The following is a 104,315-nucleotide window of genomic DNA, read 5'->3' as shown; positions in this document are numbered from 1 at the left end:
AACATGTATTTTGGTTTGTTAATTCACTGAGATAAGCATCTTTGATGTGATGATTATTGTGTGATCCTTTCTGAATGGTGCTTGCCAGCACAACCACCGGACAGCAAGCCTGGTATCAATAGAAAAATATTGTTATTGCATTCAATACCAAACAATGAAATAGATATCTGCTAGAATGATGTCAACTGACGGACTATTCTGGTCACCTGGTCTAACCGCATTCATTGGTCATTCTTTGTTTGAACACGAATTCCATAAATTGTTACGTCGGGCAAGCTTATGCATTATGCCGTTTTGAAAACTAGTGAAGTGCCTAATTAACTGAGAAAAAAGAAAGGTCATTTGTACCAATGTGTACATGAGCTAATTACGAACTGGCTTTCAACGAATGGCGTTCTCATGGTAGCTATAATGTGTGTAATGGTGCGAAAGGGTATAGGAGGCACATCTATACTCCGCTTACTTCACCTCTTTTACGATGATATCATTGCGAATTTTGGAAAAGAAAGGCACCTGGCACAGAAAGAGAACCCTGGAACGGTATTGTTGGTATAGAGGATGCCCAACTATAGCAAACGGAAATTAGACCCACTGAGATGAATGATAGATAGGTAACTCTTGCGTGACAAGTTTAAAGTGCGTTTTGAATCTCCGGACTGCCTTGTTCAAGAAGGGAGAAATTTGATACACATTTTGGGTACATGCTTCGAAATTGACAGTTGATATTCGGGCGTTACAGACAAATATTCAATGGAAGTAGGGCTAATTGCCGTGGAGGGTTGTTGCAACTCTTTAACGGTGAAGCCGCGAGGGCATCTGATCATAATATTATGGGCTTGCCTCCACGGCTTGCCTCTCGCTGATACCGCGTTGACTCTGATCTCTGCTTCTGCCGCAGGGGCATCACATACATAGAAACATGGCATTAAAGTTTGGTTAGTCTTCACATAACTGAATTTTCAGGGTTGTACTACTTGTTGTTGGTTTGTGTTTATATAGCATGATATGCTTTATGCAGGCGTTCATTTGTATATAATCTTACATGCACATTTTTGTTATCATGTCTTATTATTGAACAAAGAGAGAAGGGGGGGGGGAACCCTTTCAAACTGTAGTCCAGGTCTTTATATTGATAAATGACTTTATCAGACCCTGTCATCTATTTCCCGGAAGCTCCTGTTTTTATATGGTTTTTATACAATGCTTGATGGGTTTTTCCCACATAGCCTTTGATGTGCGATAAATGTTCTCGTCAAAACAAATGAAACTGTTCCTATAAATGCGGCATGCTCTTGCGGAGACAAGGAAATTACCTGATCATCAAAAAGCAGCCAATGCAGTGAATAATAAGACCTGAAATCACCTCTTTGCACGCTTTTCCCTCATTTATCGGCATCTGTGGAATTAACTCAACAAACCAAACTAAAAAACAACCATAAACCACCACGCATCACCACTACTCCGGACAACAACCAATATGATGTAATATGATATGCACGTCTTTTAGACAATTTCAGATGTTGGCATAGACACCACAATGGCACGTACACTATTCTAGAAAGCTCCTTTAATTTAGCTCCGACTGTGTTCGTTTTGAGGAATTAGAACTAAACTTTTTCATCAAGTTTCTTTATTATGTCAGTGCTGGCAAAAAAAAAATATCAATCAATAAATCAACACTGCAATTCAGTGAACAAAGAGAAAGAAAGGAAATAGTGGAATAGAATTTGACTCCATCCTGTTCTAATTAATTGTCAATTTCACGGATTCCTGTGGAGGCTTGTAATCGGGACCAGACGGGAAAATCTGTGCCGTGATATTGACCATGATTGTCATACATGTATTAGGAAGTGAAAGGAATTAGCAACATACTTGTACTTTATACTGCAAAAGTAGACGACAGCAGGAATGCCCATCACTTTGCATCATGTTGAAGGGAAAGTGCGAGCAGTTTGTGGAAGTTTAGAATAATATGGACAACGATGAATAGAGATGTTAGCATTATCAGCAGCATTAGACTGATACACGTAATATAGTACAATGTAACTTGACATCTGGGAATATTACTACCCTTTGCGAACTTGCATGACTACTTGCAAGTCAGATTTTATTGTGTGCATTGTTTGTTTGGTTTAAGTTTTTTGTGTAAGAGTTTATTTAAGCTTCTCATCATTATATACATTGCGATACCTTGTACCAAAGTTTATTTAACCCAATAACCCAATACAATAGTTCACCGGAACTGAGATGTGTTAGCTTGTGGAGCCTTGCATATTTTTTCCTAAAAACAAACGTTTAAAATACTTTTTTTTTTGGTGTACATTACCACTGAAACGTAATGAGTAAAAACTCTACTGAGCAATAAACTTCTGTCTTTGGGTAAAACATACTGATTTAATTTTGTTTTATTCTTCCTTTTTATTTATTTATCTTTTTGCATTCTTCATTCCCAGCATTCATTTTTTGATATTTAGATCTTCGTCATTTTGTTATACACCTTCCAAAAATATTTGTGACCCTTTTAGGGTTTTAGGATGCTATAGCATTTATCATTTTGCGTGAAATTTGCTCATTTTCTGTCTTGACTAAAACCATGAGGTACCATTGGGCCTGGTGAAGATAAAGGTAATGACTTAAAATTATTTCTTATTCTCGTCAAGTTTCCCTCAGGTGACAAAATATTAAAAACAGCGGTGGAATTGAGTCAGTCAATGCTTCTTTATGAAAGTTCCCATCTTACCTGGTAGAGAAAGGCTTTTATATCTGATTTTTCTCACATCAGGTGCTCCTTGGTAGAATATTCAATTCAATTCAATTCAGTTCGTGTTTATTTCATTAAAACAGATATTCACACAAGGTACATATGTATACATTCAAATTGACAATACAAATGTAACAGAATGTGGAGACAGTAAGAAAAACAAAGTTTTATGAGCAGTTGCCACCATAACAAAAACATTTATGATAAAAGTCATATTAAATCGAACAAATACATGTGTATAGAAATTAGAACCAAAGTAACTTAAAACACATATTCAGAGAAATACAATAGACACATAAAAAAAAGGGGGGGGGTAAGAAAGGCGCGTGTATTTTGTATCCATTGGGAGGGACACCCCGTATAGTCTTTATATTACTTTATGTACACTGCATGTGGCAGAATCATTCTACTTGGATAGACTTTTGCAAGAGAAAGTTAATCAATGGAATTATAAGAGACAAAGCGTGACGTATTTAGGCAAACATAGATATAAATTCATAATGTTAATGACTTGATTGAATATACATTTTTATGCATATAAACGTATGTTTAAAACGTTATGGTATAGTTACTATACATGTACCTAATTTTATGATGGACCGGTGATGGCAAAAGGACGTGCCTTCTCTAAAGCTCATTGTTACCTATTTATTACATGTATAACACAAAACTCCCTCTTTAGATTACATGTTTGGAAAGAAGGGTATAATGGGTCACCATTCCATTGTCAGTTCTTGTGAGTTTTTGTTGTTGTTTTGTAAACTTTCCGAGCCCTCTGTGTGTGACCCTGTACTTGTGAACATCCTTCCTCAATATTGAGGAACTTTATTGTCAACAATACAAACTTCCCTTCGCTGATATGACAGTTGAGGGCATGGCCGGCTTGACCTCTTGGCTCCCAAATTTTATCAGACCATCAGCTGACCGCATGCAGATTTTATAACTATTATGACAACGAGGCATTCGATCGGCTGCTTCTATGAGGTCATTGCTATATTATCATATGAATGTGTTTATCATAATACATAATACTTTTTGTCATGTAATACGATATTTTAAAAAAACCGCTGCTGTGTTTAATTTTTCATGTGTTTTAAGCGCCAAATCTTACATCTTATATATCCCGCGTAGTCAAGAAGACTGTTGGGGCGCCAAAGAAGCCTTCGCAGCCAGTTTCCTCCATCCCTCCCTCTCCTAAGCGCCAAGTGGTACAGCAAAAAACAAAACAAAACAAAAACAACAAAACAACAACAAAAAACAACAACAAGCAAACAAAACAAAACAAAACAAAAACACGTAATAGTATACGTGTAGTGTATAATAGCTTGTACAAGTCTCTGGCAGTGCTAAGTGGCTTGCAAACGAAAGTATATGAAAAGAGGTCATTGTAAAACTCTTACACTTAAAATCAGGGTTGTCATTGAACTGGCATATAGTGTTTGTCTTTATTTTGTTTTGTTTTGATACAAACGTTTTTTCATAAATATATTTGATAATACATTGTAAATATCATGGTTTTATTGTCCCCGCCGAATGAGTTCGAGCAGGGGACTATGAAACGGGCTCCGTACGTGTGTGTGTCCGTCTGTCCGTCTGTCCGTCTGTCCGTCCGTGCGTCCGTGTGTGATCAAAATGTTCAAAATGCTACTCCTTCGCCATTTCTAACCCGATTTTGATTCTGTTTGCTTTATATGATAGCACTACATGGGAGCTTTGAAACTTCTATACAGAATTTCAGTTGTGACCTTTGACCTTGACCTTTGACCTATATTGTACATTTTGCTTCAAAATGCATTTCCTTCGCCATTTCTAACCCGATTTTGATTCCGTTTGCTTTATATGATGGCACTAGGTGAGGGCTTCAAAACTTCTACACAGAATTTTGACCTTTGACTTCTTTGACCTTTGACCTTGATTTTTGACCTATATTGTACATTACATGGCTTCAAAATGCTACTCCTTCGCCATTTCTAACCCGTTTTCGATTCCGTTTGCTTTATGTGATGGCACTAGGTGAGGGCTTCAAAACTTGTACACAGAATTTTGACCTTTGACTTCTTTGACCTTTGACCTTGATTTTTGACCTATATTGTACATTGCATGGCTACAAAATGCTACTCCTTCGCCATTTCTAACCCGATTTCGATTCCGTTTGTTTTATGTGATGGCACTAGGTGAGGGCTTCAAAACTTGTACACAGAATTTTGACCTTTGACTTCTTTGACCTTTGACCTTGATCTTTGATCTATATTGTACATTGCATGGCTACAAAATGCTACTCCTTCGCCATTTCTAACCCGATTTCGATTCCGTTTGCTTTATGTGATGGCACTAGGTGAGGGCTTCAAAACTTCTACATAGAATTTTGACCTTTGACTTCTTTGACCTTTGACCTTGATCTTTTTACCTATATTGTACATTTTGTCACTAAATACTACTTCCGGCGGGGACATATATTACGCACCGCGTGATTTCTACTTTTCCTTGTTATGATTGCTGCCCTCGCGTAAATCCTTTGAATGTTTGAGTTTTTTTTTCATAAGAATAAAAGAGAAACAGAAGGAGAGAGGGGGAGACAAATAAACAGTGAGATTAAAAAAAAGAATTGGAGTGAAATATATAGACTTACAGAAGAGAAATTATTTGAAGACCAAAAAAAAAAAATCCCTAAGAAGTGCTTAGATTGTCTCTGATTTATACATTGTCGCAGTCACTAAATTGTACTTTTGTTTACTACTCGTCACTGTTAAGAGATCGAAAGGTTGAAGTTCCACCTCTCTGACAGAAACCGTCGCTCTTTATCGACGCAAATATTTCCCCTCTGTGTTGTCCAATTGACAGTTCCCTTCCATGTATCGTCTTCGTACTGCAATGAATGTGCTTGGAGCAAGCGTGCATTATCCTTTAGTTGCATGAAGCCGATCAGCTTCATAGAGCAATTTCTTTTTTCTGCAATTATGACTATATTTGTTATTTCAAAGAACAACATTGTATTCATTTCCGTTTCGCGTACACAGCTGAAAAACAAAATCGTGGAGAATCAGGTCTTTGATATATATGTATATATATATATATATATATATATATGAAATGCGTAATGGCGAGTTTTTAGTCATCTACAGAGGAAGTGATATATCGGAAAACAATGAGCAAAATGTTTCGTCGGGCAAATGTCATAATGAAGAGGAGGCGGGCAATAGCGTTATTCAAAAACTGTTTTTTATTAAATTGTTTGTTATCAGTCAGTAATTCCTTGATAAGATCACACAAAGTTCATTTCCTTTTTTTTTGCGGTCCACTAAATATGACGTCATGCTGACCCATAATATATATATATATATATATATATATATATATATATATATATATATATATACATGCACTCATACATACACACATTATATTCATGCAGGTCTACATACGGGCCTACATACATTCAAAAAGTGGAAAGTAAACAATCCAGTTTAACGGGGCCAGTCGGACGCAATTTCCCACGCGCGTTCTTAATGGTTGTTTTCCTGATCATCATCCTGATCTGCCCTTGGTCACCTGTTGGTTGTAAAGTGAACTTTCCCCCTTTTGCAATGTGTCACCTGTTACTTACTTTTTAGTTAGATACTTATGAACTGCCATACCCCTATACTAAATATTTTATTTCTCCCACATCAGACTTCAACTGAAATATCATTACGCAGCATACATTATGCACACTCAGTTTGTCTCAAAACTCACCCACAATTGATATAAATTCAGGTTTTAGGTCGAACAGCCTGAGCCTGTGGTGGTATCCATAACATACATGTGGGTATATTTTGCCACTTATACAGATTTAATATCTTACAATATAATGTGCTCTTTTAGGATTCTCTGATCTATAGGGCCTACAAGGACATGCATAATAAAGTGACATTCTGTACTCTTGCAGCTGTGGGTACTCCAATTTTTGTATTAATTTTCTCATTCGCGTATCAAGTCGTATTTCTATGACCAGAAATACGAAATACACGGGGGACCAAACTTTATTTCGCCGGTTCTCTATACCTTCTTTTGTCTGGGGGAATTATTATCTCATCCTATTACCTAGTTGAGTACGGGACAGGAGTGTAATCATAATGACGAGACGACTATCAGAAAACACTTATATACAGTAAATGCAACAAAAATATCATGCAGTATGTATACCCTTCGAATTCATAGCATTCTCGTGATGATATCCTCAAGTCCGATATAAAGTCAAATGAAATATTAGTATGAAAACACTGGTACATAAAGTTTGATTACCCCCTGCTTCATTGTACGTGCCAGTTAGTCATGTTCTACCAAAGGTCTATACTTTTGCCATTATACGACCACTCATCGGTTGGGATCGCTTATATCAACGAAAATCAAGGTCGCAGCGAACCGTATTATCTTCCCGTATCGAGCAGCAAAACATGATCGTTACCCTGTCGCTTTCATCGCCCTTGGCCGAAACCTTGGCGGTGTACCGAGAGGTGTGTGCAAGTTCACAAACCTGTTTTCCTCCACTCATGAAATACCTGCCCACGGCTGGCATTGACGCTCTTAAAGAGAATATCCAGTCCAATTGTAAGTTAGTCTAATAAAAAAAAAGTAAAATCTTTCGAGCTCAACAGTAAAAACTTGACTAAAATTGGATGAAAAATAAGGAAGTAATGACATTCTTAAGTTTTGCTAATTCCTGCAAAATAGTTCTTGTACAGCAGATATGAATATGCAAATGAGTGAGCTAACCATGTCATACCCTCACATTTTTCCATTGATCATGTGCAAAAAAAATGACAAAAATTTAATGTTTCTGTCATTGAAGTCTGAAACATGACGTTCTTCCTGGTTGAATAACTTCAGAATAGTGATCAGTTTAATAACACGAGGACTTGAGCCTCGGGCATAATTGCGTTTGAATGATAAAGTGGAAATTTCAAAATTTTATGTACAAACTATATGGTAGGCTGTGAGGGAATGACATGCCTTCTTTGCCATTTGCATATTCATATTAACTGTTCAAGAACTGTTCCCCCCCCCAAAAAAAAAAACATTGTGAAACTTCAAAATGTCATAACTTCCTTATTTTTCATCCGATATCGATCAAATTTATACCGTTTAAATCGTAATATTTTACTCTTTTTTATCAGACTAACCTATATTTGGACTGGATTTCCCCTTTAACACTCGGCGGTATTCATTATCGTTGATCAGTTTCTTTTCTTCTCCCGTTTCATACGAAAAAAAAAAAAACCCAACACTATACCATCAAGTACACAATGAATGAATGTGTTTGTTTGTTTTATTTTGTGTGTATCTTTTGTTTTGTTTGTTTTCTGGACTGTGACCTGGGACGGGAGGAAGGACAGAATGATGTCTGTCTGGTAATGGGCTGGATTTTAAGGGGGAGGGGAGATGTGAATGTGGAGGGGCTTGATTTTTCTGATTGTTTTTCTTTTATTATTTTTATTTATTCAGCCAAATGAAAAATGACAATCAACAGTATACGTCATAACGTACATTCACAATGATATGGCACAGTTGACGTATAACGCAAAGTATGAACAGGGAAGCAATACATGGGCTATAATAGGGCTCACAAAAGTAATTATTTTACTGTTGCTCTTAGGCATGTTAGCCCTCATGTGATGCATTCTCGTACACATAGTATACATCAGACTTATAAACATATATTTTACGTGTATATTGATAAGATATATATATATATATATATATATATATATATATATATACGTCTTATCAATTACAGTTTAATGATATATACATACATATATTTTATAGACTGCGAGAAGTCTATATATATCTATTGCTCTTCTTCTCGCACTATATATATATATATGATTATTATTGGCGAGGATGAGTAAGAAGAATTGTTTTGGTATGGGTTTTATTCTATCAGATGTAATGCACTTCCATTTTTTGTTGGTAATTTGCTGTACTATTGTCATTTCATTTGTTATACTCAGTACTGAAAAAATGAAATGTATGTCTCGATAGTTATACCTTTGTTAAGGGAATTATTCTGCTACGTTGTACAGTCCGTACCAAGGTAAATGGATGTTTCTGGTATTATTTTGATGGAAGTGAATAGTATTATTTGGGGGAAAATGGGTGCGTGTGTGTGTGTTTGTGTGCGTTCCCCTCTCGACAGGTGGATCACAAGGTCCTGCAGCTCTCTTGCATGGGCTTTTGCGAAATGATAAATGTGGGAACATCCAAAGGAAAACAGAAGAAGTGACAGTGATTGATTGAGGAGGGGTGTTATAATCATGATAGACTTATTTGTTTGTCAAATCCCGTTGTGATAAAATCCAAATTAATTAAGAGAAGGAGGAATCACGAGACTCGTCAAATAGAAAAAAAAAGAGGAGCCATTGTTTCTCTCATAAAGATAATTTATGTGTAGCATAAAAAGAGTTAATCAGTCATTCCCTTTCTTCGCTTGTTTTTGTTTTGTTTTGTTTTGTTTTTAGGTTTTCGTTTTTTATCAATCATGTCAATTGTCGAAGCCTGCCCAGAAATGATGGAAATCGCATCATGTGATAAGGGAAAAGTTGGGGGAAAACACCGACATTTATGTTCTTTAAGTCTTTAAAGGGATCGTATAGTTTTGGTTGAGACCTAATTTCAGGTTTCTAACATTTTTGGTGAGATAATGAGAAACCTCTTATGAAATATGGAAGATGAGGAATTCAACGTTTATTTGATGAAAATTGGTTTTTGAAATGGCTGAGATATCAAAGAAAGAGCGATTCTAATAAAGTGTGGGACCCACACTTTATTATGATCGCTATGTTTTACATTGTTTTTGGATGTTTCAGTTATTTGAAACCCGATTTTCATCAAATAAATTTTGAATTTCTCTTAAAATGGTATGCTCTGTACTATATCATAAGTGTTTTCTTGGTATCTTGCAAAAAGTTAAAAGCCCAATTCTCATCTCCACCAATACTGTACCATCCCTTTAATTCCTGTTTTTGTACTAGATGTTACGAAAGGGGATTGCGAAAAACTTCCCCTGCAAACTACAGTCGATTTTCTACTCTCGAAATTGCAAAGATGTTCATCCTCGTATGCAGCGACAGTGTATAGTTCGTGATCTTTACGCTTTCATGACAAAACTGACAAAATAATTTGAGTAAAATGAGAAGAAAAAAGTCAAGAGTAGTGCAATGAACGAGTAGCGCTGAGACTTTTCAGATAAGATTTGATGCCAGATTATTAGAGAGGATGAGAGATTATCATTCGCAATATAATCTCTAAGTGCACTAGTGTCGTATAACTGCTGTTTATACGAAAGGCTTGCAAAACGCTCGATGAAGTTTGAGGAAAATTGGGAAAAAATAGCCAGTCCATTATGATCTGTCATTAGTCTTGTCGCAGCGATGTGATGTGACAATAAGTTATCTCCTTTTGTTTTGAAAAGTAGACTACCGACATTCTCCACATTTTTCTGCCGGAGCTAGGTCAAGTGCTCTTTCCACTTCTCAGAAAACGGCCTTTTTGTAAAAACCTTCCACATATATTTTCCCCATGGGGAGATGTTGACCTCAATTCGTCTAGTTTTCTTGATGCGGGTGGTATGAATATCACTGACCCGTGATAACAAAATATTATGGAACTTGATTATTTTACCGCATGACTTTCTCATCATACTGTCTAATTTGGATAATTTCAACCCTTTACCCTTCTCTTTGCTCCATTTTACTCAATATTCATCAAAGCTAACTTGAACGTTTATTGGGATTGGACTCGACGTAAGTATCTGTAGCAGTGCATGTATACTTTCACACTGTCGTATCGATAAAATTCCCTCAGTATTCACAGAGGATAATGACATGAATGAGTATTTTGCCAGGAAAACGCCTCCCTGGGAAGTCAAACAGACAGAGAAATTTTTATGAAGTAAACTGCGGAAATATGTTACTTAAGGAGTGACAAAGCAAAAACAAGCGACAAGAGAGTTTTCTTAATGGTTATCAAACATCGCCTTCACTCAACAGGTGTCAGATCAAAAACATAAGATGAAGGATGGACGGGTTGTGACCCTTCGTGGGGTGTGACGCCTGCATTCATATACAGTATTGAGAACGCAGACAACAGGGAAAATTGTTAAAGTCATATGTATATACTAGTACATGTACTACGAGCAGTTGCAGCAAACTGATAAAATCAATGATGTAATACCGGTGTGTAACAAATCCCCAACCAATGAGATCTTTTGTCGCAATCAAAATTTTAGATGTAATTTTCATTAAATATCATTGTTTCTCCAGGGACCTCTGCATCTCCCTGATTCTGGTTTTTTTCTTTCTCGAAAAATATTGAAATTAATTCAGAAATCACAGCCAAAGCTGATATCAATATGGCAGATGCGAAAACTGTTAATTCCGTCGAGGGTCTGAGAGTTCCCTTTGTACTTGTAGTAGTTGCTTAGGTTTGCTTTCTTTTTTATCTCAGTGGACGTAAAGTATGCTTTTTTATGCCTCCGCCACGAAGTGGTGCCGGAGGCATTATGTTTTCGGGTTGTCCGTCCGTCCCTCCTTCCGTCCGTCCGTAATGAATTTTGTGGCAAGCGTAACTAAAAAACCTTTTGAGGTATCCTAATGAAACTTGGCATGTATGTGTATTAGGGGGTGAAGTTGTGCCTATCAACTTTTTGGTGCATATGCTCAAGGTCAAAGGTCAAAAGGTCAAGGTCAAATGCGTAGAATTTCACTATTTCCTCCATATCTATGCATTGCCTGAAGATATTTTCTTGAAACTTAGTGTATACATGTATTACCCTATTAAAATTCTCTGGTGAAAGTTTGGGGTCATGAGGCCAAAGTTCAAGGGTCAAAATGTCAAGTAGAAATATTAAAATTTCACTTTTTTCTCTGTACCTTGGAAATTGTTCAAGGTATCTGCATGGAACATAGTATTATCTAACATGTACTGACTGGCAGTGATTATCTAGAGAATTTAGGGTTCATGGGGTCAAAGGTCAGGGGTCAAAGGTCAAGGGCAACACTTCAAAATTGTACTATTTCCCTCATATTTATGCAATGCCAGCGGGATTATTTTTTTACACTCGGTGTATGCATGTATAATCCAATAGAGATTCTCTTGTTAAGTTTTTTTCTTCTTTTTTTTTGCCTCAAAGGTCGAAAGGTCAGAGATCAAGTGAATGTGCTGAACTAACTGTTTCCTTCATAGCTAGGAAATGGTTCAAGTTATTTTGAAACTTACTGCATATTTTTGCATGTTCTGCCTGACGGTGATTATTTTAATATGAATTCTAGGGTCAAAGGCCAGATGAAAATGGGAACACTTGACTATTCAATACAGAAATTACACTTTTTCTCCATACCTTGAAAAATACTCAGTGCATAAACTTATAAATGGATCAAAGTCAAGTTAAAGTTCTTAAATCTCCAAATACATGCTCTCCTATTCTTCCAATTAAACCTAGGTCAAGGAAGGTGAACATTCAACACATTTGTGACAAACTTGTCATTTTAATATTTTGCCAATTTTGTGAAAATGTAATCACACGTTCCACATGTACTATAGACCTATTAAGAGAACCATGCATTATGGCGGAGGCATACCAGTCGCCATAGCGACATTTCTAGTTCTTCTTCTTTTGCTTCACTTGAGTTGTGTTTGTTTTGTTTCATCTTTTGTTGCCTTGTTTTGGTTTGACTGTTGAATGTCATGTGCACGCGCTGATATCAGCCACCGACCCTCGCTCGGATCTCAGGGTCTGAGTTAACGTCTACACATCCACGTCAACGTGAAACTTACGCCCACGTTTCGTGAGTGGGATTTTGCCGCCGGTGGTGGTAGTTCATGCCTTCTGGACTTTCCCCGCGTAAAGAGGTGCGTAAGAGTGTTTAGTCTGCATGGTGAGTCATGGCAGCGGTCTAGCGAGAAGTATGATTAAACGTCTATGTATTTAGAGTAGAATATTGCTTTTATGGTTATTACACTTGCGAACAATCTTGCTTCCGTTAATTTTCTTTCTCATTTGTGTACACTGTCTATCGCTTCAAAATAATGGTGCATGTAATACGTGCATATTCATCGTGTATTGCATATTAAGATATACGTAGAGGAACACAAACATGTGATTATTGTATAGATGCATGCCCCCATCGATAAGAGGGAAAATCCATAACAGCTAAAATTTCACTGAAATAAAAAGAAAATAAATATGTAAGATTCCTCAACTTTCACATATCTGCCACAATATGCAAATTAGATAAATTGATGATCTATTGTCACAAGACTTTATCGATTTGTATATACTGAATCATTTTTTTCCGTTAATGATCTTATAAAATCCTATACTCTCCACTTAAATAATAATAATGATAATAATAATTGCATTTTATGGCGCTTCATACTGACGTTTCTAAGCGCACTTTGCTACTCATACAAATAGACTAGAAAACACAATAACATTAACAAAATTAACGTTAACAGTAACAAAAGAAGAAGAAAGAAAAGAAAAAAGAAAAATACATGTGATACAATGGTACAATAATTGATAACTGTGTGCGCCTCCAGGAAAAAAAAAAAATTACAGCTGATTAAACATGTGAGTTTTAAGAAGAATTTTAAATGATTCGACAGATGAGGCATTCTGAATATAAAGAGGAAGTTTATTCCAAAGTGTGGGAGCAATGGAAGAGAAGGCTCGGTCACCATAACGGGTTTTTGTACGTGGGCCATGAAGTAATTGGAGAGAGGAAGATGAACGGAGGGGTCTGGCAGAAGAGGAGGAGCGGAGAGAGACTAGGTTTTGAAGATATATGGGTGCAAGATTACGTGTGATTTTGTACGTCAGAAGTAGGATCTTGAAAGTAATAAGGGAATGTACTGGAAGCCAATGGAGTGAGCGGAGAACAGGAGATATATGGTCATGTCTCCTACTAAGGGAGACTAATCTAGCGGCTGAAAAGAGATGCTAGACTAAACATCTTGGATAGAATGAGTCCGAGCAAAACCTTTTTAGTGATAACGATTCATTCGTTTGATACTAAAACAAAGCGACAGGCTATTAACAAGGACTTATAGGCTGAAAGAAATCCTTAGCAATGAAACCAAAAATTAATCAAACACTGTAACAAATCGGTGTTAGATTTAACACCATGGGTGTTAAATCTAACACCGATCAAGCTTCAATAGAGGACCTCACCCACAGGTGTAGAAAATGTATAGTGACGGTGTCAAAAAGTGTTCACCTGGCACTTCGTGGTGTTAATTTGACACTGTGGCTGGTGATATTTTGACACTGCGCTAGAGTTAATTCAATAATGACACCGCATGGTGTTGATTTGATATTGGTGGTGTTAATTTCAATGATATAACACCTGTCCAGCTTCAATAGGAGACCACACCAACTGGTGTTACTGTGGTGTAAATGTGTTTACACTTTTTTTTTTCAAAAATCAAGTACTTTATCGGAAAATCCTTTATCGTCTTGTTGAAGTTCAAAATTAACAAGAAGTGCAGTAACTAAGAAACTATTCAAAAAACAATTTTATATTTTGAAATGACACCCGGAGGTGTAAATCTAACACTGTGACCATAAATGCCCGCACCAGAAATTTAACACCAGCTCGGTGTTTCACATTTAACACCGGACTTTTTGCAGTGAAGTTGCATGATATTGATGGTAATCTCACTTTTTTTTTTTAAATGAAAAGTTGATGTAAATTTCAAAGCGGCAGATTTTCTTTTTTTTTTTTTTTTTGGGGGGGGGGGGGGGGTGGTCACGAAGAACCCCATGCGATGATGTGTATATTGTTAATGTTGAACCAGAGAGATAAAAATGGAGAGTTAGTGAGAGAAAGGGGGAGGGGGGTCTTTTCACACATAATACAGCTGCCTGAGTATACACCAAATTATGTGTAATAGGAATGGTGTTTGACCAATGCATATATACAAATGAATTCTGCATGACGTCAGGATAAAATCAGAGGATAGGCTCTCTTGCTCTTTGTTGCTTTTACCAGTTCTACAGTTCAGTGAACTTACAGTATGTGCGCTTCCATTTCATAACCAAGTTGACCTAGTTACCAACTTCACTAAAAATCAAACGAACAGAACAGGGAACAAAAGTGTGTATGAAAATGAAATGAGATAAGGGATAAGAGCGGAGTTATTACGAAGTTGTTGTCCGTGATGCTCGCGCTGTACACGTATAGAGTTAAAGAGGTCAGTCACAAGTCCTCAAAAATTACTCACCCCCGCCCCCACACAGCCCTTCGGCTTCATGATAAACTTTTGCACTTATTCCTTGTCTGAAATTAGTTCAAGAAATGGTGATATCTCATACCATTTCCATCGATTTAATCGAGAATTGTTGTGACATACTTAGCGTAATATTGTTGATGTAATGATTAAGCCTATACTACGTTCGCTGCGGTTGATACTATAGAAACTACAAGTAATTGAAAAGTGTGATTTATATATTTTCATTTAATGTATAGACACCAGTAGAAGCCAAGTGGTGTGATGACGCCATCACCCTGTCGCCTGATCATATCACGTGATTCTGACACATTAATGTCGAAAGAAATCATACATGCTGGCACCTCGCTTTCCATGAACTTTCTTATCATTCTCTCGATTTCCATGAATCTGTCACTTTTATGATAGATTTTGATTTCATTCGTATCTATAAATAACAGACAACTTTCACAACGTGAAGTTTGTGGGGTTCCCCTAGTAAACCCTTCTTTAATAATCCCAAACATTACAGCATACTTTGTGATGTTGAGCAAGGAAAGTTCTTTTCTGGCTTTGAGCATGCAATTAAAGTGCCTTTCCACTTACTCTCATGAGAAGTCCCAAGAAAACTCCTATTAAAGGAATTGCGCGAAAACCACAAAATCCAAGTCAACACTCAAAAAACATGTGTCAACATTACGTGCATATATACCAGGGAAACCCGCGCTTCAGAAAATAGAACAAGCACGGCATACCAATCCTGTGCGTTGGTAAACCGCGGGGCCGCAAGGGGGGTATCAGTGGAGAAAATCGTTGCAAATCAGGATGACATAAACACCTTAGCGCGTGTGAATCGTGTGTCAAGGCAGTCATTGACAAATGATCGATATCTTTGTTTAGTAGCTGTTTGAATCGAAGGTTGAGACTGTCAACCTCTCCCACTCGTCCTTATTCCCTGTCTCTCCTTCTCTCTCCCTGTCTCTCTTCAACCTTGCCCGCATCACTTGTCATTTTGTGTGTTCGGTGACTTTATAAGCAGTTAGGTCTTTGTTTTGTTTTGCCTTTCGTTCATTTTCGATAGAAAGGTAGCAAAAGACGATGCCGATTCGCTTTCTCTCAGATATCACTGTTACAAAGATGATTTCACTCTTGTGCTAATGTATCGATTTCCATCTATCGTAAAGAATGGCGAGAAGATCGTGTATTAACAAGTGTGAACCAATCGCCTTGGGATATTGATAACATTTTCCTCTCGTGAATTGCTGTTCTGTTTTGCAATCGATACATTAATTCATGGAAGTCTACTTTCAATCGCAATGGGCTTGCATCGTGCATCATGAGTCAATAGTTTCGTACTTAACGGCGTGAATAATATCCAAACCATGTTCAGTGACAAAGGAAGGGCAAATGCGAATGAGTAGAGTAAAGCAAAATTGTTCAAAACGGCGTGCGCTTAACACAAAATAAAGGCTGAAACAGAAGACTACGTATTACGCACGGGTGAACTCCTCTTGCTGCACCGCACCAGTCTGTTCTGTTTATAAAGTGAGCAAAACTTTTGGTAGGCTCAGTGCAGTACTGGTGGGCTCGTTGGTATTACAACGAACGCCGTGACCACCGAGACCAATGCTGAGTTACAGTTGAGCGGTGACACAATTAACCCTGGAATAGATTTTATGAGATTCTTTACTGACATTCAATTCTACTTCATGTGGATGCACCACCGTAGGATTGTAATTAGTTCAACTGTTATTCATTTGGCTTGATATACATCTAGATCTGACTTGACGACAAGCGAGCGAGTTTTTGCTGGCTTCTCTCGACGTCATCATACGTACGTAGTGGCTGCTGCTCCATCCGAGGCTAATCAGAGAGAGAGAGGTCGTCTGCTGCAGCGATGCCTCCCGTAACTGACGCGATGAACAGAGAGGAGGACGTGCGCATCACGTTCGCGGAGACCGACGAAGTTATTCCGTCGGCCGAGAACTTCGACGCCGCTGAGCGGTATGTGATTGGGTCCATGCGCCGCTCAGTTCGCATGAATTCGACGAGCGAGAAAAGTGCGAAAAGGCAGCTGTCGTCGCAGATTTCGGACGCAATTAGCGAGGGAAGCCAAGAAGGCGACACGGCCAGCGAGAGCGAGTTCGACGAACAAGCCGCCATAGCCAAGCACGTGGAAGACAACGTTGTTGGCAAAGATACGGTCTTTGCAAGTCACTATGGCAAGAGGCAGGGTAAATAATCTTTCATAAGTCATATAACAACCTCACAGCTAGAAAGAGTAACAAATAATATAGCTGAATTATTAAGGGTGTATCGGTGGCGCCTTTTATTTTCATGTATTCTACAAGGAGTCACTGGGAGACTTAGACAGAAAGATCCGTCTTTATGGAAGAGTCTTTTATTCATTTCATTTTTATATATTTTGGACGTCATCACTCTCCTCCGGATAGGAGGGGATCTGTGAAGCCAGGCGCAATCTCCTCGGGAACATTTCCCCAACGACCAGATACGTCGAAACAGATCGATCTTTCGGTCAATAGGAGACTGACTCCACCACACATATTTTTCTTATGGAGATGCTTATTTCATCCGTCAACATGTAGGCCCTACATATTACTTTGTGCATATTCCAAGCTGCTTTTTTTATCATTTCCATTTGATCTGCTATTACTTATGTTCTTGTTGTTACAATCATCATTACCGGTATTATCATCGTTATTTATGTATTTATTAATTCCATTGCTTTATCTTCAATATAGTGTGCCTACTAAAATTAGATCATTGTCAATTACTGTTACTTATTTGTACTGCTGCTACAACTATCAAATCGATTATCTGTGATATGATATCTCGTTCGACAACAAATAAGTAATTGTTAGATAGTCTTTCTATTCTACTTTTAAGTAGCTAAAGTACAATGCCGTCGGATTGATGAGAGTTAGCATGCATTCAATTCGAGAACATGAAACCATATCACGTCATCAAGTAAATCGTTTCTTGTGTTGAAGTTTGCCCTCAGCTCAGTCCAAAAAAACGTATACCCAGAAGTCGGCAATTCAATAGCCACGTCAAATAGGTATTGCTCCCTAAATTCTTTCACAAGGGCCGACAAAGGACCCACGCGTGTAGACAGTGTGACGTCATGTTTTCTCCCCGTCTCCCATTGTAAACACGGATCCCACGTTTTATAGACGGATATTGCTATCAGTACAGATGCATCACCAAACGAAAGGCATGGCATCGCGTAACTTGCCTTATCAATGTTCAGCGAATCGTTGAGACGTTATTGTTACAAGATTTCACAGGTATTTACGACATCCAAGCCAGAATCTGTGTATTTATTAGTGGGTTTGTTTGATTCCGACAGAAAGAGAACAAATATGCGAGTTTGCCTCTCCATGATGTTTGGATTTTGTTGTGGTGGTTTTTCGTAATTTGACGGCGATGATACGATATGTAAGAATATAGTAGACTGGTAGCAGAGGTGGATCGCTCCGTAAAAGGTCGGTCATCAAAGATCATCAATCATATGACCTTTGACCTGAAGTGTTCGGCTGCTGTCAATTCTGATGTAGCTGTCTGTCAATGATGTCCGTAAGTGGCGCAAAATAAGTCGGAGGTGTTGAAAACTTTCTGTTTACTCCATCCCCTTTTGTTTTGATAGGATGGACTCTACAATATTCAGTGAAATCAAGGTTCGATTCGAGACATTTTATGCTTAACATGGTCATATCACCAACAACTAAAACACGTAAACTTAAAAAGCGAATGTAAAAGAAAACCAGTCGATGCAAACAGAACACGATGCCTGATGTCACAGGAGAGCAAGCCATTTTCCTTCCCGTTTCGTATCCAGTAAAGATGAATACAGTTCATCTGCAATCTACGGTATTCGTGGATGGTGGTTATCCATAATACGACAAAAGTGGGGGGGGGGGGGGGACAATACCAGCCTGAACCTGTAAACAAGCCATGCCACATAAGCTGAATATAGGTACGTGAGCTCTATTGTATCATTTTTTTTTCTATTACTAGTATATGGCATGTATGCACAGATCGTATTACATCACGGCGTGACATAAAAGATTGTTCTTCCGATTGTGAGTAGGCATACACCAATTTTACTGTTCTTTTTTAATTCATCGACTCAAAGTGACGAAGGATTCGTCTTTATTTTTTGCTGTACAAAATAGAAGAGAAGCTTACTCGCAAAAAAGCGATGAGGAAAGAACTTCAAGACGTCCAATTTTTGATGATTATTAACTGAGTACAACTAAGTTATTTTGCAGTGCTAGTTAATTGTGGTGACAGTGTTGAATGGTCTTCTATCGGTCTGATCACAAAATCAGGGTGTATATACTATATAGCACCTTATTATACAAGACGAGTGTTGTAGCGCCGTGGACGGACGATAATCGAGCAAGTACAGTGCAAACTCGTCAGCCTGCTTGGGTTTTGGGTGATACTGCATACGAAGCCAGGTTGTAATCAGCTTTCTTTCAGGCGTATCCCTTTTAACCAGTAGCGTCGCTGCGGTTCTCACAAAGTAGCTTACAATATTGATAGTAAGCTTCGACGGTATGCAGTCAATGCACGATCCCATTAAAAAACGACGAACTTGAGTCAAAAGAGGCTGCCAAGCGTGTCGTATCCAGTGCTCATCTGACACTGCCTGAGAGATGTTTTATAGACTTTAATAGATTAGAGTCTCTTTGCTCTGCCTATACTTCATGGGCCATTTCGGTCGGATAGCTGGTATAGAGTGTGGGTAGGATGGTGCCCGGTTGATGGTACTTTACCACTGCATGCCTACAACGCCTGTTCTTGGAGGATATCATCAAAGTTTAATTTACCATAGATGTTAAACAGATTCATGGATAATGATTGTCTAATATATCAAGATACATGATGTATGAGTGTATAGAGTCAAGAGCGCATATAGGAGTGTTAGTTTTTTTGCCACCTCTTATAGCCGCCGACCTCTTCTGGTATACAGAAATTAGCTAACATGAGACCGTTATATCGTTTACAAGTTGATTACATCCTTGATCATATCCGCTGTACGTCGTATACCTTGTCCAATTAGGGAGGTCCAATTCCAACACTGATGTTTCCACGTTTTCTTTGTTATCTTTTGGTATTACACAAAATATGCCTATTACCTCCAGGCCACAAATTACACTGTAGTAACTCCTAACCTTATAACTGCGTAACATTGTAACAGTTTGATTTCAGAACGCTAAAATTGTAAATGATCGTATCTGACTGACCATGGAGCTAAAATCCATGGTCTGACGGTAATACCCGTTGCGGTTTTGAAATGACTCCCGGTTATAGAACAGTGTTTTAATTATGCAGACAGGGGTTAATCACTTCCGAGGACACAAGGATCTCTTCCGGTTATCCTCGATGCATACGGATGTGAAATGTCGTGGTGTATATCATAGATTTGTAATTCTTTCTCGTTGTAGAATACTATTATATAGGTATCATCTTGGTATTAGTCGGGGGCCGAAGGTCATAATATAGGTTGGTTGGTTCAAATTCGTCCAAAAACACCAGACTTGGCCCACAAGTCACTTGTATCATACAGTACTTTTTCGATTTTTGCTCGGGTGCCAATACTGGTGTCTCTTGGGGCGGCCATTTATTGGTTAAATCCAATATGAACGCCGTCCAAGTTAAAGGTCAATTGCAAATACAAAAGCGAAAGATCGTATGAGAAAAGTGTTTCTTCTGAGGAGGGGTTTTGGTGCTGGAGAATGTGATCGTGATATCATTTTCACAATTCAAGGCGAAGATCACCTGTTAAGGTCTCTTTCAAAGTCAAGTTTGGGTCAAATCAGGCAATTGGGGGTATTTTTTTAATGACCTCTTTAGGTATCTCACATCCTTCCACTGAATATGTAGAACTCCTCTAGTTTTTGGTCCAATATTGCTTGTTTCCAACATGGCCGCCATCCGGTGTGCTTCCGACGTGCTGAATCAGGGTACACTGGCTAAGGTAATATCATGGAGCTACCAAAAAGATGGAGTAACAACGGTTGGGGTCCTTTTGAAGTGATGCTCGAAGCCGACTCGTAAAAAATAATCCTCGCTAAGCCCCCGTGAGCGAGAGCGATGACAGATGAGACAGTGCGTACGCACAATGACGTCATCCGCAGCGCGTTCGCAAACTGGTTCTTACCATGGAGTTACCTAGCTCCATGGTTCCACCATGGAACGTCAATGCATGGGACTACACAAACTGCAACTGCCCCGTCGACTTCGAGCATATTCGATTTAACATGATTCTGAATTAATTATAGCTACAAATAGTGAATCTGCAGTGTAACAAATTGTTTAACATGTCATACCGTCGTTTAGTATGTAAATCACGATATGATACGACCGGCATGTAAACAAACACTGCACTCTCGACACGATCAACAATGGCCGTCATGCTGTCCCGAACAAACACAAAGACAAATAACAGCTGGCTTCACAACGGTATAGATAAAATGTACGCAATTGTACGCAGTCAACACTTACGTAAGATTGTAGTTTCAAATGTCAGCTTTACGGACAGATATTGAAATATGTGGAGAAATGTGAGGGATTTTTATTAAGAATTTTATTCTTAGGGTATGTACTTTACAAGTCACAAAGCATGACGACAATACACTGTACAGTACCTTCGCTGTTCATGGGCCGATTCAGTTCGTTCAAAGTGCACTGCACTCGGTATCTCCTCTGTTTTGCCTGTGGATATTATGCGCATGCGCGTGGTCTTCAGCAAAGTTTTGCGCAGCCATATGTTGTTGCAAGTCGAGTTTTCGACTCGATACAGCACTATATTGTATGTGCAATGTTGGTGAGTATGACGTCATTTTTGCGGCTCGGAGCATCGTTTGCCAAAGTATCCCCTGCGGGACGAGTTAAGCCGTCCCAGCGAGTGCGGTGCTTTGAAGTCTGTCAGAACTGACCGCTCGTAGTTGGGTTACGTAATATTGGTGGCCTTCGTTGTTACTCCATCTTTTTGGTAGCTCCATGGTAATATCACCTGCACCTGCATGATCAGGTTACAACTCTCTGCCAGCAAGCGATGATTCAGAGTAGCCTCCTGCTGAAATTGTTCTAGATCTTATACCCTCGATCTCTTTCAAGCCAGGGCAGCATCTGCATCTTCAGTGAAGCACGTGATATGGAGCTTACATCGCAGGGATCAACACACAGATCTTCACAACTAAACTGGATGGACATACCGAGGTCAAGAACTTACAGCGTTCTTATAGATCATCAAAGTCTTCCCATGGCAATATCTTAACAGTTTAGATGAAGACAAGCTGGTCGCTATGATGGGTGCATTGCACATCGAGGATAGGGTGCATTGCACATCGAGGACAGGACGAGATGATACAGTGACTCGGGGTGGGCTACAATCCTTTCTCAGGCAGAGTTTCTGAATTATCGGGTCGTACTCAGTCTGCACACAGTGAGCTGAGCACCATAGTGTAAGCGGTGTAATGCCCAACTGTATAGGACCTATGTCCTAATACAGTGTTTGCTCTACAGGCAAATATACTCCCGAGCCGTGTCCAAGCACCTCAGGATGTTAATGGACCCTGAAAGTCGTCATGGATGACGTGTGTATAGGCTTGCGTGTTATACCCCCTTAAATGACGTTATACAATCTGTTTAACATACCCTTATGGCGTCACCAGGGGATATGGTACCAAGTACAACTGTACAATAGTGGTATACCCTTAGTGGTATTTAATGATTATTTCTTATGGGGATCTTACACCATTTGGAAAATAGCAACAGAATAATACTGTCCTGACTTACAATAGGGAATTCACAAACAATTAATATCAGATTTAGTTGTATTTAGTAGTGATATATATCATACTTTCGAATCCACCTCCCTCAGTTTCGAAAACATATAACAAAACAGATAAACTGAAAATAGATAAGTCAACGAAACAAAAATTCTACATCCAATTGATTTCCAAACTTTCTTCCATCCCAATGTACTGCAAGATATTAACAGTTTATAGCAGGATAATTGTCAGCATTTCCCACATTTTGCACTGCATGACACTGCTTTGTGTGTAATGATGTGGGGAAATGGAAAAATAAAAATGCATGTTTATGTATTTTACAGGGAATCAGTTCCGGTCTGTTGTCTTGGCAGAAATGCATCAATCTTGCAATGTTATTGTTTCCTATCTTTCCCTCCCATCACGAGTAAATATGGGATGTGTTGATCAAAGTTGGTGTGATGTCGGAATATGTGAAGCTGTATTGCAGGTGGCCTTCCATTTTGTTGTTCTCATTATATTGACATTATTCAACAGACTGGAACTCACCAAGATGCCTCTTGAAATATTTTCTGAAAAGCTTCTGCTTGATTCCACATGAGCGGATGATTATCAGTTGCCTTTTTGCTATCAACATCTCGTGTGAAACAAATCATTGTTTCTCTTCAAAAGACAGCGTGTCAATTAACCTGCACTTACGTTTGGTGCTCTACACAAGACATTCCAACCCACCTCCACCTCCACCGTAGGCGTTATGGTTTATAGAACGGGATCTAAACATCTCTCATGAAGCGAGTCTCTTTTTTTTTTTTCTTGTCATTGCTTATCGTTTCGTTTCGTTTCTTTTCTTTTCTGTTCCTCACTTACAAAAGCTTAGCATAGAAGCATCCGCGTGTATATGTTTACATTTTCCATCACATGCTCGTAAAATTTGAATTTTCATGTACGCATTCTGCCTGCGAAACAATTACCAACAACTTTTCAGCACAGTACATGTTCCAAAACAAACCATTAATGGTTTATGTATAATTCATTCGGCATAGTGATTTATAATTAATACAATCCACGTACTCGAACAACAATAACAACAGCAGCGCCATTTGTCAAGCACAATGAGCGTGCTGTACACACTGAATAAGTTGACGTGTATAGTCACAGAGAGCATGGAGGCTTCACGTGTATGGAGAGGCCTTGTTTCACCAGGGAGGTCACCTCCCTGGTTTCACCAAGGAGCTACTACTCAGCATAAGGTCCTAGCAGCAGCTCCTTGGTTCCACAAAATGTAATTATGTTTGTGCGTCTGCGAGTACATACTTATTGTTGAATATTCGGCGTGGTGGTATCATAATTATGAAAACTAATGACGCTTTACTCAGGGTATATACTGACGTCATAGAGGCATATTTAAAGGACAAGTTCACCTTCATAAACATACGGATTGAGAAAATGCAACAATATTAGTAGAACACATCAGTGAAAGTTTGAGGAAAATTGGACAATCGATGCAGAAGTTATGAATTTTTTAAATTTTTGTGTTGGAACCGCTGGATGAGGAGACTACTACAGCTTGTGAGTCATATGCGTACAACAGTATAAAGAAAATGTAAAAGAAAATTCAACATATTTTCACTTTTTTCGCATAATAAAAGAGCACTTGACTTGCCTCTTTCTAAAGGCAGGGGGAATAATATTACCCATAACATTTGTCGGTAACGAGTCAGGGGAATGTGTACTTTTTTCAAAAGATGGAATTTTGTGAAATTCTCTTTATATTTTCCTTATATTGTTGTACGCATGTGACATCTAAGTTATTCATACACTGCAGTAGTCTTCTCATCCAGCGGGTACTGCACAAAAACTTCAAAAATTCATAACTTTTGAACGGATTGTCTGATTTTCCTCAAACTTTCAATGATGTGTTCTACTAATATTGCTACATTCTCTCAATCCTTATGTTTATGAAGGTGAACTTGTCCTTTAAAATATTGCATGGGGATGTGACTTTGAAATAAGGTAGCTCTCATCTTTGTGTTCATATGGGTTTTGTGGATGTGCTTTCATTTTTTTTTTCAATTTTCCGCACGTCATCCACAATATGTAACAAATGACATAAACAATCCTGCAATAACTCCGTTTGCGTAGGTGGGTGCGCATAAAGTGCTAATGGGAGAAGTGATAGAAAATAAACATTGAAAAAGTGTTCTCATGCTCTAATAATTCTTTAGACAATAATTTCGCGACATGAAGTCAATTTATATGACTTCACTAATTCTATCGGCGTTACCTCAGCATAAAAACATCAACATGTAGGTGGCTCTATATAACAGACCGGATGACATGGTAATCTTACACATCTAGAGCAGACCTCCGTTTGAATGTGAAAATGTGTAGTCATCAAGCGTCTGGGACGAGAAATAAAGAAACAAAAATTCCAGCACAATGCAACCACAAGGAGAGGATAAGAGACTTTTCCTTTGTAAATACCACATGATGATGTTGGACATGACTATAAACACTTCATTATCATTGCCTTTTCAATGTTTTGATAATGCTTTCTATATTTCAAAAGATTTCTTCCGAAGTAAATTTTACGTCGTCAAGGCTGTGATTCGACGTGATTTGACAGACTTTCACGTCAGAAATCGCGCATGCAGTTGATAATATTTTGTATGTGACACGATGTTTTTCCCTTGTGACCGCGTCATAATCTTGATAATGATTCCAAATCTTCTCTTTTTCTCCTTTTCTGCAGTTGTCTATTGCGATTACACAGCATCGGGAAGGTACGTATGTCTTCAAAGAGGTTTAGTATTTGTTAGTATGATATAGTATAATATTATGATCATAATTAATAATCATAAGGATTGTAAGTGGGACCATCAGTGTATAGGGACGAGAATTCATAAGAAAAATAAGTTTTCAATCCCTGCCAGCCAAATCAACCAGCAGAAAAAAAACATGTAAAATATAACAAAAGAAATAAGTTAAAAGATTCGAAATTTGCAATTTGTCACAAAGTTTAGAGCTGATTGAGGCTCGCTTGATTTGCGACAGCTGAATTTGCCATCATGCAGACAAAATTCTTGTATAAGATAGCATGACAAACAAAAAACTTGTTTACCAAAAGTCCGATCGTAAACTTTTCAACCGGGGCGTAAATGTTAGTAGATTATATAGTGAAAACAAACTCTCAATTGAAGTAAATTTGAATTGATGAGTTCAATTCAGACCACTGTTCAGACGAGATCAGGACTATTGGACAAGGCCACGATGCCATCACCTCCTGGAATTTGCATATTTTTCTTGGAGACTATACCACAAGTAATCGTGTGAAAACATTCAGTATCAACTTCTTTTCCATCATATAGAATGAAAGCCTCTTCCTTTTTTTTTTCAAAGTAGAGGGAGCATCATAAAACGAAAGAAGTGTAGGCAGTGAAGGTTGATAAGAAAGGGCAAGAATACAGAAAACTTATAAAGTATATATGTCTGACATCTGCTGCCTGCAGAATATTCTGCACGAAGAAAAATCCACTACTCATATCTTGTGGAGGGTCTTGCCCTCGAGCTTGAAATCCATTCACATTAATAGTAGCAAAAAAAAAAACTGCCGAAAACTGCTTATAGTAGTACACAACATAGCACTGGTACAAGTAATAATACGACTGACCATTTGTAACCATGCTAGGGATACGATGACTTCTCCCTATTATTATGATCCCTTCACCAGGTCAGCCCGACCTTCAGCGTCTAAAGGAACATTAATGACATGCTTATCTTGATAGGTTACGTCACACCATAGCCGTTGGTAACCCTGCCTTGAGTGTAGCTTATCACAAACATACCTTCCGCTTTTGCCCAGAACTGACCAAAGAGGGGTTTCCCAGTAACCTTGTTATAAACTATGGGTAATTTCAGAACATTTTATTGACCAATGCTGAATCAGTTAAGTTTTTTTTTTAATAGTAATGATGATGGTGAAAGTAATAATGATAAGGTCTTATTTACCCAGGGTAGCCTCTTCAGTGTTGTTATACCTTATTTCTTTAAAAAAAAAGTGAGGATGAAAAATGTGAATGAGTTGTAGTATGAAGTGTCTCGTCACATCACAATGACAGTGATGAGTAGTCAATCTGACATAGTCTAGATAATGATATATCTGAGTAATCACAAGAAACAGCTCCGTTATTCGTGGAGTCGCCCATTAGCTCTCAAAATATTTGTGTTCGAAGAAGTTTGATAGCATCGTCTTGGCAATGCTCAATGACTCATCAAGATTATCGATAACTCCAACTCGCAGTGACTGGCAGAATCTTTTGGATGTGACCGTATAGGCCTAAACAGTACAGGTGGCTAAATTTGGATGCAAACTGGCCGAGACACCATGGAGTATTTTCTTACAAACCGGACAACGACTAGTTCGGGTCGGTATTTGTCTGACGTCTAAGAGATGTATTTGATCTCGTGTTGACAAAACCGTAAGAGGATTAGGAAGCGCAAATGATCAGGGGAAATAAAGCAATGTCTTAGCTGCGAACTCGGAATTTCTCTCGAAGTTCCACCCAGAAGAACAAACTGAAAAGGCCGGAACAGCGCCGGAATTTCGTTGGATGTTACGGGATCAGGCATGTCGTTTCCGTTACCACCATGCAGTCTGGCCTTAAATCCCCAAGCTACGGGGATTACAATCCCTATATCCGTGCTACAAGACATTTGGCACGAGCTGTTCTCGTAAAGGCCGCTTCAAACTTGATTAAATGTCATTTCTATGTAGCCTGAGCTTCTCTAAGCTGTTTTTGGAGCAAGGTAGTTCAAAGCATTGCCCCTTCCCCTCCCCAGCTGAGCACGTCGTGACCCTCACGTGTCGTTGCTGTGGGATACCGCTCTAAAGTAAGAATTACTATGTTTCTTCTTTCTCCCACATACGGGAAGGAGATGGATAAGAGTCGAAAGCGAGCCTGAAGTGTTAAAAAACAACAACAAAAATGCACTCACAGAGACAAAATGCACAGTCTATTTTTAAACACACTGTAAAGCAAATGTTTTTTGTCATATTGTGAATCAAATAATTCTTTTTGACATATCATTGTGAAGCAAGCGTTTTCTTTTGACACATCGTAAAGCAAATTCATCATATCACAGTGCAGACATGATATCATTTGACTTTGTTTAATTGTTGCACTTTACACTGTGTAATATAGTACTATGCAATCAACGGAATAGAAAAGTCTACCTTGATAATCTCCAAACATATTAATGTTTCCGCAACGTTTCTGAGGTACGAAATTTTGATTCGTTGCATTAATCTGCCCCAAATATTAGCCATAATTCAACGCGTCCTAATATACAGACACTCGAAGTAATTCGCGGTGTTTTGGTTGAGGTATAAAGAGGGCTTTTAAAAAGACCTCCAAAGTCCAGATGCAGGGCTGGACACTAACCTTGTTCCTTGGTGGCTCGTTTGAGCCACTTTTGGTGGCTCGAAATAAAATGAAATACTGAAAATTATCTTTAACCTTAGCTGTCCTGTCGTGCCACCAAAAGACAGCATTTTGGGGAGTCTTGTGGCCCAACATTAACCATAGTGGACCCGGGCAATCGGGCAGTCGCCATAATGTCTAGCAGCGTCGTTCTTCCAAAAACTGGGCAATGAGGACATGAATGTGTAAGAGAAAGTGAAGAGTCGGAAGACGCGACTTCCGCATCATTGACAATGTCTGGCGCGATACTCATCGCATCAAACTTATCGCCTCATTTACTGACGATGGCTCATCACAACGGGCGCTTCAATCATTGGCGTCACATCGTTGTGAGCTGATGTACATGTGTGTGTGTGTGTGTGTGTGTGTGTCCGCTTACACGACAGACTTGTATTTTTTTTTTTTTTTTGGTGGGGGAGGGGGGTAGTGATAGTAAAGTAGTATAATAAGTGGTTAGGAAGGGTAGTGATATTAGATGGGGATGGGTTTTATTTAGATATAATGTACTTCCTTTTTTTTCCTCGGTCATTGCTGTACTATTGCCACTTTATTTGTCATATTGGAACTTGAAAATGTATAATTATTTCAGTTATCTTGAAAAGAATAAATCCTTTAGGTTTGTACAGTAATACCAAAGAGCACTGATGTATATTGTATCAATTGATTTGAAGTGAATAAATATCATTTTTAAAAAAATATTTGTATCATGATGTAGGAGGCGTGTATGTGACATATTTGTGTGAATTCTGCACGTGTCATCTTACATTCATGTTGGCTGTTCCTTGCACCGTTCTTCAAATGGTCAGAGTTACAGTCATTCTTAGAGGTGATACTCAAACGTTCTGCAGAAATAATTTCTTCGCGCGGATAATCGATGTTATATACTGTCCATTTAATTCCACCGAGAGAGGATGTACATCAGGCTGCAGTGAGACGATAGATCAAAATGTACAGCGATTTGTTTTTAAGGCAGCCAAATCGATCGTTCCTGATCGAATCTGCATAACTCACTGCTCTTTTAAACCAGATCTCGCAAGATTGTCAATATGATACCCGTATTGTTGATTACAGACATGACACCATACAAGATGCCAATGCCATCTCCTAACTCTACTGCAATGTAAAAAAAAAAGGTGCATTTGGCAACGTCGAATCTTTACTTCTAAACCCGAATCGGTCAATAGATGTGAAAAGGTGAATTGATAGCAACTTTATAAAGATCAACTGGCATAATTGTCTTTTCTTTACATATCAAACCTCTTTTTTTTCTCTCTCTCTCTTCTAGAGCTGTCAAATTCATCGAAGATTACATCACGGAGCACGTACAACCACTGTACGCTAACACCCACACCACCACAGGACTCATGGCCCGGCAAACAACCAAATTCCGGAAGGAGGCTAGGTAAGCTGAGGGATTAGAACAACATATCCTATTCATATCAAAGGATCCAAGGTCCAAGGCCTTCGGCAAATAATTGGCACATTTTGAAGGTGTCGGGTCAAAACATAGCGTACAAATTTGATTTCATGTAGGTTGATGAAAACAAAGTAACCCTCCCATTATTATTTCGCATTTAAGCAGTGAGGGATAACTCCTTGGATGCGCAATATATTTAACTCTAATCCCCTTTGTTCCAAATCAAGGGATCACTGCATCCTTGAACTCAGAGATTACGAGGAGATAAATCAGACATTTTTGAAGTCATTTTTTTCTTTTCCTACATACGTCTTGTGGTGTAAATTTTACTTTAATTTTCGTGTTCGGAAACCAACACGAAGGCGAAGATTTCTGCCGGAACTTCCGCACGTCGACTATGATCTCCACGAGCTTTACGTGTGTCCTGCATAAGTACGTGATAGAATTTAACGGTCATTGACCGTCTACTGCCGCCACCACAGTAATCTTTCAAGGATATAACTACCATACTGTAACATTAAACCTGTCTTACTTTCAAACACCTGTAAGTGTGAAAACTAACAGTGTCTGTCTGTGTGTCTGTTTACTCCTTGTCTTACGATACATCCCGTTAGAGACATCATCAAGAAGTGCGTGAACGCCACCGAGGAGGACGCCCTCATCTTCACCGGGAGCGGGACGACGGGTGCCGTCAACAAACTCGTCTCCGCGCTCATGCTCAAGGGCGCCCGAGCCAAGAAAACGGTATGTCGCTTGCTAAAACAAAACAAAACAAACAAACAAACAAACAAACAAACAAACAAACAAACAAACAAACAAACAAACAAAAACCCAAACAAACAAAAGCAATGATAACAACAACAACCAAACAACCAACCAACCAACCAACATTCTTTAACTCTTGACTCTCCTTAATGTACCAGTAATCAACGAATAAGGGTCACTGGTATAGTCTGCTCTACCTTACCGTAACACTACGTATTCTTAAATGCTTTAAACAACAGGTAGATAGCGTGAGAACTTTATTTTTCTCTTACTCTCTTCCTATCTCTCTCTATTCGTCTCTTTATCTCACAGGTGGTACTCGTTGGCCCGTATGAGCATCATTCCAATCTTCTCCCATGGAAGGAAACTGGAGCAAAGGTAAATAAGAATCACGTGGGCCCCAATGACGAATAATAACGAAGGATCTGTATGGGCTGTATAATGGTTTTAGAACTAACGTTTATCATAAGCTGCCGAAACCAACTACTGAGTTTTCAAACTGTATTGTATTTCGCTGAATACACACAGACCAGTCATCATTATTACTATTACAGTGGACTTCCGTTATAACGAAGTCCTCGGGACCGGCAGTTTTCTTTTGTTATATAGAAATTTCGTTGTAGCCGAACAAATAAACAATAACAAAGCATAGCGCGGATAATGGTGTGGCCTGAATTATTACTTCGTTTTAACCGGAATTTTGTTGTAACCGTGTAACGGGAGTGCACTGTATGTATAAAACCGTGAAGGGGAGGCACAATATCATCTGCAGCTGATGTTGTTTTCATGTGTATCTTGCTCTCTGTTTATTTGCAGGTGGTTCGTATCCGTGACAACAGCAGAGGTCTGATCGACATGGTTGCCATGGAGGAGATTTTGGAGGTGAGGCACTTTGAGCCGTCGCGACGATTGCTCTGTGGTCACATAAAAATGTGCAGAGTGTTGAAATTCCTTCCTTTTCCTCTTTTTTTTTCTTCGTTTCTCCTTAGTTATGTGCTTACCAGGCGGAAGAGGGTTTTCGTTTATTGTCCACGGGTGTTGAGGGTTTTTATGTTTGTGTGTGGTTCGTGGCGCTATTTATATGTGTGTGTGGGTGTTTGTGTCTGTTTGCACATTATTATGTTTTAGGCGAATGTATATTATGCGACGAAATGAAAAACAAAAACATAAAATGTGCATGTGCGTATTGTGTAATGCATGTACCGTAATTTCGTGAGAGCGGTATGCGTTCATGGATTTTTTTTTTTTTTTGTACTCAAGTGTAACCGTTATACATCATGATATTCACGAGAGTGCATATGGATCTAACATTGTCGTATTCGCGGAATGGTGGTGCTGGAACTTCTGAGTAAAGTAAAACCCCAAAACAGTCCTTTGTGAACTTCTACTGCGGGGAGCTAGAGAAGATAACAGGATATCCGTCGTCTGATTATCAGCATTCGTCGGAAATCCTGAATTCACCCATAACAGAAGCCAGTTCAGTGACAGCTCACGGTTTGTTGTTTGTTTGTTTTTTATCACTTTCTCAGAAATACCAGAAGAAGGGCAAATTCATGATCGGTTGCTTCTCGGCTGCGTCGAACGTCACTGGGATCATCTCCGACACCCACGCCGTGGCGGCGCTGTTGCACAAATATGGTGCCCTCTCCTTCTGGGACTACGCTACTGCGGGTAAGAATAACACTCACACACAGAGAGACGCAGACACATATTTTTTTTTCTGTTTTTTTTTTCCCCTTGATCTTCATTGATTTCATTCAAATCATGCATGGAATAACTCATTCTGGATATACACGTAATATGAAAATAGGCAATACAAATACGATTAGAAAAGAAAAACATCAATGTTCAATATAAATACTGAAATAGTCTCTCTTCAATATCGATGATAACAGACATAAACACACGGACACACACACACACACACACACACTTTTTATGATATTATTTATTAGAATTTGTTTGCTATTGTGTTCACCATAAAACTCATGCACGCAAACAAGAAACAAACAAACACGTGCACTCACACGCACACACACAAACACAATGGAGATACGAGAAAAATGAAAACGTGAACTTTAATCAGAGCACGTTCAATGCCTATTCCAAGGATACTGAGTAGGATTGTATCATTAACAGAATCTTTTTCCGTGAAGTACTGTAAAAAATGGAATAGGAAGAAAAACAGAGAGAATAAAGAAGGTGACAAGGAAGAAAGAAAGGATGAAATTCGACGGAGAAGGGAGGAGGATGACTAAAGAGGAAGGAAGTGGAGAAGGAAGTAGAACAGAAAAGAAGAGACTATAGGCAGATACATTTTCCTCTTTAATAACGAGGCAATATTCATTGTCTAGAATCTTTTGATATTGTATCAAAGTTGAAGTTTCAATTTTTTATCTTCTACAGGACCGTATCTTGCAATCGACATGAATCCGGCCTCAGATGAGTGAGTATTTTCTTTTAACGCAGAGCAATTCTTTTATTATTGAGTTATTAGAAAAACCACAAACTTTGCTCCGTCAACGCAAATTTAATGTAAGCGATATTGCGCCTATATGAAGGATGTTATCAAAATGAATTTGGGTAAATGAAATTAACAAATGACAGTTTTAAAGTCATGGACTAAAGCATATCGAGAAGTCACACGCCTACCAACTGTCCGTCTTCTCTCGAACAATATGCATGCAGGATAATGTAATATCCCGCAAGAATTTTCGCTTATGAATCACTTTTCCATGCCCTCAATATCCCAGGATTCCACATCATACAAAGGTTTGGGATTATGTAGAGATTCATTATTCGACAAAGTTGGGTCAGTATGAGTTTCCACCTTTTAAACAACAACATTAAATCAGTCTGGCATAAAACATTGTGTGCATGCATGGATGCTTCCGATCAGACGTCGAGAGCTATTCTATATAGCTAATATAGGACTATCTATGTCATAGAGTAGAAAGGGTCGATTGATATTTATCAATACATAAGATGCCAAATAGTTATTGAAAAATGAGCATTATTAATTCTTCCTCAGTCCCAGCGTAGACTACAGCAAGGATGCCGTATATTTGTCTCCTCACAAGTTTGTTGGTGGCGTTGGAACACCCGGTAAGTTGCGACCATTATGTCTTGAAAGACTGGTGTAGAGCAGAAATATTCGAAGTCCTTTTTTTTTTAGTATGCTAACCTAATGTTCGTCTTTTATCTTATTTTTATTGATTTTTTTCTATTTTTTTTCATGCAATATATATGTTAAAGCCGTTTATTCTGTTCAAAACAACTTCGTATGACATGTGAAAAAATTTGGGTGTGGATATTGAAGAAACATAACGACACAGAGCAGCTATGTTATTTTTCCATTATTGTTCATAAGTTTTATGTTCTCAAAGTTTCTTGCTAGAGTGTACATTTTACACAGGGCTGATTTGTCAGGTTTACTATTGCAAATGTATGTATAGAGTATGAAATTTGATTATAGCAGATATTTGTTAATTCTATTAAGTTCTTATGAATAATCTTCCTCGCAAAGCAAAGCATGATATCTGCCATACATGTATTATGATCACATAATATGTATCAAGGTAAACTCCATGTTTTAGACTATGTAACATTTTACACGTTAATGAGACTGATGTACTGGGCTTTCTACGCAGGTATTTTGATTGCCAAGAAGAAGTTGTTTGTCAACGCTGTCCCTCACTCCGTAGGAGGTGGAACCGTCTTGTATGTAAGTGTGTGACAGGCAAACATCTAGTGTCTTAACGATGAGGAAGGTCGCATGGCCTAATTGATCATTGATGATTTCCTGTAGCGTAATATAAATGTATTTAAGCAGAGAACAGGCGCATTTCCTGTGTTTTCTGGTTCCAAGACATGTTTTATTCTGAATTCGAGTTGTGTGTGTGGAAGGGCAAGGAGTATTGCAGAAGCGTAAACGTGCAAGTTATACCGGAAGATTTACACTGCTTAACACTAATACTGAAGTCAAGAAAATTCTTGTTTTCTTTTTTCTTTTTCTTTTTCTTCTTTTTTTATAATTCTTGTTTTTAATGGTATACGGTATTATGTTCATGGTACATGTATTGTTGTTTTGTAGTCCTGGTTTTGTAGTAGCAATGTTCGAAAGTGGAAATTGTTGGAAATGAATAGTTGCAGACCGTAGGAGGAAAAAATATCTTTCAGCAGTTCTATAAGTGATTTGTGTACGTTATCGTACGACGTCTTAAGAGACATCTGAAATATGCAACTGTATGACTTCTATGAATCCGACAATAGAGCATAATTCTTTTTTTTTTCAATTGAAGGATAGAGAAACCCACCAAACAGTTGTTTTCAATGGATGTTGGCCATATTGGTGCAGGGGGGGGGGGGGGGGGGACGTACCTGTATTTGTGGTTTCTTCGCTGTATCTCTTTGTTCTCCTTGCTTAACGCATAGCTCTATCTTCATTTTTACCAGGTAACGAGGGAAACACACCACTATGTGGGGAACATCGAAGAGCGCGAGGAGGGTGGGACGCCCGCTATCGTCGAGTCCATCCGAGCTGGTCTCACCTTCCGACTCAAAGAGGTAGAGAAACAGAGTAATAAATTGATGTATAAATAGAAATGTCTACGATAATGGTAATTCTGCGTTAGGTGTTCGTCTCACCTAAACAAAACGTGCTTCCCGAGACTTGCTCATATAAAATGCCCTCTTACAGCAAGAAGCGCCCAGTCTCTTCAGTTTCCAATCTTTTCTCTATCTTGTTTGTTCCAAGAGAAAAAAAAAATGAATGGCAATCAAAATGCCTGCCACGATTTGTCTTCGATTGCGTTGATTGGTAGCAATTTGATCTATACGCCAGATGAACGAATGAATAATGATGTCCGTGGAATACTGCTGCTTATAACATGATTTTTCACATTCACTGTATTGCGTGTAATGTTTGTTGTGCTGAATTCAGCGAAGTAAAATGTTTCCTTTTTAATGTGTTTCATTGCAGTCCATCGGAACAGACTACATCGAAGCAAGAGAAGAGGAACTCACGAAGTAAGTCTCTTGAAAAGCACAATGCAAAACTATGAGAGAAAGAAGAAAAAAACGCAGACAAGTGTGAACACTATACAGAGCATGTTGTTATCTTGTGAACATAACTTAAACACTCTTATTAATGCACGTACATGTTGTGTATGCAATGCCTGTAGTTATGTTCATTATGAAACATGTTGACCGTGTAAAATATCACACTTTCGCTCTGGGAACTTTTATTTTCATTTTTATTGTTTCATTCGAAAAGTCACTGTCAGTAAAATTTTCGAAAGGGAACGGAAGGAAGTGAACTGACGCATAACGGTTAAAGTTTACTTATGAGTTTACTAAACTGTATCACATTAAGTTTACTATGATTATGATAGATGAGTTGTAGTCATTCAAGCTTAACTGGCTTTTATAAACTCGAATTTGAGTGTGTTACATTTGACCTGTGAGACTCATAAACTGTTAGTCAAGAGATTGATCAAGAGTCAGAATGCTTGTGAGGTACAACTGTACCCCCTCCGACGAGACCTCGGCGAAATAAGCACACGTCTCCCAATTTGTGACGACTTCCTCTCATCTCTGCCCCCATCTAACAAAACAAACAAATAAGGCTTGCCTTCATCAAGTGGAAGAAGAACCCGAACCTCATCTTTCTGGGCAGTACTCGGGCCAACCGCCTCCCCATCTTCTCCTTCATGGTAGTCCATCCGAAGACGGGCAAGATGCTGCATCACAACTTCGTTGCCGTCCTCCTCAACGACCTCTACGGCATCCAGGCTAGGGGAGGATGCGCATGCGCGGGGCCGTACGCTCAGGTAATACCTCTTTTGTATCTGTATGGAGCTATTTCATTTGAGGATTTGATGTAAAAAAAAAATACACTGAAAACCAACTGTAAGATCACCAAGGCAAATTCGAAACAACAACAATGACGACGACAACAGCAACAACAATAATAACAGCAGCAGCTGCTAGAGTAAAGTGGAACTGTATTTAAAAAAAAATATGTAATGTTTACTGATGATATTGACGACTTTGGTTCAGGCAGATTCGATGATGACAGAAAGACTAATGGGATAGATATATCTTTCCAAAGTGTGCATTGACTGCGATGATTGTAATAGTAAAGCAGATTTTCAAGAAATATTAATACATCCATGAATCTCTTGGTATTATTGCTTCTGCGATGTGATGACGAAAAAAAAAAGTAATGGTGATATTGGTAAATGGAATTCAAGTGTAGTTACCTTAATACTGTAATATCTAACTTAAGTCAATGACAGTTTTGTGACAGTGTTATTAAAACGTACAATGTATATTGACATGGAAGAAATGGGTTAATATGTGTTTATGGGTGTGTGAAGGAGAGAGAGAAAGCAAAGACATTAAACCTTTAGGGGCGGCCGACTCATAACGCTGATGCTGTTGCAGATGGTCGTCCTGCCTGTGGCAATGAAAGGTTTAATAACGAATGAATTCCGTCCTCTCCTGCTTGCAGGACCTCCTTGGGATTGACGAGGATCTGGCAGAGAGATTCGTCTTCTTCCTCAAGGATGAGAGGTAAGGAAAGAAGACACGAGTAACGTGCCCCCGTCTTTGTGATCTCTCGAAGGGAAATTGCTCCAGATATGATAATTATTTGGTTTCATTGAATGCAAAGATAGAAGTAGAGCACATCTGTTCAAATTGTAAGAATCTTTGAAGTTTTGGTTAAATCCATGTTCCACCTTTGCGTGATTAAGAAAGGCTACATCAGTTCGTGCGGGCACAGTAGCGGAACGATTTCTAAAGAGAATTCCTCATATTGATATCATGTTTCAGCACAATGAAAGAACACCTTATAAAGGCGGCTGAAATTATATTACCTGTAGCAAAAGTCAGTAGATGGTCGAGAAAATGTATACAATTCATCAAGAAAAATAAAATCAAATTTGCGGAATTATCTCTATGGATATTTTCTTTGTATATCGGTATCATTGTTTATCCATTTACAACTTATTAACGAATTTTCCGATTTTCCTCAAATTTTGAACTATGTTGAACTACTTTTTTTCTGCATTCGCTGTATTGACCTGCATATTTTGGGGGTAAATTCACCTCTAAAGTGTACACCTGATCTTTCCTAACGTTAAGTGACATCAAACTTGTGAGTTTGCCTTGGGTCCAGGTTACATTTATTTTTTTTTTAAACGAAGAAACGTGCAATTAAAATCTATGTTAAAAATATCAATATTGAGGAATTACACCCTTTCATATCAAATTGAATGCCAGTGGTTAATCATTCATAAAAACACTACCGTAACGTTGACACACACACACACACACACACACACACACACACACACACGCACACACACACACACACACACACAAAATAAAAAATCAGTAGAAAATTGCGTTGTGTTCAGGTACAGACTGATACAGCTTTCTAACAAAATTTGTGATTTCTTAAATCAAGACGAAATATTGTTTTCTGTACCATGTTTAGTTGCGTTTCTTTTTTCCATTGTATTAGTCTCACAATCACCCTTCATGAGTAGCCACCTTTTGTGACCTGTAAGTAAATGAGAGATAAACCGATACATTGGCTATAGAAGTAACTAGAGCTTTAGGTTTATCGTCGGTTAAAGATAATATAAAGTTTTGGTACCTAAAAGTTTCCCTGAGTTTCCTTGTCTTAGTTTGTGTTTCAGGTTAAAGTACCTTTCATATAACTAACACTGTGAGACTTACTCGCCCCAAAGTGCTCTCATGTCTTAGTAATCACGCAATAATGGTTTCGTACAATACGTGTATATTGATTGTCGCGGTACCGCGTCGAATCAAACTAACGGCTCGTTCGAATTTTTCAGAGCCCGCTCTGCTCTGGTATGAAACCATTATTGCATGATTACTAAGACATGAGAGCACTTTGGGGCGAGAAGTCTCACAGGGTTAGTTATATGAAAGGTACTTTAACCTGAAACACAAACTAAGACAAGGAAACTCAGGGAAACTTTTGAGGTACCAAAACTTTATATTATCTTTAAGCACGTAGGTGGATAGATTGACGGTTTGATCAATGAAGTTTCATGAATAAAATTCTTTGGCGCTTTATTAAAAAAAAAACAAACTATTTACATTGATATTTTTTTCATCCCCGTCAGTGACGAGTTGAAGAAGAAGAAGAATGGTACAAGTCACGCCGAGTACAAGAAGTTAAAGAAAACGAAGGGTCCACTGGAAATCATGAAGTAAGTAAAATAATCTATTTTGATTTGCCCTGTCCTATCTTTTCACCTCGATGCGCACTATGTCTTATTCATGACAAAATTGTTGTGTGTGCACCGTGTAGGTATCATGTGAAGATGCCACGTATCTATCATACTTATACGGTTGACATGTCCGATATCACAATGCCATTATTGCGCGTGTTTGATATGCTATCAGATCTTGGCAAAGACCCCATGACAATTTTTGCAGTATACATGCAATACGTACATACAAAATCTGGACAGTGACCCGCCTCGGACGTCCGTCACAACAAAATGGCCGTCGTGTTTGCCACTTCGAGAGCTCTCAGGATTCACTGTGTATAGGTCGGAGAGCTACAGTTTGGGCCTGTATTCCTGCGCCATCATGTCTACGTGAAATGTCAAATCAAAAGCTGTAATCACACTACAATAAAAGCTATAAATAAAGCCGTCACAGAAGATACATGTAGATGGATATATGTCAGCAAAAACCGCAGGTTTTGTATCCTATATTAGCTTGAATCTAATACACATTATTTAAACTGTTCGTATAGCGATCCGTCAAATCACACATTTTCTATGTATCATGTAGAATGATTTTTAATTATTGTACCTGAATGTTTGTATATGAAAAGAACTTCTTTATTGAAAAAGAAAAAAAAATATGCTAGTACTCGTTGCTCAAATTCTAAGAATTTTTGATGTTGTATAGGCTATTTTTCAAGTCATCTTGTCCACCTTGTGTTCATGCAGACCTGGGTTTGTAAGATTGAACCTGCCATTCTTCTTTTCTGATGCTGTCATCGACTATGTTCTCGAAGCCGTTGACGCAATCGGCCAGAACGGCTGGAAAATGCTGTCACAGGTAAGGGGCTTACTTCGTCATATTCTCCTTGGTAAAACCTGTGACAGATAACCACGATTTAAAATATATATATATATGTATGTATTCAAAAATAATACTTGACATTTTTTCTTCAATGCAATAGTGTCTGAGACTTTTATGATTACATTGTGCAGTAATGTGCAGTACCATCCGTCAATGCCATAATGGATAACGCAGGGCCGAGTGGGCTCCCCCCCCCCCCCCCCCCCCCCCACACACACACCTTTGAAAACGTGGCGCCGGTCATGTAACGGGCTTATTTCTCCTTTTGCCATTTGGTGACATACCGAATGGCAGTTTTTCGGCATTAGCGCTATAATTTAATCTGTTATAATAGATTAAGGGAAAACGCATACTATGTGCTGTTTAACTCCAAAGACAACCCAAAGCTGTGCACGCCCTACCAAGTCCCTTTTACCACTGCTCGTATTGTTTTGTATATACAACTGAATACAACTAATTCGTAGCATATCGACATTTTCGTGACATGTTTCACATTTTACCATGTTGCATTAATTTGTCCCTTTTTTTAAATAGATCATTAACGGTTGGTAAAATCCAATTTTGAAAATGTTTGGTTGCAACGACATATACGAGTGCACGACATTTAAAAACGAAATAACGATTACTAGTATGTCATAATATGAGACAAATATAGAGCATGAACAAGTAGTAATATTGTTGAATCATCTTTCAGTACAAGGTGGACCCACACACATCGGAATGGCAGTACGTCGGGACGGTCAAAGATGACACCGTTCCGGAGAAAGCCTCGGCGGAGGACAGTCTCCTCAAAGCCACCTTCATCCAGGGCAAGTTTAACGCCCCGCCCAGCCCTTACATCAGCGCCAAGAACAGGGCGGCATCGGAAAGACCGGACGGAGAGAAGTGGAGGGTGAGTGAGGAAGTTCTGTGGTTTGCGTTTCCTCCATTCACTTCATCTCTTCATGCATCACCTTCCCTACCTTCAGTCTATCACTCCTCCCTTCTCTCCCTCTCCCTCTCCCTCTCTCTCTTTCTTTCTCACTCATATCCATAACGCAAAGTTGTCAACAGTATCGATTTTTTTTTTGTATTGTAGCCCAACAGCACTTCCCCCACGTTGCGAAACATAACAATACGTGAAGAAGTAAACAATCCCTGGTTTAAATTTGCTATGTGTTAATTTCAATACGGCAAACTAGTCTTGTTCAAGCCACGTGACTGCATTTAGCAAAACCATGCAAAAAAATGGTCATTAATATACTTCAAACATACAAATTATAGAGTAGGATGATAAAAATCCAGACATTGGAATAAAGAACAGACTAACATTATAAGCATAAATAGCAAACAATTCATATGAAATGCCACACTGTCCAGATTTTACAGAACACAGCCCAAACTTGCCTTCACTACAGATGATGAGAAATTTTTACATGGTTAAAGGTAAATACCCTCAACGACCTTCGCGAAGTATTGAGGGCCACTTAGCAACCCTCCCAGAAGATAACTTGCACACTTGCTCTTTTCCTGCCATCTCGGCTGCTGCGTTATGTTTTGTTCCCCAGCTGCTGTAACTTCAAAATATCTCGTCGGTGTAGAGAGGGCGGCCTGAATGGTTTCCTAATCTGATGACTTTTATTTTTATTCTTCCCTTTTCGCATGCAGCAATATCTGTCGGAAGGAGAGCGACTGATGACGGAGGCTGGACACCAGTTCCAGGTAACAGACTATTTTCATGATATATTCATATATTTCATATACTAAACATTTATATATTCATATATTTCATATGTTAAGCATTTATATATTCATATATTTCATGTATTAAACATTTATGTATTCATATATCTCATGTGCATTTCTGTAACAAATACAACTCTCATGACGGCTAAGTTTCTTGACAGAACTACCGATTACAGACCCGCATTGCACAGCGGCAGATATGGGCAAATTATGATTAATTTGCTCAGGGAAGTGCAAGCGATCGTGACAAGCCCGAATTCACGAAGGTGATACAAATGAAACCATGGAGCGCCAAGTGTCGCATGGAATATTTCGTTACGAAATCAGTCATTTCGTCCATGAAATGATTATTTTGCAACGAAATGACCGCATTTTGTAACTAAATGAACATTTCGTCTACAAAATGATAATTTCGTTAACGAAACGGTCAGTTTGTCGACGAAATGAACGCATTTTGTAACTAAATGAACATTTCGTCCACAAAATGATAATTTCGTTAACGAAACGGTCATTTTATCGACGAAGTGACCAATTTCGTAATGAAATATTTCGTGCGACACTCGGCGCTCCATGGTTTTTGTCCATGGTTTAAACCATGGTTTCATTTATACCACCTTCGTGAATTCGGGCCGACTAGGGCTTACTCGATGAGCTACTCTTTACCCTCCTGTTACAGAGATTTTTTCAGTACAGGTGGCGGGTTATATATGATTTCATTGGGGCACCAATTGGGCACCTGAGGAATTGATTATTATTATCACTGTTACCCGCTTTGATGACTCTTTAAAAGAATTACATTATGTATCAAGTACAATGTATGTCCTTTGGGAAAAATCTGCCTCACTTTTAGCGTGTTCATTTTTTATGTATGCGCAAGGACTCCGTATTGTACGATGGATGTTAAATTTTTCAATGCGACATGTCAGTTTGGGGGATCCGTACACACATACAAAGTACCATGTTGTGGGCATTAAGTAGTTACATGTACTTACAAGAGGGTAATTTACGCAAAGAAGATAATGAACTTCATTTCATTCGTTGCTTATTATTACAAATCCATCATTTTCTCGCATGTTCCCCAGTTTCCCAAGGACATCTTGGAGGATCCCGTCGGCGAATGTATTGGAGACGAAAACTTGATTTGGTTCATGAGGCCCTTCGAAGCAGCCTACCATATACGGTACCCAGAGGCAGACCCGTCCGATCCCATCCCGGGCACCAACGACACCGATGGGGCACCCGGGGCAGCGGGAAATGGCTCCGCCACCGCCGATCCCAGAGCCAACCTGAGGAGGGCGCCCTTCAAGCCCAAACGTTACACCAAACGAAGTCTGTCGCGGCGGTTCTCGCTAAAGAACAGAGGCCGCAAGTCAGGGAAAGGGCAGAGGTCGAACAGGTTTTGCTCTATTATGTAAAGTGACCACGTCTTCGTGTTGGTTATATTTGTGCGTGTGCGTGTGCGTATGTATGTGTGTGTGTGTTTTTTTTTTTCTATTACTTTGAATGGAACAGAATAAACATCGTTGAAAAACAAAAAAAAAGTGTGTGTGTGTGTGTGTGTGTGTGTGTGTGTGTGTGTGTATGTGTGTGTGTGTCTGCCAGAGTGATATTAATTCTGTTCTGTACTAATGCAGAGATGTACTACAGTATGCGTCTGAAAGACGATCCATGGAGTTCACTATTCAGGTAAATTGACCTGAGGAATAGAGCGCAAGTATAATCATCGGTCAAAGACAAGCTGTTGAGTTTCAAGTGAAATTGTACTCGCAAATGTCATTGCATCGCTTTGGTTTCGGGTACTAGCTGAGAGGTGGTCCAAAGCAGTGTTCATAGTGGTTTTAAAACTCACTGCGACAAGGTTGATTTTTTTTTTTTTTTTTTTTTTGTAGCTGTGTCTGCTACCGTTCTCACCCATATCGACAAATTTTTATCGATATAACTTGTATCTTTGTAAATTTGACTTCTGCTTAACAGTAGACATTCCAAGAATCTTGCGTCCTCCACTGTTGTGTAGATTTCTCTATGTCTTTTTTATTATTATGTGCTTTGTACTATTTTATTTCAGCTGAAAGAGGTACTTAGGTATTATTGAATACTGATTATCTTCGGCTGGTAGTCGATGTTAAAAGCCCCTTGTCGTACTGCCACTTTTATATTCACATTCGTATAGTACATTGTAATGCATGCATGATAATCATGATTGTGTTCATCAGAGAAAAGGGGAAAACGAAGATGAAATGCTGAAGAAGCGAATTCGTTCATCAGATAAAAGAAAATATCACATATTCACATCATGACGCAGGATTCACACATCAGCTAGTTAAGCATTTGATATTTATACATTTCGACGTTGAATGAAACAAGGCTGCAAGTTGATACTACTTTTTATATACAATTATTTCATGTTTGTGAGAAGTGGAATTCTGGGATCTAATTGATGGAAGGCATGGAGTTAGCAGGCTGGTGGAATGCTAGCAAGTTACTTCATGATTGATTGTAAATAAGAATTATTGCTATACGTCCTGTATTCAAGGAATTACTGAAATGAATCGTAACGTGCCTAAATTTTCATCACCATGTTCTTGCAAAATCTGTAATATTCGTATAAATACCTAACTACGCCAATTTACATCTATATGATTACATGATATAATAATATTTGTATCGCAAGGAGCATATCTTGCCGTAACGAAAACACGTTACTTCTGAAGCAGCTATCTATCACTGTAAGACTTCTATACCCTAAAATCCCAAATGTCGTGTATTTAATCTTGCGCGGGTGATGGGCAAATTGAAAACAGATAATTTTGAATATTTACAGGCAGTGTCGAAGGTAATTTAAACATGAAATGCGATTTGTTTGTTATCTTATTCAACGCCTGTATTATAAGCAGATTTTGTTTGTTATTGTGAAATAATAACCCATAACTCAAAACTGTAATTATTGTTTCTTTTACTGCGAGGGACGTTTGCAAAATGTACTGGTTCATTTGGGTGTGATAGCGTGTACTTTGTGGTGTTTGGTCTATTAATAGATCATTTCTATGATATCATTTATGATACGTTTACATCAACTAGATATTCAAATGTGTTATCAAGTACCAAACATTCGTGATGTATTGTATTTTGTCAGTAATGCATTTCTTTCAGAGAAAAAAATATGTGACTGATAACAAGATATTAGAAGGTACGAATGTTCATGTGTATGATTTTTATGGAACACGTTTGAACGGACGAAGAAATTCTTTGTCGGAGATTTCTTTGGATTTGTGATTGATCAAGTGAATCAAAGTCTTCTTACAATAAAGATTATCTTGAGTTCTCTCCACTCATTGCCAACATATCTTTCATTAAGTTAAAAAATGGAAGATTAAGTCAGTCTGCCAAAGAGAAACTGATGCTCGGTGGAATTGAAAACGAAATGAAGTTCTTAAAGGATCAGCTGTTCTTATTCTCATGTTCGTTGTAATTGTTGATGCTTTCATATTGGAGAGAAGGAGAGAGAGAGAGGAAGAGAGAGAGGGAGAGATCGTATGTTACCGCATTTTCGGATAGAAAAGTATGCAGAAGTATAAGGAAGATACGTAAAGAACACCAAAAGTACCAAAGGTATGATGTCATGTCGCAGTATTTTGTAATAGCTTCTTTTGAAATCATGGTTAGCATTTGGCCGGGTGCGTTTGTTTAGAACTGGTTTCCACAGCTATGAATGCTTATGACGTCACACTTAAGTACTCTTTTTCTTTCCTCATTTACTATTGCCTTCGTGGCTATTTGTATCTATGTACTGTTACCCTACTGTTTGTATATATTCATAATATATTTAATGTATAGCAAGGGGACAGTTACTCAATGTATGTGAGATAATTGCTTGTGAATACGCTTGCTATGGAATAAAGATATCCTAAATTGATCATAAAGTGCTCGTAGCAACCTTGTCTTGACATTCTTCGTTGTCGCAGTACTGCTAAAACTTAGATTTCAGTTAGTGTCACACAAAATGAAAGGAATCCAACACAAGGCTGTTCTGAAGACAACACAACGTGGTTTCTGAATGGCTGTCTCATACTTCTTAAAAACATGATTACCTACACAGACACAGTCCTTTCAGACCTGTCAAATCTCCTGAGGAATTAAGGGCGTTTGTTTGTGAGCGTGGGCGATTATTCGTATTATGTGTGTGTGTGTGGGGGGGGGGGGCGATTATATGATTATATGACAAGTGAGAAAAACTGCTGCTCATTCTTGTTCGAATTAGTATTATTGTGAAAAAAAAAAAAACAACCTGATATTGAATGAAATTCAAATAAAGAATATCATTTAAAAATGTGTATGTATGCGTGAGTGTGTGTGTGTGTGTGTGTGCGTGCCTGTGTCAGTTTTCGTGTTTGCGCGATTCCTTTTGTTTTTAATGGTCATTTTCAGCCTGCCTACCACTCAAGCTAAAGAATATCGCAACCATAAAATGTTACAAATCATACCGTGAAATACACAATACATTCGAAGGACAAAAATTTGGTCTTTAGATTTTAGTGGTGATTTTTGAGTGAATTCTTATCAAGAGGGTTCAGTTACCTGCATGAGTATTTTGTAGAAACACAGACATTTAAAAAATGTCTGGGAAAACCAACGGTGAGATATTGCAAGGGCATTAGTTCACAGTGCAATTTCAGAGAATAGAGAAGGCCTGTCATTATTACACTTTTCTTTTGGTTCTTGTGTGATTTTCTCCCTCTTCTTCTAACAATGGCAATGATTTAAGCGTCCGTATGGGAGAGGAAAATACCTTTGGCAAAGTGAAAAATGAAAGTGACGAAGACAGCCCTTCAGAATGTAGTTTCCATAATTCGTAGAAACTGCTATGATTTGTTACACTTCTATGTCAAGCTATTTGACTACCGTAGAACGCCTATACACACGGAGATGCTTTGAAGCAGAGTGAGGAAAACAAAAGATTAAGTAAATAAATTTCAGTCAAATGGGCTACTTTTCATGGATGCTTAATTCTTTTATTACTTTTTTGCTTATTTGTCCGTGGTGGATACGGAACTTTGTCTCCTAATGAAAAAAACAGAAAATAATGTAATTCTTCACTTTGCACCCTACGTGAGCTACTGACTGTACATGATATTTCACAGCCTCTTGCTGTTCGACCAGTGCTCATGTTTGGCGTGACCTCGATATAAGATTGTGAGGAAATGAATATAGTCCATGGGCCAGGCCAGATATTGGTACCATCTGAGGTGGCGATACCTTTTTGGTGTAATTTTGTTTGTCGGGCATAGATATGCTTATCAACCTGTGATAGCATTTCCAAATGAGTAGCTTAGTCATAGTAAATGAATTTTAAACCAATTTGGTCTCGTTGTTATATCCCTGTACTTCTGAATCGAGACCAACCGCTATACAAAGAAGAGCACTGTCTTTTGTATGTTCACAGGTGTTCTGTTGTAAACGCGGTGCGCTTAGTCTAATATTCAAGACTGCGAAGAGAATATCCAAAGCTTATAATACAGTGTATATCCCTTTATCTAAAAACAACAACAACAAAAAAGCAATTTCTAGTGAATTCTAGCGTATTTTTCAATTATTTATCATCATCCGGTGAAAACGCTACGGTGAAAACGCTAATATCACGCCAATGTCGCTTTATTTCCATCCAACAATGAAAGATTATGCAAAAACAATGTACCGGTACACTACAATACATTATAATTAATATTGGTGTAAATGAACAGAGTGATTTTTGTTTAAAACTGATGTATTTGTTGAGAGGATGGTATAAAAACAGTATAGATAATCCCTTTTATTAGGAACTTTAGATATGATTAACGGTACATTGTTCTAGATAAAGACTAAGAGCACCGCGTGACAGCTGTGGACATCATAACCCTTTGGATATTCCCTTCGCTGCCTTGAATAAAGACTAAGCGCACCGCGTTTACAACAGAACACCTGTGGACATGCAGAAGGCAGTGCTCGTATTTGTATAGCGGTGAGTTTCGATTCAGAAGTATAGGGATATAAAAAAGAGACCAAATTGGTTAAAAATTCATTTATTATGACAAAGCTACTCATTTGGAAATGCTATCATAGCTTGATAAGCATATCTATGTCCGACAAACAAAATGACACCAAAAAGGTTTTGCCACCTCGGGTGGTACCAACAACCCATTTTTCGGCCCTTGGCCCATGGACTAATACATGGACCTGAATTAGGCTGAAATGAATAGTCTATTATTCAATACTCAATGTGCCATGTGATGTCATTGGAGAGCATAGTTTAGACACATGCAGTCGCCATGGATACGAGATCAACAAGAGCTGAAATCGATTCGTATTAATCACCTCATAACACAGCATGTCACATATCCATGTTAAACATGACTGCACATCGTTCCTTTGACTCCCTTTTCTTCTCCATTACCCCCCAGGGTGTTTGATATCTATCTGATTTGTCATTGGAATGTGCCATCCCATTCCATATTTCAAAGAGGAAACAAAAAGCAAAAAGAAATGATAAAGATAGTAATTTCTTAGAAGTCTCCATTCTCACGTCATCATGCTCAAAGTTCAGGCATGCATGTTAAGTCAGCACTATTATGATTGGCTGCGGATTTTATCAATGCCGAGTTTGATAATAATAATAATAATAATAATAAGGTCTTATTTACCCAGGGTAGCCTCTTCAGTGTTGCCACTGCTCTACCAGAGGGCCCTGCTATTATTATTACCCTAGCGTTGCCAGGTACCCATTTATACACCTGGGTCGAGAGGGACATTGTGGGTAAAAACATCTTGTCCAAGGACGTAAGCACTGGGCGGGGTTCGATCTCGCGGTCCTCCGTTCGGGAGTCGTGAGTCTTATCCACTATGCCACAGCGCCCCCCTGATACAACGGGGTATTTACATTAGCTGATACAATGCAAGATATATGTATTGTCATATTATTCTTCTCAAACAAGTCTGGCAGCATTGCGTATACATTGCATTTTTGTCCGCGTGTGCAATTTACTGGCCTAATTCTACCATGTCGGTACACCAAAACACTGTTGCCATAGACACGTTGTCACAAACGAACCAATAAGTTTTCTGTGCCTTTTCTTTTCTCTTTTATTTTTATTTTCTAATCAAGCGCCATCCTGAATTAAAGAATACCCCCTTGGGTTCATGAAATTGGTGTAATAGAACCCCGCCCCTGTACAATCATGACACCTTCCCATCATGCCTGCAGTGGAAATGTCTCTTCAGTCTTATATGAAATTTAAGATGCAGCAGGATGGCGCACCGGGAGATAAAAACTGAAATCCTCCGCAGCCTCACCACTTTTGATAATACAGAAATAAAACAAGAAAAAAAAAAGGAATTTCAGTTACATAAGAATTTGTCAGTTTCTGCCTGATGCTGGTGGAATCCTTTTCTAAACAAGCTAAATAAATTACAATTTGGAGGCAGGAAGTTATGAGATGTCACTTTTCTCTTTTTTTTTTAGTCTTTGTATAGGGCTTCCGGCTTCACATACGTGCAGTCTCTCAGAAGTTGATCTGTTTACTTCCCCGTCATTGGTCTTCGCTCATGAATATCAGAAAGGTGCGTTTGTGATTGATAATGTTTGCAGCAACAGTCCGTTCCCCTAAAAGTCAACATAGGTATGTAGGTCATTGCAACAATAAAAAGGTTAATGCAATGAATAGAAGCTTTCTTCTTATTTCATGTAGAAAACAAAAGAAGAAATTCAGTGAAGCATTGTTTTTACGTCAAAGGGAGACTTTTTAGGAGTTGATGTCTGGCGTGTCTGCTACTAATATCGTTGTTTCATACAAAACATGGAAAATTCTGAAATTCGATAACTTTCTAAACTTCATTTCTGAGTTTGGTGAAACCTCTACCATTCTAATCGTATGAATTCAATTTGCCTATAGAAGAGACTCTTATAAGAGTGGAATTAAAGCGGACCCCATGTATCAACCCCTCTAAAATATCAGGAGTAAACGAAACCCCACGGTTTACTTTGAGATCACATTGAATCTTTTGCATTTTTTTTTCTCAGAATATGACTAATTCGGGGAAAGAAGCTTTAATAGAGTATGTATCGGTGTAAGATATCATTTTTGGGTTTCATACTTAAATTTTCGGCCCCATTCCATCCCAGTGGCCCACCGTTTTGCAAACCAAACAGCTGTTAGCAACTTTCAAAAGTGCTATAGATAGTTCCATAATCTCTCGAGTACGTCTTGATAGCTGTTGATGTCTTTTTATTTCTAAGACCCCTTCAACAAGTTTTAAGTGCTTCGACAAGGTCCGAGAAAATTCGTATTTCCGGTATCATGCTTTTAGCTATACCTTTTTAACCATATCCCTACTTCAACTCCAGCTCTTGTCCCTAAGAATACTATTATACCCCTCACCCTTTCCACCCTCCTCTCTTTAGAGAAAAAAATAAAAGACAGAACGATAGTGAAACTTGGCAACAAAGATATTCATGGGTAAGATCTGATGAAGAATATTATCAGACAGTTAACAATGGGTATACAGTACAAATTGTCCATACTGAAAATGTACTCGGTGGTGTCACCATCTTGAAAGAAGAAATATATCCCACGGTTAGTTAAATTGTATAGAACGCAGCTGATGGCTATTGGGGTAAAAGCACAATATTATGTAAGAAGGCGACGTGCATGTGCAAACTAATGACATTATAGAAGGTCTATAGTTCGATAACGGGGGAGCAACATGTATTTATGAATGTATACATTGATTCCTTCCAGTCGCTCCCTGCGCGATAAAAATGAGATGAATCGTCATGAGATGTTTGGGAACAGTATGCCTATATTATATACATGCATAAGAATATATGTAGTCCAACTTGTCACACACCAGTCATATCAAACATCTACCGACTTACTGCCGTTCAAAGCCCAGCTAAGATGAACTGAAGTGAACTCAACTGGACTGACTGAAGTTTTATTTGTCAAAATGCGAAAAGTACGTCATAGATTAACAAGAACTACTTCTAAAGTTTTGGTTACCGGATGTTTTTAGATGGATAGCGGCAACTGACTCGCAGCGTGTAATACACTGTACTCTTATTCTATGAACCGATGAGCATGTCCATTATTATTATTTACATAATTTTGTAGATGTTGTGCTATAGTAATTGTACAATCTATCTTTAAAGGGAAAGTAAACCCAAAGAGCAATGTGGATTGAGTGAAAGCAGCAACATTAGTAGAACACATCAGTGAAAGTTTGAGGAAAATCGGACAATCGATGCAAAAGTTATGAATTTTTAAAGTTTTGGTGTTGGAACCGCTGGATGAGGAGACTACTAGAGGATATGACGTATGAGTGGACAACAATACAAAGGAAATATAAAGGAAATTCAACAAAAATTCGTTTTTCTAGAATTATGAAAGAGCAATGGACCAACCGCTTTCAGAAAGCAGGGGGAATAATTGCTACCCTTAACATATGTCAATATCAAGTTGATGGAATTTGTAATTTTCATGAAAAATGGATTTTTGTAGTATTTTCTTTAAATTTTCTTGGTATTGTTGTCCACTCATACGTCATAACCTCTAGTAGTCTCCTCATCCAGCGGTTCCAACACCAAAACTTTAAAAATTCATAACTTTTGCATTGATTGTCCGATTCTCTTCAAATTTTCACTGATGTGTTCTACTAATGTTGCTGCTTTCACTCAATCCACATTGCTCTTGGGGTTTATCTTCCCTTTAAACCTTTATCAAACTGTAAATGTGTGCACGTGGTGTTGCAAACAAGATTAATTCAAAGGCACTGTAGTAAGTGTGGTCTCAATCACTGTCAGACATTCACACAGCGTGTGTGAGTGCATATAGTGGATTAGACTCTGGACTTTCAAAACGAGGTCCTAACTTCGAATCTAGCCAGGTCCTCACATGCCCCTTGGACAAACTTTTCGTACCTTCGTTGTCTCTCTTAACACAGCAAGTGTTAAAATGATTATCTGACAGTTTGGACATTAGCAAGGGCCTCTGGAAGAGTAGTGTGTTAACACTGCAGAGGCTACACTGGATGAATACAACCATAATATTGTCATCATTAAAAGTGAGCTTTCAGTCTTTTGGTTGGCAATTAAATGTTCGATATGACGCCGATACTGTTTCCGTGTTACCACGTAAAAGGCAAATGACTTACACGTCAATCATGAAAGAAATCGCCGATGGATCAGTGTGACGTACAGAGTGTATAGAATGGCTACTATATGGTGAGAGTTGCCGAATATTGGATAATAAAGACATTTCAGTATGTCCTCATTCATTCTTTTGAAGAAGAAAGTCAAAGTTTCCACAAATTGCTCTCAGAAAGTGATATACTCTTCATATGATTTTTTTTTTTCAGCATGGATTTTTCGACCTGCTAGTCAACGAAATCCCTAACGGATCAGGAAAAGGGATTTATGAGTGGCTATAGAATTGCATCAAGTTATTACCAGTAACCGTATTAGTCCTCTGGTTAATGAGCACGTTATCAAAAAAAAAAAAAAGAAAAAAAAGAGGGCAAACTATTTAAAAGGTATATACTGCATATACTTTTTAGTAAATGGTGAGCGTTGACATATATAAAGTCATGAAACGGTTGATTCTAGTAGTCACTTATGGAGTAGTAAACACGGTAAACACGAAATGTGCATTTAAAAAGGAAGAATGCGACAAGTTGAAGTTGTCTTTCATTTTTAAGGCAGACTATAACGAGTTGCATAGATACATCAAAAAAAGATCAGAAGGAAAAGCGAAATCTCTCTAGATAATGTTCTCTTATAGGTGAACAGATGTGCATGTATATAAGAGGAAAATCAATACTAAAATAGCTAAAATAAGGTAAAATCTACACCATAATGCGCGTAGAATTTGACAACATAAGCGAATCAAACGGGGTGTGCATCGTAATGTGAATGTATACGTGCTACGCTGGCCGACCGTGGCTTGGTGTCTGGATATATGAAACCGAGACATTGATGAGAGCAAAGCAAACATGCAAATTCCAATTGATGGCGAAAATCCTAGCACTTCAAAATGAACCGGAGTATAATCCCCGTTTTATTTGAAGTATTCACAGATTAACGGGGCTGACGATGGTGACCTAATTATATAAGGCTGCGTTACACGATTCCCTAACTTTGGGGCTGCTGGGCTGAACAGACGTCCATCCCAGTTTATTATGTCTGCAATATTATGAAAGAAAGAAAACCACCTGTTATGTTAATATCAAGAATCATAGATGACTTACCGACTTGTCTTGCTTATCTTGTATTCTAATCTATGACATGATTAAACTGTAAAATTTTGATCTCATATCCTATTTTGATTGTGCATGGGGCATTACTCATCTTGTTCTTGGCGGAGAATCGATCTCTTTGCCCCAAGACATTATGTTGGGGCGTTTGCCACCGTAACAAAGTCCGTATTGGTGATTGGTCCAATTCCCCCCGTGACGTCGCGCTCACGAGTACTGGCTCCAGGAACCAGCGCTGACGCCAACAAAGTCCAACTTGCGGCGCCTCGCCTTGACATTGGAGTGCGGCGTCGTGAGGTTTTTGCGCACTATACTAGACAGCAGCTGTAGCCCTGGAGTTGGAATTGGAAAATGGTCGGGAGCCCTCACTGCAAAAAGTCACTCCCAAGATACATCTCTAACAATTTGTTGGCCAGAAGGAACTCTAGCTGGGACTTATACCACGTAAGTTGGCCCTACATAATTGTTTGTACATCAGCAGATCCCAGTTAAAATTGGCATCTTTATGAATCTCCTCTCATAAGAATGATTAACAGAGAAAACTCAGAAGTTTTCTCTATAGAGCAACAGGCAGTCAGCAACCAGCAACATTTAAAAGTGTTATTTTTGGATCACTTGATCAGATATTCTGTGTCACATTTTTTTTTTTTTAAATCAAGGAGATGACTGGGACTTTATGAATATTCAGAGAAGCTGTCTGGATTCAAATTATTATATTTGTTATCATGTATCTGAGATAATTTGTAAAGTGATTATGTGCGATACTAGTGGAATTTAGATGCAATTAGATGCAATCACTGATATCATTTTCGCAGGTGCCAAATCTGCTTTTTGTGTTGGTATTTGAGGGCGAGCAGGTTTTAGTTGTTTCAGTTTATCACCGTCTGACAGCGGGGGGGGGGGGGGGTGGGACTGGGAACGTAGCAACAGGGAAGATTTATGGAGTTTTTAGCATCATGCCAATTGAGTCGGTTTTATGTCACGTTTTTATACGATTGCCCTTTCCACTTTGATTTTTTGTGCATGTTCAGTTATTTACTTATCTAGCATTTACTATTTCGTGGTTTTATATATATATATATATATACATATATTGGATTTGTTATGCTTCGTCATTCATATGTAAAAACCCCGCATTGAATTTCCTGTAATGTTTTTATTGAACAATTAAAATGAATTGAATTGAATTGAATGGAAATAAATAGAATTGAATTCAACTGAAAAAAACAACAACAAAGGAAACTGAAGGGTAAACTATCTCCTTCCTCAAGAGAAGGAAAAGAATTTAGGTTTTTATACTCTTTGTTCTTTCTTTTCTTTTCTTCTTTTACACAAGTTGGTATTATCATTAAACGCTGCATACGGGGCATGACAGCAACCTAGGAAGGTTGCCGGCTTGTATACATCGGATAAATCATAGGCCTGAGACCATCAAGAGTTTCTGACACGTCTATGACTCCTTGCCTTCTATATGATTATTTTTTTCTCTTTAAGACTATCATCAACAATGAAGCATCTGCTTAAGATGCCAGACTCCTTCATTTTTCTCTTACAAATTGGAATTAATTGCTCTGTTGACTCCTTTCATTTCAATGTATTTGCTCAAACATTTTGAAAAATTATTGCGACTTCCATGTTGCGCATTTATTTTGTAGATTTTTGTTCAAATTCAAATACATTGTACATATAGGGGAACCCGGGGCAAAGTGGACCAAAAAATTTTGTCCAGCCAAAACGGGAATTCAGAGCAGAATAAAACAAGATTTAAAAAAAAAAAAATTATAATGCTATCTTAGGACTACCGCTAACAAATGGCAGCAGATTTTGTTTTCAAATTATAGCAGGTTTATAAATTATTGTGAACTTGAAAAAGTATGAAAATTCCATTTTGCCCCAGACCATTGGGGCAAAGTGAAGCACTTTGTTTCCTAGAGGTTGTCTTCTATACGTAAAAACCCTTATACCTCCTGCTAAATTGCTCCACAATGGCCTTGTACATTCTTGTATAGTTTTGAACGTCCTGTTTCCTTAAAGACCTACTTACACAGTTTTCAAATTAACTTTTCCCTATGAAAAACACACATACAATTACTTGTTTGCACGGCTCTGATATCAAAAGATGTAGCCCCCCTAGAGAGTCCTTGGTGCATATTAAGCTTTAGATTTAAGACTGAATATACATAGGTTTAATGGGGGTGTGTCACTTTGCCCCGGATTCATCCTAATTATTTTTATTTTATGCATGACTATCATACAAAAAAAATACCGACATGAAATCAAACTGAAATGATAACTAAACTGAACTGATAAGAAACATAGTGTGCCCACAATATGCCTGCGGGCTTTCATGGGGAACACAGTGACGCATGACCGTAGTGCATTGGACTCTGTCTTCACACAAAGTCTTTCACGTTATCACCCATCATACTCCAAAGTTTCTATGAATCAATTGATAACTAAAATCAATATCATCTGTTTATGATGCCACAACGCGTCCGAATTCCTGTGAAATTGCACATACGGATGTGTGCGGGTACGCAAATAATAATTGTCTTATCGCAAGATTTATCATGGTTAGCGTTCGCTCACCCTCGAGTGAGATTGTTCAACAGAAAAAAGTGACGATATAATATTTTTGCAATGCATGTCTGATAAGTATTCAAAATGAATAACAGAACATTATAAACTGACTGCTGAAACAAACGAGAAGAAAAATAGCGACACAAAAAGAATAGTGTGAACAACCTCCCCCCCCCCCCCACAAATATTAAGGAACATTCTACACCTGTATATGTCTAGAAGCACGAAGGATAAGAGTAGCATCAAGCAAGGCATAATATGCCTGCATGTAGAGATAGGATTCAACCTTTATGCTATATTCTTTTCAACTGAGTTGATATCTACTCAAGTTTATGGTATCATACTTGCGGGGCTTTTGTTTGTTTACATCACTGTGATGTGATTTCATTTGCTATGCCATGGTTGAACACTGTGTTTTCAACCAAAGAAAAATCAGTGTAAATTGACATCAACACTACACTGGAACTTGACACAGTGGGGATTAAAGGGACTATTTTGCAATATGTCTGCAAATCTTTTCCAAAACTTGTGACAAGGTTTTACCGTGACATGTTGTGAGGGCAGTTGAAGAGAGACTAACAGTGAGCAAAAGAGCACAGTTACAAGAAGAAGAAGAATAAGAAGAAGAAGGAGAAGAAGAAGAAGAAGAAGAAGAAGAAAGAAAGAAAGAAAGAAAGAAAGAAAGAAAGAAAGAAAGAAAGAATGAAAGAAATGTGCACCGTTACGGTTACTGGTTCTGTAGTTGGCTATGTAAGTCAATTTAGGAGTGGTCAAACAATATTGATTTTCTTTTTCCGGTGGCCTCTATTTTGAATAATCCACCTCAATACATGGAGGGGTAAAGGACAGTCCTTGCTGACCAGTCTGTCTAGATAAAGATTTCTCTCTTTTTCTTTTTTTTTTCTTTTTTTTTGGGGGGGGGGATTTCTTCATTTTCATCCTGCCAAATTTGGGGGTCAATTCTAGGAAAGTAAGGCTCCAACGTTCTTGAAATTCATGGTTTATGTTAACCACTATAACTATAGCGAGAGAGTGCTTTAGCTAGCACCAAATGAACGATGAAATAATTCGCATTAGTTGCAATACTTTACGATAAAACTGCATTCCGCTGTTCACATAATAGGCCATATGCGAATTCTTCTTATGCACAAGCAATTGTAACAAAGTGATTATGGCGATTCTGTCAGCCGAAATCATAAGATGTTAATCACTTGAAGAAATTTAATTGGTTTACAGAATATTAAAGGAATAGACAATAACACAAAATATTCAGAAAAGGAAGAGGAAGAAGGAAAGACAAAGATTTGTGAAATTAGATTGTGCAATCAGGGAAAACGTCAAGAAAAGTAGCCATCTTTGTCGATGCTGCAGTAGAACAGGCTTTTCGTTTTGCGGTCGTACAATTTTAGTTTGGGAAATTATTGTTTGTTTACAAGACGTGCAGAAGGTAACAGCGAATATAGATAAATGAGATCGGTAACGCACTCTTCATACCACAACAACAGACAAACAGACAATTTGGCATCCAACAATGCTGATGATTAATTCTCTATTGCCTCCAACTTTTATCCTGATACATTACTCATTAAGTCCGCATAGAAATCTTGCAGTAGAAAACATCACCTTATCGCCATTAACCTGACACGTCTGAATTAAGCTGCATATCATTGGATAAAGACTATAAGTAAAGTGGTTAAAATCTTTAACTCTACACAAAGTCAGAATGAAATATACAAGTATTTCGAAATTCAAAGGAGAAACGGAACCCATTGTTTGCTAAGTTGTGTTACCGATTTAGGAATATAGCCGTAAATATCGCAATTACGAGGTTTTTTGTTTTTGTTTTTTGTTTTTTTTTGTTTTTTACTGCCGAAACAATCTAGAGACAACAAAATGGTTCAATGGAATATAATTTTTTCTCTTTGGTTCCTTGTGAAACGCTAAAAATTATCAGTAATAGTATAATATAATGATACACCAAAAACACAGGTAGGACAGGACATAATGGATGACGCGTGTGTGAGAGTTATAAAACTCATGCAGGTAGATATGTCGCTTCGTTCATACATCGTATAAAGAGTCCCGCCCCCATCCAACTGGACCCCATGGAAGATCAGCTATAATGTAGCTAAACATGGGCTATCTAGCCGTATACTCAGATGGAAATGAAAGAGAAAACATAAAACAAACACACAAACGAACAAACAAATCTGAATTCAGCACTGGATGGGTTCATCAACAAACTCGATGAAAAGTTTTCGTTGTGATTACTGCTGAACTTGAAGATGGCAAAGTCTATCTCCTCAACCGAGACACTCTATTCACCTTTTTATTGACCACCAGACACAATTGTATCAAGAAATCCCTGATATGAGTTATTCGAGACAGTTCTCCGCATGCATGTCTTCTTCATTAGGTTACACTGATTATAACATTTCATCAATGGACAGGTTACACAAGGCTCTGTTCACCACTGTATAATCAAAATGTATCTGGGTTCTGATCAGTTATCTCAAGCAATGAGGAGACACTGGGTAGAACATATTTATTTTTCGGAGCTACATATACCCAATATGAAAATAATGGAGTGGGAGGGGGAGCGGTAGAATTGCAGCTTTATATTTGATGAATGATAATGATGTTAGGATTCGAAATGGTATATACAATCATGTACAAGACACTTGGAGTATACAGGTACAGCTTCCCCCCCCCCCCAAAAAAAAAAAGAGATATAAAGATCAATCTGCGTAATTGTATTGCAAGTAGAGCATGACGATTAAAAATTACCAAAAAGAGCTATTCTTGAAAAAAAAACACACACACACAAACACATCTGTTTTGTTGGATAAATGAGCCTTCACACAATAAGCACTCAAACATTATTGTAGACTCAGAGAATGATAATTGGTATAGGAACAGTAGCAAAAGAGAACTGGTTCTCGTGCAGAAAGGTAATTCCCATGGACTGATTATAGAAAGCAGGATTTGTTTTCTGCAGTTATGTCGGATGAATCCGCATTGGTAGTATAGTCACTTGATGAAGTAATGAAAGAATGGATCGACATAAAAAAGAAGAAAGAGAGAGAAAGGCATAGTCTGCGTGGTATAGTCTGCTCCAAGTCTTTACACTATATGCTTGTCCCATATAGCGAGAGATTAAAATGTTGGTGCAGGGTCGAGCGAACTTGTGATGGGTACAAAGGGGGGCAAAGGAAACGAATGAGCACTCTTGTCGGTCGGTACTCGACATACCTCGACAGAGTCAAACATACAACTCTGCACACCTGCGAAACTGACCACAGAAAAGAAATGATACAGTTGAATGTTCAATCCGCTTGCCTTTATTCTTTCTCCCTCATAATTGAGAAAGATTTTTTTTTTGTCTGCGAGAGCTTAACTTGTCGCTTTCATTGGCAGACAGACATGCGTATATTATTGTCCAACCGCCTACCATGACATAGACGAAAAGTTCGACCCTATTGCTGTTGCTTATAGTATCGAAAATTCGGGATCTGTGTTATGTCCTAACGTTCAAAAGGTCTTCAAGCGTGACATTTTTTAGCTCTTGTTAAAAGAGATTATAACGTACATTCATACATGAGCGGATCTCACGTGTAACAAGTTCAATATGTATTATCGCTGCATACAGATAATTTGAAGACAAATTGTGCATGAAAAACGAGCAGGTCATTTTACCTGCGTGCTTCAGAGGGTAATGTATGAAATTGTAATGTATTTTTCTTTGCACAAGCATTAACTGTTTCCTTTGCCGTAGCATTGTTTCCCTTTCATATATTTCTTGTTTGTTCACCTCCATTTGCCATGAGTTCGTCGCCTCAGCTATGAGTGAAAAACTTTAGCCCCAAATCATGTCAGCTGCACGTCATCTTGAAAGCTTTGCAACTAGTTAAAGTGTTTTTTTTTTTCCTGTTGTCATTTCAGAGAGCTATACGAAAATCGGATGGAAGATATGCTATGGGCTGAAAATGTTTGACAAGCATATTATTTCCAAACTTTTCCAAGATTGAATACCATTAAAAATCTTTCAATTTCGACGCGCGCCACTGTGACATTTGTTATGAAGAAAATATCGTAATAGAAACACGACAAGAACCCACATCTCCTTCCAACATGACGTCGTCCAATCGGACAATCAGTGGCGTGGACATCACCCTCGGTGCTGCCGACGAACTCCTGCGCGATCTCGATGACGCGATCGTAGAGGAACACGTTGGAAAAGTTCGCCGTGGCGGAGAGAGTTCACCCGACTCGGGCCACAGCTCTGGAAGCGAAAACGGTCGCGAAAACGACCAAGCCGAGGGACGTGCTCTGCTCAGCTACGTGGAAGAACACGTAATCGGGAAGGACACGTGGTCTCCGGGACCATTTGGAGAACGACTAGGTTAGATATTCCATTCTCTTATGAATCATGCTATCATCTGGTGTGCAGTTTGTATTCCATATTAACGGCTCGACTTTAGCGGAGGCCTGGTGGCCCGATGGTCCGGTGGTCCGGCGCCAGTAAAAATTGACGTCGAGCCACCAAAATTTCAAACAGCCCATCTTTGGGTGGCGTGACTGGGCAACTAAGATTCGAAATAGGGCCAAAATTGTTATATTTCCTTTTATTTTTTGATTTCTTTGAAAAAAAAAAGAGTAGTGTCAAGCTCTGTATTACATATTATAAGTATATATATATATATATATATATATATATACATGTATATATATATATATATGTATATGAATGTAAAATGTATTACATATGAATATCTAAATATCTAAATATATCAAAATGTATAACGAAATTGTGTGTGTGTGTGTGTGTGTGTGTGTGTGTGTGTGAATTCGTGTGTGCATGTTTGTGCGCGCGCTCGCGTTCGTTTATTTTTTGTTTAACGGATCAGGTAGACTGAATGACGCTTACGTACAGATGTAACGTACTTACGAAAAAAAAAAAAAATCGATGACCTTTATTTGCCAGAAGAGTTCAAAGTACTCGTCTAACTTACTCTGACCTGTCAGACTATGGTCAAATTTCTTTAAATCTAGAAACGCATCTTGAAGTGTTAAAGCCACCATTTAATCAGTTTCTTTTTGTTTTCCTCCCGAGAGATATTTGTCTTAATCTTGCCCGTAACGCATGAGTGACCACATTAATCCATGAAAAGCCACTACCAATACCTGTCCGTAATGGCATATGTCAGTTGTCTATTCCTGGCATCATCGTTCTCTCTCTCACTCCCTCTCTCTCTCTCTCTCTCTCTCCATCTCTCTCTCAAAAAAAAAGAAAGAAAAAGTGAACACTAAATTGGAGAACACACCTGGGCACAAACAAACACACTTACTGCTTAAACAAACTCAACTGCACGCAGGCATGGATAAAGTCGATAAATTTATACAAGCAGAGGAAATACACGAGTCATTGAATCATGCTGATCTTGGAAACAGTTTGATTGAAAGATTACTATATTATGACACAACTGCTATTATATAAGATAGGGAAACTGGATGATTATATCGCTATTACATTTCAACACCGGGATAATTACGTGATTGTCATATTGATATATTTGTATAATTACTTTTTGTTGAATTGACGCATTATTGTTTCGACCATTGATTATTTTGATTCTTCATTTCAGTGAAAAAGAAAATTCTTGGAAAGTCTTAACTAAACATGTCATCTAATGTAAATCAAGTTAATGATCACGAGGAGTGATTCAACACGGATATTTCATGACTTCCGTCCTGTCCCGTTTCACAAGGGTTGTATGTGACTAGCGAGGGTGACGTAGGGGAGGGAATCGAAAAGACTGCAGGCTTATGCATGAAAGCTGAAACAGTGACGTACACAGTTATTACGTCACGATTCGGTCAGTATACAGCGGTCAGCATGAAAAATTTACACAACAAGTGCATCTGCACAAATTATTTTAGTTGTCTCGTTCGCGATTATATTCCAGGACATTTTTGTGCAAAATTTAAAACCAGCCTAACCAGTGCTAACCGTAGCTTATGCCCTTCTAGGGTAAAGTTCTTGTGTGTGTGTGTGTGTGTGTGTGTGTGCGTTTTTTTTTTTTTCATGGGATGTCGATAGGCTTTTACACAGAATGACTAGTCTATACTATGTTAATAGCCGTGACTGGAGTGCGTGGCTTAAGGAAGGTACTATAGTAGTTCCATTTCGTTCGATTCTGGAGAATGGAACGTTCCGCTCGACGCCCAAAGATTAACAGATTAGTGTCAGTTACCTTTTCATAGAGAAAGAGACAGGAAGAAGGGAGGGAGGATGAGGAAGGAGGGGTAAGGGAGGGGTGAGGGAGGGGTGAGGCGATACTTTGTCTGGTAGAACTTAGAATACCAAGAATAATAGAGGATTACTTAAAACGATACCTGATTAAGAGGATGTCGTAACAATGAGACGTAATCGAAAACGGTTTGCAGGTAGACATAAGATCAACTCAAGGGTGACAAAGGTTCAATACAGGGTAAGGGGACGCTGCTCCCGTGTCATTTTCTTTAATAGTTTAATTCTATTAGCGTAACCTGCTAACTTCAATGCAGCTTGACTCGTGTTGCCAAAACAAGTGCCAGACATGGACCCAAAGGATATTTCATGGCTCGGAAAACTTTAAGATGAGTTTGTAAAAAACCTCAACGCCAAATAGTGTGAATAGTCCAGGATATAGTACCTATCAAAGAAAAGCGTCGTGGTCCAGCGTTAATCAGCTTATACTACCGACAAAACTCTATTCCAAAATCAGATTTCCATCCTGTATACCGCTTTGACAGCATCCGTTCGAATATCCAAAAGACAACATAAGAAAAAAGAACAAAACGAACACTGAGCAAGAAAATGCAACTTGGCAGTCCTTGATTGATTTTAGTGATGTTTGATGACGTTTGTTTTAAAGGGATTGTACAGTTTTGGTTGAGATTGGGCTTGAGGTTACCATTGTTTTTTATCATGATTTTTTTTTTCAAAATTGAGATAATGAGAAATCTCTTATGAAATAATATGAGAGAGCATGTTATTCTAAGAGGAATTCAAAGTTCATTTAATAAAAATTGATTTTGAAATGGCTAAGATATCCCGAACAAAGCGATCCTAATAAAAGGTGGGACCCACTTTTTATTAGGATCGCTTTGTTTTACTTTGTTTTGGATATCTCAGCCACTTCACGTTCAAAACGATTTCCCTCAGATAAATTTTGAATTCCTCTTAGAATTGTATGTATTTCAGCATTTCATGATGTGGTTTCTAATCATATCGCTAAAATTTAAAAGCTGAATTCTTCCTTTAACCAATAGTATATCATCCCTTTAAGGTTGTTTTCTCGTGCTAGTCTTTTGTTTTTGTGTCATTCTTTCACACAAATTTACATGAAGGACTCGGTGTTTCTAAGTATGTTTTGTCCTTTTTTTATGCTGTGTGAGATCTGTAGGCCTACTTTCGATTAACTTCTATATTGATACAAACGCAAGGCAATGAATACCCTTTGCCTATATTCTTGTAAATATATGTATATTATAAACATAAAGTAATAATGGAAACAAATAATGAGAAGACTGACAGCAAACGAATGATTTATTAGTGACAACTTTAAGCAAAGAAGGAGGAGCAATATGGCGGCGGGTAGAGCGACACGTGCTGTGACAGTGCTCTGAGGAAATTTCATATCATGCCCTGATTTACGCCATTTCAAGTAATTAACATATAATCATATAGTCAGACTATCATTTTGGATCCTCTTGGTTCAAACATGGACTCTGGTTCAGTCTCCAACAGCCCAGTGAAGAAAAAGTTGAAAACTGACAGTGGAAATATGGTCGGCGTGGCCGAAGGTACGGAAATCGACAATGACGCTCCCCGGTGGTTTAAGGCGTACGAGGCTAGGCAAATCGCCCGTTTTGAGCAACTTACTGCTCAGTGCGCGGATACTCATGGCGTGCTGCAACACAACATAGACGAAGTAAGTGCCAAAGTTGATAGTCTGTCGGTGGCTTTAGCCAAGGCTGAGGACCGAATTGACGATCTAGAAAATAGATCTAGGAGAAATAACATTGTAATTTACAACCTACCCGAAGGGGATAAGGAGGAGAATAACACCACGCAAGTAGTGAAGCAGTTTCTTCAGATCGCCAAAGTTGATGTCGACATTGATAGATGCACTTCAAGAGTACACCGAACGCCCACCTATCGTAGCAACAGGCATGATGCACAACAGAGACCCAGGCCAGTGCATGTTGGATTCAACCACTACAGGGATAAAGAAAGAGTGAAAAGGGAGTTGATCCGCTTCGTGTCGAGCAAAGAAGAAAGGGAGAGGAAGATCTTCATCAGTGATGATCTGTCAAAGCGTGTTTTGGAGCGAAGAAAAGCTCAGATGTCATCCTTCAAAGCGCTCAGGGAAAAGGGTCTGAAACCCTTTTTCATTTTTCCCGCTATACTGAAAGCCAAGGACTCTAGTGGACGGATCATAACACCATCAGACCCACCAGCTGTTGCAGATCAGAAGCAATCAAAATAAGATACCAACAAGACTCCTCGTTGGATTTCAAATAGCGATGAAGAATCAAGAGTACATCATGGTTTTATTTGTGTCCGTGATAGTGATTTTTAACAGATCATTGGATATAAATGTAAAAAAATCTGTCACCCAAATATGAACGGGATCAAACAAGAGGATCATATTGTCACAGCTTTGTACAATATTTTGGATCGTATCATAAAATGTTATGACTATTCCATGTTTGCTTTTAAGTTTGTTTGTTTTCATAAGTATGTTTGTTTTTAAATATGCTTGTTTTAATGTCTGACTATAGTAACTGGATAAAGGGCATGAAAAAGATGTTGCCCACAAACACCAAGCCAGAGAAGTGTGCATTGTGCAGGTCCGTGGTTTGATTTGAGGCCTGCATTTTTCATCTTGCACCACATTTTGCTCAGTTTGTTCTTTCATGATTACACCAATGCTCGGTTTTAGTTCGTTTTTCTTTTATTGTTTTTTACTTAATTTTTTCTTTTTGTTTGGCAGACATTGCATAATCTATTTTCAAGGCAACCTAGAAATGTATTATATATTATATATATTTTGTTTGGCTTTGAGTATTGTACACTTTCCTTTATGGGCTCGGCCCTTTTGTTTTGCCATATATGTTTTAATGGTATTATTAATAGATGTTTTTTAATGTATATAAAACTACATTCGTTCAATTGTCGAGGGTTGCAGGATTATGTGAAAAGGAGAAAGATTTTTCATTACTTTCGCTCTCTTAATTGTGATATTTTGTTTCTCCAAGAAACGCATTGCAGTAGAGAGGATGAAAAATTGTGGCACTCTCAATGGGGTGAACATGCCTTTTTTGCTTCATTTACCTCCAATAGCCGTGGGGTAGCAATCCTTATTAGGAATTCAATAAATCTTAAGGTGAAATCCATTTTTAGAGATCCCAATGGTAGATTTTTAATTTTGAACTCCACTCTCAATGAATTCCCCCTAACTCTTGTAAATGTATATGCTCCTAACAATGACGATTCTGAGTTTTTACTTCATTTGTTTGCTGAAATTAATAAACTTGATGTTTTTTCCCTGTTAGTAGCTGGTGATTTTAATACTGTTCTTGGCCCTCTTGATTACCAAGGTTCTAGGAATAAACATTCTAATATAAAAGCAAGTGAAATGCTTTCTGCATTGATGGACGAATTTGGTTTGTGTGATATCTGGAGACTTTTTAATCCTAATTTGAAAAAATATACAAGACACCAAAAAACACCTCAAGTCTTATCTAGGTTGGATTTTATTTTAGTCTCAGATAACTTTGTAAATAACTGTAAAGAAACTAAAATTTTGCCTGGAATTAATTCTGATCATTCAACTGTTTCTGTTTGTTTCAATGATAATCAGCCTCCCAGAGGCAGAGGATATTGGAAACTGAATACGTATTATTTATATTATGATACAGATTTTATTAATTTAATAAAGGAAAAAATTAAGGATTTTAAGATCATTCATAAAGACTCCCAATGTGATTCTAATATATTGTGGGATTCTTTAAAATGTTTCATCACTGGGGTCGCTATTGAATATTCTGCACGAAAAAAAAAGGATAGAAATAAAGAGAAAAATGAATTATTAGAAAGTATTGATAAGATTAAATCAAAACTGTCAAACAACTCTGTTTTACCTGACGACCCTTTGTACTCACAATTTGAAGAATTGGAAGATAAATTGGATAAAATTTTTGATTTCGAAACAAAAGGACTAATAATAAGATCAAGGGTGAGATGGTTAGAAGAAGGTGAAAAAAGTAACAAATATTTTTGTAACTTGGAAAATAGATCTTGGCAAAAGAAAAATATAAATAAATTGAAAGATAATGATAATAATGTGATTACAGATTCCAAAGATATTCTGAATAATATTTATGAATTTTACAGTAAGTTATATTCAGTTCCTAATACTGATTTTGATAATGAAGCATGTGAAACATATTTGAATAATATTTCCATACCTCTCTTACATGAGGATGACAAACAGTTATTGGAGGCTCCCCTTACCAAAAATGAAATATTTAATGTGGTCAAGTCCATGAAAAAGAATAAAACCCCGGGGTTAGATGGATTGCCTATTGAGTTTTACATTGTTTTTTGGAGTGATATTTGTGATATGCTTGTAAATTCCTTTAATTTCTCTCTGCAAAATGGTTTAATGTCAGCCTCCCAAAGGAATGGTATAATAACCCTTCTTCCCAAAAAAGATAAAGACCCCCTGTTAGTAAAAAATTACAGACCTATTACTCTTTTGACTACTGATTATAAAATTCTAGCCAAATGCATAGCCAACCGATTGAAACGTTGTCTGGATTATCTCATTCATGTGGACCAATCTGGTTTCTTGCAAGGGAGAAATATTGGGCACAACATCCGTTTTATTTTAGATATTATTGAATATGCTGAAGCTTATGACATTCCTGGTTCAATTATTTTGCTTGATATTGAGAAGGCATTTGATAGTGTTTCCCATGATTTCTTATTTAAAATCCTTGAAAAATTCAATTTTGGTCATAAATTTATTGATTCTATTAAAACCTTGTATTCAGCTCGTCAAAGTTATGTAATAAATAATGGGTTTTTATCCAGTCGTATTTTTATGAAGAGAGGAATTTTTCAAGGGTGCCCAATTTCACCTTATCTCTTTCTTCTCGTAATTGAGATTATGGCACTGTCCGTACGACAAAATGACCTAATAAGAGGTATCTCATTTGTAGATGAAGAAGCCAAAATTTCTCTTTTTGCAGATGACTCTGTCTGTTTTATTGATGGGTCTAATATTTCTTTTTCTCAGTTATTTGAAACTCTATCCAATTTTGGCCAGTACTCTGGATGTAAACTTAATTTTAGTAAAACGGAGGCTATATGGATTGGCGCAAAAAAAGGATCTTTGGATTTCCCATTCACCAGTCATGGTGTATCCTGGCAAAAGTCAGAATTTAATTGTTTGGGTGTTAGATTTTCTTTGAATGTTCACCGTATGTTTGATTTAAATTTTAATAGTAAGTTGAACAGAATTGAGCAAACATTAAACTGTTGGCGAATGAGGAATCTTTCTCTAATAGGTAAAGTGTGTGTTGTTAAAACTTTGGTATTACCACAATTGATATTTCTATTTTCTGTGCTTTGTATTAGAATCCCTCGTTCCTTTTTCCAAAAGTTAAATACAATCTTTTTTAGATTCATCTGGAATGGAGGCAAGGACAGAGTCCAGAGACAGATTGTGTGTAATAATTATGCTGAAGGTGGTTTAAAAATGATCGATCCTTTATCTTTTGCCAATGCCCAAAAGTTGGTTTGGGTAAAACACCTCCTTGATGTAAATTTTGTTGCCCCTTGGAAATCTATTGAATTATCCTTTTTGCAAAAATTTAATGCTGAAATTTCATTTTTGTGGAACTCCTTTGCTCCAGAAAATATTCTTAATTCACTTGGCAGTACACAACTTGCAGAATCTCTCCGTGCATGGTATATATATCGAGAAGTAGCTACTGTAGAGTTTTATGGCCATAAATTTTCAGATTTAAGTGCATGTCAGTGTCTTTGGTTTAACCGGCTTATTCGTTCAAAATCTAAATCATGTTTATTTTATGAATCCTGGTTCGATAATAATATTCTTACCATGTCGGATTTATTCAACCCTCCTTTAACAGGTCATAAATTATTCGAAGAATTAGTTTTAGATTTTGGCATTCCCTTGAGTGATAGAAGAAAATTTAATTTCTTGATAAAAAATATACCTGAAAAATGGATTAGGAATTTTGACAAAGATATTTTTGGAGTTCATGAAACTATAGTTCAAAAGCTTTTAAGCACAAAGAAAGTTCCAAAGAATGCATATGATATTTTAATAGGCTCCCATGTTCCAGATAAGAGATATCAGTATTGGGGTGATAAAATACCCGTGCCTGTTAACTTAGACTGGGAGAAAATACATATTTCTAATTATTTTTGTACCATTGACACAAAATTGAGATCATTTTATTTTAAAATCTTTCATAAGGCAATTGCTTTAAATCATTTTCTTTATAAAATTAATAGAAGAGATTCTCCAAAATGTTCATTGTGTGATACTGGGGACGAAACAATGATTCATTTATTTTGTGAATGTGATAAAGTCATTTTAATCTGGCAAGGGGTTTTGGATGTAATCTCACAGAAATGTGAGAATGTTTGTAATGTAACCAATTTTGAAAAATTATTTGGCATTTGTAGTGATAAATTTGTTACGTATTTGTTTTTGCTTGTAAAATACTACATTTATATTTGCAAGTTTAATAACAGTCTCCCCAATTTTACTGCATTTAAATGCTTTGTTAGGAAACAGAAAGAAGTTGAATACTTCTCTGCTAAAAAAAGAAACAAATTGCCCGTGCACTTTAAGAAATGGCGATTTGATTTATAATTTTCCCTCACTTTTTCTTTCTTTCTATCTCATCAAATTTGTATATGCGAGCCATATTTTATTTTGGATGATGGGTTTTGAGATATTTTACTTTGTTGTTTATTTTGAGTGATGCGATGTACATGTATGCATTACACTTTATATTGTAGTTCAATGCCTGCTCCTTTTGCTCATTTATACAATTGTATTCATCCCTACACTTGTACTAAATGATTTATTGCCTGTGCTGATATACTTCTGCAACCCTCGACAAAAGTGGTGTACACTGCCACTCTTCCTTTATTTTTTTCCTTGTTAAGATCTTGTTTATGCTATGTACCTGTAATACCATAATTATAAAGTATAAGTACAATGCTCAGTGTTATACTGCATATTCACATACTATAGTACCTTTAATTCATTTATTCTTCCAAGGGCGAGCTCCCCGATTAATTATGACATCTTGACTCACAAGGCCTTTGCGAGCAAATAACAATCTGCTTTTAAAATGTCCTTTGAATTCTTAACCTTCCAATGGAATAATACATCTATATACGATTGTACATGTACGTATTTTGGAATGATTGGATGGGGGAGATCGGGTGGCGGAGCGATTCCCTTTATAACAGTGATTTCGAGTGTTGTTTCGGGATGCAATGGAGGTTGAATATACATGTATGTTAAATGTGTATGGGGGTGAGAGAGAGAGGAGGGGAGAGAGAGGGGGAAGGGGGAGAGAGTTTGTTTCAGGTGGCTGCGTTAGCTAAGAAAAGTTGATCTGGTGGTGTAAACTCTATTATGTAGATCGCTCCGCTGGTCGACCTTCAGACTCCAATCGCCTTCAGTACATCAAAGGAATGCCAGATGGTTGCGCACATCAAAGGATGTTTTGTAATTTATTGGGGTCAAATGAAGTGCAGGGCCAAAATACCAAACTGGAAGTTAAACATAAGACATAATGTGAATACCTTAGCTTCTCTTCCTGTGTTTCGGAGCTCAGCTCTTGAATAATACATGCATTTTATCTTTGTTCTGCCCTTTATTATTATTATTGTTATTATTTCTTCTTTTATTTTTGTGATTTGTATGCTAATCTTGTAAAATCATTTGTAAATGTGATTCCTCATTGATTTTTTGAATAAAAACAAAATTAAAAAAAAAAAAAAACTTTAAGCAAAGAAAATGTCTTTGAGAAAAGAAAGAAAAAATATATACATAAAGTGCATGTGTACGTGTATCTGTATGAGTGTGTGTATGTGTGTAGGCGTATGTGTGTGTATGTGTGTGTATGTGTGTGTGTGTGTGTATGTGTGTCTACATATATGTAAGTATATGTATGTATGTATATGTTGCATACAATGTATGGTTAAAGTATAAACGTATCATACCCTACATTGCTTTACCGGTTTGCAGCCAATATGTAAAACATTACGTAAGTTTTAGTTTCTTCCTTTCCAACCTCAATCAGTGAAATCTGTGTTTCTTTTATCCGCCTATTACAAGTTCTTTGACTGAATTGCTTATAGACAGACATGAGAATTGAATATGTTGGTGATGATCATCTTTATTTAATATTATGTCTTTAAAAACTAGTGTGACAATGTTCGTCAGAATCGGGGACTCCATTTTATAATCTATATCGTGTATAATTCCCATCACAAGAACTCATTTCAGTTGAAATTGCCTATGTTTATGAGCATGATGTTGCCATACACACAGAACAGGTGTCTTAGTTGTAGTCATGGTGAATAGCCAGGGTATATAACAATCGTTCCTTTTTCTCGTTACTAATGGAGATATCACGTCAGTCGACATGAAAAAGAACTAGAGGGTACGTAAAATTCGGGGTTTCACGTCACGACTCGGGTCCTGAGAAAATTTGAGAAAAAAAAAAAGGTTACAACAAAATGAGATAGATGTAAGAAAGAATACCATTCTATATGATCCCTATAGTTATGCTGTTTGACTCCTGATTAATGTTAACACGCTGCGTGATATTCGAATCGATTATGACGTACGAGTGATGTTTGGTATCGAGTTGTTGGTACGTGTTGTTTGTGCGTGTGTGTGTGTGTGTGTCTATACAATGAATGCACAATAATGTTAGTCAATGCTTGGTGACCATCTATCTTCTTGGCGCTTTTCTTTCTGCCACTGACATTTCGGCTCACCTTGATTGATCAGAAACTTTTTCCTATAGTTTTTTAGTATGAAAGCTTGAGAGTTCGATTGTGATTTAATGCAAACACACACGATCAGTTTAGAGTCAAGTGCAAATAACATTTCTCGTCTGACTGACGACCCCCATTATCATTCTGGGAGAATCTCACTTTTGGAATCAAAAAGCCATTTTGTTGATGTTGTTGTTTCTTCTCTCTTTTTCTTTTGCACCAGTGGTCTACTGTGACTATACGGCGTCGGGGAGGTAAGAACAATATCCCCTATATAAATAGTGGTGTATACAAGGAATCAATAGAGTGGGGGCGGGGGAGGGGATGAAGACGAATTTGACATGAAGGCCTATATATTTGACAATGCAGTTTTGTCGCAAAAGAAATTACAATTGGCGAGTGTTCTGGATGATTCCTTTGTAGAATGATCATGTAGAGTGGATTTTATTCTGGTAAAAGATGAGGGATGCAATCGTTGACAAGTTGGAGGTATCGCGAACGCAAAATTTGTCTTCCGTTTGTATTGAATTATGAGACTTTTATACCAGTGGCCCTAAACAGACTGGCGGAATATACGTATGTGCGGAAAGCTTATCATTATTGACTATAGCATTTACTGAGAAGAGAGTTCATGTATTCAACAAGAAAGGAACAGTCAGATATGTTATCCATAATGGCAGAAGTATGTGTGTGTGTGTGTGTGTGTGTGTGAGAAACAAATCAAACAACCTACCACATATGGCTATATTCAAATCATGGGGAAATTATCATGCACGTCTGCGGTTGAACTTATACCATTACTGTCAAATTAAGAATGTATTATCCATAGAATGCTATCAAGGAACAATGCGACGTCATTTTCTCATAGGGCTCATCAGATACATAAGTCTTTGACCTACCTGTATGAACATTTCCGAATGCAAAACATCATGAAAGATTTTCAACGATTCCGTCTGACCGTCAGTACAACAACCTGCGATCCAACATTCATGCTGACTCTGCTTAAAGATAAATAACAAAAATATAGAAATAAACTCAAACAGATATTAGTGGAGAACCTATGATGTGACAAAGATTCTACCAATCGTCTCATACTTAGTCAAAAGGTAATTCATTTTCACACTTTGAACGAGCCTGCACACAAAAAGCGCCAATATCAAATTGAAAATCTCATGACGGCTTTTGGGATCAACGTCATTTTTTTTTACCACATATGATAAGGATTTGCGTTGCCTCGCAGCACGCAGCTCAAAATCATGACATAAACATACGAAATATTTGTGCCAAAATTTAGGTAGAAGTGGCAGTGTCTTAATTCCGGTTTTGTTTTTTTGTTTTTGTTATTATTTTAGACCGCTGTCTTTCATTGAGGATTACATCAAAGACCACGTCCAACCCTTGTATGCCAACACGCACACCACTACGGGACTCATGGCACGACAGACCACCAAATTTCGGCACGAGGCAAGGTAGGCAATATAGGGAGTGGACGCTTTTCTTCCGAATGTTTTACATCTCTACTGCTTATCACTGGTTATTCTGTCTTCTGTTTTGTTGATCTCCGGTATTACAACTTGGGTGAATGAATATGCCATTCAATAAAAAAAAAAAGACTTGCGAGTATATTGGGATAAAAAATAGAAGAGTCAAATTCGTTTTTATTGTCTATTTTTAATTTTTTATCTCGAAAACCTGACAGATATTAACTATCATAAAGTCGTAACAACACAGAGATGCGAAATCGATATTGGTAGATTCAAGACAGTTCGAGAATGAATAGTGGTAGCATTCAATTATGAAATAAACGCAAAACATATCAATGCTAGACTTTTTTTTTATCTCGGAAAAATTTATCGGGTAAACACACACAAAATCTTCAAACTTTTCTTAACTCTCTCTTAAAACCAATCAAACAATCTCGCTGCCCTTTGCGAAAATGTTTGTTTGTTTATTGACTCGTGAAAAAAAAATGTTTGTAAATAATCTTAAAGAGACATCATCAAGAAGTGCGTGAACGCCACCGACGAGGACGCTCTCATCTTCACCGGTAGCGGGACGACGGGTGCCGTCAACAAACTCGTCTCCGCGCTCATGCTCAAGGGCGCCCGAGCCAAGAAAACGGTAAGGAGGATCGGTCGATATTCCTTCCATTCTGATGAGGGACTTATTGTTGCACATTCTACTCAGAGCGTTTTGTTTTCTTCAATCATTGTCTTGCTAGAGTACACAGATATCAAGTTGTTGTTTTTTTTTTCGCTTAAAATTCTAATATCTTGCGTGAGTACTCTTACGAGGACGCAATAGCCCCATTGGCAATGGAGTGAAAATTTGAGTTACATTGTTGTCAGCAGGTCTTCAAAGTTCCATTTCAGATCACAAGGAGGAATGTACGAGGATATTCGTCTCGAGTACTACAACAAGATCTGTCGTACAAGTACACAAGGAACGCATTTTACGTTCATACCTAGATGAATTACAGTTCTTGTTCAAGTTATTGACGGCCTAGAAAAATATTTGCCCAAGGCGAGATTTTGACGTCGACATAATAAATCCCATTTCAACCAATTCCCTCTTTGTGTTGTTGATTTTTTTTTTTCAATATGATTTTTCAGTTATGGAAAAGTTACGCTTTTTATAGAAAGACTGAACAGAGAAAAAAAAAAGTGCACCTGCTTCTGAACAAAACTCATTAAATAAAAACACCCCACCGTCAGCTTCGGTGTAAACATTTCTGTCCGTTGAAAAAAAAGGGTCAAGTTCTAACAAAGAACTGACAGGTTCGGGAAGTTCTGCAAAGACGCAGTGTGAATGCTCTACTTCAATTGTATGGGGGGAAAAATTCCGATGTCCCCATTTTCAATAAGAAGACGTATATATTATATATGAATGAACAAATAGAGCATTGTGTGATGCGTGAGGCAATCACTGTGGAGAGGATTTAAATTACCTCTATATCAAAAAATTCAGAACATGACGACGGCAGAATAGAAGCGAGAAAAAAAAGAAAGAAAAGACAGACAAAGACATGAAGACAGACAGACAGACAGACAGATAGAGATAACAAGATAGATAGATAGATAAATAGATAGATAGATAGATAGATAGATAGATAGAGAGAGAGAGAGAGAAAGAGAAAGAGAGAGAAAGAGTCGGACGAACAGACAGACAGACAGACAGACAGACAGACAGACAGACAGACGTACAGAAGTAGGGTTCGCTTATAGCAATTGATTCCACGACAAGATCTTAACCTATCGCATACTATTATCCAGGATTTTTTTTTAAAAATGACGATACTCGAGTCAACTATTTTGCCTGAATCGTTCAGATATGATACTTGTGATGTCTATGTTCCTAATATTACAGGTGGTGTTTGTTGGACCCTATGAACACCACTCCAACATTCTACCTTGGAAGGAGTCTGGGGCAAAAGTAAGCATTTTTTAGTTTGCTTGTAAGTTGGTGATTTTTCGGGGGACATTTTTATCTGATAGGGAAAGAAGGGGAAGGGAAGGGGTATGCCTTATGCCATTTTGGTTGCTTGATAACAGCTTGATGCTTTCTCACCCAACGTGTATTGATGAGTGAGTTTTATGAAGGCGGTTTTTAAATCAATTTCAAGGGTATGAGAGGTTTTGCAAATGACGCGTCCTTATACAGTGCTGTTTCTTCCTTCACCTTAGAAAAAGCTATATTTATTTATTTATTTATTTTCTTTTTCGCGAATTGCTTTACTTTCTTACTTTATTTTATCTTCATACGCTTATCTTTTTTTAAACTAATATTTCTTCATAGATTGTCAGGATTCGAGACGACGATCAAGGATTGGTAAACACCAGAATCCTGGAACAACAGTTAGTGGTGAGTTAATGAGTCACATTTTTATTAACACGCTCGAAATAACGATGTTTAAGGTTAAAATGACTACTGAACACACTTGAAGATTAACCCTACATGAAAAAAATATGGACAATCTGGGAATGCTCAACAACACCAAACCTAAAACAATGACTCCTTCCTCTGGTAAGGGTACGCAACACAGAGAAGGGGATTAAGGCCTGACATAAAATAGTCGAAGGCTATTTTTACTTTAAGCGCATGAACGCTTGACTTGATCCATGCAGGCTACAAAGGGCTGGTCGGTCCCACGGAGACCATTCAAAGGTAAAAGCGCATCGATGTGTTCCATTGTGAATTATTAAAAGGGTCTGGATACTTCATCCCCATTTATAGAGCTCAAAGCAGGCTTTAACATTGGGCTCATTGAGGGCAAGGTCATCAACACACACTCCTCTTGATCAAGCTGGCTATCTTTTAGAACGACACCTTGATCCACCTTTAAAAAAGCCAACAAAAAGAAAAACTTGACGCTTTGAAAATCTCCGCCTAGTTTGAAAGAAAGAAAAAAAAAGAGAAGATTATCGCAGAGTAGGTATACTGAACAGAAAGTGACAGTGTGCTCTTTGTTTACGCTCCCTAAATTTTGGAGAAAAAGACATGCTGACTCACCTTTATCGTTTTAGTTCCTTCATCGTTCATTCTTCCACCATTATCGAATTTCAGCAAATCTCTTGCAGAGGATACTCCTTTATATCTGAGAAATTATTTGTGTTCTCTGCATGCCTGACTGTCCGGTGCCTATATCCTCGGAGAACATTAGTTTACATCAATTCATTATACCAGCTATTATCAGTTATTGACCTTAATTTTCATACCTTTACAACTTGAATTCACCAATAAACTTTCATTTGCAGTTGCATTATAAAATGATAACAAACCTGGATAAACACCATCAAAGAGAATCATTCTCAGTAAGAGCATTTTTACACCATTTGCTAAATGACACTAAATAAAAAGATAACAGCCCTGTAAGTATAAGTAAGTATAGGTATATACTCTTTGGTATCATCTTTCCAGTTACATCAGAAGAAGGGTTGCCTGCTCGTCGGTTGCTTCTCAGCAGCATCGAATGTCACTGGGATCATCTCCGACACTCACGCCGTGGCGGCGCTGTTACACAAATATGGCGCCCTCTCCTTCTGGGACTACGCTACTGCAGGTTTGGACACACTGTTTTTGTTTCTTGTCTTTTTTTTTATTTCTTTGTAGAATTATGTATCCTAAAGAAACTATTGCATATGATGCGCTCGTATATAACGAAATTCTTGTTATATCGGAGTAAGAATTCAGGTCCCCAAATTATTGTCTCCATATTTTTATAAACCTTATTACAACGAAATGAAATTCATATATAACGAGAAAAAAAACCCAAACAAACAGACAAAACAACAACTGTCGGTCCCGAGCACTTTGTTATAACAGGAGTGGCCTGTATATATACATTAATACATCATTCATTCTCAGATAACTGCGAAATTAAGTTTGAGTATTGTCTACTGAGTATTCTCTCCTCCCTCCCCCCCCCCCCCCTTCTCTCGTCAACTTTTAGGTCCATACATGAGGATAGACATGAATCCGGAAAACAGTGGGTAAGTTCTTTGAAAGCATTAGACTTTAGTAGCGAAAAGAACTTAGAATGAATTACCATAAAGGAAACGATATTTGAATTTTGATCCTGAATATTTCATTTTTTTTTTAAATTCTAAGTCACCTCTGTAGACATAAAAAGTTTCTGCCATGCTATAAATTATCTTATGTCAAGTCTGTATTCAAAGAGGGGATATCCACACACCTCCTGATGTCAAGCAAAAAGTAAAACTAAAATATAGATTGGAATCTTAAAAGTAAGACAACTGTTGCTCACAATCAGGTATATTTGATCACATCAACGTACTGAACGTTTACGATTCGATGTCACGGTTTCATGAGTAATGATAATAATAATTTAAAAAAAAATGTTCTCTCTTAGTCTTAGTGAGGTGTATACAGCTATTGCAATCTCCAAAATATGCTCATTCATGTCGCTGGAAAAGCCCCAGAACTTTGCTCATTGTACTGTGAATCTGATGAAATTTGGTTTTCGGTTAAATAATGATCAACTGAACCTGTGAATTGCTCGCAGTTTGATTCGTGGTGATATACTCATACTGGATGTTTACTGTTTCCTCCGAGCAGTATCGAAGGGGACTGCAGTAAGGACGCCGTCTATCTGTCACCCCATAAGTTCGTCGGCGGAGTTGGCACGCCCGGTAAGCAAAGAGTTTGCATACAAGAATGTAATTTTATTCGATATTCACCTTTCGACATCCGAATCTATAGGAATTTGGATTACAGACTGACTGACCAAGTGATTCATTCCACATTAAGGAACAGTGCTAAAATATAGAAAGTGTGATGAGTTGGTGTGCTAGTGGCAAAAAAAAAAGTGACTCCAATGAAGATATGAAGATTTGAGCCACATTCATTACTATTAAGTCACACTTAGCACTAGGTTTTATGATTACTTTATAACAGTGTAACATGCCAGATATTTATTGCGTCTTTGTTTGTTTGTTTGTTTGTTTGTTTGTATTTTCAATGTCTTGGATTGCGTTGTTTATGCATGTTCCATATTAAAAGACTGATCTTGTTTTGGCGATCAAACGATACTGGAAACTTTATCGAGAAAAACTCTCATACGTTTAATTTCAATCATTAGTTAAGGAAATCAGCTTTTTTCTTGAGCATGTAGATCTGCATGAGCGGCATTTCTTAATATTGAAAGATAGTGTTGTTAGTGTAAAAACTTTCACAATTTTTTTTTAATGCTGACTTTTGTTTTCAGAACTTTTCTTGTATGAACCCGATCAAGAGTCTCCTTTTAAAAAGCGTAGTTACATAATGATATGATCATTTCTACGTGGTTTCTGGAATTATAATGGGTATTTTAGATATTGCTAGCTGACATTTTCTACCATGACATTATAATATGCGTCTTGGGTCAATAAAAACGATTACATTGTTATTGCTCCACTGCAGGTGTGCTGCTGGCAAAGAAGAAGCTGTTTGTTAATCCTGTGCCACACTCTGTCGGGGGAGGCACGGTGCTCTATGTAAGTCGACGACTATTCGGCAACAATGTCGAAAATCCAATCTACATCCACGCATCTGAGATGTGACGGGACGATTCTTATCTTTCCCATGCACTGAACTTAGCTTGTCTCACCTAAAAGGACAGCTGAGATCCCCTGAGCATTCGTGTCGTGAAGATTAATTTCAACTCTGAAATCTTTCTTCTTCATTTCAAAATCAAATGTGCATAAATCGAAGCAATTGCAATAAAGCTTTCTACAACCAGACATGTGTAAAACGTTAGGCGTGACAAAGATGAAACAAAAGAAGAGAGATGAAAAATCAGGGATGACGATGAAATTGGGCTGAATTGACTCGCGAGTTTTGTGATCTTCATTATCTGATGGTGATTGGTATTGAGGTGATGGTATGTGAGATGATGGCATTTTGACCGATAATGTTTTTCTTAACGCTGCCATAAATGCGATATTGTGTAATACCGCCACGTCAAACACAGGGAGAGTGACATCATTATATCCCAAAATGATGTGTCCTCTTCGTGCAGGTTACCAGGGAAACCCATCACTACTTGCCCAACATCGAAGACAGGGAGGAGGGTGGGACGCCAGCTATCGTCGAATCTATCCGCGCAGGCCTCACCTTCAAGCTGAAACACGTGAGATGAAATTTTGTTGTTGTTGTTGTTGTTGTTGTCGTCGTCGTTGTTGTCGTCGTCGTCGTCGTCGTTGTTGTTGTTGTTGTTAATATGTGGCTCGAAGGAACCAGCTTCATCTTACATGGAATTCACAGATAAAAGCCATGCCTCTCTTTCTTACAAATCCGAGCCAAGGCATGTGGCCCTACAGGACAGTTTTACTAGTTTATTGACATCTTTCTCAAGTTACTGTTTCTACATGTTTTGAGTAAAGCACAGCCCTGCATGTTGATATAATGTTTGTCATTATGCATCAGAATCTGTAGCACCAGTTTTGCAAGGAAATGTGGCTTATAGTTACTAGCATAGTACAGAATCCTTCCACATTCCTGCAATATTTGATATTGATAATAAATCTACTGTTTTGAAACATTTTGAAATTATGCAGGCCATTGGTACAGACCTGATAGAGGAACGAGAACATGAGCTGACAAAGTAAGTACACGTGTCTTGCTAAGTGCAATTTCGCTCACTTTCTTTCCCCTTCCTAAATTTCATGTGGTTATGCGATAATTATATCATTGGGAATTGGAATCGACTTCAATAACTGCGAAGGCAACATTTCTCTCACGAACTGCCGGTGACTCAGCAAACAGCAATACGTTAAACCTTTTTATTGTAAAACAGTTCGTTATTCCGAAGGTTCGACGGTAGGCATCTATTTTTTTTTCTCGAGATAACCATTTTTTTTTTCATATTCGGATAACTAACCTTCGGAATAACGAACCTTAATATGTTCATTATCGAGTTAACGAACCTTTGAAATAACGAGCCTTGTTATATTTACAGAACTACAAACCTCCGAAACAACGAACTTTCGGAGTAGCGTCACAAAAATGTTTGGATTAACGAATCCTTTTTCACTTCGGATTAACGAACATCTAAGTTTAGGGAATTTGTGTGTTTCCGAATAACAAACCTTCGGAATAAGGTCACCAATGTTCGAATAAACGAACTTCTTTTCACTTGGGATTAACGAACATCTATGTATAGGGAATTCGTGTGTCTCGGAGTAACGAACCTCATTTCATTTTCGGATTAATGAACCTTCGGAATAACAAACATCACCAGACCAGTTATCACGAGCGGCGGCAACAAGCGTTTACTAGTACTTTATAGTTTTGTCAGTTTTATCGATTGATTTACGTTATCCTATAAACAGGAAGGCGTTCCTGAAATGGAAGCTAAATCCTAGCTTCATCTTCTTGGGGAGTACGCGGGCCGAGCGGCTACCCATCTTCTCCTTCCTCATCATCCACCTGAAGACCGGCAAGATGCTACATCACAACTTCATAGCCGTCCTCCTCAACGACCTCTACGGCATCCAGGCCAGGGGCGGGTGCGCATGCGCGGGGCCGTACGCTCAGGTGAGTCACGTTGTGGAAAATGATGAGCAGCTGGTATGATAGCAGAGATTTCAACTCTGAACATCTCCTCAACGGGAGACTCTATCACCTGTACCATATTCCAAACTGCACATTCAATTTATAAGATGATTTTAATGTGTGTGAAGTGTACGTCACAAGCACGAAGTACCTTACGATCTGATCTGATGTAGGTTATGATAGATGAATATCACTCTCGGTTGATGATTACGCTAACTTCCCATCGAGTTACCACACTAAAATGTATAAATCACTGAAATAGAATTTTAAGGTAACTTTGTTATCCTCCTTGTTATTATTTGTGTGCAGTATATAGAAAAATGAAAATCTCCCTAATGTGTGTTCCATGATATAAGGATTGAGATGTCACAGCGTTGGGGGGAAGACTTGATAAAATTGTCTCATTTCTTTATTTCTTTCAGGATCTCCTTGGCATTGATGAGGATCTGGCTGCAAAGTTCATCTATTTTCTCAAAGAAGACAGGTTGGTGGCTCTAAATATTGTAGGGGACAGCTTCTTCTATAACTTAATTTGTTGTCCGGTGGCTTGTTGCCAAGATAAAACAGAGATTTGTCTTTGATGATATGGTGACGATATTGAATAGAAGTTCTTACCAACATTTTATCCGAGAGTATTCCTTTTCGAGAAGTATATTTCTTTTAGAGGTTTAAATCCCATGAAGAGTTTAGAAGCTGACAAGATAATCAATTTTCAAGGAGACAAAGTGCAAACTTGCACTTAGCCTTTTGATTTCTTCTTTTTTGAAAGAATTAAGGTCATCTCTAAGGTTATACACAGCAAGCCTATTTTGCGATCTGAGGGGAACTCATTTGTGAACGGTTTATATGCTTCTCTGGAGATTTCGTCCCTGAATAAAGTTCAGTTATTGTGGTCTTTTTCATACAGTGAGTTTGAAACACCTGAAATTAAGAAATCAAGAAAGATGCTCCAATCGCTGAAAACGACAGCCGAGCCGCTGGAAATCATGAAGTGAGTATCACGTAATAGTTGGAGTCATTTAATGCAAGTATTTGTACATCAGTTAAGTGTCTCTAACGTTGAATTGAAACTGATATATTTTTGATCGATTTCAGAAATCAATTTTACGTCACTGACATGTGAAGTTGTTCACAGCGCAGACAGTATACTATTACTCTCTGTTACCTATACACAAGACAATTTATCAAGTTTAGCTTGTTGAGGACATCTTAATGCGTATCTTCGCAACGTCACGGAAATACGCCAAAGCATTGAAAAATGAAAATAGCAAAAAGAAATATATCCGTCAGCTTTACCGGGCACCTCACTCATCATTCTTATAAGCAGTTCATAATGCTTCTATGGATTGAATGTGAGTATTATATTTTTTCTTCGATCAAAAAAACAAAAGCAAATCAAAACCCAAACTATTGGGCACAATCTGCCAAGATAAGCTACCACGTCAGAGTGTATGAGAAGCGAGTGAAGAAAAGATAATTAGCCTCTGAGAAAAGATAAGCAAACTTTAAATTTCTGTCTGCCCCCTCCTCTCTTTTTCTCTCTTTCTATGGCAACAGACCAGGATTTATCCGACTGAATCTGCCGTTCTTTTTCTCGGATGCCGTCGTCGATTACGTCCTCGAAGCCGTTGATGCGATAGGACGACATGGCTGGAAGATGCTGTCCCAGGTAACAAAAAACCCTTATGATGAGAATAATGATAATGCCAATGATGACGATATGATCATAATCAACGTGTTGATACTGCTACTACTAGAAGGGGGTGGGAGTACCTTCTTCAGTGCAATCGCTACTCTTCCTAAGGAGTCTTAAACATTGTCAAGTACTCTTCCTTCTGAGGAACACAAAAAAACAATGTGGACAAGACACCACATTCTTGGATGTGCGAATTGGCCAGGAACCGAACGCAGGTAGAGTCGAGAGCACTTGTCTTTATACCATGATCTAACCAAAATGTGAAATAGGCTGGTCTTTCGACAGGCCGTCATCATGTGGTCATCAGTCAGCTTTGTCACGTGATTATACAATTTATACTCATAGGTGTTTTACGTTGGAGAATGCCAAATCGCTGAGATTTTGCCACTGTAATTTTGTCTTCGGTGCTTCCCCGTCAGTACTCGTGCGATCCGAAAACGGCCAACTGGAGATTCGTGGGTTCGGAGGATCTCGGCATCAACTCGGAACAGAGCGACAGTTTGCACAGCGCTATCTTCAGCCAGGGCTCCTTCAACGCCCCTCCGTGTCCCTTCACACGGAGTTCCCAAACCTCGAGTAATGACGTCTTTCAGGTACCCCACTCTTGTCTGATTCGCTCTGGTTAAATTCAAACTGATTTATTGTTTCTACATTTTAGAAATAACTATACAGCATTAAAGCTTAGTATTAAGATAGGGCAGCCGAAAGAAAACATCAGGTATATAGGCTACGTTAATAACACCCCAGCTGGTTAGCGCTTAACGCATTTTTAATAGAAAAAGATTACAAGGGTTCACGTATACGCCTTAACTTCACGCAGACACCGATGGTAAAAATGAAAGAGATCGTACTTATGATAAGTCTTATGCGATTATAGCAGCATCAAATAGGTAATTGTGCAAAATCAAACGAGTTTACGTTGTATGTAAAAAGTTACTTGACAAACATAGTCCAGCAGCTTCGAGTTACGTTTACGTTTTTGGCATTGCCATTGCAGACTGCCCTTTCGGATGCTGAGCGAATCTTCGAGAAAGTCGTGGAAAAGAAGGAGGTAAAAACTATTAATTATCATTTACACATTATTATAATATTTCATTCTTCACAGGATCTAAGTTCACCGATGTGTTCGAGAATACAAAATAATGGTCTCCTTAGTTTCCCTTTGATCACTTTAAGATCATGTATTGCCCTATGACATGCTTAGATTTGGGGATTTTAAGAAACACTCGTAATTAAATCAGGGTATATTGAATCATAAGCTAACACAATTAATGATAATACGGTATCTTATCTTCCTGAGCACATTTATAAGTTTGGTATATGCTTATACGGCAAAATACAATTTGAACACATTTTATATGAAACGTCATTTGCGTCTCTTTGAATTCAAACAAATTAAGAATAATTCAAATATATTGAATGCAATGATTTAAGTAACATCTGGTTCTGAGAATAATTATATAAATAGGACAACATTATCTACATCCTATGGAAAAGTTCCCCTGAGTCTAGATATTGAGTAACATACAATAATTTTTAAGATGAATGAATGTTAGTTTTAACTGAAATGCAATAATATTGTTTTTATCAACGATCAACCCGCACTGATGCCAGATGTTTTGGGACTATTACTTTGTAGTTTTCAGCCGACGCCTTACATGATTCTGCCGGAGAGGGCGTAAGTGACCCAGATCTGATTTGGTTCATGCAACCTCACGAAGCTGCTCACCACATCCTCCACCCGGATGCCCCCGCCGTCGAACTCCGTCCAAAAACCGCAGTCAGCCGTGCGGATGGTTGGATCAGTGAATCACGACCGACTACGGCAGCTGATGCTCGCAGACACATGAGCAAGGCTCCGTTCATTCCTAAGAAATACGCCAGGGGGATAAAACAGAGGCTACGCAGCGCCAAAATCCAGGATGCGACACAACAAGTCGAGGCGCAGCAGCAAAGGGGATGTGTAATCTTGTAAGAGCAGAAGATGGACATTCACTGAAGACGGAGATTAACCTCAAAGACACAATCATTCGACTGCAAATACAAGGTGAAATGAAGAAGCATCTCTGTGACAGACTGAACGAAAAAGAGAAATTATGATCAAAACACGTGTGATCATACAGGGGAATATCAATTAACTATCCAAAGTGTCGACCGATACCGGATGAGCCGCGGAGCATCAACATGGGGACCCGAGATGTAATTGGTCGTGTGAACTTGTAGTAAAGTTGTCGCAGCTTGCCTTGATATAATCACTTGATATGGGTAGCTAGATAAGCTGTTTTAGAAATGATTTCGACAGAGTTTTTAAGAGTTAACGGAGTCTTAGCTTGAACATCGATGCGCGCTATTCAATATTATTATCTGTGTCTTTCCCCCTCAGACGAACTTTCTTAGAACTTGCAAATTCTTTTGAAGAAGAGCTTCCGTTTCTACAAAAGTTTTCAGTGTCGCGTAGTCAATATGTGAAAGGAGTGGTTATTTATGTCACAATTGCTTACTGCTGAAAGTGTAATGTATGCAATATCCGAAATTGTTTTATGCGTAAATTTCAACATCAATTATTTTATAAACTTTTAACTTATTAACGTATTTATATGAAAGTCACTATGTCACGATAAAATCAACTATAGGCTTATCATTCTCAATCAATTCACTTAGTTGCTGAGTTGAAAATGAGAACTGTGCTCGTACTTAGGAACTGCGTTCATTGCAATATATTTCTTCAGACAGAAATGCAATGAGTATATTAGTATAGTTATTAATTAGTCGGGCTCTCAGCAGAGCAGTGTGTGACTGAAAAGACTATATTGGATTATGAAACTTTATCAGTTTTGTTAACATCTGCATGTATCTAAATATTCATGAAATTATACTATAAACGCTATAAATTTGAAAATGAATCATGATAATTATCCGAAACAGGGTTAACTAATCCTATCATGTATGTGTGAGTGTGTGTGTGTGTGTGTGTGTGTGTATGTGTGTGGTTCAATCTTCTCCTATTATACACTTTCAATTCAATTTGAAATTGAAATTGAATTGAAAGCGTATATAGGAGAAGATTGCACCACACACACACACACACACCACACACACACACACACCATTCTTTCAACAACTTATATTCAATTTATTTTAAACACATATCATGCAAGACAGTAAATCAAACCGGTACTATCAGTGCACAATGCAGTAACGAAATTGCATATGTGGTCACACCAGACAAAGATACTTCTTTTCAGTTAGGGCCTATACTATTTCTCAAACAGTTAAACTGAAAATTAAGTAACTTGTAATCAGAGCCCATGTTTCTATTGTTTGATTGATAACAATCAGATAAAATGAATAGAGTGAAACAATATCAGGCAATGTTAGAGAATAATGAAAGCAATTCAACGAGCAAGTTTACTCCCACACAACTCTCCTTATATAGCTGCCCTCCTAACCCTGTACCTCTATAACCTTGCCTGTCCCCTCCACCATCCCGTCTTCCGCCAAGTCCACCCTTGTGTCCGCCCTCCTTCCCCTCACATATCTGTATACTCTTGTTCAACATCGTTGGATTAATGTCTGCATTTCTCAATATCTGCTAATGGCTAAAGCATTTACTATTTCGAAGTAGGAATGATGGCGCTTTATGCGTCAAAGCAGATGAATCAAAGTCACGTCCGAACATCAGTTAACTCATACTCTGTTTCGCAACTGAAATCAAAATACATATATATTTCTCCCTATAATATTATCTATCTCCATACATTTAACCCAATTCTTAAACATTTTTGCCTCGGCAAATGTCAGAAAATTTGTCATTTAAAATCGTTAAACTCATAGTCTTGATATTATGCTGCTTTCTCTCTATGCAATCTTTGCTATTCCATAGTAAAAAAATCAAAGCAGATATTCACCCCTCTTGTGAAAATGTTATGACAAGGACCAGCTATAAGTGATATGGCGTAAAATTCTTCACAAGATGTATTTCCCTATCCATAAGCGTTAAGTCTCTTATTCTTTGTACCACCTTATCTTTAATGTACCTTACTCAGGGGCGGATCCAGGAATTCTGTAAAGGGGGGGGGGGGGGGCGCAACTAATATTTCTGGTGCCACTTCCTGGTTTCATTTCATTTTATTCATTTTATTTCTTTTGTTTTTAACGACAATTAAAGGGGGCGTGCGTCGGTTGCGCCCCCCTCTGGATCCGCCACTGTTACTAGTCTTTATAATTTATTGTCTTGCTCAGTGTCTCTTTATATTTGCAATTCTGCTTTCCTTTGACATCCAAAGAAAAAACAAGTGCCTGAAATTTTGAGTCTTTGAACTTCATTCAAGAACAAGATAACTTCTGATCTACCCTCCTCCTCATGAGATGATTGTTATCCATGGAATTGTTTTCTCTTGATTTTTTTTTTCTTTTGAGACCAATAACTTTCCCTAATTCGTCTAAAAGATATTGTTTTCTATTGATTGAGAACTTATCTGTCACAAACCGAGAAATATCATCAGTGAACAGGGTTTGTTTTATCTCGTTTTGTCCATAATTATCAAACACTCTTATCCTTGTCATATCTCATAAAATAATCCCCGCTGTAAAGGTTTCAATATCCAACATAACTAATACACATGCACATGCTCGGACACACATACACAGACACAGACACACACACAAAAGCACACACAAATGAATAATGTAAAAAAGAATGTATAAAAAATGTAAGTTACTGTTTTACAGTTTTTTGTTCACATTGCAGTATAAAATAATGTAGGTGCCTATAATACACATCTCATTTATCAGAGGGCATACGAGTTACCCTTATGAATGTAGGCCCTACCTTTTGGAACAGTATGCGTCCTGGCATTATATAGCTGAGGGTGTTTGGACTGTTTCAAAGGTATACATTGTACCGATAGTGGGTAATCATGCTCATGCTCCAATGAAATTATGTCTGTTATTTGCCTTACAAAATGATGTTGTTTGATGAATGACCCTCATCTCAAAGTCTCTCTTTATGATATGTACTTCCTACTTTTACATAAAACAGTGACATCTCGTCCTGTCGTCATCGCAACGTGAAAGTGCTAATGGCCGGTCATTATTCTACTTCTGACAAGACACAAGCAAAATTGCGTGTTAAGCAAATAATTCCTGTATGTATGGTCACGTGTACCGCTCTCAAGTCTCAGTCAGTCAGTGATGAGGATCTGCTTCATCATTTTTATAACGCAAAATAGTGATAGTCTATACTGTCTTAGCTGCATGCCACCAGCACTGCAATGAGTGCTTTTTCATCGTCGTTCGAACAGACTGAGAAAATTACTCTAAAGATGGTTTAGAGAGTACCGAAGTGATGTCGTAGTATTTTCTTCTATACACTAAGTTAGTTTGGCTTGGAACCAAGTGCAAGCATGGTTAGCGACAATATTCGTGCCAGGTGAGGTTGTTTCGAACCAGTTATACCATGATGGCAATGAATGCCTTTGACATTACACTTATTTGGTATACTCTATTTTTACACAGCACGGGATATTGTGATATAGGCCTATATAGATCATGAATGTTCAGTATTTCGCTGTTGTGATTATTGATCATGATACTACTACATAAAGCACAGACTCACGATTCAGTCAGCACTCAGGTTCTTTCACTATATAGATATTCTACATTTTTGCACTTGAAGAATTCAGGGTTTTTTCTTTTCTTTTCAAACATTTTGTGCATATAATGGACTTAGAGCTAAATCAAAGTTTGAAAGTAATAGCTTGATCACTTTTTCTGGAAATGTAGCCTATCACTCTTTGATATCGATTTTTCTTTTTGATAGTGTCAAGAACATTCAGACAAAAATTTGACAGAAAGCCTGATTTTTTTTTTCTGGGGGGGGGGAGGGGATTAGTGGCTCTTTTTGAATAATTATGTACTGACGCCAAGCGTAGTGCAAAGATTTTGATTCGATGTAGGGATATATATATAGTACTCTATAGGAATATTGTATGAGCACCATAGATTTGCATAATAAAATGTATAAATAAACTTGCCGTAATCTATACTCTCTACACCTGACTGCATGTCTCTGTATTGTGTTTCAATATGCTTCTCATCTGAAACTATACCCACCAAGATACGCATCGGAAGCTGACAACAATAGCAGATTCTCCGAAAAAGTAGTAATCAGTGTTATATAGTCTAAATGACTCGTGTTATCATAGATCTTTTGACTGTCAGCTACATTTTTTTGTAAACCCTGATACGTTTTTCATTGGAAATACTGCCGTAGTTGCTTGGCAACAACGAATCCTATAAATTCCCGATTGAATGATGCTGCCACACTAAATTATATTTTCATTCGTGTCACAAAAATACGTGTCTTTTGTTTTTGTTTCTGTTTATCGCTTGACGAAGTACTTTTAGTGGTTCTTTCCAGCTGCCATTTAAAGGAATTGTATAATTTTGGTTGAGACCTATTTTTAGGTTTCTAACATTTTTTTTTTTTTTGGAGAGATAATGAGAAAACTCCTATGAAATATGAAAGAGCATTTAATTCCATGAGTAATTCAACGTTTATTTGATGAAAATAGGTTTTGAAATGGCTGAGATATCCAAAACAGAGCGACTCTGATAAAGTGTGGGACCCACCTTATATGATCGCTTTGTTTTATATACTTCGTTTTTGGATGTTTCAGTCATTCCAAACCCGATTTTCATCAAATTAACTTTGAGTTCCTCTTAAAATGGTATGCTCTGTACTGTTTCATAAGTGTTTTCTTGGTATCTCGCAAAAAGTTAAAAGCCCAATCCTCATCTCCACCAATTACTGTACCATCCCTTTAAACTAAATACAAGCACACACAGTGACACACACACACACACACACACACACACACACACACACACACACAAACAAACACATACACACACACACACACACAACAAATGCATAGATATGTAAACAAGCAACAATTTAAATGAAAACATGTTAATAAGGATAATGATGTCAGACAATACCGTAGAGCCTTGAACCCCTAAGCGAGTAGACCCCCCCCCCCCGTGCAAAACTTTAGCACTGCTCTAAATATATCATAATTATCATGTGATGTTTTCTTTGTTCTGTTTTGCTCTCTTTCGTAGCAATTCAGATTGACAAAGTCAGCTAATGTTATATCGTGAAAACAAGTCACTTTCTTAAATAAACATTGTGCAAGAGTAATAGAGAGGGAGGGGAGGAGAAAGAGGTGGGGGGGGGGAGGGGAGTGTGATGGGGGGAGAGATCTTCTTGAACAATTTTGGCAAATGTCATTATATTTGAAATGACTGTCCAGAAATTCTTCCTGAAAAAATCTCAATCTATCTCTAAATCAAGAGAATTTATATGTTTGCAGGGCATGATTTTTTTTTTCGGAGAAAATATCACATAAATGAAGCTTGCTTGTTTATCATCATAAGGCTATCATTACAATAATTATCCTTTTCGGCTATCCCTTAAAGGGAAATAGTACAAAACAAACACACATACATAGTTTATTGATAAATCTCATGCAAAACCAAATTGTACAAGTATCGCAGACTTTACAGCTATTCTATATATCATGCATATGTATCATTATATTTCGAATGTGATAGACGTTGAGTAATGCGTGTAGACATAAAAATCTATATGATAATCCCGGTTGCAAATGCAGTACCAGTGAAATGTTGTGAATTCTAATTAAAATAAATTTCATTTCATCGAACAAGAGGCGATACAAAGTATACAAGCAATCATAGGCCTAAATAGTGAAGTCGTAAAGTAGTGAAATAGTTACTTGAAATAATTATAATAGGCCTACTGTGTTTAATGGATTCTAAAGCGTTAGAAGTACTTGCAATGTCACACAACATTGTTTCAAAAATATTTCTATTCTGAATAAAAGAAAAAGTAAGAAAATAAGCGGCACCCAAAACTCAAAAGCGTGATCCGCACACAGATTTGTCTTACCTTGCATGGACATGGGGTAAGGTTTGGCCATGTCGGATTGCGAGAAGTGCATGCGGTCTTTGTCAGCACAACATTGCACTGTAGTGGGCCTACACAGCAACAGACTCACGATCTCATTCACATACTACATAACTCTCACATAAAGATAACTTCCAGAAAAAAACAAAAACTTAGAAACCTTCGAGTTTGTGTTTCAAAAAATGCACGATACCCTAAAGATCGATAGAGGGATCAACTACAATTTAATGTTCAAACACTGCACAGTTGAAAAACCAATCCCGTAGAATCAAACTCCATGAAAACTATTGCTTTGCTCAGGGGCGGTATCTACTATTTGCTAAGGGGGATTGACCAAATGACGATAGGTCGCAACAAAAAAAAAAGTGTGAAAAAAGGAAGGAAGTAAAAAAAAAAAGTTGTTCATACTTTTACATTTTTTATTTCATTTTTGCTGCCACTTCTCTCCCAAAATGGGCTGACAAGTAAAAAGCAAATAAAACAAACAAACAAACGGGGGTTTAATCCTTTGAAACCCAAAACAAAACAAAGAACAAAAACGGAGCGGGGGGATTTAAAAACCCTTAAACCCCCTTCCCCCGTACATCCGCCCCAGTTACTTGCATTCGTGGAACTGAACCCAGGGCACACCACACAATCACAGGGGAAGGGGGGGGGGGGGGGGGGCAAGGGGGCACGTGCCCCGGGCGCCACTCCCTGGGGGCGCCAAAAACGGAAAAAGAAAATATGCTCGCACTGACTGATTTGTAAGTTTTAGCAAGCTTTTGGATTCAATTGTCGCATGATCTGTTATTTCATAATTATATACAGGGCAAGCCACCATTATAACAGTGTTTGTGCCAGCATTATGATTTACAAGTACAACGAACTATTAGATAAGTGCAACGTTTCCTATACACAGAAATATACAAATTTCGACTTACTCGCTCGTACTAATTTAGAGTATTTTTTCAAGTCCTCAGTTTGTTGGTATAAATCGTTATCTATAAGGCCGTCACTATATCTTGATTAGTATTGTAAGATTTGATAACCAAAAAATTACAAGAATTCCATGTTTTGTAAGCTGAAATACAAAAATTTTCGGCTCGCTCGCTGCGCTCGCTCGCCAAGATTTATCAAAATTTATTACATTTAAATCGCCCTCAAAAGGCCCTTCTTAAGTGTTTGAAAAAGCATATCATGTGGACTTTTTTTTTAAAGTCCTACAGGGATGGGGTTGGGGTTGAACACTTTTTCAGAAATTTGGGGCGCAATTTTCGCGCTTGCCCAGGGCGCCGTTTTCCCTTGATACGTCACTGCACTTTTCAATCAAAGCTCAGTATAGATATGTTTACACTTGATAATGAAACCATGAATTGTTCATTCTTTTTTCTTTTATCATTTCCTATGTATTAATCTAGCTTTCAATAATGACAACTTTTCAGTGCTCTCAAAATGAAAACATAGGCCTACGATACATGCTCCTCGGCGTATGTATCGTACTATGTATCCGGCGCGCCGGATCGATTTGAGAATCCTCGTCCGGATTTTCGTGTGTCTGATGTTTACTAGATATAGCGCCCCCTTTCGTCTGTCTCTTTCTTCCAAAATGTCGAAGCGAGGTACGAGAACTTTTCGAAGCCTCAGTAAAATCGCTTAAAATCAATTGAATCAATTACTAATTAAGTTGTTGCACATAACAAATTGATACCTCTTTATTCTTTTTACATCGTCTAAGGGGCTGTTTATGATTACAGTCCGAGAATATATGCTACGGGATGTCTTATTTCACATCTACGCACATCTATGCACGTTGATGTCTGATGATAATGTTCTTCTTAGGCATGCACATTATCCATGCATAGCCGTACGTAGGGAAAACACTATGCCTCGGTATAGTGTACCAATGAATGAGAGACGTACAGTGTACGTGCTTTCGCTACAACCAGCAAAATGCAAGTGTTTCTCGTACCGGCATATGGTTATCCACACACGAATGCGAATAAGAAACTACACAGAACAACTAAAGGAAACAAAAGTCATGGTGGACAGCTAACGTTAGATTTTACCCCAGTCTTTGAAGTTTGAAGCACTCGGTCGGTCGAGAGCCCGTTTACAATGGTTTAACATTACTTTGTAAAGTAGGCCCTAGTCTTTGCTACTGTCTGTAACGTTTGTGGTTCACCGTACGCGTGATAATAACACACCGCCCTGGGCTGGCGCTGTCTGGGCACTGGGTCTGGTCGGGCTGCTGCGGGCTATGTAGTTCTATCTTTAGGGTTTCTACTTCCCCTAAAGTCTGTGGTAATCATGTACGATGATGTAGAAATGCACACCATGCACCCCTACCATTTCCTTCCTTAATTTGTCAATGAAAACTTATTGTTGCTATCGGAAATGTCAAGATGGACCATATCTGATGGTTTCATGAAATTTCATTGATAGGCAATTACAGCAGAAAAGTAGCTAATTTTGACTCAAAAGTACGCCGATCGATGGCTGTGTCACAGTGTAGCATGGTGGATGATCGATTATGTGGAAGAGCGACATAACGATAATCGATCGTTCTAGTCTGTGATACAGCCGCTTGTTTGGTGTTTAACCACAATAATTACATCGTGTACGTAAGTACAAAATACACCAAAGGTCACGACAATTGTGCGAAATTTCGACACGGCGTGCTGAATAGATCATCCTCCTTGGGCTACTAGCGTTAGGTAGCAGACACAAACCCATGTACAGGAAGGCAAAAGCAGTTCAGGTTTGTGATTTGAACATGTTGTTTGCCATACGGCCGTATTACTTTGGAAAGAATGATATCAGTGCACTACTGTCATAACTGATACAGCTAGCGATTGTCGCGAATGGGCTCAGAAGTTGAGCACTGCGTGCATAGAAAACGATGTAGAATCTCTATACAGTGCCATATATTAAGAGAGTCTGGCCAACTCGGTTTTTGGCTTACGTGTTTTGAAGCCTGTGATTGGTCAAAAGCTGGTCCTGTGATCTACAGGCGCCATGTCGTTACTGAAGTGCGCTCATACGCAATGCCCATTGTTAACTGCCCCTTATTTGGCTTTGTTATTTTGTTACGTCTGAGCGTACACGCTAATCCTGTGACGCGTAATACGCGCGGTAACGACATGGCGTCCAAATTAGCAGTTGGCCAGACTCTCTTAAATTAATATACGGCACTGGATGTATGTGTGCGAGAGCGCCATCTAGTGCTGAATGACAAACGCTATTAAATTTAGAAGACATCATCACACACCAGCATCACCGACTCACATTATTTTTCTTACATTCTGTAGGGCTTATCTTGCTCGTTTTCTCACAATGATGGATTTCGTATCAGAATCAAATGACTGAATTTAATACAACTGAGTTGGATTAAAAGCAATTTGCACAATGCTGAGACCATCGCATTGGGGGGTATATTCTCGAGTTCTGTTTCACTTATTGTTAGCATAATCAGTGTGTTCATGTTTCTTTCACAATGTCTTTGGTTCATCTTGCAGGACGTGGAGGTTCGTCTGGATCCAAGTTCCGTATCTCACTGGGTCTGCCAGTGGGGGCGGTCGTCAACTGTGCAGACAATACAGGTATCATTGACATAGAATCTGCTCTTATTCAGACTCTTTAGAGTGAAAGGGACAATAATAAAATCCTACCAGAAAGCACTCCCTCTTCTCACAAAATAATGGTACAGTTGAACTTCTCTTATCCGGCCTCCCTTTATCCGGATCTCTCTATTATACGGACGCAATCTCGCCGTGATTTTTTTTTATTTTTTTAATATAATTACGGGAGGAAAGGGGGATTCCCAACTCCTTGAGAACTCCTACACAAACACACATGAATTACATATTACTTCCAAGATAATCCAACATGATTAACATACATTACATCAAATTTCCTTCCAAATTGCTTACCTTCAGACATTTTAACATCCCCAAACATCCCCAAATCATCGCAAGAACATGGACAGATTATGCGCTCGAGTCCTCTCATATCGCATTGCCACATAAAGGTCCATACACAGCCGTTGATATGACTAGATAGACATGCATTGTTTCGAGTCATTGGCTGAGCAACGAATGATATTGAACACTCAAAAATTGTTCACACACAGTACACTCACAAAGAGAGAGAGAGGGAGACCATCTAACAATGGCGACCTACAGTCGACTTTGCCGAGCCGTGATGATTGAATTTTGAAGCGTTGTTTCGTCGACTCGTACTGTTTATTTTCAAGATGTACTTGATACATTTCTTAATAATTATTTAGGTAAATCATCCCAAGAATTTATAAAACAAAAGGATTTCATTCTTGCAAACACGAACCTCTATTTTGGGGTCTGTTACTGAGTGTAACAATGAAAAGGTTGCAGTATACACATTACTACATGTGGTACTACAATGGGCTACGTCAGCACATGTGTATGTATATGTACTGTATGTATAAAGCATTGAGTCTCTGGTATCCGGCCAAATCCCTTATCCAGATGAGCCCCGGTCCCGACTTGTCCGGATACGAGAGGTTCAACTGTAATACTAATACTACTAATAATAACAACAATGATAAAAATAACTAGAAAGCACTCTGAGTGAGCTGACCTCTTCCAGGCAGCTTATCATTTTTGTCGCTGGTCTTCTTCCATCTAGATCAGTGATTTCCACTCATATGCATATTGAAAGTGAAAATAGCCCAATTTCCCAATATAGAATCCTTTTGTCGAACGTCATCAGCTTCCAGCTGAGCAGCACCTGCCCGAGCAGAGCACGCACTCAAGTGTGCGCAGGCAAACCTCAAATACTTGCAACTTGAACTCCCACGTTCATTGGCCCTACCTGCCAAAAGATAAAAAATTCTTACAAAAATTTAATCATCTGTTTCTCCTGTCATTGTCAACCTTTCCCATAAGTTTCATCCAAATCTGTTCACAACTTTTTGAGTTATTTTTCACACAGATAAACAAACAAACACCAATGAAAACATAACTTCTTTCCTTGGAGGAGGTAATAATTTGCTATTACATCACAAATGTATCTCAGATTATTTCAAATGTGAGGGTGAACTATGGTACAAGTTGTCCTGTCTGGCTGTCTGCATTCCAAAGAATCAAAAGAACATGGTGTTTTATCAGTCCAATATTTTGTTTAGCAAAAATAACAGGATATCCCAATGTTTTGTATTGGTTTGCTAATGCTTAGCTATTTCACACCTTATGCAATGACCTAGTATTGCCCTCTTGATTGTAAATATAAGGTGTGCTAATGATGTGATTATAAATCTCCATTTGTGTTTCGATTGTAAAAGGTAACCATGTGTGCTAGTGTCATATATTTGGGATTGTTAATTTTCTTCACGTCCTTGCTCCTACCCCTCCATACCTCTCAAGAGAAACAAAGAGTGAAAAAATAGAAGGGTTATGCCATCATGACACCCTAGATAGATATCAAATATCTCGCATCTTTTATGTCTTTTACTTACAATATGTTATACTTAAAATACCATCTTTCCAAGTGCTGTAATCTGCAAAATTTCTATGCTTATTGCTACCACAAATCATACTAAAGCTATGTTCATGTGCTGTACCAGCATGGTGTCCTTCAAACCACACTAATATGATGTGTGTATATTTCTTTGATTATGGTTGTGTAGGTGCCAAGAACCTGTACATCATTGCTGTCAGCGGCATCAAGGGTAGGCTGAACAGGTTGCCTGCTGCTGGTCTCGGGGACATGGTTGTTGCAACTGTCAAGAAAGGCAAGCCAGAACTCAGGAAAAAGGGTGAGTCCCATGGAATGAAGTAATATATTCGGTACAGTAATGGCATTCATTCTTGCCATGTAATATTGATATAGTTGTGTACATTTTTTTTTCCAATTTAGCAAGTTTTGTGTTTTGAAATTTTATACTATCTGACAATTTGTGTCAATATCACAAGTTAGTGAAATTTTGTAGCTTGAGAAGAAATTCAGGTAATTTTGACAGAGGTTGTTTTGTCTGTTCATACAAGGATGAACTATTAGACTATTGGGTTGTGAGGCAAAAGGTGATTTGTTCAAGGTCAAAGGTTGTACTTTTCAGTTCATTTTAGTATCAACCAGATGTTCATTGTAGGTGCCAAATGTCAAGTTGTAGCCTTTCTGACACACATGTAAGTGCCGAAGGAAAAACTAGGCAAGAGGGATGTAATGAAGACTGGCATATACTGTAAAGGTGGATAATTTCGTTCATGTAATTGTTCACGCTCGGCCGAATAAGGTTGGCTTTGCATGTTTTTAATTCCGCGGAGATAAGACATGCACTCCTGCAACATATAGCAAGCAAAGATATTCGCATGCTTTTATTTTTCGCGCAAGTCTCCGGTTGCGTGAAATGCAAGAAAATTTCAACACTGCGAGAATTTCCGCTTTTACAGTAGCACATATGAGTGTATCTGTTTTGTATATTGTGCTGTTGATATTTTTATGCCTCCGCCACGAAGTGGTGCCGGAGGCATTATGTTTTCGGGTTGTCCGTCCGTCCGTACGTACGTCCGTACGTACGTCTGTACGTCCGTACGTCCGTACGTCCGTACGTCCGTACGTCCGTCCGCATTCGTTTACGCGATAACTTGAGTAATATTGACTGGAATTTTACCAAACTTGGTCCAAGTATAAAGTATGATGGGGCAATTACTTGATTAGATTTTGGGTGAAATTGGCCAAAGATCAAAGGTCAAGGTCAAATCATGAAATTGTATCTGTTTACGCGATAACTCAAGACTGGATCAAGCAAATTTCACCAAACTTTGTCCAAGGATGATGTATGGTGGGACAATTACTTGATTAATTTTTGAGTGAAATCGGACAGAGGTCAAAGGTCAAAGATCAAGGTCAAATCCTAAAATATATCTTTATACGTGATAACTCAAAACTGGATGAAGCAGCTTTCACCAAACTTGGTCCAAGGATGATGTATGATGGGGCAATTAGTTGAGTAGATTTTAGTGACATTGGCAAGAGGTCAAAGGTCAAAAGGTCAAGATCAAATGCTAAAAATGTTGCTGTTTCCCCCATATCCATGCTGTGCCCAAAGGTATTTTCTTGAAACTTAGTGTAGACATGTACTACTGCATAAAAATTCTCCAGAGAGAGTTTCATGTCATAAGGTCAAAGGTCAAAAGGTCAAAGATTAGGTGAAAATGTTCTCTTGGAAATTTCCTGCCAGAAGGTCAAAGGTCAAAGGTTAAGGGTCAAGGCCAGGTTTAAATGCAATATATATATATATATATATATATATATTTTATACTGTAATTACACTCTGTCTTCATACCTTGAAAATTACTCAATGCATAAACTTATAAAAGGGCCAGTCAGAAGTCAAGTAAAAATCCTCAATTCCCCAAATTATATTATTGTCGTCAACGATTAACTTTACATTTTTTTCATTTATATAGAATATTGATATTGTGCTGATGTTATGATGTAAAAAGGAATGTCCTTGATTTATTATTTTGTGTTTGTTGAACTGTTATATTTTGTCATTCTGTTGCAGGGCCCCCTAGGATAACAGTGTTTAAACCACTGATGGGGCTACCCTGGGTAAAGAAAACTGAATAAATAAATAAATAAATAAAAAAATACATGTACCTGCACTCTTTAATAGACAATTATAGCAAACGTAGTTCAAGGAAAGTGAACATTCAAGATATTTCTGACAAACCTGTCATTTCAGTATTTTGCCAGTTATGGGAAACTGTCATCACACATTGTGAAGACATTATACTATACACCCATTGGGAGAATCATGCATTATGGCGGAGGCATCAGTCGCCATAGCGACATTTCTAGTTGTAGTTTGTGACGATAGTATAGCAACCAGGGGCCCGTTGCATAAAAGTTACTAGTAGGGTAACATTGCCATCCAATGGTAACTTCCATGAAATTCTTGATTTTGATTGGCTGTTGAGTATTGTTGCCATGGTAGTTACCATTGGATGGCAAAGTTACCACAATAGTAAGCAAATAATCAATGTTGGTGAAGCTGATTGGACAAACTATCACTTCCGAGGTGATCTGGATGTAGCTATCTTTCTGAAGCGCAGCTGAGGAATGATAGCGTACACATTCAGATCGCCGAGGAAGTGATAGTTTGTCTCATTGCCTGAAACTAAAAGTTGATTGTTTGCTTTATATTCCACATCTAGGGTCCTAAATATTCCCATTTTATTCCACATCTGAAACCGTTTTAACTGTCTTTAGGTATCCTTAGGGCTTAGGCTACGTGTGCACGTACAGCTGTAGATGACAAAACAATGAATTTGCTGCGCTCACCGCGCGGCACCGAAGTGAAAGTGCATTGCACTGTGTACTGTCAAGTGACCTAGGTCACATGATAGTCCACAGTGCAACGCACTTTCATTTCGCGCGTACTCATCTTGCGTTAGGACTGTGTGGACTGTGTGGAGATCAGCGAAACAAAAGGTACTATCAACATAGAGTGTAATGAACTTTTCTTCCCAAGTGATGTGATGGGCAAAACTACGCTTCATCATGTGATCAGCTCTGGACCAATCCTCTTGCAACATTCTTAGTATGTGGAATGTAATTCTTGCTATTCTGTATTTCTCCAATGGAGAAGGAGGCACTACAAGAGTTGAGAGTTGTGTGGAAGACTCCTTTCTCTGGAGGACCCTCCTTGCTGCCCACTGCTATGTCTATCAAGGTTAACAGGAGATGAAATAAAACAGGAGCGATGGAATTGTGGGTATTGTATATTGACCCTTGACACCCCCCAATTGGGGCTGCCCCACCCTAAAAAGTGTTCCGTGGCCCCTGACAAGGGTTGAGTAATTTGACCTGAGTATATGCACATGTACAAAGTTTTGTGCATCCACAAAATGCTTCATGAACAAAATATGATACAGACATGGTAATCTTGTGTTTCAGTCATGCCTGCTGTCATCATTCGACAACGGAAACCCATCAGAAGAAGAGAAGGCGTAGTGCTCTACTTCGAAGACAATGCAGGGGTCATAGTGAACAACAAAGGAGAAATGAAAGGTCAGTTATTCAAATGAACTATGAAAAAAAAAATATTTATTTTAAGATCAGAGATCAACAATAATATATGCATCCTTATTCTATATTGTGTAGAAAAATTGAGATCTCCTGCAGTAAAGGGAGGCTGTGCTGTCAATCCAGAGTTGTGGCTTGTGATGTTGTCCTGTGGCTGTCAATTATGGACACACAGACCCTAGCATTTGATTGTTTTTATCAGCCTTAATTTGATATTCATACACATTGAAGCTTAATGACCGGATAGAACTCAAATATGTTGACAAGATTTAGTGTCATTTTGTGCATAGACTGAACATGTCAAACATCGTCAAATTGAAGGAATGTAACCATAGAAAGGACTCCATCTTTCGAGATGAACCCTTTGTCAGTGCCCGATACTTGTCATGATAAGTTTAAAGGTTTCTGGAGCTTTTAAACTGACCCAAATATTAAACTTTTAGAGGTTTACTCATTTGAACTTCATTTTATTAGAAATACTGTGTGTGATACAATTACCTTTCTTTGTTTTTAAATGCAGCAGCTTTCTGAGAAGGGAGTGAAATCAAATTCTGTGCACTCCTGTTATAACAAATATGATTATGATGAATCTCGTTACAAGTAAAAATTAATGTGCCGCTATTACTGTCTGTACAGTGCACTTCCATTATAACAAACCAGATTATAATGAAATTCCACTTACACCAAAGTAAAAATTCAGGTCCCAACATTATCCGCTCTATGTTTTTCATTGTGTATTTGTTCAGTTTGGGTATAACAAAATTTTGATGTAACGAATAGAATTTTGTAGCCATAATGAAATGTTGATAAAAAGAAAGGAAACTGAGGGTCCCGAGGACTTCATTATAGTGAGAGTTGCAAGTATACTTATCAGTTAAGTGAATGCAGCAATATCAGAACTGTATATGGGCTGTATCCATGCAATGGAACAAGATTTTGCATTCTGTGAAAGATGAGATGCTCTGTTAACTGGGCTGTACCTCGTTGAAGAGAGTGCCTCATCTTTCACTTAAAATGAAATCTTGAACCATTGCTCTCCTGACTATTCACTCTCTGTATAGTATTTGGCAAAGTGGTATATCTATTGATGAAGATGGCCTTTTGCACACTATGTTTTCAGTGTACTGACCCCTCCCCCCCCCCCCCCCCCCCATTGTTTTGTATTCGGCAGGTTCTGCCATCACAGGTCCAGTAGCCAAGGAATGTGCAGACATGTGGCCCCGTATTGCCAGCAACGCTGGTTCCATTGCATGAGGCAGCCATCATCAACTTGCATCAACAACACTTGAGCCGCATGGTGCCAGTTTTAGCCACATCAAACTCACAACACCCGGATCAGTTGACTGATCAAGTCCTCTTCTTCAGACTGTAAAAAGTAATAAATGACACATTACTAGTAACCAAGATTGTGATGCCGATTCTCAATTTGGCTCTTTTCTGTAACAACAGTATATGGTTCAAGGGATGTGGTTAGATGATATGTGAAAGAGAGAAAGAAGAACAGGAAAGAATGGGAGAAAGGTGAAACGTAAGTTGTGGGGATGTGTTCAGTAGTGATGAAAGAAAACATGCCCCAAAGAAAAATTTGTTAATGTATGAAAATATATCAGCTGCAAAGTCTTAGATGGCCCAACACTTTGTGCATTGGAAGTGGATGTGTGCATATGTGATTTTTGAAGAAAAGAAAGAATGAAAGAAGGGGAAAAAGTGTAATATGTGTATGAACATAGAGTTGAGATGTGGTGTGAGGAGTAATGAAAATCGGTGCACTCCTGCCGTAACAAAAATCTTCTTACAATGAAGTGAAAATTCAGGTCTCAAAATGGTTATGGATGTACAGTGATGTATCTTCACATACATTATTGTTCAGTTTTTATGACATTTGGATATAATGCATGAAAACTGCCTGTCCCATGGACTTATATTGTGACATGAGTGCTTGCACACCCTTGAGCAAAACCAGGAGCAATGGCAGTAAAGCTCTGTCATTCTGACAACATTGTACATGATATGTGTGTGCAGGAATTGTGAAAGAACAAAGGAAGTCAAACGTGGAGTGAGATGTTCATGATGTCTGTGCGTTTGTGATGGCTGGAAAATTTCTCACAGAACATGAGCTGGGAGTGAAAAAATTAAAAGCAACTGTCAGAAACCGTCTGTACAGATTAGGGGAAAATGATTGTTTCTGTATTTGAATAGACAATATATGGTGAAATGACAGTCATGTCTGGAGAATGACTTCTGTAGTACATGTACATTAAATTCACTAGGGTCTGATGTGTTTCTGTAAGTATTGATATTTTTGTATGGTTGATTTTCCTACACACACAAACACACACACACACACACAAATGAATCCAGCATCACGGAGACATATACCCATTGATTGATTGATTGATTGATTGTTTCACATCTCAAACACAAATAACATGATACAATCGATTGAACAAGACTGGACATAGCGTCGTAATTACAAAGAAAAGAAGAGACGACAACTTTACAAACATGAAATGTGGGGGACCTACTTAAAAGCAGAGCTTGTAATGTATAGGTCCCCATAGATGACAATGTTGGTCTTTTAAAAACAAACAACCTAGTGACAAAAACTGTGAAAGGAAGGAAAGGGACGTAATGGAAAAGAGCACAAAAAGAGCAAGAGAAACAAATAAAAGACATGAGAGCATAACGAAATAGCCACCTGTATTGCGCTTGCAAGATTCCTCGTCACCCATGATTTTATCAAGGAGACAATTTGTGTCAACTTGAATTCTGTTCTATTTTTGATATTATTGCATGTGGACTGCTTAATATAGTATATAATATATATATATGTATATATATATATATATATATATATATATATATATACAGTCAACCTTGCCTAAGTCAAATCTATTTGGACTGAATAAATAAATAAATAAATAGCTTCGACTTTATTTAGAGAAAAGTCGACTTTTGGAGGTTAAAGGGTGTGTACAGTTCTGGTGAGGATTTAGCTTTTAAGGTTTTGCGAGATATTCAGAAACCACTCTAGATGTCAAAGAGCATGCAATTCTAAGGGGTATCAAAAGTTTGTTTGATGAAAATCATTTTGAAATGGCCGAGATATCCAGAAACAAGGTGAAACAAAGAGATCCTAATAAAAAGCATGGCCTGTCGCCTTTTATTATTATCACTTTTTTGGATATCTCAACCATCTGAAAACCAATTTTTATCAAATAAACATTTCATCCTTCTTAAAATTACATGCTCTTTCATATTTCATAAGAGGTTTCTCATTATCTCACTTAGGAATGTTATAAACCTGAATCCCCACCTCAACCAGTACTGTACAGTCCCCGTAAATCAATGGAGTACAAAGAGGACTTGAAAAAATCTTCGACTTATGTGAGGTTGACTTAAGGAAGGTTGACTGTATGCATATTGAACAATTTATTTTTTTATTTTTTTCGTGAACTAATGCAGTTCAAATTTAACAACATGTATAGACATGGTGGATATGCAGCTTACTAGTAACCTTTTGTACATGTACATGTACTATACATACACATTTCACAGGTTTGTATTCCAAATACTGGTAGAGTTCTGGCTACATGCAAAGGTTTCTGCATGATTACATACATACAAACACAAACACATACACACATGCAATAAAAATAAAATCATATATCCATTTATTCATACACTCAGCCTAATACTCTCTATGTTTACAGTCTTGTACATGTATATGATAATACATATTCAAACATAAGACATTCAAAAAGAATGTGTAAAATGCCCAAATGCAACAATTGTGCTAACCACTCCCACTACAGAACCTAGGCTTTGCTACCATCAGGTTTGAGAAATAAAATTATGACGCATATCAAACCTGAAGGTGGTGTTAAAGCTGGAGCACAATCTTAATGTCATTTTAGATTTCAAAAATTCCCCTAAACCTGAACTTGAGGAATAATGTTACACTGACGTGTGATTGTGAAACCACGTTACCACAATAAACCAGAAAGAAACGAGGTAGAAGTAAAAAAAAAACAAAAACGTAATGTCAAAATCACAGTTCAGTATTTGAATACAATGAACCTGTAAACAGTCAGGAACTGTTGCAACATGGATTTAATGCAAAGTCGATAACTTTGGGGAAACAAGCAGGGCCAATTATGTGACAAAATTCGCTTAATTTCATTCCTTTATAATTTAGATTATCCCAGGCAAAGGGCCATAAAAAGTTAGCCACTGGATATATGCAGATTTTATCATTATATTATTGGCTCTGAAGTGTATGCACATCTTAGAATATGAACAAAATTTATTTTGTCAATTCACGACACCAAATAAAGATGCTTAAAAAAATAGATCTATGACAATAGCCACTTTCATATTGATGGTACATGTATGTATAATAATTATGTGGAAGTTGGCCATACAGAATGCTGACTAAAGCATGGAGTGTGACCTCTGAGTGTAAATGACTTGTTGCCCAATCAAGATGCATTAATTTATAATAGGCAGCCTTTTTGCTGTTGCTAGCTGCAGGAACAGTGGTACACTGTATATGTGATCTTTGCCACAACAGAGTACTGTCTGTGCAATAACGAGCAACCAGCCTGGGGTTTGAACCCATAAATGCTTAATATGTACCCACCATCCATTGCTTACAGCAGCACTACCACCTGAACTGGAGCTAATTCATGGCAGTGGCATGATGAGCTCGTAGCACATCAAAATGCCTCTCGCCTCATTACTGTAAAAGTGGAAATTTTCGTGGTGCTGAAATTTTCGCGCATTTCGTGCAACCAGAAGTAATGCAAAAATAAAAGCAAGCAAATATTTTTGCTTGCCATATGTTCCTGTGTGTGATGTATCGTTTCCGTGGAATTATAAAAACGCGAAAACCTTCTTACCCGGCCAAGCGTGAAAAATTAGTCGCGCAAAAATATCCACTTTTACAGTATCATTTCTCCCATCTAGAATTCACTACTGTCCGGAAAGATGAGTTAAAATACAAATGAGATTATTGTCGCAGAACGGGTAATTACAATACACAGATGATTTTTGCTGTTGCTCTCAATTTATAAAAACACAAGATATCAGTGTAAAATTGCACTCTCTCTGCAGATCATTCAGTTGGAAAACACACTACAGTGCACTCCCGTTATAACGAACATGGTTATAGTGGAATTCCGGTAACAATGAAGTAAAAATCAGTGCCGCAACATTATTCATTCAATGTTTTTTATTGTTTATTTATTCAGATATAACGAAATTTCTATAAAACGAAAGAAAACTGCCAGTCCCGAGAATTTCGGTATAATTGGGAGTCGACTGTACGTGGAAAAGCCATGAATACTGCTAACCCTACCTGGCATCATGATCATGTACATGTATACATGTACAATGCAGGCTGGAGTCATTCATATCACAACCTATCACAAAAGAGTCTCATTCATTTGACTTTGCCTTTTGTTTTTCTCTGTCTGTACACTATCTGAGTCAGGGACAGACTGAGGATGTAAACTGATTAACTGAGAATTGAAGATTCTTTCCATGTGGCAAATCTTACTGCAGGTTGTAAGGAAGGTTTCTTGTGGTGATGCCACATACGAGGTGGCATCCCACCATAGCGATCCACTTGCTGTGTTTTCACACACAGTGACTAGTTGACTGTCCTTTGCTCTCACCTCTCTGTAAGGGAAGATGTAAGGCTCATTGACGTCCAATGCCATTCCCCTGAAACACCATCCCAGGACGGCTTCTGCTGACATTAGGTCTTTGCATCACAAACTACAAACTGAGGAATTGCTTGAGCATCATATGTGTAAGAAATAAATACTTTGAATCATTCAGTTTTTCACTTTTCACCCTTTGAAAAATCATTCTTGCCTTTTGTGATGTCATCAACAGTCAAATCGGCTGACATAAGCATCTCAATCCCCTCATACCTCCTCAAGGTATTTGTATGTTCAGAGTGTTGGTAGGTTTTTCATTTAATATGACTCCTGACAAAGCATCCCTTGGTGACATGAACATCCTTAATAGGCACAATGGGGAACACTGTATCTGGATTTCAAAATCTTTTGATTAAAATGACTCCAGAGTCCAGGTTTCGGTGTGCCTCAATGTCCCAAGCTAGAGCCACGCCATTAGAAAGACTGAATATTGCTCTTTTGTCATTTGATTTCCTTTGCTTTCTCCTGAGCCTTGTCCACTTCTTCCTTCAACTCTTT

General features: G+C 38.0%; 4 protein-coding genes across 4 annotated transcripts in view; 3 read left to right on the top strand and 1 right to left on the bottom strand.

The window, feature by feature from the left end:
* Positions 1 to 16,345: 16,345 nt before the first annotated feature.
* LOC139741878 (uncharacterized) lies at positions 16,346 to 44,266 on the top strand. The gene is made up of 19 exons (XM_071652452.1): positions 16,346 to 17,241; positions 25,565 to 25,595; positions 29,578 to 29,694; positions 30,324 to 30,453; positions 30,787 to 30,852; positions 31,291 to 31,356; positions 32,004 to 32,145; positions 32,881 to 32,920; positions 33,506 to 33,579; positions 34,125 to 34,198; positions 34,930 to 35,040; positions 35,456 to 35,502; positions 36,101 to 36,305; positions 36,989 to 37,050; positions 38,637 to 38,723; positions 39,477 to 39,588; positions 40,307 to 40,504; positions 41,260 to 41,313; positions 42,420 to 44,266. Exons 1-19 carry the CDS (start codon positions 16,905 to 16,907, stop codon positions 42,750 to 42,752), a joined length of 2,286 nt encoding a protein of 761 aa, XP_071508553.1. The 5' UTR covers positions 16,346 to 16,904; the 3' UTR covers positions 42,753 to 44,266.
* Positions 44,267 to 59,325: 15,059 nt separating this feature from the next.
* On the top strand, positions 59,326 to 83,028 carry LOC139741885 (probable cysteine desulfurase). Its single transcript, XM_071652460.1, has 19 exons — positions 59,326 to 59,596; positions 70,530 to 70,560; positions 71,659 to 71,775; positions 72,298 to 72,427; positions 73,673 to 73,738; positions 74,102 to 74,167; positions 75,224 to 75,365; positions 75,756 to 75,795; positions 76,382 to 76,455; positions 77,225 to 77,298; positions 77,823 to 77,933; positions 78,361 to 78,407; positions 79,135 to 79,339; positions 79,780 to 79,841; positions 80,265 to 80,348; positions 80,915 to 81,026; positions 81,473 to 81,646; positions 82,051 to 82,104; positions 82,693 to 83,028. The coding sequence occupies exons 1-19, from the start codon at positions 59,326 to 59,328 to the stop codon at positions 83,026 to 83,028; spliced, it is 2,196 nt and encodes a 731-aa protein (XP_071508561.1).
* A 7,595-nt stretch (positions 83,029 to 90,623) lies between these two features.
* LOC139741891 (large ribosomal subunit protein uL14) lies at positions 90,624 to 99,491 on the top strand. The gene is made up of 5 exons (XM_071652465.1): positions 90,624 to 90,644; positions 92,541 to 92,624; positions 94,688 to 94,816; positions 97,963 to 98,076; positions 99,263 to 99,491. Exons 1-5 carry the CDS (start codon positions 90,632 to 90,634, stop codon positions 99,343 to 99,345), a joined length of 423 nt encoding a protein of 140 aa, XP_071508566.1. The 5' UTR covers positions 90,624 to 90,631; the 3' UTR covers positions 99,346 to 99,491.
* Positions 99,492 to 104,208: 4,717 nt separating this feature from the next.
* The window catches only part of LOC139741889 (protein NCBP2AS2 homolog), a 2,093-nt gene continuing 1,986 nt past the window's right edge, over positions 104,209 to 104,315 (bottom strand). The window contains exon 4 of the mRNA XM_071652464.1: positions 104,209 to 104,315. This exon is cut by the window's right edge and continues 107 nt beyond it. Coding sequence (XP_071508565.1) covers positions 104,259 to 104,315 — 57 coding nt within the window. The 3' untranslated portion in view covers positions 104,209 to 104,258.

This window comes from Diadema antillarum, unplaced genomic scaffold (assembly GCF_040938485.1).
Source record: "Diadema antillarum isolate AM-2024a unplaced genomic scaffold, OU_Dant_1.0 seq00000961_RagTag, whole genome shotgun sequence".
NCBI classification, from domain to species: Eukaryota; Metazoa; Echinodermata; class Echinoidea; order Diadematoida; family Diadematidae; genus Diadema; species Diadema antillarum.
This window is presented reverse-complemented; position numbering and strand designations above follow the sequence as displayed.

Excerpts from the sequence above, each read along its gene's own strand:
- LOC139741878 (XM_071652452.1), top strand. The coding sequence starts at position 16,905 with ATGCCTCCCGTAACTGACGCGATGAACAGAGAGGAGGACGTGCGCATC. Across the intron at positions 35,041-35,455 it reads TCACCTTCCGACTCAAAGAG|TCCATCGGAACAGACTACAT; the intron begins GTAGAGAAACAG and ends GTTTCATTGCAG. Across the intron at positions 35,503-36,100 it reads AGAGAAGAGGAACTCACGAA|GCTTGCCTTCATCAAGTGGA; the intron begins GTAAGTCTCTTG and ends CAAACAAATAAG.
- LOC139741885 (XM_071652460.1), top strand. The coding sequence starts at position 59,326 with ATGACGTCGTCCAATCGGACAATCAGTGGCGTGGACATCACCCTCGGT. Across the intron at positions 79,842-80,264 it reads TATTTTCTCAAAGAAGACAG|TGAGTTTGAAACACCTGAAA; the intron begins GTTGGTGGCTCT and ends TTTTTCATACAG. Across the intron at positions 80,349-80,914 it reads GAGCCGCTGGAAATCATGAA|ACCAGGATTTATCCGACTGA; the intron begins GTGAGTATCACG and ends CTATGGCAACAG.
- LOC139741891 (XM_071652465.1), top strand. Across the intron at positions 92,625-94,687 it reads CAACTGTGCAGACAATACAG|GTGCCAAGAACCTGTACATC; the intron begins GTATCATTGACA and ends ATGGTTGTGTAG. Across the intron at positions 98,077-99,262 it reads CAACAAAGGAGAAATGAAAG|GTTCTGCCATCACAGGTCCA; the intron begins GTCAGTTATTCA and ends TGTATTCGGCAG.